This window comes from Globicephala melas, chromosome 6 (genome assembly GCF_963455315.2).
Source record: "Globicephala melas chromosome 6, mGloMel1.2, whole genome shotgun sequence".
Lineage (NCBI taxonomy): Eukaryota > Metazoa > Chordata > Mammalia > Artiodactyla > Delphinidae > Globicephala > Globicephala melas.
The window spans coordinates 87,712,313-87,825,953 of NC_083319.1; the positions used below are offsets into that span (position 1 = coordinate 87,712,313).

The 113,641-nt window shown below is 38.7% G+C and overlaps 1 protein-coding gene across 9 annotated transcripts; it reads right to left on the reverse strand.

The window, feature by feature from the left end:
- Positions 1–2,525: 2,525 nt before the first annotated feature.
- CDC14B (cell division cycle 14B) lies at positions 2,526–104,246 on the reverse strand. Of its 9 annotated transcripts, XM_060301120.1 has the most exons (16): positions 104,049–104,246; positions 96,723–96,749; positions 58,376–58,466; positions 57,748–57,823; positions 55,307–55,399; positions 36,001–36,077; positions 30,260–30,326; positions 27,605–27,667; positions 25,435–25,522; positions 24,919–25,149; positions 21,953–22,091; positions 21,621–21,780; positions 20,812–20,909; positions 11,125–11,241; positions 6,518–6,583; positions 2,526–6,219 (listed from the first exon to the last, which is right to left on the reverse strand). In XM_060301120.1, the coding sequence occupies exons 1-16, from the start codon at positions 104,206–104,208 to the stop codon at positions 6,183–6,185; spliced, it is 1,590 nt and encodes a 529-aa protein (XP_060157103.1). In that variant the 5' UTR covers positions 104,209–104,246; the 3' UTR covers positions 2,526–6,182. The 9 variants fall into 9 exon arrangements, with proteins under 9 accessions (XP_060157103.1, XP_060157104.1, XP_060157102.1 ...); XM_060301121.1 differs by lacking the exon at positions 6,518–6,583; XM_060301119.1 differs by having other exon boundaries at positions 2,526–6,583.
- Between the last annotated feature and the right edge of the window lie 9,395 nt (positions 104,247–113,641).

A 113,641-nucleotide genomic window follows, 5' to 3' on the forward strand; every position in this document is an offset into this window, starting at 1 on the left:
ATGGGGGACAGAGGGAGCACAGAATGTATCATAGTCCTTTTGAAGAGCATTAAGCTAATATTTTAATTTTTAAATTAAACATAATATATACGGCTCTTAGTATGTACCAGGTGCTTGTTCTAAGTAATCAGCAAATATCAAATCATTTAATCCTCATACAACCGTATTAGATATTGTCACTCTGGCCCAAATCACACAGCTAACAAGCAGCAGAGCAAAGGTTTACACCCAGTCTGGGTCCAGAATCCCTGTTCCAAACAATGACACCAAGCTCCTTTTTGATGCACTGTACAACGAAAGCTATAAACTTTTGCATATCCCTGACCTAGAAATGCCTTTTTAAAGAATTTATCCCAAGAAAATAAGCAGCACCACCCGGGAAGAATTTACATATGGGAATATTCAAGCAGTGGTATAAAGGTAAGAGGTTGGAAACTACCTACATGGGCAACAATGGGGAGAGAACGGTTATTGAAGTCATGGCATATTGCAGAGAAGGTAAAAATCACATTTGTGGAGAATTCCTCCCACTACACGGCTTTCCAATGCACCCACAGCTGCACTGAAGACCCACGGGCAGAAGAAGAGAAAGCAGTGGTGGATGTTATGCTCCACGCTGGCACCGGGCCCCATGCTATGCCACAATCGCATACTTCGGTCTCTCTTAATCCAAACACTACGCGTTTATTGGTCCAATTTTACGGATGAACAAAGGGAGGGCCAAGAGGCAGATAAAGGATCCCCAAGTCACGGAATAAGCGGCAGAGCTCATTTTAGAACGCACCTTGCTAATTGCTCTTTCCATTATCAACTTGCTATTTAAATAAACTCATGGGGCCTCAGGAAGGGGCCTTTTCTACTTAACTATGCCCCTGCTCTGCCTTGAACAAACCACTCTCAAGAGACTCAGAAGTCGAAACAGTCTGACCTCTTTAAAAACTTACACCATGATACTTACATGGAATTATGCTACAGGTACCAAAAATAGTGGATACTGAGGGACCATAATCTGCTATCAAATAATTGGTCTTTACCTAATTATCTAGAGAAAATTACCTTAAATGTATGAAAAAATTAATTTATTGAAAGCTGTGTGCCAAATGCTGTTTTAAGCACTTTCCAAATGCTGTATTATCTCATTTAATTCTCCTTATAACTGTTAAGGTGGGAATTCTCTTTATTCCCATTTTACTTGAGAAACAGAAGCAGAGGGATTTAGCAAATTGTCCACGTGGTAAATGAAAACTGGACAGTGGTCAACAACAGAGAAGGAGACCAAGAATCTACAGGGCCGGGGTCTCAGAGGCTGGTTGCCCACGCTGCACAGTCCTGGAAGCCACAGCTGCTCCCACGAGAAACAGACACGCCCTATGGTTTCATCCAGAGCCTTGCAAGCCTCAGAGCCTTGCTGCCAAGCCTGCCCCTTTCACACTCTCATGTACCTTGAGTTGCTTGGGCCATGCCAACTGAGCTCCAGTGGGTCAGCAGGAGGGTACATGATTCAGCACGGGTCTCAGGGTAAACCATAGAGGGGCAGGCAGACGCTGCAGAGCCTGGAAATCGCTCTTTGCGAGTAGTGGTGTGCAGGAGGAGTTTGGATAGGGGTGAGAAGACAGATCCCTTTGCTTTGTACTTTGAAAACTCATATCCTAGCACAAATCAAAGCTAAGTTCCTTGGGGGAACTGGACAGCACTCCTTGACAGACTCCTACAACCTAGACACAACCTCTGCATGATGGTGTGGGCAGCTAGGTCTTTTAGGATTCCGCCCTACAAGAGACCAACAGGGAAGGCAGGTGATTAACACTGTGGATGACATCCTGGGTTACACATTGGGATGTGAAGTGCTCTAGCACTGGTCCTGCCCTTTACTCAGCACTTTAATCCTGACCTTGGCGGGCAAAATGAAGGGGCTACGGTGCATATAACCTACAAGACTCCAAGGGCCTGACTTACTTGTGTCTTATCCTTAGCGGTTTCCAGAAAAGTCAAACCTTTGCATGCCTGAGCTGGTTAGTGGGTGTGTGTGAATGCGTTCTTAGCAGGAGCCCCCTCACTTGCTTACTGTCTTATCCTGGGGAAGATGTTATGGACTAAACTGTATACCCCCAAATTCTTAAGTTGGAGCCCTTCTACCACTACCTCAGAATGTAACTAACTGTATCTGGGGACACTGGCTTTAAAGAGGTAATTAAGTTAAAATGAGGTCATTAGGATAGATCCTAATCCAACCTGATTCGTATTATAAGAAACGGAGGACAGACAGAGGGACACCAGGGACTGGAGGGCACAGAGAAAAGGCCAAGGAGAGAGGCATCAGAAGAAACCAACCCTGCTGACACCCTGATCTTGGATTTCCAGCCTCCAGAACTATAAGAAAATGAATTTCTGTTGTTGAAGCCTCCCAGATCACAGTATTTTGGTATATAGCAGTCCTAGCAAACTAATACTGCAGAGGGTTACATCCACTTTATACTGCCTACCATGATTCAGAATGATAAGTGAATTAAAAACTCAGAAGGCTGTTTGGTTAATACTTTTAATTACATGATTATAATTATACAATTTCCACTATTCAACATTTCGTATAAAACCAGTTACAATACACAAATGTGACAATATGTATCAAACTATATAGATATGCAAAGTTTACACGCCATTATGAAGCTTTATCTTAAAAATACCTTCAGGAAAATAAACATTCAACTAGTTCTCTCACCTTTATAAAATATGATTAGAAATATACATTTTAATTAAAAAAAATCAAGACAACGATTGATCCAATACTGATTAATCAGTCACATTTTAAAAGTTTTAATAATCTATACATGAGTGCAGGTTAGATAAAAGTCTGCAAATCATTAATATAAAACTGCAGTAATATAATCAGATGAATATATCTGCTGACAGTTAATTCTACTGGGCAATTAAGGAGGTAATTTCCTACACAGATTAGGTGAACTGTCCAGTCAATTAAACACATCTGTAGTATTTCCACTTAGTGACATGGCGAATACTCAGATCTAGGAGAAAAGGAAGAGCAGCAGCTAGCCCCACAAGGACAGTTTCGGTGGGAAAGAACTAGGAAAGAATGAAAACATGTTTTTAAAGTTGTTTGTGATGAGCACTGCTTTCCAAAATGCAATAATCACTTTAAAAACTGTATGAAGAGAAGCAGCTCAGCCACTTTCTGACAAACATCAAAGGAACGCAAGGCCCACTGGTCAAGCAAGGGAAGGGCTCCCGGAGCTCTTGGCATGACGCGGCCCAGAACACCAGATGGTCCAAACGGTTCACCCAAGGGGAGACACTTGAGGACTCATGAGAACACTTGGGGACTCCTTCAATCTTGTCGGGGCCCAAGAGGTAGAAATCACCCCTGTGAGAGGCGGAGGAGGGCAGGGAAGGAAGTGGGTGGGGGACAGGCTCAGAGGATCGAGTTCACAGCAGAAAAATTCTGGAGACTAGAAGAGTGGCGGGCCGCTTAGATGCAGCTACATCTTGACAAGTAAGGCTGCTTGTTTTAGTGAGGCACTGCTCAGGATCCGTCCCTCTTCACCGACAGGTTAGAGGGATTTCTAGTTTTTCTGTAGCATTACATAATGGAAGTCTGTCTATATGTCTAGGTACCCAGTTTGGCAGACCACCCTTCTTTTGGACCGTCCCTAACTCTTGATGGTTTGAGTCCCCAGAAAGCTTCAAGGGCACCTAAAAATATTCATTTCTAATTTTAATTCCAATGGAAACTGTCTTGGTGTACTTTCAAAGTTATTTAAGGCTCTGAAGTTAAAGAAATCTCTCCATCTGACATGCCCTGTTTCATATTCCATAGCAACAAGATCTTCTATAACAAATTAAAAATGAGAATCTGAGAAGATTCTTGGGTATGTTAAAGTTTCAGTTGGGGGCCGGGGGAAGAGTCTACTTTTATTCACAGCAGGAAGAACTTTCCATCAATCAGATGCAGAGACTTCCTAGATTCTAGATGTCCCCAGTACATTTAACACCGTGCTATATACGATCCATCTGAAGCACTATCCCAAACTGTGTGTTCCAAGGAAGGCTTCTTTAACAAATGACTAGTTTGCGATGACTCATTTCAGTGAGCCCGATGACTCATTTCAGTGAGTCAAATACAAGGATTTTTAGAAAGAACCACAGTGACAGCAATTCTAGCTGGACACTTGAGCAGCCACACAAAAAGGCAATTTGTAAAACGAAAGGTACATTGAAGCCCAAGAGACACCAAATGGCTTATTCACTGTGAGGGTGACGGCACGTTTACTTGTTCTGACCAGCAAGAACGGTTCAGACGGAAGTTTGATTTTCACAACTACCGGGATTGTTTATGCAGGAGATGGCCTTTCAAAGTATAAAGGGAAGAAGAGTTGCCCTGAGAATTCAGTGTTTAACGCCTGGGCACAGCTTCAATATTTAGTATCATCTCCCAGACCAACACAGCAAACAGAAGGTTTCCCCTCCCACTCAAAGCTTGATGAAGAGCTGTCTTCCCTCAGGTAAGTAGGTCTTTATATTTATGAACTTCCAGGGATAGAAAAACACTGTTTTTCTGAGGTCTAGTCCTCAGAAAAAAGCTGGCATGGCCCTCATGGTGCCCAATGAGGAGCACCTCAAACAAATGCTCGTTTGGCCGAAAACAATGGCATCTTCCATCTCCCCTCAAAACTAGGCAACCTTACAATTTACTCCGAGAGTAAATACCAAAATAGATCCACCGGCTTCTAATTACTTTCTGCATTAGCAGACTTGAATCTGTTTATTCCAACCACTCCTTATTCTTCATATTTGTATTAAAAAGGCAGCTTTTTAAAAATGGAATGGCCTACTGACCTGATTCATTCATCTTATAACGTGAAGGCATTTTGCCTTTAATATTGTATCATCTCCCCATTCTCCAGACTAGGACAGGCAATCACTGGTTAGCAATAACTAAACCATTCACTTCTTATGGAGGTAACCAAGATGATTACAAATGTTTTTTTCTTTTGGGACCCACTTTTTTTTTTTTTTTAGCAGCAAATAAATTCTGTTTTGTGATTGTTTTTACAGACTCTGCTGTGTTTCTGTGGGGTTGAGGGGAGAAGGCACTCTGCAAAGAGTTATTAGTTGTATTCCCTAACCAAAGGCAACAGTGAGTTTCTTATTTACAAACTACTGAAATCCAGATACGAATAACTGTCACTGAAACCAAAGGGTGTGTGAATGGCCTTAGGTCATTCACATAACAAAAAAAATCCACAATGCTACAGAGAAAGACCCTAACAAAGTAACTTTTTTAAAAAGTCACCATTATTTGGGATCACTGTTTCCAGGGGAAACACCAACAGTGTGGGGTTTTTTCCTGCATGGAAGGAAATATGATTTTAATTTGTATGACTGGGCAACCAAATAGTGGGCAGCCTTGGCATTCTTCAGTCCCGAAATGACAAACGAATGACTTAACAACAGTCTTCCAACTCTGAAGCCAGTTTCTCCTCCTGAGTCTTCTAAAGCTACTATTAACATTCTCTTGAAAGTTTTAGGTTACCAAAGTACCGCAACATGCAACAGCCTTCAAATGTGGTTTTCACAGATTCTTGTTAGTAAAGCACTCTTTGGTGGAAGACAAGCAGCTTGGGTACTTGACAGAGTTAACATTATAACAGTATTACAAATACTAAAGTGAAGATGATTAAACCAAATAGTATCAAATTACAGAAAGTACCATTTCAGTAATGCTTGTTTTATCTTTATAAATTCTGACACAGGGTGAACAGCAAATAAATAAGTAAAAAACCTCCATCAGACCCTCAATTCTTCTGAAGGCCAGCAGCTAAACTGATTGCCATCACAGGGACACACGTGCACCACACAGACTAGTCAGCTCTCCTGATAACAGAGGGCTTTGATATTTACACCTGAGACTAATTTACAACAGCTTTTTTTGTTAAAGACATTTCTATAGAAGGAGAGTTGGGCCCTCTTCAAGTCATTCACTTGTACCCAAACTCATGTAGTTATTTAAATTCCAGTGGACATTTTCTTCATTGAATAAACTTCTTAGGTGGAAAGCAGCTAAGGCTTTTGCAATTCTGTTTTGTTTCCAAATAAATTGTGCTAAAGTCGCGTTGTAGTTTTCTGTTCCTAGAGTCTTCCTTCAAGTTCTGGTCACAGGTTTTTACTTAACGCAAGACTGTTTTAGTCCTTGAAATGGAGGGACTACAGGGGAAAAAAAAAAGGATTTTACCATGAAGGCTTTTAAGTGTCCCATATGTAGTTATCAAAGACAAGGAAGGCAACATAATAAAAATATTGACATGCTAAAAAGTATACACTTTGTATAATTCTTCAATGACAGATACTTTGGAAAAGACAGTACAATATCAACCATAAAGTAAAGACAAACAGGAGAGAAGAGGCAGAGCAGAAAAAGGTTCAGTTCTGCAAAAAATTAAAAAACAATAGAAAAACAATAAAAAAAGAAGGGAGTGCAAAAGCGGCCGAGCAATGAGAGTACCATAATGCCATGAAGGGCATTTGTTGCAAAGCATTCCTTTTCCTTCTTTCCCTCTGAGGAATCAGGCTGTGGGAAAAGTGGAAAGAATGAAAAGATAAAGAAGTGTTACTTGATTATTTCCAAAGCCAGAAGTCGGTCACAGAAAAAGCTGGGGCACAGCACGCAGTTTCCAGTTTAGCAGAGCGCAGCAGGCACCCCGCACCTGCTCCCACCTTGCTCCGCACTGCTGCACAGCTGCAAGGGGACAGCCGCCGACCCTCTTCTGTTCGTGAATAATGGACCTACATTGAGCTTCACCCTACCTCCTTTCTTTCCTTCCCCAACTGATCACTTTAACTTTCAACTAAATAGCAACTTTCAGAGAACAACTAAAGCAAAAGAAAAGAGAGAAACCAATTCCAATCTGGAGGTGACCCTCACTTGGATGATGATAACGGTGCTCTATCAGAGCAGCTCATCCGAATCAAACATTTAGTTTTCCGAGACCCCAATAGAGAACTGAGTATAAAGGTCCAGGTTAGTTGGTGGAGCCAAGAGGGAAAGTATCTGAAATTTCAAAGGGAGATTAATATTTTAAAGGAACAGAGGTAACCAGCATAAAAGAGTACTTAGATACAACATTCTGGGGCTTCGACAGTGATATAGTTTTTAAACATAATGGCAATGACAAAGAACTAAAGCCCAGAGGTGATGGAACAGACACTGAGATCTGAGACTCTAAGGAAGAAGAAGCAGTGACAGGTATGATGATGGCAAACGTCACAAATGAGAAGACTTAAAAAGCCAAAGTCCTAAATGTAGTTACGCCAACTGAAGGGCTTGTGAAGAGACTCCTGGTTTCAGAGGCTGAAGAGCGAGCCTGAGCGTTTATCTTCCTCCAAACTATGAATAATTAGGTACAAAATGCCCCAAAGCAATGAACATTGTTTGGTTTGGCAGGTGGAGCAGAAAGTGATGGTTCCCAATGATGCAACTTGGAATAAAAAAGGCACTTATACATGACAGTTTTCTTAGAAAACAAATGAAGTTATATTTTTTTTAAAAAAAGAAACAAAAGACTGCCCCAAAGAAACAGTATAAGCTTACAGAAACATGCACTCAATGGGTGAGCAGGGTACAGACATGAACCGAATTGAATGACATCAAATGAGGTGGCTACAGGTTCTCAATCGGGGGCTCGATGATGAAACGTTCGAGACTCATTCTCAGGGAGCCCTTCAGAGTTGATACAACAACACTGAAAAATGGGCCAATTCTATTTAGCTGGTTCTTCAGTGGATTAATTATTAAAACAGAAACATTAAAATGGGTTTCTAGCTCTAACAGGAAGTGGGAGGTGTAGAAGCCCATTAATTTACTTCTCTGGACTTAAGAAAGGGGATGAGGAAGGTGCTACACAGGCTCCTCTCAGCACCCCATCCGCCACCAGACACTCCAGTGTTTCCGTGCCTGAACTGCCACAGCTGTGCCAGAGCAGAGCTTGTCACCCACGATATAAGCTTAGATGTGGCTAATGTTCAATGGATACATGGGAGAATAATCAGTCACCTGCCATGAGAGAAACATGGTGGCAATTCTTCCCCACAACTCATATTTTTTCAGTCTCCAAATAACTGTTCTTTTAACATGTTTGTGGAAAAGTTCTTCCAAGATGTAAAGCCTCTCAGTAAACTGTCAAAAATCAAAAGAGCCAAAACAATGGAAAGTGAATGTCGGTGAGGTCTTCATCCTGGAAAGCCTCAAAGAGTAGAATAGAACATGGAAATGAAAGGGCAAGCTCTACGGCTCAATAGAGATGATGATGATGACGTACAAACAACATCAACCTGCAAGAGAGAAGCCCTCACAAATGGGAATAACAGCAGACTGGCAACCCTGGCGCCTTGCAAGTGTTTATGAATGTACACGGAAATGGTGCAAAAATGGTGTACTATTTTGTGTGTGTGTGCGCGCGCGCGTGTGTGTGTACTGCTGTTCAAAGAAAAGATTTCTATTCAATACTTTAAAATTACTCAACAATCTTAGCTCATATTATTTTGTCCTGAATCAGATTATGTACAATTGTGTTAATTCTCTCACTACCCTCCAACCACAAACGAATACTATCCCATAGGACAAAAACTTCAGGCTACAGCTTGGGTGCTGACTCCCGTTATTTCCTAGAAGCAGGGAATGGGACCTGTGCATAACGTATTTGCCTTTCTCTGGTGAGCTGTATGTGGTCACAGTTAAGGTGATGCCAATACAGGTCAAAGCCCAGAAAGAGGTAAGGGAGACCTGGCATGGAGGGCATGGTTAAAAGCACTGTGAAGCCCAATTAACTCTCGTTGTTTTACTTCTTCGCCCCTCCAAATCTCTGAAAGTCCATTTCAGAATTTAAAAGAAGTTTTTTTGGTTTTCAGCACTATCCCAAATGCCTGAAAACTGCTTTCCTTGGGCCATTTCAATATTTGGTCAAGGTATTCAGTCTGAACTCTACTTTAGAGCCCTCAAAGCAACAAGTCCAGGGACCTCAGGCAGATGCTCACCGCAATCAGGAACCACCTCTGCTGAGAAGCACAAGTTTAGATCACTAGACAAGACCTAGATGGAAAAACTGCCATACGGCCACACCCTAAGAGGAACGTGGTATGACCAGGCAAGTGCAGTCCCGGCTCCAGGACTCTAGCCAACTCCTCTGAAACCTGCAGAGCGCCATCCAGAAAAGCAGAGAGCAGAATTAAATGTGCAAAACACACCCGGCTGTGATAAAAGTCTGAAAAGAATATGTCCATTCAAAACATGTCTAACTATCATCAACAGCAGGCCCTTTATTTGAATTTTTAATAATTTAATTTCCATAAACGTGTCAAAGTTAAAAAAACTCGCATTTCCCCTCATTTACTGTAGAAAAGTTAGAAAAAAAGAAAAAAAATCCCCAAATGCCCTACCAACCGGAAGAGCTGTTAGTGTTACGGCATATTTTTCCTTTATCTTACTTCTCTACATATATATTGGATTGGCCACAAAGTTCTTTTGGGTGTTTTGGTAAGATGTTACGGAAAAACCCGAACGCACTTTTTGGCCAACCCAACAGAAATGTCCACATCTATAAATATTTAAGCTTATAAATATTTACACACCTATACACTTTTACACACACACACATATATATAAAGTCTATTTTACATTTACAAAATTAGAGCAATATTTCATAATTTTTACGTGTAGCCCTTTTCACTTATTGCTCCGTGAGCCATTAACCCAGGTCATTAACTTTCCTTTGAAAACATGACTCGCAATTCATTTGGCAGAATTCATCAATCATTTCCGATTTCTTACTATTATAAATAACATTTCTGATATTATGTTATAATGTACCTAAATCTGACTTTCTGTCAGTATTTCTCTAATATTCTTCTCAGTGAATGAGAGTACAAAGAGTATGAATATTTGATACCTTTCTAATGAAAAGTTTTAAACCCTAAAATCAGGAGTCAGTGCCCAATTCTCAAATACTTGTATTGAGGCACTATCACGTTCTCTGACACGTAAAAGATTGTAGTAAAACTGTACAAAAGAATCAGCAAAGAAGGAGAGTGGCGGAATGGAACAGTTCCTTACAAAAGCTAAACACACAGAGCCCTCTAGATTGTCAGTGAGTCCCTCAGGACACACAGGCTGCCGTGGGACTGCACCGGAGACTACCTTAGCACTGAAGGTCAACGCAGGCCCAAAGCCTCAAAGATCTGAGGGCAGGGAAGCCAAAAAGAAGCAAGGAAAACTGTGAAGGACGTTTTAAAGTCTGGTTCAGATTATCTTCAGCTTGCTCGTGGTCTCTATAAGACAACACTGTGCCCTGAGCACGGTACTGTCATGCTCAGGACCGCACGGGTTGCCAGCTCAAGGCAAAGATACACAAACACAAAAAAGGTGCCTGCCTGCCTATGCCTCCTGAGATGATAGGAAGTGGGCAAACTGCTCTCCCCTAAATGGGGATCTGTTTTTGGAATATGTTAAAAATGAAATGTCTCAGTTCATGATAAACATCCAAAAACAATGGTGAGTAATGGATTTGGTCACAGAACATGTCCAATTTTTTGTGAAAGCCTCTATTAATGAAGGAAGTGAAAGATGCTGGGCCAGAAAGTGAAAAGGCTAGCGCCCTTGGGTATATAGAGACTGTGGCCAAGAGGATAGTCGCTAGGTAAAGAAGGATCCCAAACTCACGGGAGTTCTCATTTTTCCACCATCACACTTATTTACAACTAATTCTCCAACAATTATGATGGATCTGATATACAGACAGAAAGACTTCCTCCAAGTCCTGACAGAGAGCTTTGGAAGTTCTTAATTTAAGAACTTAGAAGTACAGCATTCTCAACTTTCCCATATCATGACCCAGAGACCACATTTCCAGTGTTGAGAATCACCTCTGTAAACAAAACAAAACAAAATCCCAAATTAAAATGGTCCAGATTTTCTTAGATGATGAACAAGTGAAACATTTTTGATTAATTTCCTACCACAGGGACTCTGCTTTCTCCTGTCTTCATTTCTATCTCCAGAAGATTAAACTGGAAAACCAATGCTTAGAACATTTCAGAAGAGTAGGATTCTTTTCTCACCTTTTAAAACTGCTTTTTCTTGAAGCAGATCTGGTGGTTCTTTTAGTAATGCCTGCACTGCCAGAAATGTTAGGTTCAGATGTTTTACAGCTCTGAACACTGGACTGAAGAATTACTCTGAAAACAGTTGGAAAAAGATAACATTATATTCACTGAAGCGATTTGCAAATACTTGACAGAGGAAGGCATTTTTGCACTTTAGTGCAAACTATTTTCTTGAGAACGGACAGGATTTTCCATAAGCACATTTGCCAAAAAAAAAAAATCTGAAACACACTTTTACATCAAGGTCTTTTGAAATAAAGCATCTCATTTCCCTATGAAGGTTTACACAAAGATAAACAAAGAACTTTGCTTTTGGAAAATGAAATGACCTGGCATGTCAAGCGATTCCCACACCAAAGAAATCAATCAGTAAGACAAATTTTTGTGCCCCAAAGTAAAAATAAATTCTCAGAATTCTAGTCATGAAAACAAGAAATCATTTAAAAATCCCAAATTCTAAAGACTACGAATATAAATATATATACAGTATTCACTCTTCAGAGCTGGAAGTACAAGCAATTGACATCAAATCAACAGTAATTTTTTATAACATTTCAAATTTTAAAAGTATGTTCAAACAGAATTTTTTGGGCTGGCTTACAACCACTTACAAAGTCACCCAGTACCATTAAAGTGAAGCTGTTTAAATTTTGTAAAACTTGATTTCATTAAACTCTAGATATCTCAAGGAACTGAGACCTATGGGAGTAGACTGCCCAGGAGGCAAATTCATGAATCAGAAAGAACACCCTCAGATAAAGCCCACACAGAATACCTGTTCATAAGTAGAGGGTGTTTTAAAATTCCTCACTGAATTGTCAGAGGGACAACAGCAGAAAACACCAAAAAATTTTACAAGCAATTCTTTTCTTCAAGAGATAATGACTAAAACACTGAACTGCATACATACACATTTACATATACTCAACTTTTATTTATCTGTGAGAGAAAATACTTTAAAAAGCTTTCTCCTCTCATATCCAAACATAAAGGTGAGATAGCCAACAACAACTTATGAGAACCCAGCTCATGCGTAAAAAGAAACCATTACAACGAACTAGCAGCCAGTCCTACCTCCTATGCCTGTGTTAACACCACATTAGTTAATAACCAAAGCCAGGTCCTTAAAATGTAGTAAATTCTTATAATCTTAATATTACTCAAACCATAGGATATTCAACATTTAGTAAAATACTAACTTCTCATCATTAAAAAAACAATGGGTTGTACTGCACCAGAGCAGAAGTCTGGAGGTCAGTAGTTTTCGAGCCATCTGGGGGAGAGGAGTAGAAGGCTGAGGGAGGGGAACTCCTAGCCTAGCTGTTTCTCTTTATCCAAGAAACATTTCTGAAAGCCTTATGAATCAGGCCTTCAATCTCACTGAGGGAAACTGATCCTGGGTAAATGAGCCAATGCTTGATTCAGGATTTCTGATAAAGTTTTATCATCCTAAATGCTGACTGTTTTAACAAAATAGAAAATGTATATGCAGACATAATTATATTATCGAAGAGGTAGTACCAACTGCCCTGGCATATAAATTCTCTCCTTGAAAACAAGGATTTATTTTTAAATTCTTTCTGATTGTGTAAAGTGAAGAGGAAATACTTAGTTGTCTTTGTTAAGAATGTGAATCTAGAATTTTTCATTTAAAAAAACAAAACAAAACGGAAACCAACTGCAATGCTTCCATGGCTATTTCTAAGGCCCAGGCCCAGGGCTTGGTGCTGCCACTACTGTCCCGAGGGCTCTCACCCACTCAGTGAGGCTCATGAATTTTATCTCCATGTTTTACAAATGGAGAAAATGAGACTCCTGTTGGCTTTTTTTTGAAATACAAAAACTACTTTTCAAATAATTTGAGGCCACTTAGGGTCAAAAGTATCAACCATCACACTGTAAAATCATTAATATGAGGGAAAAAACAAGAGCCAATATACATTGCCTGCTTAGGAAATTTACCTCCTGATTTCTTAAGTTAGCTATTATGTTTAAATACTATTCAAAACAAGAAATTACTGCTAAATCATATTTTAGGCTGATAGGAAACATCTTTTTAAAAGTACTTATTTCTCTATAAAATTAGTGGAAACAATTCATGTGAAGTAATATACTATTAATAGCTAATAATTTAGGTGCAATTTTGAAAATGAGAGCATGCTAGAAATTTGGAATGCATTAATCTCATCAGCAAAGATTCAGGTCACCAGTTATTTACATTAAAAACAGAGCAGTTATTACATCTGTAGGTTATGCATCAATAAAGTGCGAAGGAAACACAGCAACTACACTTAGTTATTACCTGAGATATCCTACAAGTTAACACCCTAAGGTGGGTGAAGCTAGTAAACGTGTGAAGTAGTCACTCTGCCACAGGGATGTGGGAACTCACTACCCCCCACCTTGCACACTAGGCCAATCACGCGGCTCTGCAGGACAACATTTAGCAAATGTCATTTCTCCTTTCCATCTTTTCCTGATAGAACCCTCAGTCCTACCTTCTATCTCTTGCCCATACTAGAGTTCGTTTTCTTCTCTGCAGTATCTTTTGAGGCCCAATATTTTCCGATTTTGGATACAAAGATATCTGCAACTTGAGGCAAAGCAAAAAATTGAAAAGCCAGGTCTCTCACCTATCAAGTCACAGAGTACTTTGAAAATAAATGTTCATTCCAAGAAGAGAAGCCATCAGCGCAGCCATGCACTATTTACGCTGGTTGTCCACCACTGATACAAAAAGAGCCTGCAACATGATGGGCCTGAGGCCCTGCAACCTGCAGAGATGCTTTTCCCACTGTCTAAAAGGTCTGAAGCAGCGTGTGAAGTGCTGTTATAGGGAAGCTCTCCAGGCATGCCAGGAAACAACCTATCAGGCAAGCTACATCATCAGCCAACAGAGGTGAATGTCAACAACAGTGCCCATGAGTAGTCACCTCAAAGGATAATTCTAAGGATTATATCTGTTCACATTATTGTTATTGTTGAAAGCTTTTGTTTCTGTAAATTCCAAATTAATCAGGGCAGGCTAAAGTGAATACTCTGCTTTGGGCTAGAAATACAATGGCAAATGTCAGTAATAACAAAAAACGTTATGTCTTACATAGAATATGAAAAAGAAAAGAGGCTGATAGAGACCATTTTTTAAACGTACCCTGTAAAAAATAATACAATCATGAAGCGCCCAAACATCATTAGCAATGACTCCGCCTGTTTGAAATTGCCACTCGGAATAGTTTGAGAAGGATAAATCTATGCAGTGTGTGACGGCCCTGAGTCCAAATGTGTGACATCTAGGCTCAGTAAAAGAAGTAAAGGAACAAAACATCTAAAGGGATAATCCGTATCAGAAACATAGTATATGTGCCTATGTAATAAGCTTGTTATTAATAAGATTTTTTTAAAATGTCATATATAGGTTCATGTTAAGCAGCTTTTCCTTAATTTTGAAAAGAATGGCATCTGCTAGTTTTTTAAATCTTTTCTAGCCATTTGAAAACATTCAATGAACCACAAAGTACTAGAGTTGGTTGCAATGGAATTTTACTTTGGAGGAGATCCTAGAAGGCACTTTTGTATTCCTTTATAACCCCCAAGTCCAAGTTGGAACAAGACAAGAAATTCTTAAAATTTGAGCTAAAGAAAATGTTTCAGAGAAAAAAAGAATGCAGCCTAGACATAAGAGGGTAATGGTGAACCACAGTCTCACAGGATACACCCTCCTTTCTGTGCTCTTGGTCTTAACATGATGTTCCCGGGAAAGCTTCTTGTCACATTCTTCTGCAGAAAAGGAGTCTCTTCACTGTGAAGGTATTCATTTAATGATGAAAGATATCAAGAGAATACAAATTCTGCCTCTATTAACCTAATAAAAGCATTCTGGTTACTTTTGGGAAAGGAGGAAAGTGGGAAGGAAAAAGGAGCACAGTGACTGTCATGTGGAAACACAAACATAAACAAAGGACTCCAGTTTTCTCTGCTTTCCTATTTTCATTCAACACCAAGTGTTGAAAACTATACTTAACTGTATTCCCTAAAGGGGAGGAAGTGAAACAAGGAAGAGGAGAAAATTCTGCATATTCAAGACAGAATATTTATTAGGGAAGCAGGTGCCTGCTGAGAGAGCACCGTGTACAATGGCAGAATCAGAGGTGAAAAAGGATGCAATGCTCACTAGACCTCATGGCTACAAAATAAAGTCTTTACTAACAGCAGAAAACCAGCGGGAAAATTCTTTTTGCTAGATTGGAAAGGATATATTAACAATATTTACTCTAGAAAACAGGAAAGTTGTACAGACAACTGACTGAAAGAAAACCACTCCAATTACCCCAAACTAACTATACATTTTTGATAAGAAAAAGAAACTACGTCATTGTCATCATAAATCGCTATTTCAAAAAATCTGTTAAGAGTAAGCACATCCCAAACGAAGCGTGTTACTTTTAATATCCCTGATATGAAAGTAACAGAGAAGACTTCCTTCCCTGCCACCAACCCATGAAGTGCAAAGATTCAGAATAAGAACCTTTGAAAAAAGGCAAATCAACAAAGCTAGAAGAGCTGATAGTGAGAAAAACATGCATCATGAGAAACACACTGGACACCAGAGGTGAGCGCTAGTAGAGAAGTGGAATGGGACACTTACACAGCAGCTATCTGTCAAGGGTCCTGATGGCTACTGTGTTCTTAAACCATCGAGACAGAATAGCAGGATGGGGAGAATGTAGTCACAAACAATCCACCAGATGACAACACTACACAGTGCAGAGGTCAGCACAGCTAGGGAACATCTGGAAAGGGGTGAAGGGGAAAGAACAGATGTTCAAATTGGGAAGCCAAAATAAATAAAATAATAAATAAATAAAGCCACGTGTGAAATTTAGATACCCTGCGATGCAAAGGAACAGGAAACAGGGATCAAATTTTGCCATTTTACGTTGGAAAAAAATGCTGTCTTCAGTTTTAAACCGATTTGATATTTGGTAAAGAAAGACTAGATCCAATCTCTAGTTGGATAACTACCCCACGTTAACTTAATTGTATGATACTGAAATGAGAGTCATAGCTATGCGATTGAAATTCTTCAAAAAGCGTAATATGCACACAGAAAAGCAAATCACAGAGAAAAAGGAGGCAAAACCAACCAGACAAACAAACAAAAAAAAGCCCTGAACTGACACAGGCATGTTTCTGCTTTATAAATTTTCATTTGTTCCTCTAGTAAAGCTCCTGGCGTGAGAATTATTTTTCAATGATGAAACACACCCACCTACACTGTACTGTTAAAGGTGGTTTTAAGGGATTTTCAAGGCTAACTATATCTGTATTTTTACCTGTTCCCATAGGATGCGCTTCCACTCTTCATGCATCATTTCCTTTGTCCCTAATAAACCTAGCAGAAATCATCAGCACAATGCAGAAAAATAGGCAGCATGGATGAAGTTACAAAATCTACCCAATCTGTTTTGGCACAGACAATAATATACTTGCCATCATGTCCTGAAGATCACTTCAAGATCATGGTGCTACATAATTTCCTGTCCTCATGATAGTCAGGATCAGACAAGCTCTCTGACAAAATTACTAATTTTACTGGGCTTCCCTGGTGGTGCAGTGGTTGGGAGTCCGCCTGCCGATGCAGGGGACGCGGGTTCGTGCCCCGGTCTGGGAAGATCCCACATGCCGCGCAGTGGCTGGGCCCGTGAGCCATGGCCGCTAAGCCTGCGCGTCCAGAGCCTGTGCTCCGCAACAGGAGAGGCCACAACAGTGAGAGGCCCGCGTACCGCAAAAAAAAAAAAATTACTAATTTTACAATTTCTAACACTTAATTCTCCCCAAATATTGACTGTAAAACAGACACCAATGACTGGATTACTTTATGTACTATAACTTTCTTTTAAGAATCACCAGTACTCATATATTTTTCATTAACTTTCCCTCTTAACATTTTCATTTGGCTAAGTACCAACAGTGAAGCAAAATAACATGTCCATGCTGACAGATGGGTCAAAATCAGGAGGCAGGAATTGAATTTAGATTTTTCAACCCAAGCTGCTGCTGTAAACTCTCTCTCAGGGGACTTTTAAATATTTCTAAAATCACAACAAACACTTGGGAAGGAAAGGAAATCTCCAGTTGACCTCCTCTTCTAGGGCCAAAAGAGCTACAAATAAGAGCAAAAATGAGAAGACTGTAACAGCAAAGAGGGTCTGAAAAAGCAGGAAGGGATAAGGAAGGAGAAGGAAGGAAAATCTGCTGTGACTAATCTTAAATCTCTCAGGGTGTTTACGCATAATTGTGTGTATGGGAAGAGGGTGGTTTGGGGACTATTCTATTGTTTGGGGGATTACAATTACAATTAAAGGGAATCCGGAGCTAGCTTTTTTTTTTTTCTTTTAAGTTTTACCAAGTAAAAGGTTGTTTTAGGGAATTCCCTGGCAGTCCCAGTGGTTAGGAATATGCTTTCACTGCTGAGAACCCAGGTTCGACCCCTGATAGGGGAACTAAGATCCCACAAGCCGCAAGGCGTGGCCAAAAAAAAAAAAAAAGGAAGATTGTTTTAACACATGCCAAGAATGCCAAGAGTGCTTCAGAGCAAAGGGCCAGTGTTCTTTACTCCTTTTAGGGTAAGGTGGGGTGTAAATAGATAACTAAGCAAATGGAGAGCACAAAGGCTGGTCTTTCCTCCACTGGTCTTTGCTAGTTACTATCATTTAGCCATCCATCAACTACCATCCCAGGGAACCTCACATACCAAGAAAAATGTCATAGCATCTAGTGTCATCTTCTGGTTTCCAACAATATTTCTAATTTTAGTCTACATTTATTGTTTTCTTTTATGTTTCCACAAATCCATGAGCTATGGAAGAGACTTTTATAGTCTCATTTTTCTAGAAAGGAGCATCAAATGATTTGAACTCTTATAAAACATATTCACAAGATAGAGACTCAGAGTAACTAAAGAAAATTTCCTATAAGCCCTATCGAACTCCAGAACCTTTGACTAAGCAGAATTCCCATCCCTGACTCCCAGCTTGACTTTTGAACAGAAGGCAACAAGCTATTGAGAAATAAACTGATGCTGAAGATTCTTAAAAACAGAACAAAAAACCTGGACATGACTAAAAGCAGCCCACAAAATCATCCACCTTCTAGGGCTTGTGATTCCAAGTGTGGTCCCTGGACCAGTAGCATCTTTTAACACCTGGAAGCTTGCCAGAAATGCAGAATCAGATGGTACCGAAGACCCACTGATCATTATCTGCATTTTAACAAGCTTCCCAGGAGACTCAAATGCACACTGAAGTTTGAGAAGCACTGCTCTAAGGCACTAGCTGTTTCCTCCTGTCTAAAATTGGGTTCAGAATGATTATTTGGAGGGACCATACTATTTCTAAATAGAAAGAACCATTAAGGGCTTCCCTGGTGGCGCAGTGGTTAAGAATCCGCTTGCCAATGCAGGGGACACGGGTTTGAGCCCTGCTCCAGGAAGATCCCACATGTCGTGGAGCAACTATGCCCGTGCGCCACAACTACTGAGCCCGTGTGCCACAACTACTGAAGCCCGTGCGCCTAGAGCCCGAGCACCGCAAGGAAGAGTAGCCCCCGCTTGCCGCAACTAGAGAAAGCCCACGTGCAACAATGAAGACCCAACATGGTCAAAGATAAAATAAATTAAAAATAAACTAATTTAAAAAATAGTAACTAAAAAAATAAAGAACATTAAGACCTTAAATGAAGACTTATAATGAAATTAAAAACAAAATGGCATTTGGAATTAAATAAATTATTTAAAGCATTCTAGTTGATTGAATGCACAACTAAATAGCAAAGAGAATGCTTAATTAATGCCTATATCAATACTGATGCCTTTCATTCACATGCCATTTTATTTTGGAAAACTCATTCCTTTACTTTGGGTCTTTTAAGAATCTCCCAAGGTAGTGGCCCATGATGACACATCCCTTAAGTGTAATTCTACTTTGGATTTTAAGATTATGAGAAGATACCAGTGAAGAACTACTTTTAATTAAAAAGGCCTGGTCTTCTCTGCCATAACCATTTACTATGTCATAGTTCCCTGCCATATTACAAGATGCTTACTGAATACTAAGATGACCTATCTCCATCACCAAAAAAGGGGGGCGGTGCAAAATTTGACACCCACCCCACAATGAAAGGTACTAGAAGGAAAGAATCCATTGGTATAGGTGGGAGCATCTACTAAAGAATACCCTAGAGGGCTTCCCTGGTGGCGCAGTGGTTGAGAGTCCGCCTGCCGATGCAGGGGACACGGGTTCGTGCCCCGGTCCGGGAAGATCCCACATGCCGTGGAGCGGCTGGGCCCGTGAGCCATGGCCGCTGAGCCTGCGTGTCCGGAGCCTGTGCTCCGCAATGGGAGAGGCCACAACAGTGAGAGGCCTGTGTACCAGCACCGCCCCCCCGCAAAAAAAAGTACAATGGTCAAGTTTTTGATTCTACATATCTTTCTAACAATCCTGTACATTCCATGAGATTGAATCCCAACTAACACTTACAGAAGCCAAGTATAAGTGGACACACACACAACCCAATAACTATAAAACTTCCTAACTCCATACTAAACCTACTTCTGTAACTTGAAAAACTCCTCCAATGAAAAATTAATACAAAAATATAGTTTAATCAATTCATTGTTGACTTAAAATAACGACATTAAGCCCCCATGTCACCACTAATTAAAGTTTACCATATCAAAACAAATTATGTGTAATACGGTAGTAAATTTAAAGAAATTAACAATTTTAATAACTCTGGACAAATCTACAGTTATTCTACAGTTTATATCTTCTGTTACTCTCTTGAGGATGTAACATGTTTATGAGAAATGGAATACTGTGTGTCATATCAGTAAACAAAGGATGTCACGGTCATCAGTGATTATAGCCACAAGCCAACAATGAGCTGGTGAGCCCTGAGGGAACTCAGGAAGGAAGGAACACCTGCCATCTAGCAGCCATCAGACTGCAGCCACTCCCACTCCCCATGGTGAGCCCTGAGGAAACTCAGCATGGATACTGGCCCCAGAGAGCTGAGGTGCATATCAAAGGAAGGATTTCAGTGAGCCCGGACTCTTGCATCTTCCCATACATAGAAAAGCGCTAAATTCCTTAACTTGGGATATCTGTTTTCTCTTATTAACAGTAATCTTTTGACATTCAGACTACCTTTGCTGCAAAACTCCTATATATCCTGGCTCCCTCCTCGCCTCCTTGGAGCAGTTCTCTCACGGTAACTTGAGATGCTGCCTCCCGGGCTTCTTCAAGTTCTAAAAATTTCCTCCAAATGAAACATAACTCTCAACTTTTAGGCTGTGAATATTTTTTTAGCCGACAGTTATTATCCATGGAGAAAAATCACTCGGCATAGTGCTTTCCTATCTATACGAGCTAGCGAGGTTGCAACACAAGACAGAGATAAACAAAGGATAGTTAAGAGCTTCTTAGGCAACACCCTTAGATTTTAAATAAAGTAGATATTCATTTCAAAGTGGCATAATGGGCATGCAACCATGGAGAAAATGTACAGGAAAAATTGCTCATGAAGGACCTTATACATACACAAATTAAATAACTACAACCACACGAAGGAAATCAGACTCACGTGAGGGGAATAGCGTTTGTTTTTGATTGTCTTCTGCTTTTCAGGGCCCGAAGTCTATCACCTTGTGTCACTGCATTGATTTCGTCATCATCACTGTACTGTGTAAGTAGAAAAACACTGAGCTAATGATTTAAGCTGTACTTGTTAATGCAGCGAAGCATAGCAGCTACATTTACCCATACAGATCATACACAGACACACATAAATATACTTCAACATTCTGATGAACTCTAAAATATTTTGCTGCTTTCAAAATAAAGGTACAGGACACAATTCAAGACAACCAAAAGTTGACTTTCATAGACAAAGAACCCAATAGCACTCTTGTTATAAAACATTTTGACAGTGAAGAGGCATAATGGGTTTTCAGTATTGAAAACACTCTCTCTTAAATTCCACAATCTACTTACCACCACTTAATATAGTACTGCTACCCCCTAAACTCTTGGTTCTTTAAAGTTCCCATCTGAGAACAATGGGTTCCCTAAATCAGCTACCATGAAATAGGAAAAAAATGGGGGAAACGGGTGTCACGAGGGCCATCTAAAGAGTGTATTTCACATACCTCTTTTTATCACCAGTGCCTTGTGAGTAAACAAAAAATAAACTTTAGTTTTAAGGACACATAACCTTGTTTTAACTATTTTGACTAAAAAGTTTCTAGAGAGGGCAATAAGTACAAAAAATGTGTGATGATAATCCCTCAAAATGTGCTTTATTATTTGTATCTACAATTTTCTCCATGCCCTAAAAAGTTCTCAGCAGCATCTAAAGCAATGACAACAGTGTGATGGGGGTGGTTCGATTACCAGTTCATGTTCTTGCTTGTCTTCATTCTCGACCCCATTGATTGAAATGTCATCAACAGCCAAGAGGAGTTTTGAGACAGCTGCTCTGTGTCTTCCATTCTCCTGACCCTTTAACTTTTGACGAAAATAGTCACCTTCCAACCAGAGGCTTGCCTGTTTCCTACAGTATTTAAGTAACAAGATCAAAATACAGCCTTCCGGAAAGATACATACAAACAACTTTCTCCTACTAGACTATCTGCTGTTACTGGAGCCTAAGGAAAATTCTACTTCCCATCACTTTCCAGACCCGTGCGTTCCTGAGGAATTACAAAAGCTCTCCATCCACTTACATCATCAAAAATTGTTGCTGAGGTCCAATCACTGAGCCAGGTCTGCAGATTCTGACCCAAGCAATGGCCTCGGTTGCTGTCATCCTGTAATGCTTCATGATGTAGCAGGCTATCAAAGTACCTGTTCGTCCAAGGCCAGCTAGGAAAAGAAACAAACCAATGAGACCTGGTGTCATGTGCTCCAGAATTTTGTTGGGCAGGTAGGATTTTTTTAAAAAAGCTTCCCATGATTCTGCTCCCCTCAACAGTGGTTCTCATGTTTTGATGCACAGTACAATCAACTGGAGAGTTTTTTGTTTGTTTTTATTATTATTTATTTATTTTAGGCTGCATTGGGTCTTTGTTACTGTGTGCGGGCTTTCTCTAGTTGTGGTGAGCGGGGGCTACTCTTCGTTGCAGTGCAAGGGCTTCTCACTGCGGTGGCTTCTCTTGTTGCAGAGCACGGGCTCTAGTCGCCAGGGCTTCAGGAGTAGTGGCTCGCGGGCTCTGGAGCGCAGACTCAGTAGTTGTGGCACACAGGCTTAGTTGCTCCGCAGCATGTGGGGTCTTCCCGGACGAGGGCTTGAACCCGTGTCCCCTGCATTGGCAGGCGGATTCTTAACCACTGTGCCACCAGGGAAGCCCAACTGGAGAGTTTTAACTGGTATGTGATGCAGCCTGGACACGGAGATTCCTAAAATCCCTCACATGATTCTACGTTTAGCCAAGATTGAAAATCACTTTCTAAGCGATGATTCTCAGTAAGTGCAGTGTTTTATACTCTGGGTTTTCAGTTAATGGAACCACCATCTTTCCAAAAATACAGGCTTGTACTTTCTCCCTCATCCAACTGTTTTTTCTACTCTACTTTTATACCTATTTGCACGTGGACTTTTTTCCCCACTCTGTTCCTGCTGTCTTCCTTTACTCTCGTCTAGACTAGTATCATTACCTCCTGTGATGGCTAATTTTATGTGTCAACCTGGCAGGTGTATTTGGATGAAATTGGTAGACTTTGAGTAAGCCAACTGCCCTCCGTAATGTGTGTGGGCCTCATCCAATCAGTTGGCAGTCTGAACAGAACAAAAATACTTGCCTCCCAGAGTTAGAGGGAATATTCTACCAGACAGCCTTTGGACTTCAACTGCACCATTGGCTCTCCTGGGTCTCCAGCCTGCCAGTCCACACTGCAGGTTTTATGCTCACCAGCCTATATAGTCACATAAGCCAATTCCTTATAATAAATCTCCTTCTCTCTCTATATACATCCTACTAGTTGTTTCTCTGGAAAAATCCCACTCATACAGATTTTGTGAAGTGGCATGCTACCGAAACATTATGTAAAAATGTGGAAGTGACTTTGGCATTGGAATTCTAAAGGCTGGGAGAGTTTTAAGGCACATGTTAGAAAAAACCTAGATAAATACACCATTATAAAGCAATTATACTCCAATAAAGATGTTAAATAAAAAAGAGAAAAAACCTAGATTGCCTTGAAGGGGCTGTTAGTAGGAGGAATACAGACGTTAATGGTGATTCCAGTGGACTCACATGGAAACTGGAAGAAAGGCAATCCTTGTTAGAAAGTGGCAAAAAAAACCTGGCTGAATTGTGTTCTAGTGCTTTGTGGAAGGTAGAACTTCTGCATGACAACCTTGGATAATTAGCAAAGGAGATTTAAATTCATAAGCAAAGTGTTAAAGGTGCAGCCTGGTTTCTCCTGACTGATGTGAGACGAGAGAGATGAATTGAAGAAGTAATTGTTAAGCAAAAAGGAACGAGAAACTAAACACTTAAAAAATTTTAGGCCTATTCATTTTGAAAAAAGTGAGAAACTGTGTTCTGGATACCAAGGGTATGACTGAAAAATCAGCTCCATAAAGATATTACCCATGGATTTAATCAGCCATCTCGGCACAAGCTAAAAATACTGATGGGATTACACTGGAAGACTGCCAGTTCGGACTAAAGGGGACAGAAACAGGATGAAATAAAGGAAGGCTTTTACGTTTCAGGGATCCTATAGGACTGGACAACAGAGGTAACTGGTTGCAAACATGGCTCATCCTTCAAAAGAAGGTTAGTATGACCCTGAGGGTGATGCAGAGATCAGCTTCCACTGCAGGGGGCACAGGTTCAATCCCTGATCAGGGATCCTTGCATGCCATGTGGTGAACAACAACAACAAAAGACAGTTGTTTTAACGTCTTTGTCTAGTAAGTCTACCATCTGGTCTTTCTTTGGGACAGTTTCTGTTGATTCATTTTTTTCCTTTGAATGAGCTATCCTTTCCTGTTTCTTTGTATTCCTTGAGATTTTTTGGTGAAAACTGGACATTTGAATCTTATAATGTGTGAACTCTCAGGATTAGATTTCTGATATTCTCCAGGTTTGCTGTTTAGTTTTTCTTCTCCCCAGTGTTGGATTTTTCTTAACAAAAATGTATCCCTTGCCTTCTTAGTTAACTAACAAAAGGAGAAAAGTTAAATAAATCCTAGTATATTCATACAATGTGTTATTACACATTCATTCAATAAATATTTATTAAGTGCCAAGCACTGTTCTAGCTGCTGAAAGCCTAGCAACTTGTTAGAATATAAAGTCCAAAAGATAAGCTCTTGGAGTCTGCTCTGCTCACTGACATATGCCAGAACCTACCAAAGTAGGCACTGAATAGATATTTGATGAATAAATGAATGTGATAAGCCTTTGTAGTATTACCCATGAATACAACTTAATTTACTAAACTTTCCATATGAAATTAGGGTTTTAAAAGCATTCTTTACATGTACAGCCTTTTTATGCCAGTCATACCTCCATAAAGTGGTTTTAAGAAAAAAAAGTAAATCACAAAAGGAAAAAAAAGCACTCTATAAAAAACAAAGGCATCTTCATGTGTCCTTGCATATAATCTAAACGAGTATGGTATGTTTCTATACACATATACATTCACGTCCACCATTTCTTAACCAACACTAGAAACATACCTTTACAGTGTACTGCAATGGCACCCTCTGCATTTTCACAAACATCCAGAAATTCTTTAACAATGGCATCAGTAGGCGTGCTGCCATCCGCAAAGAAAAGGTCATAGTGATCGAAACCAGCGTTCGTAAAGCGTTTGGCATCATACATCCTTTTATTCAGACGAATAATGGTAGTAACGTTGTGATTCTTAAAATACGGAATATAAGCCTCAGGAGAATGTTGGTGGTAACCTACATAAAGAAATTCACCAGATGCTGTAAAATGCAGAAAGAAAACAATGGATAACAATTTCACTTGTAACTGGGTGGAAACAGTATCTGGACTGGGGATTGAATACCAGTTTGATTATAACTGTGAAAAAAATAAATTTAAAAAGTTAAAATTCAGGCAGAATGATGTGCTAAAATGTCCAAGTACACTTAATTAAGACAGTCGAGCTTTGGCCTCTTTTAAAAGAAAATACTGGATGGATACTTTTAATAACAAAACTATACTGGTCCCATGTATTTGCATACCACTTTCAAGTCTGGTTCTTGAATGAGGTCCACAGAAGGCAAGAAATCGGTCTGGTATTATCCAATTTAAATCTCCATTTTCTGCTTTCTGCAAAGGGAAGACCAAAACAAGATCAATGTATGTGTATGTATACGTGTACCTAAGAACAGGTAAGAAATAAATCAAGAGTTCCCTTAAGATCTATAGGCCAGGCAAGTAACCCAAAACTGATTTATTTGACTTAATTATCAGCCAAGGGAATGGATGAGTTCATTCCATGCTAAAAGATGTAAGCAGGAATGAGGACTACTATTGCCACATGTTCTGATTCTGAAGTAAAACCAGAAGTTTGGAGTTTTTAATGAGAAATGTGTGATAGACTTCATTGAATCACAGGCATCATAGATTGTAAGATATATCCTGAATTCAGAGAATTCCTATTCAAAACAGGATAAAATGGGCATCGTGGATTCAATGAAAAATACTAATCCAAAATTTCTAAAAATACTTATAGAGACTAAACAAAGCTACCATGGTGGTCTGTAGCTACCCTGTGTCTCAATGCAGTTTCACTGAAAGTAAAAGTCATTTGTGGGTGACCCTGCTACTCTCCCGCAATGCTACAATTTCCGCATTAGCGAGAGGGAAGCTAATTAGCACCTATATTACTCCTTAGTAAAAAACACATAAAGGCATCACTGTGCTACACTGAAGGAATACCAACTGGTGTTTTTCTTAGTTTTGCTTATCTAAAAAGAGAAAGTATATTTTATTTTAAATGTTTAATTTTATAAGGAGAAGCACAAAAAATGGTGTTAATAATTCAATTATATTCAGTAGTTAAGATGGTAAATAAATATTGATGTGTATTGTACTTTATAAATGTACTGCTATTACAGAGACGTAAAGGCAGGGTTGGCCTAATGAATCACACAATATGCTTTTATATGTTTGGTACATCACAGTAATGACTAGTAGTAACTATGAACCCAATTTATCAATAAAATAGTTGTTATACTTAGGAGTTTAAAATAATAGTTATTTTAAAAATTGATTGTGAAAGAACAGTTATCTGAGGATTCAAGATACTGCTGAATAAAGTGCTGTCTGTGGAATCATTCCAATATTAGTGAGACTGTCTGCTCAAGATAACTATAGCAGGATAAAAAAAAACAAGACTCCACAAGTATTCTTGGCTGGAAAAGACCTTTAGCATAACATCTTACTCATTATCTACTTGGAAGGTAGAATGGTAGAATCAAATTACACATTAAAAAAAATACACTACATTAAAAAACATAGAGGACACCTGTGGTTTTTGCCTGCCTGGATTCTCTCCTCTCTGTGCCCCCCGACCCCACCTTTCTTGGTCTGTATGATTTGATAGGGCTGACCCGATTCCACTGCTGTGATGGCCAAAGTATTCTATACCTACTTATCCCCCACACTCACCAAAAACACAACCTAGTTCAGGGCTAGAGACATGATCTAAGCCAGGCCAAGGAGAGGAGTTCGAGAGTCTTCTGCTGGAGCTATGAATTTTCTTTTCCAATGAGTTGGGTAAATCAAACAGGTAAGTCAAAGCTGTTGGTAGCCATCTTTATCCCAACTGGGGAGAACTGACCTTGGAACAAAGCTAGCTTCAGCCCAATTTCTGGTAAGTGCTTGAGTACCTGAATCTGGTCATGAGTGAAGTTACACTAGCTCCTGGACTTTTTATTTACGTAAATCAATAAATTTTCCCCACTTTATTTAAGCCATTTGTGTTTACTTTTTGTAATTTGCACCCAAAAGTGTCTTGACTTCACAGAAACAATAGGTTCTGACAAAAACAAATATTTTCCAGAGTTAATTAGATGTATAATGGCTATTCATTTCATCAGCTCCTATGCTAAGGGTTTAACAAACATTATCTCATTTAATCACTGTATGAAAGTCATCAATAATAAAAAAAATTTAAACTAAAAATTAAAGAAAAATGCCAGAGCACACTCATTCACTCTGGAAAGATGTATCAAATGCAAAAATCAATATGAACTAGGACTGCAGAAATAGGAATAAGAGAAAAAAAGACGAGTTTTTTTCACTCTACACACATCTAAATTGTTTGATTTTTCAAAAAATAAGAATACTACTTCTGGAAGTAAAACATGCATAAAAGAGTTAAAAACAATATCTTTGAAAACTTACTTCATAGTATTCATATTCATCGAGGTTAAATGAGTTGAAATTAAGGAAGCCATACTGCATTGCCTAAAATCCAAAGGAAAGCTTTTAATAACAAAGATGCAAATAAGGAAACAGTTTCCAATCCAATTTCTTAATAATAAGTATCAGGAGGCACCCCAGAAAAACATTCTTATATTTAGATTATGTTCCATTGAGTAGTTTTCAAAGGAGGTGGGCTATGTCTTTTAAATGCTTCCATTATCAGGAAAATTAGTTATAACAGTATTTATTTTAATGAAATTTTATTTTTTATTTTCCTTCATCAGTCATCCTATCCATGCAAGATCTAAATAATCAAGCCTTCAAAGTAATCCTACTCGTTTATTAGATCAACATCATTCAGGCTTCAAATATAATGCATAACCCAATAGTTGCTAAATAAATAATGTAAAGGAAAGAAACCATGGGTTAGTTTATATCAAACAAATCCCACATATTTCATAAACATCTTCACTTTCAAATTCTGAACAGTCTTGAATTAAAAGATTAATGTTCCCTATACTAAAGACAGCCCAGAGATCAACACTAAAATGCAAAATTTTGAGGGAAAAAACCCTTGTTTCAATAAGGAAAAATATATGAATTTTCTCTTCTACTCTGTAGCCTCACTCTGAGTTGCAATGGGCAGAGCATCATGCTAAGCAAAATAAGCACAATATCTATTTTCTGAGACAAGGACAAGCTGGCAGCCTCTGACAACTGTTCTCCCAGCTTACTGAGCCAGACAGTATGTAAGCAACAATTCTTGATCAAGAAGGTATTCTTGGTTCAAAAGGGGTGATTCTGCAAACCCAGTGTGCAAAATGTAAACTACTGAAATATGAATGAGAAATAAGAAGGCTATAACACCAAACAAAAAAACCCTCATTTTATAAAATATAGTGGCTTAAGTCCTAACTCCAAGACCAAATCCACAATGAATTTTATTTCTTTGAATTTGGAGTACCCAATATATGTCATATTTGGACTAGAATGATACATAATAATACAACAACAGAGTGACACAATAAAATAACAGAATGATACCATAAAATGTATCAGTTTGCAGGGAATTTCTATTATTTGAATTTCATAAGGAGACCCTATTAGAAGTAGCACTTAAAAAAAAGCACTACTAAAATCAAGACATAATTATTGATACATTCATAAAAATTTCAAATATACAATAATATTCAAAATCAGTCACAAACAGAAAATGTTTAAATGTAAAATCAGAAGCTGTTGTCTCTTGAATAAAATTAAATGTAGCATGAAAAAAGCAATCTTTGATCTATAGTTATAGCTAATTAAACTTTGGATATAACATCTGATAAAAACAAAGCCAATGTTGTAGTAGACCATCTCCAAGGCCCTCATAAGTGTTTCTTCTTCTTCTTTTCTTTCTTTTTTTTTAAAGGTGCTGGGAGCAGAGAGAAGGGAGCCCTAGGGTCAAGGACAAGGATGCCTGGCTACGTCAGCAGTTCCCTGGGGTCCATCTGGCAAGGACTGTAACTGTAACTAGAAGGGGTCATCTATGCCTACTGTCTCCCCATCTCCTGATCACCTCCTCTGCCCATGACCTGCCTAAACTGTGGCCTCATGGAGCTGTCTCAGAGCCTGCAGCAACTACCTCCATCAGCTCCATACACCACAGAGTTGCTGGGCTCAGTCCCAAAATTAAGGTCCATCCTCATTGCCTTATATAGGAAAAAAGATATAATAATTAATCTCTGAAGTTGTACTAATTAAGTCTCTCAGTTTAACCCCTAAAATTTCTGTCAAAATTCTCAGAAAGCCACCATGTTCCATTATACAAGAAAGTAAACCTGGGTTCCTTGTGCCTCTGAAAATACAAGTCACACAAACTTGAGATGTTTTCGAAGGCTTATTTGATCCAAGGGCTACTGACTGACAATTCTAGTTTCTTGCACGGCCCTGATGTTCAAGAAATATACCTAAGGGAGTGAGTGTTATAACCAGGGTCTGCTGCATCACATGACTCCAGGGGACCCTGTTTATTTAGAACATGGTATGACGGTTGTCCCCTGGAGTCAAAGACAGCAAGTAGCCCTGGTTATAAAACACAGGAGTTATTTTTAAATAGCTTTGACAAAGCAGTAGTGACCTATACTTAGTATTATATAAAACCTAGTAACAAACTAATGGGCTACTCAAATACTTCTGTTGAACTAGAAATTGAATGCTTGAAGATACAAAAACAAAGTATTCGACAGTTACTGTGTTATAGAAATGTCTGTTGTAAACAGAATCGATGGAAATCAGACCCATAAAATACATAAATCAAAGAGAACTTAGAAACCAGTAACCTATTTACTTCTTGTTTTTCTTTGAAATCATAACACATTCAAAACGAATTCTGAATTTAGAAGCTAATTACAAAACTGTTTCTTATTGTTCCCTGTGTTCAAGTGGCTTTTCCCCCAACTCGTGCACAGAAGCACTCAGATTCAGAATAATCTGTTTTCTAGTTTAGTGTCATTCTAATGTTGGCAGGGAAATGGGATACCTCTCACATCATATACATCTTGGAAGATCTTTGAGGAAGAAGGCCTGTCTTCCTTGCACTGTACTTCAGTTCTCCAGCACAACACTGGGTGTATCCTACGAGTCACTTACCTTCTTTACTGCATAAAAACAGTCAAGAAGTGTAATGTAGAAATTGCAACTCCCATAGGCAGCATCTCTGAAATTCCAAAAGTATTGAAATACATAGCTCAGTTAATTTAATTTTCTGCTGTACACTTATCTCAAGACAAAGTTGATTAGAATTTAAAATCAAACACATACTCAGGATCAGTCTCAAAAAAAAAAAGGATTCTTGCCTTTTGGTTTTTAAATAAAGGATAAGTCACTGTTATACAGTTCATTGTAATTTCTACCTATTCCAGTAGATACTGTTTTACAGATGTGGATCAATAATGACCACATCTTAAATTTCAAATGATCTGTCTAGACTGTTTTTGGCTTTAATAGTTGAGCTTCAAAAGTTCCTTCTTGAGTTCAACTTCTCAATAGTATGTACTCCTCCCCTCAAAAGGGAAAGGCATTTGATCTTTTTCTTCCAACTGGAGAATACTGTGTCAAACTGTTAGCAGGAAAGACTGCTTTTTGATTCTGTATATGCATGTTGTGTGTGCATGTGTGTGTGTGTTTATCTCCATCCACGCAGCAAAAAAAAATTTGGAAAGCAAGATAATATTTGAAATAATAGGTGCAAGCTAAAAAGCATTTTGCTCCTCTCATTATGCTCTTATACTTTTTAACAATTTAACTGGATAACTTCTTTCTGGTTCTTAAAGGACAACAGTACCAATAAAACCACAGAAACTAAGGAGTCAACTACTGTCAGGAGAATCACTCTACATTGGAGAAGTGCTTAAAATTAAGTTAGACAGCCCCACCCAACACTGCATCAACACCTGTTAGTAATCTTACTACAAATGTCTTATGTCAGTTAAGATTTTGTCCAGAAAAATAAGGTACTCCTCCATTCCCACCTGCTTCTCCTTTTTGGCTAACTTGAGTCATTTCATTACAAAGTGAAAATTTTAAGAATTAGGCAAGATAAAAATGAATTTTATTATGATCATTCTAGGCATGCCAAGCAACTGTGCCTATCGGAATGGTACTCATTTGGTCCCTATGTGGAACCAGGCTGCTACTGGAGCCATAATTAATTGCCCGCCGTGGTTGGGCTTTCACATTGTAATTCACTTACCTGAAAAATTAAGGCATGTTTAAAATGTTTAGTTCTTGTACAAACTTTAAGAATATAGATTATTATAGCAACATTAACATCAAAGAAAAGGGCATCCTTTTTAGCTAAGACACTTTTAGACATTACTGTCTGAATTGGTTAGATTTACTTCAGTATATGTTAGGCTTCATGAGGACTGGACGCAAGGCCTTACAACGTGCCATTTTTGTTCTGTAAGCTTTTGAATTTAAATGCTGCTCTTCCAAAAGCTAGGAAAGGTCTCAATGCAACCGAGAAAATGATTTTTACCAATAGCTTACTGGCAATATTCAGGAAGGAGGAAAATAAAATGACCTGCACCATTACTTCTCAGAATATACTCCCTGGGCAAGAAGCACCAACATGCACCCCACTTGCTGGAAATGCTAATTCTCAAGCTCCAACCCAGACCAGTTCTAGGGGTGGGGCTGGGTCCTCCAGGTTCTTGTGATACACGTTCAAGTTTAAGAACCACTGACTTACAGGATCATCACAAATAATGTTTTGTACAAGTTACTGTTTCATGCAATAAGGAAGGTTTCTAAGATAAAGAAGCTAAGGTAGGAAAATGAAGTAGTTTAGTCTAAGTCAAAATGATCAGTGGAAAGACGATGAACTCTCAAATTGCATCCCAATGTTTTCACCACGTCTCCTCAGTTAGCTATGATTATTATCTTCTTAACCTATGATAATTCTTTTCCAATCAAGTTAAAGCCATGTTGATTCAGTTTTTGTGACAACTTGATGCATTTATTCAATGCATAACTTGGAATAAACCTACTGTGGGCCAAGCCCTGCTCTAGTCAAGCTTTGATCTGAGCTTGGATAAAGTTTTGCCACAGTATCTGAAGAGACAAGAATCTTTCTTTATTCACTCATGTTTATTTCATTAACACCTCCAACTTTAAACACATCCACACCTCCTTCCTCCCACCCAAGCAATCAGACTTCTTCAAAATAGCAGCTATGAATCTGGATATAAGCCTTTGTGAGGGGGAAAACCTTGTCACAGATCATTTAACAAACTTGGAAAAGCAGATGAGAATCAATAAAGGAATACTGCTTAGAAACTGCAAAACAATGTCAAATACTAGTTTAAAAAAATAACAGTTTTCAGAGCAGCTTGCATTCGTAACAGCCTAAAACTACAAATAACCCAAGTGTCCATCAAAAGGATAATGGACAAATAAACTGTGGTATATTCATAGAATGGAATGCTACAAAAGCAATAAAAAATAGGACAAACTATTGATACTAACACCTGCCATCACATGGATAAATCTCACAGACATTATATATTTAAAACACTAGATCCCAGCTCTCCAAAAATGTATACTGTATGATTCCATTTATATGACATTAAAAGAAAAGAAAAACTTTTAGAAAGGGGGTAGAAGAGAATCTTCACGGAGGCTGACAATTTTCTGTATCTTGAACTGGATGGTAGTTACATGTAAATATGTAGGAGTTTATTGTTCTGTACACATAGGAGTTAGAGTTGTTAATTGTGTCTAAGTTATACATGGTTTTTAAAAGGAAAAAACCATGAATGTTTAACAAATGTTATCTAAGGATCAGCCACCAAGTGTTTCATAAGCAGGATGTTACTTAATCCTCACACCTCATTAGGGTGATCCTACTATCATTCCCACTTATAGACTAAGAGACCAAGGCTCACATTTGTAAAGAACCACGGAGATATTAGTGGCAGAACGGAGAGTCAAACTCCCATCTGTCTGATGTCAATAGCCAAGCTATTAGCAGCTCTGCAATACTACCTCTCAAGAAAATAAAGAACAGAGCCCTCCCCCCAAAAAAAACCAAAAAAACACACACAAAAAAAAACAATTAAGAAGCAAGGAGTATTATAGGTAATACCAAAGAACAGAAGTATATGCTCTTCATATAACAATGATCCAAAAGTATCAAGAAAATGTTGAACTATATTTTATACTGTTTTTTCAGGTAGACAGGTAGAGAAATATCTAATATAATTCATTAAGAAATCATATATATATATATAGTTTTTTAAAACTCAGTGGTTGAAGAATTATATGTAACTTAAATTACATCTAATTAAATATTGCTAGGAGCCTAAAAGGAGTTATTAAAGACAAGTGAACACTATTCTTGCACAATCCCTTGTTAGCAGTTATATTTATTCTATGCTCTTGAATTGGCAAAGATAAAAGACTATAGTGTAATTTCTGTCAAAATATTATCAGGTTTTATTAATCCTGATTTGCCTACTTTCTTTTTTTTTTTTTAATATTTATTTATTTATTTGGCTGTGCCCGGTCTTAGTTGTAGCACGCGGGATCCTTGTTGTGGCATGCAGGATCTTCAGTTGTGGCATACAGGATCTTTTAGTTGCGGCATGCAGGATCTAGTTCCCTGACCAGGGATTGAACCTGGGCCCCCTGCATTGGGAGTGTGGAGTCTTCACCACTGCACCACCAGGGAACCACTGGACCACCCGCCTACTCTCAATTAGTAAGTTCTTCAGAACAGTAAAATGTGGTGAAGCACAGATTTTTAAATCTGTCAAAGGCTGATACTTTTGTAAAATACAATAATATTTGTACTATTACATACCCACAATAATGCAATAATCTTATTTTGTAAGTAAAAATGAATTATTAGAAAAATGAAAGGAAAAAACACATAAATACAAGCTTAAATTCTTCTATTATTTGATTCCACAGACATAAAAATAGTCTATTAAATTGCTAAAAAGTCTGTAAAATCTTACTCGCAATTCCTGTACTTATCACAAGCTGGTAACAAAAAGTTCACAGACTGGCACTAGTTCACAGGCCACACTTGGAGGATCATTAAATGTCTGGCATCTATGACTAAAGAGATTCAAATTTCACAAACCTGAACTGCTTCTAGCTAAGTCCTGTTTTTTAGAAAATTAATGATTTTTGTTCCTGGAACCAGAAGCAACTAACTACATTTTTCAGTGCCAAACTTTAAGAATTTAAACATGGGTACGGCAGTAGACAACATTTATTCTATTTTTGATGCCTGTATTTAAATTAACACAAAACTTCTCTTACATTAACAATGCTTCATGGATCCTTACTTAGATTATGTGAAATGTGTAAGCTTATCCCTGTTTCAGGACCTTGCGGTATAAACTTTAAGAATGGCACTATTATAAAGGATTACTATTATAAAAGAAGAGTTCTGCAGAACAAAATTATCACTACAGCAATGTGCCTATAACTCAGGGACCACAAACACAATCACTTCTTCTGAAGGAAGTATACGGTTGCTGTTATAAGTTGAGAAGAAAAATGGAGCACTCTCCAGTTTAGAAAATAACCTTCATCCCTTCCTACCCACCACAAAGAATACTTAAGATGATCTCTGAGCTAGGAAGAAAGGCAGAGTGATACAGGGTCCAAAGCAATTCTTCTAATTGGCTAAATCACTAATAAACATGCAGTCTTTAGTGCAATACATAACTGAACTCTGCAGACTATCCTAACAAAAATCTCGAATTCATGGAGTACATCCATGGACAGTCCTACAGAGTTATTTACGAAGGAGACAGATTCTGCATAAGGTTAGGGACACTCACCCCAAAACTTGTCCACAATTAAGTCAGGTTCATAACCTCCCCTTTAAAGGCAAGCCCACGTCTTCAAAATCAGGCATTTGAGGTATATGCAACAATTCTAAAACTAAGTTTAACTAATTTGCAGGCGGAAGAATAATGCAATATTTGAAATTCTCAATACAGTATGCAATCAGTAAAATCACTTCACACACTTATTATACTTAAGCACCATACAAGTATTTAATTATACAGCTAAGTCAAGTGTTTTGATAAACAGGAAGAGCAACTTTTAGAACTTCATTTGATTTTTAAAAAAAGAAAAAAAAACAAAGTTTTTGGTTTTTTTTTTTTTCCAAAGTATCTTCAACACAATCACCTGGTAACTTTGACATAAGGATGAGGATGTCATTAACTTATATAAAGACATTACTTATCTACCACCTCTATGACACAGCCGTTTTGGTTTTTCAAGTAGTGGTGCTATATTAGCAACCTTACCCACTATTTCTGCTGGCTGTGTCCCTAGGAAAAGGGGGTTCGTTTCTGCCCCAGAAGTAACTCCTGATTATTGGGAAAAACTTATTTCTTAACTCCTCAGGACCAAAACTCCGCAGTACTGGAAAACGGTAGTTTGTCATACTATAACTCCAGGATTCTCATCTGATTACAAAGCACAGTTTCCATCAGTGAGAGTGGTTCTGACTTCTCATGTCGGAGCGATTCACCACCACTACCCCTAGCACCACCACAGACATCTGGCAATGTCTGGAGACATTTTTGGCTTTCACAGTTAATTTTCTGGGGTGAAGGTGTTACTGACATCTAGTGGGCAGAGGCCAGTGATGCTGTCAAACATCCTGCAGTACACAGGACAACCACCCCCCCGACAAAATGTCAATAGCATCACTGTTGAGTAACCTAGATCTATGGTGTTATTTGCACCCACCTCAAAATAACTATTTATGAGGTCTTCTTTTTTCAGAAACAACTACACCAAGATATTTCTGGCAAGGGCCTGATTAAATGAATCTACCATAACATTCTTATATTTACCTGAAAGGAATATAGGATGTATCTCCAAACATTAATATTCTATATGCTTCTTCTGGAGTTTTCCCCAAATATATAACCTACATTTGAAGAGAGAAGAAAAAGACAATTTACTTCTAAATAAAGATATAGTACTGTTACTGAGAAGTAAGCTTTGTACAATCTTTAGCCAATCAACTGAGCCTGATTCTCTAGCCTTCCCAAGAATCCTATGAGTTGCCCACTACCCAGTCAGTGAATTCCCCTTTTGTTTAAATCTGCTGTCACAGCTGGTTTCTGCTGCTTGCAGAGCCCTGACCAGCAACTTTCTACAACAGCCTTTTGTGGTAAGAAGTAGAGCATTTCAAGAACAGATTTTCTAAATCAAGATGTTAGACTGAGCACATGCTTTGACCTCATGTCCTTTCTAAAAATACATCGAAATGATAGTAAAGAAGTGTGTGGGAGATGGGGATAGGGGATGGACTGGGACTGGGACTGGGGGGAGGATGAGAGCAACACAGAATCAGGACAAACATTTTTATTAACTCCATCCATTTAGATTTAACAACGTACAATATTGTACGGGTTTCCTATAAAACTTCATTTGTTTACTATTGTCATTTGCTTCTTTTATCTTCAGAACTACGTTATGCTTCCATTTTTATCTGGTAGAATACTTCAAGTGGGTTCTTCAGCATTTGAGGTCCACAGCTGGTGGACCTTTTTGTAGTTCCAAAGTATCTTGTTTTCTGCCCTGACACTGGACTATGTATATGGTTTCAGGTCTGCAGTCCTTTTCTCTCAACAGTTCATAGATGTTGTGCCACTGTCTTCTCACTTCCAGTATTGCAGAAGTATTTTACTGGTCTCATTCTCTTCTCCCCCTCCCTCTTCCTCACAAGCAACCTGTTCTAGAAACTTGGAGCTTGAGAATGTCCACTGGCATCCCTCTAAATAAGTCATCCCCCTAAATAAGTCATCCCCCAGCCCCAATTAAGTTTGCCTCGGACTTTCTGACCCTCACTCTATCCGAAGGCACATCTTTTTCCAACTCAGAATCTTCTGGCAGGACATTTTCCACCCATACATGAAGGCAAGGGGTGAGAGAGGCCACAAGCATTAGATTTGGCACACGTATTATTACCCAAATTCAATTCAATTCTTAAGCTTACTTTGGGAGAAAATACACTTTAAATTTTGACCAGTAAAAATAAATAACTAAAAAATTTAATTACAAACTTTTTATCTCCATTACTTAAATTTATATAAATGAGCTGTTTCTTCAACAAAATTCTGAAGTAAGAACCCATGTCTTATGTTTCATTGTAACTCCAGATTCATATTGGGTTGGCCAAAAAGTTCATTCAGCTTTTCCATCCCATCTTACGGAACAACCAAATGAACTTTTTGGCCAACCCAATACCTTTTATATGGACTCAGATTCGATCCTTAATTCATTGAACTTAAATCTACTTATAATAGGAAATTTTAAAATAATTGATAAAAAGTTAATACAAATATATCATTGGATTAAGAAAAATTATAAAAATCAAAGACCAGCACGAATCTTTGAAACTTAGAGAAGGATATATCTTAAAACAAGTCAGCTTCCAGAGGGCATTTTACCAATTTTGTTTTAAGACTCATAAATGGAAATGTTTACCCTGTTTCTGAAAATGATTTTATCCCATTTACTCTAATAATACAGAACTATAATTAACTATACAGAATCTTCTAACATTTATCTACAGCAGCATACAAACCCTCAAAGAACAATCAATCCCAAGAACAAAAGAATGCCTTCTTACCTAGTATCAAACAAATTTTCAAAGTACAATATTACTGACTCAGAGAAGGTTGTAATGTATCATGAATTAACTAATCAAAATCATCTATAATTGCACTCAACATTATATTTATCTATATATTACTTATTTAGATCTTTTAAGGATCAATCTATCAATTGACTTTCTATTGTCTTACTATTTATTTGGAAATAGAGCATACCAGTTCCTTTAAGAAAAACTAAAAAGTCTTTTAAATCTAGTGCCCCCCCGCCCCGTTCTCTACATTTACTCCTTCTCTTCTAGTCTCCAACCTGCTTCCTTTCTCTTCTAAGACTTAATGAATAACTTTAGGAAAGCCTTTTCATTTCTCCATTCTATTTTAGGTCTTCCTAGCAGGACTCCTCCAAAAAATTTCCTCTAAAAAACAACAACAAAAACACAAAACAAAACCAAATAAAAAAATACCTTGAGGCCAATGAGGGTAAGAATAGGATTTGATTCACTGATGTACGTATATACATACATAACTTAAATAAATTAATTAAATGAAATCCAGAAACCTCATTCAGATTTTCCCTAAATTTCTAATACGAAATTCTCTCAAATTATATAAACTTTTTCTTAAGCACCAGGCGAAAGATAATTCCTCCAACTCAAGATTGCAGTTTCTTGGTTTCTTTAATTACTAAAATTGCAATGGTATTATTTCCTTCTAACTTTCAAAACAGAAATAGTCTCTAATACATTAAATAATTGTGGGTTAGCCTTGGAATACAAATTCAGTTCAAAGAACCCAAGAAAAATGTAACATTTTTTCCTATGGAGAAACAAAACCTATATTCCTAGTGATGAACTTTTAAAAAACATAACCTTTAAACCCAACTGGGGAATGCTTATACGTAGAGATTTTAGGTACAATGTAATAAGTTGAAGGAAATTTACAGATTCAGAATAAGTTTTTTACATGATGCTATGGTCCAAATGTTTCTGTCCCATCCAAAATTCATATGTTGAAATCCTAACCTCCCAAAAGTGATGGTAGTAGGAGATGGGGCCTTTGGGAGACAGCCATTAGAGTGAAACCCTCGTGAATGGGATTAGTGTCTTATAAAAGGGACTCCAGAGAGATCCCTAGGCCCTTCCACCATGTGACAGCCCTCACTGGACCATGCTGCCACCCTGATCTTGGACTCCCAGGCTCCAGAACTGTGAGAGATAAACTTCTGTAGTTTATAAGCCTCTGGTATTTTGTTATAGCAGCCCAAAAGGACTAAGACATATAACAATCAAAGAAATGTCTGCTAACAATCTATAATTCTTAATTTTACACCCACTCATCTTCTCTAGTCAAAAGCCCTTCCCCATTAAAATTATTATAAATTTGTTACTTGAGAAGAATCCTTAAAATGGCTCCTATATTAGTTCTCAAATTAGTAAACTCTAAATCAATGAGATTTTATGATGTATCCGTGTGATCCCAGCAACTTGGAAGCTATGTGCTTCTCAAATTTTTTTAGTGTATTTTCATGAAAAGCTATATATATAGAATGGCCACTCTAACTGCACATTGCTGTCCAAAAATAGAAAACAACAAGAGATGAACAAGAGAGATACTAAATAGCTGTGGTAGCCAGCTTCCAAGACAGCCCCAACGATGCTCATCTTCTGGTATTTCCACCCTCAATGACTAGGTCACCATTGTGTAAACAATAGGATACTGCATTAATCGTAGAGTGTGACACCTGAAGCTAGATCACAAGGACGTTGTGGCTTTTGCCTTGCTTTCTTTAGGACTCCTCACTCCAAGAAAATCAGGTTCTTGTTTTGTGAGCGCAGCCCACGTGGTGAGGAACTGAGGCTCCTTGCCAACAACCAGTGCAAACTTGCTGGGCATGTGAATGGGCCATTTGAGCAGTGGACCCTCCAGCCCTAGTCAAGCCTTCAGATGACTGCAGCCCAGCCAGATCCAGAAGCAGACCCCCCCAAGTTAGCCAATCTCAAATACCTTCCCCACAGAAACTGTTTCAGAGAACATTAATTGTTGTTTGAAGTCACTAAGTGTTGGTGTAATCTGTAAGGCAGCAATAGATAATACAGCAAGTAACACAGTAAAGAGTGAGCAATTGATCATTTCAGTTTGTTGAACGTAGATAAAGTTTTTAAAAATGTGACAAGTGCAGAGATGTAAAAGTAAGGAAGCCCCGTGGCTTAGGAAACATGAGTAAGGAGAACCTGCTGTCTCTCTCCAGGGTAAGGAATCTCTCTGAAGGAGCAAAAGGCAATCTCACAGGAAAAATAAAATACTGGGATAGAAAATACTTAGGAAGTTGGTAGTGCTTTTCAAAGTCATGACACAAACTTTCTTGGTTTTGTTTTTTGTGGGGTTTTTTGTTTGTTTTGTTTTTTTGCTGAACAATATTGCAGCCATTAGAATTCCACTGCCCCCATTTAAAAAGTTACCATCTGCCTAACCCAGCCCTGTGAAAACTTCTGATCTTGAATTGCTGATCAATGTTTCAAAACCTAGGAGAGCCTCAAGTAGCAATGGATAAATTAGTGGACTGAAACAAAAAGATCACAACTTGATCATGTATAGTTTTAATCTTGACAATTCAGGTCTCAAAATAATAAAGCCCAGTTATTTAGACATGTACTTCTCATTTCTATTCTCCCACAGAACATTTTGAAGTTTAATCTGTGTACTTAGAGAAGCCTGTGGTAGAGTTTAAAAAACCAAAACATTGAGGGGGACCTTCAAGATGTTGGACGAGTAAGACATGGAGATCACCTTCCTCTCCACAAATACATCAAAAATACATCTACATATGAAACAACTCCTACAGAACACCAACTGAACACTGGCAGAAGACCTCAGACTTCCCAAAAGGCAAGAAACTCCCCACGTACCTGGGTAGGGCAAAAGAAAAAACAGAGACAAAAGAATAGGGACGGGACCTGCACCTCTGGGAGGGAGCTGTGAAGGAGGAAAAGTTTCCACACACTGGGAAGCCACTTCACTGGTGGAGACGGGGGTGGGCTGGGGGGAAGCTTCGGAGCCTAGAAGGACAGACAGCATAGCAACAGGGGTGCAGAGGGCAAAGCGGAGAGATACCCACACAGAGGATTGGTGCCGACCAGCACTCACCAGCCTGAAGCATGTCTGCTCACCCACCGGGGCGGGTGGGGGCTGGGAGCTGAGGCTCAGGCTTCAGAGGTCACACCCCAGGGAGAGGACTGGGGTTGGCTGCATGAACACAGCCTGAAGGAGGCTAGTGCGCCACAGCTAGCCGTGAGGGAGTCCAGAAGAAAGTCTGGAACTGACTAAGAGGCAAGAGACCATTGCTTCGGGGTGCGCAAGGAGAGGGGATTCCTTCCCTGTCTGCCCACAGTAGGCAGGGCACCGCCTAAACGAGCTCCAGAGATGGGCACGAGCCACAAATATCAGCTCGGACCCCAGAGACGGGCATGAAATGCTAACGCTGCTGCTGAGGCCACCAAGAATCCTGTGTGCAAGCACGGGTCACTATCCACATGCCCCCCCACCCCACCCCGACCCGGAGCCTGTGCAGCCCGCCACTGCCAGGGTCCTGTGATCCAGGGACAACTTCCCCAGGAGAACACACGGCACACCTCAGGCTGTTGCAACATCACTCTGGCCTCTGCCGCCACAGGCTCGCCCTGCATTCCAGTTATAACTACCATACCCCTCCCTCCCCCGGCATGAGTGAGCCAGAGCTCCCTAATCAGCCGCTGCTTCAATCCCACCCTGTCTGGGTGGGAACAGAAGCCTTAGGGCAACCTACACGCAGACATGGGGCCAAAACCAAAGCTGAGCCCCAGGAGCTGTGCGAACAAAGAAGAGAAAGGGAAATCTCTCCATGCAGCCTCAGGAGCAGTGGATTAAATCCCCACAATCAACTTGAGGTACCCTGCATCTGTGGAATACCTGAACAGACAACGAATCATCCCAAAATTGAGGCGGTGGACTTTGGGTGCAACTGGGGTATGCTGTCTGCGACTGACTTCTTTCTGATTTTTACGTATATATTAGTACAGATTTAAGCGCTTCTTATCATTGGTGGATTTGCTTATTGGTGTGGATGCTCTCTTTTTTTAAAAATTACTTTTACATTTTTATTTGTTTAATTTTTTTTACTTTCATAATTTTATTTATTTTTTAATTATTTTTTTCTTTCCTTTTTTCTCCCTTTTCTTCTGAGACGTATGGCTGACAAGGTCTTGGTGCTCTGGCCTATGTGTCAGGCCCAAGCCTCTGAGGTGAGAGAGCCAAATTCAGGATACTGGACCACCAGAGAATTCCTGGCCCCACATAATATCAATCAGCGAGAACTCTCCCAGACAACTCTGTCTCAACGCTAAGACCCAGCTCCATCCAATGGCCAGCAAGCTCCAGTGTTGGACGCCCCATGCCAAATAACAAGCAAAACAGGAACACAACCCCATCCATTAGTAAGGAGGCTGCCTAAAATCATACTAAGTACACAGATACCCCAAAACACACCACTGGACACAGCCCTGCCCACCAGAAAGACAAGATCCAGCCCCACCCACCAGAATATAGACACCAGTCCCCTCCACCAGGAAGTCTACACAACCCATTGAACCAACCTCACCCACTGGGGGCAGACACCAAACACAAGAGGAACTATGAACCTGCAGCCTGCAAAAAGGAGACCCCAAACACAGTATGTTAAGCAAATTGAGAACACAGAGAAATATGCAGCAGATGAAGGAGCAACATAAAAACCCACCAGACCAAACAAATGAAGAGGAAATAGGCAGTCTACCTGAAGAAGAATTCAGAGTAATTATAGTAAAGATGATCCAAAATCTTGGAAATACAATGGAGAAAATACAAGAAACGTTTAACAAGGACCTAGAAGAAGTAAAGAGCAAACAAACAATGATGAACAACACAATAAATGAAATAAAAATTCTCTAGAAGGAATCAATAGCAGAATAGCTGAGGCAGAAGAACGGATAAGTGACCTGGAAGATAAAATAGTGAAAATAACTACCGCAGAGCAGAAAAAAGAAAAAAGAATGAAAAAAATTGAGGACAGTCTCACAGACCTCTGGGACAACATTAAATGCACCAACATTCGAATGATAGGGGTCCCAGAAGAAGAGAAAAAGAAAGGGTCTGAGAAAATATTTGAAGAGATTATAGTTGAAAACTTCCCTAACATGGGAAAGGAAATAGTCAATCAAGTCCAGGAGGCACAGAGAGTCCCGTACAGGATAAATCCAAGGAGAAACACGCCAAGACACATATTAGTCAAATTATCAAAAATTAAATACAAAGAAAAAATATTAAAAGCAGCAAGGGAAAAGCAACAAATAACATACAAGGGAATCCCCACAAGGTTAACAGCTGATCTTTCAGTAGAAACTCTGCAAGCCAGAAGGGAGTGTCAGGACATATTTAAAGTGATGAAAGGGAAAAACCTATAACCAAGATTACTCTACCCAGCAAGGATCTCATTCAGATTCGAAGGAGAAATTAAAACCTTTACAGACAAGCAAAAGCTAAGACAATTCAGCACCCCCAAACCAGCTTTACAACAAATGCTAAAGGAACTTCTCTAGGCAGGAAACACAAGAGAAGGAAAAGACCTACAATAACAAACCCAAAACAATTAAGAAAATGGTAATAGGAACATACATATCGATAATTACCTTAAATGTAAATGGATTAAATGCTCCAACCAAAAGACATAGACTGGCTGAATGGATACAAAAACAAGACCCGTATATATGCTGTCTACAGGAGACCCACTTCAGACCTAGATATACATACATACTGAAAGAGAGGGGATGGAAAAAGATACTCCATACAAATGGAAATCAAAAGAAAGCTGGAGTAGCAATTCTCATATCAGACAAAATAGACTTTAAAATAAAGACTATTACAAGAGACAAAGAAGGACACTACATAATGATCAAGGGATCAATCCAAGAAGATATAACAATTGTAAATATTTATGCACCCAACATAGGAGCACCTCAATACATAAGGCAAATACTAACAGGCATAAAAGGGGAAATCGACAGTAACACAATCATAGTAGGAGACTTTAACACCCCACTTTCACCAATGGACAGATCATCCAAAATGAAAATAAATAAGGAAACACAAGCTTTAAATGACACACTAGACAAGATGGACTTAAGTGATATTTATAGGACATTCCATCCAAAAACAACAGAATACACTTTCTTCTCAAGTGCTCATGGAACATTCTCCAGAATAGATCATATCTTGGGTCACAAATCAAGCCTTGGTAAATTTAAGAAAACTGAAATTGTATCAAGTATCTTTTCTGACCACAACACTATGAGACTAGATATCAAGTACAGGAAAAACACTGTAAAAAATACAAACATATGGAGGCTAGACAATACGCTACTAAATAACCAAGAGATCACTGAAGAAATCAAAGAGGAAATCCAAAAATACCTAGAAATAAATGACAATGAAAACACGATGACCCAAAACCTATGGGATGCAGTAAAAGCAGTTCTAAGAGGGAAGTTTATAGCAATACAATCCTACCACAAAAAAACAAGAAAAATCTCAAATAAACAACCTAATCTTACACGTAAAGCAACTAGAGAAAGAAGAACAAAAAAAACCCCCAAATTTAGCAGAAGGAAAGAAATCATAAAAATCAGATCAGAAATAAATGAAAAAGAAATGAAGGAAACAATAGCAAAGATCAATAAAACTAAAAGCCGGTTCTTTGAGAAGGTAAACAAAACTGATTAGCCAGTAGCCAGACTCATCAAGAAAAAAGGGAGAAGACTCAAATCAACAGAATTGGAAATGAAAAGGGAGAAGTAACATCTGACACTGCAGAAATACAAAGGATCATGAGAGACTCCTACAAGCAACCATATGCCAATAAAATGGACAAATTCTTAGAAAAGCACAACCTTTAGAAAAGCACAACCTTGTGAGACTGAACCAGGAAGAAATAGAAAATATAAACAGACAAATCACAAGCACTAAAATTGAAACTGTGTTTAAAAATTTTCCAACAAACAGAGCCCAGGACCAGACGGCTTCACAGGTGAATTCTATCAAACATTCAGAGAAGAGCTAACACCTATCCTTCTCAAACACTTCCAAAATATAGCAGAGGGAGGATACTCCCAAACTCATTCTACAAGGCCACCATCACCCTGATACCAAAACCAGACAAAGATGTCACAAAAAAAGAAAACTACAGGCCAATATCACTGATGAACACAGATACAAAAATCCTCAACAAAACACTAGCAAACAGAATCCAACAGCACATTAGAAGGATCATACACCATGATCAAGGGGGTTTATCCCAGGAATGCAAGGATTCTTCAATATATGCAAATCAATCAATGTGATACACCATATTAACATACTGAAGGATAAAAACCATACAATAATCTCTATAGATGCAGAAAAAGCTTGACAAAATTCAACACCCATTTATGATAAAAACCCTCCAGAAAGTAGACATAGAGGGAACTTACCTCAACATAATAAAGGCCATATATGACAAACCCACTGCCAACATTGTTCTCAATGGTGAAAAACTGAAACCATTACCCCTAATATCAGGAACGAGACACAGATGCCCACTCTCACCACTATTCCGGAAGTTCTAGCCACAGCAGTCAGAGAAGCAAAAGAAATAAAAGGAATCCAAATCAGAAAAGAAGAAGTAAAACTGTCACTGTTTGCAGACGACATGATATTATACATAGAGAATCCAAAAGATGCTACCAGAAAACTACTAGAGCTATTCAATGAATTTGGTAAAGTACCAGGATACAAAATCAATGCACAGAAATCTCTTGCGTTCCTATATATTAATGATGAAAAATCTGAAAGAGAAATTAAGGAAACACTTCCATTTACCACTGAAACAAAAATAATAAAATATCTAGGAATAAACCTACCTAAGGAGACAAAAGAGCTGTATGCAGAAAACTATAAGACACTATGAAAGACATTTAATATGATTGAAACAGATGGAGAGATATACCATGTTCTTGGATTGGAAGAATCAATATTGTGAAAATGACTGTACTTCTCAAAGCAAACTACAGATTCAGTGCAATCCCTGTCAAACTACCAATGGCATTTTTCACAGAACAAGAACAAAAAATTTCACAATTTGCATGGAAACACAAAAGACCCCGAATAGCCAAAGCAATCTTGAGAAAGAAAAACAGAGCTGGAGGAATCAGACTCCCTGACTTCAGACTATATTACAAAGCTACAGTAATCAAGACAGTATGGTACTGGCACAAAACCAGAAATATAGATTAATGGAACAGGAAAGAAAGCCCAGAGATAAACCCATGCACATATGGTCATCTTATCTTTGATAAAGGAGGCAAGACTATACAATGGAGAAAAGAGAGCCTCTTCAATAAGTGGTGCTGGGAAAACTGGACAGCTACATGTAAAAGACTGAAATTAGAACACTTCCTAACACAATACACAAAACTAAACTCAAAATGGATTAAAGACCTAAATGTAATACGGCCAAACACTATAAAACTTTTAGAGGAAAACATAGGCAGAACACTCTATCACATAAATCACAGCAAGATATTTTTTGACGCACCTCCTAGAGAAATGGAAATAAAAACAAAAATAAACAAATGGGACCTAATAAAACTTAAAACCTTTGCATAGCTAAGGAAACCATAAGACAAAAAGATGGCCCTCAGAATGGGAGAAAGTATTTGCAAACAAAGCAACTGACAAAGGATTAATCTCCAAAATATATAAACAGCTCATGCAGCTCAATATCAAAAAAACGAACAACCCAATTAAAAAGTGGCCGGAAGACCTAAATAGACATTTCTCCAAAGAAGACGTACGGATGGCCAAGAGGCACATCTATTAAGATGCTCAACATCACTAATCATTAGAGAAATGCAAATTAAAACTACAGTGCGGTATCACCTCACATGGGTCAGAATGGCCATCATCAAAAAATCTACAAACAATAAATGCTGGAGAGGGTGTGGAGAAAAGGGAACCCTCTTGCACTGTTGGTGGGAATGTAAATTGATACAGCCACTATGGAGAACAGTATGGAGGTTCCTTAAAATACTAAAAACAGAACTACCATACAACCCAGCAATCCCACTACTGGGCATAAACCCTGAGAAAACCATAATTCAGATAGAGTCATGTACCACAATGCTCATTGCAGCTCTATTTAAAATAGACAGGACATGGAAGCAACCTAAGTGTCATCGACAGATGAATGGCTGAAGAAGATGTGGCACATATATACAATGGAATATTACTCAGACATAAAAAGAAACGAAACTGAATTATTTGTAGTGAGGTGGATGGACGTAGAGTGTGTCATACAGAGTGAAGTAAGTCAGAAAGAGAAAAATAAATACCGTATGCTAACACATATATATGGAATCTTAAAAAAAAAAAGTTCTGATCAACCTAGGGGCAGGACAGGAATAAAGATGCAGATATGGAGAATGGACTTGAGGACATGCGGAGGGGGAAGGGTAAGCTGGGACGAAGTGAGAGAGTGGCATTGACATACATACACTACCAAATGTAAAATAGCTAGCTAGTGGGAAGCAGCTGCATGGCACAGAGAAATTAGCTCAGTGCTTTGTTACCACCTAGAGAGGTGGCATGGGGCAGGTGGGAGGGAGGAGATATGGGGATATATGTATACATATAGCTGATTCACTTTGTTATACAGCAGAAAGCAACACAGCATTGTAAAGCAATTATACTCCAGTAAAAATGTTTTTAAAAAATTACACAAGTCGGGCTTCCCCGGTGGCGCAGTGGTTGAGAATCTGCCTGCCAATGCAGGGGACACGGGTTCGAGCCCTGGTCTGGGAAGATCCCACATGCCGCGGAGCACCTGGGCCCGTGAGCCACAACTACTGAGCCTGCGCGTCTGGAACCTGTTCCGCAACAAGAGAGGCCACGATAGTGAGAGGCCCGCGCACCGCGATGAAGAGTGGCCCCCACTCGCCGCAACTAGAGAAAGCCCTCGCACAGAAATGAAGACCCAACACAGCCAAAAATAATAAATTAATTAAAAAAAAAATTACACAAGTCATCATATCTCAGAGTTAAGTATAACAAAGGATATTTAAATTCCAACCCAATAAACCAGTAAACTAGTTTTTTGACAGAATTTTCAGAATTTTTATTTTTTAACATCTTTATAATTGCTTTACAATGGTGTGTTAGTTTCTGCTTTATAACAAAGTGCATCAGTTATACATACACATATGTTCCCATATCTCTTCCCTCTTGCGTCTCCCTCCGTCACACACCCCCCATCCCACCCCTCTAGGTGGTCACAAAGCACGGAGCTGATATCCCTGTGCTATGTGGCTGCTTCCCACTAGCTACCTATTTTACGTTTGGTAGTGTATATATGTCCATGCCACTCTCTCACTTCAGTAAACTATTTTCAATTATTCTTCATGGAGAAATGTCACAACGTTTCCCATATTTAATTATTTTCACATCAGCCAGATGACACAGTCATCCCAATGCCAAGAACTTGATTGATCTTTTTTAAAAAAAATCACTCTATCCAGATTAACATAGAATTTTCATGAATCTATGCAAATTGGAAACAGGCTTAAAGATTCAACTGCTGAATAAAAAAGGTGAACAGGGAAAAGATTATATATAATAAGCAATTTTATGTGATAAAGTAAGTAAATAAGATAAAATCACTCTCACAGCTCCTGCACAAATACCAGTAAGAAAAAAAAAGCATAAATCTCTCTAAACAATTCAGATGGCCTTATATTTCAATAGTTTTAACTTCTCAAATTACTTTTATTTGTATGTATAGTATGCTGGTATAATGATGCTCAATTTAGATAAAAGGAAACTGGAACTCTAGAGTAGCAAACACATCTTTACCAAGGCCAGACTAATAAATGTGAGGGAATTGGCCTTGGGTATAAGCACACATGGATACATTCTATGTGAGTGGCAGGGACTTTTTTAAGACAAAGCAAAAATCTTGAATATTTAAAATAAAGGCACCTCATTTGTAAACATTGGCAAAAACAAACTACTAATTATAAATACTCTGAGTTATATAAAGCTGGCAGGCTACTACTTTCTAACCTCTGGTGTTAACTGCTCACCCAAGATCACACTGCTTGTTATTGATGGAAGAGGGCCTACTGCTCAAGCCTTATTTAAAGATAAGAAACCACACTGTGTAAAAGAAGTACTGAAACAAGAATAGGATCCAAAATTACACAGAACTTAACAGATCTGCAATCAAAGATCATAAATGGTCAGAGGGTCCATTTCTCTTTACTCTTTCCCAAGACTTGTTAGCCCCTAGCAAGTCTCACAGGCAGCTGAAATATCAGATATGCTCAGCAAGGTGAAAAGGGAAGTAAAGTTTGATGAATGATGGGGACGACAGCCAGCTGCCTCCACCACAGGGCCTTTTCCTATGGCACAGGGACATGCTGGCCCCTTTCTGTGGCTCTGGTGCACCTCACACTGCCTGGTGTCTGGTTGCTATTTACCTCTGCCTGGTTGCTGTTTGCTCTGCCTTTCACAGGTACCCAGGAAGGGTGTTTGCCCAGGGATGGGTGTTTACAAAGACTTTGGCCATCCCACTGGGTTCGGTCTTCCAGTCTCTGTTGCCCTGTCTAGACTGCTATTTGCTGAACTGGATTCCCACCCACTGCTTCCATATCCTCTCCCCTCAGCATTCCTTGTTTTAAGTTCTTGTCTAATGCCTTCACCCTGTAGCTACCTTAACCCAGCACTGAGTACTCTGAGTCCAAATAATTAAATCATTAAGAAAAATGGGAAACAGGTTCAAAAGATCATCGTTAAGTAACAAATGAAGCCCCTGAGCTCTTATTACAACTGTTGAAGCAATCTCAAATTCAATGCAATTTAGGATTCTACTCAGATTGCTGAGTTAATATATTCCTAGAATTTAATTAGTATCACAGTTTTTAGTATAAGTGTTTACAAGGTAAACCATTCTGAAGGCTATAAAAATTGCTTAAAATAAAAATATAATACAGTGATACATTTTAAACAGGGAATCTATGTTACCACAATTAGCTCTACCAAAGTAATCTACTGAACATTATAGGAGGGCAAATTTTCAAATTATGTACCAACAGTTTGCTTGTGTCATTTATTTTACACTCAGGATGCTTTAACCACAGAAAACTGTTAGAAACAATGGTTAATTTCCCAGGCAAGCCCTCAAAAGTACATTTAACCTATAGAAGAACTAAGTACTATGTATCTATAGGAAAATATAAATGCTGGGGCAGTAAGATGTAACCAAAGTTGATAATCAGTAAGATACAATGGTAACTTTCTTGTTTTTTAATATAAAAAGCAGATTTAAGGTGTAATAATGGTAGACAGAACCAAAAAAAGAGAAAGAGAATGACGTCTAGTAAATGCTTAATTTGTGCCAGAGAGTCTACCAAACTGAAATTAAAAGCTAGCTCAATCTGAACCTAAACTTCATCCCCTATACAATGGCCTCTTCCAAATAACTGTTCGCAAGTAGGTATTAATGTTTGCACCTACTGGCGCAGTGGTTAAGAATCCACCTGCCAATGCAGGGGACACGGGTTCAATCCCTGGTCCGGGAAGATGCCACATGCCGCGGAGCAACTAAGCCTGTCACCACAACTACTGAGCCTGTGCTCTGGAGCCTGTGAGCCACAACTACTGAAGCCTGCGTGCCTAGAGCCCGTGCTCTGCAAGAGAACCCACTGCAATGAGAAGCCCGCTCACAGCAACGAAGAGTAGCCCCCACTCGCCGCAACTAGAGGAAGCCCGCACACAGCAACGAAGACCCAAAGCAGCCAAAAATAAAATAAATATATAAAAATAAATGAAAGTCTAGTTGTAAGTTCAGCTATTTCAATTCTTGATTTTAATGGCTGCTGTAACTAAAAAAGATACATTACCATGATACGTAAATGCAAATGCAGGAATGATTACACTTACTTTTTTAATCCCATTCAGCAATGATGTGCATTTGGTTAGTAAATGTCCAACTTCCCAAATGCTAATCAGGTGTTGGGAAAGTGTTGCACATTTTTAAAATGTTTAGCAAGTGAGTTCAAAACCCAATGAAACATTATTTAAATGACTTTAAATAAGGTTTTAAAATTTTGTTTTGTGGCTATTCATGTAATACTTCAAAAACTGGTGATTAAAGGGAAACGGCCACTCTTTCTGCCTTCTCGGTAGGAAAATTCGTTTCAGGGTAACCAAAGAGCCCCAACTGAATGAGGGAAAGCTCAATTTCCATAAAAGTAAGCCAGCTAATAAGTGAAGGAGGAATGAAATAATTAGAAAAACGTTATACTGAAACCCTAATAAAATTATTGATTCAGGCAAGAATGATCAATTGTTGTTTAAAACACCAACATGCACGGTTGATGGGGAACTGAATATACAAACAGTTCCAAAATAACACCACACAGAATGCTTAAATCATAAGGAGAAAACAATATATTGAAGGGCTTTGATGGTTGGCACCTAATCCAGTGGTGCCGTTTTTAGCACCACTAATGGTAATTTAGGTATTACATGTCTTCTTAGGGGATACAACATACACTACTAATGCGCAAGCCTATAGGTAAAACTTCCAGTTCACAAGAAATACAAAGAATGGAGAAACAAGTTAAAAAATACCACAAAGAAGAAACCAGAGAAATTCAAAAGGTGGAACTTTCTACAAGAAAATAGGTCTGGCCTCTTTATAAAAATCAGTGTTAGCAAAAAAAGGACCATGTGTGAGAGAGATTAAGGACACTACCACCACATGCAGTGTGTGGTCCTGGATGAAATATTGGTTTGGACACTTGGGATCAACTGAGAAAGACGAATACAATCTGGGTATAAAGATGATAAAACATGTACTAAAGTGAAAGAACAGATCACTAACTAAAAAAATCAGGTGATAAAATTATACTGGTGAATGTATCCTACTTCTATAAATAAATATAAAAGTATTTTTTAAAGGAAGTTTTTCTAAATTTCTCAAGGGTACAAATATGGGTTTTGCACATGACATTTTTTTATAGCAAAATGATCAAGTTTCAAACTTTTATTTTAGAAATACACTCTCAATCGTGAATTTGTTTTGAAAAGCACTTACTTTGCCACTTAGAATTTCACCTTTACTTGAAATGACAGGTTAAGTACCGCCACCCCAAAATCTGGCTAGGAAACAGCCACTGACTTATCACAACAGGGTAGCAAACTTATTATTTTGTAAAATGATATGGTTCACTTACCTTTTTGTTAAAAAAAAAAAAAATCCAGTTATCTTTTATGTCCCTCAACTCTTTTATGGTGAGTGGTACAAAAAGATTTTTAGTTGCACCCTAATTTGTTACCCAAGAATCTACCATTTCAGATAGTTGGCAAATCCATTTGCCAGGCCACATAAACTGTAATATTTAGAAATACAATGTATTTGAAAAGTATGGGCATGTCAATCCTATTTTAAGTATTTGAATATTTTAAGTATTTATAAAGCCTAACCTCTTCTGTTTTTAAGGTAAAATAATAAATATAATTACTAACACTTTATTCTCTCACTCTCTCCACATCCCCTATTAGGTCCTTTTCAGTACACAAGAATGAAGGGAGAATGATTCCTTTCAGAGGCCCAGAGTTTAAAAGGACAGAGTCAGTCCTTTTAAATAGAATCAGTCCATTTGGAATACTTCCATCCTGTCTGTACTTCCTCCAGACTTTGTTTTTGTTTTAATATTACCACACCATCCTCTAAGTCAGTCATTAAAAAGACTTATTATCTCCCAAATTCCTCAAACAACTCCAGAAAAGGTCATCAGGCCTGAAGATCAATTTTGGGAGAATGCTCACTCATCTCTACAAATCTTTAATCAGATGATCCAATAGACTTCAACCAGATTAAACCAACACTACTTACTTACTTTTGATGTTTAATCTTTTGGGGTATCCATATCACGTCTTGACACTCCTTTCCTCCTATTAATAAACCTCCTCTTCTTAGAAGTTTTTCTCCCGTTTCCCCACCTAGCATCATTACAGCTCCAAGCTCCTACTTTAGCCAGCCAGTCATGGTGCAAAGACATTTACTACAGCCAAGAGCTGTAAACCTCCTGCCAACCTGGCTTCTAACTGAACAGAGGAATGAGCTCAAGTTCATTCCTTGAGTCCAAATCGCTTACCTGGCACTTTCCTAACCAATCAAATCAGTGCTGACCTGGGAGTGTAAAATCCTGGAAGGATTTCTAAATGTAAAATATATTAACTGTAGAAAAATAAACTTCTGCATGCCAAAACACAACCATAAACAAAGTCAAAAGGCCAACACCAAACTAGGAACAAGCATGCTAACACATTTTCAATCAGTGTGCCAAGGGGTTACTGCTTTTTCACTAGCTATAAAAAAACAACAGCAACAAGATCTAAAAAGAGAGATTTCTTTTCTCTAAAATTATCAAGTGTTTTGTTTCTAAGACAATGCTTGGTTTGCATGATGCCCACAGCTACCCTCTAAGGGGTTCTTTCACACTGAACTTACCATATCTGGCTACTCAAGACCCCACCGTTTTAGGGACATCTCATCTAACAAAGAAAGACAAATGACTGACTCCAGTGCAGCCCAGGCAAGCTCTGTGTGCTCTGATCAGGAGAACATTCTCTTAAGTGGAACTGCTTCAGCCATCCAGATTTTCTCCTGGGCAGTGTAATGACTTTTACTGTTACACCAGGGCCATTTCTCCACGGTTCCCTTTAATACTTTATGAACACCAAGAATTCTGGCTGTGTCCCTTTTCCTGTAAAGCTGTCACAGTTTACTCTAATCCATGGCATTCCTCTCCCCAGTGACTGGCCAAGTAATGGGACCAATTACCCCAGTGAAAACAGCTACCTTCTCCATTCTTTTTCTTGGGACCCTGCAGAGGCTCTTTCCACCCACCCTCCCCCCTCAGGATTTTTGCTGCTAAGTACAATAAACATCAGGAGAGATGACAAAAGCCAAAAAACAAACAAAAGTCCTTATCTGGGTAAGCTTAAAAAAAATCAATTTTTAAGAGATATAATCTACAACCTGTGTTTCATACAGAGATGATAATAAAACTTAGTTATCTCAGAAACATTTCTCTCACTTTTGTGAGCACAAATATAAAAACAAAACCCAAAAAGGCCTTAGTCATTGTTAATGATATACCTTAAACGTAGAAAAGGAAACTACCCAACTTTGAGGTGCAATTTCAACTAGTACCACCAAATTTTGGTCTTATCATTGTAAATTCCAGACGTTCAAACTACATGTCAGAAAATTTTAAAAGAAAGCATGACAGAACCAAGTAGCAACCTGGGACAAGAACTTACCTCAAGAACTCCAACACCAATCCTTTTTTTTTTTTTTTTTTTTTGCGGTACTCGGGCCTCTCACTGCCGTGGCCTCTCCTGTTGCGGAGCACAGGCTCCGGAGGTGCAGGCCCAGCGGCCATGGCTCACAGGGCCCAGCCGCTCCGCGGCATGTGGGATCCTCCCGGACCGGGGCACGAAACCATGTTCCCTGAATCGGCAGGCGGACTCCCAACCATTGCGCCACCAGGGAAGCCCACCAATCCTTTTTTATCTGGAATAACTACTCGATATTCTTCTCCACTGAGTAGAACAGCTAGCTTCCACACCACCAAAAACATGAGGACCACCACTCTGGAGGACCTCTTAGCTTATGCAGGAAAACCTGTTACTTAGGTACTCCTGAAGATGAATGCAGGCACTAGATAAAATCTGCCTCTAAATAACCACTTTCCATGATATTTACAAATAAATGAAATTCATAACTCATGAAATACTGGCTATTCCAAAGCATACTTCCAATGACCCAAAAAGACCAACCACTCAATGTTGTATGTAATCTACACAGTATGTTACCCATTTTCCTACAGTACCGACATGCCATGTCCTTATGGCATGTTTTGGTGTGTTTAGAATCACACCTTATTTAGGAAAACATTGCCTGTATTCAAATTATACAGCACTCTTACCTCATGTGATACACTTTTGATGTTTTTTGTTTTTGTTTTAAATCAATTATTGGTCCTGATTCCACCTTCACAACTTTACTAAATGGATCATGAGTTAATAAAAACACAGATTTGGGGCATTATTTTCTAACCTTAAGTGCCGTAACACATAAAAAGGTTTTCACACTAGTTGGTCAATTTTTTTAAAAATAGACTTTTTTAGAGCAGTTTTAGGTTCAGAACAGCAAAACCGAGTATAAGGTACAGAGATCTCCCACATACCCCTTCCCCCCTCCATAGCCTTTCCCAGTTGGTCAATTTTTATAAAGCAAAACATGTTCTTTCTGGAAAGAAATCAAGATGTCTAAGAAAAAGTAATTTCAAAATTTCAACCACAAATTTAAAGTACCACTGTTGTATGTATTTTCACTAATACGTTAGAAAAGTAGTTAAATACTTACCATATAACATCCAACAAGGAAAGCAGCATTTGCCTGTTTTCTCTGATCAGGGCCAGTAAAATGAATAATTTTCTTCCTCATCATTGTAATGGACTGCATAAAGATAAACAGCTGTTAGTATTTCCTTTCTAATTTCAAGTTTTCTAAAACTTTATTTTGTGATTAAAATAAATTCCAAACCTCATAATGTTGAAGCATTCATATTAGCAAGACTTAAAAAGATAAACTTTGATACCCAAAAATACCATGTACCTTCCCATAGAAGACATACCCTTGGAGTAGAACAAATGTACAATTAAAGGGTGGGAGAGGAGAAACCTGAAACTAATATGATATCATAAATCAACTACACTTCAATTTTTTAAAAAGGTAGGACAGGAGCTATGAACAGATACACTTTAAGTATAGACTACCTCTGAAAGAATACATAAAAAGCTGGAAAAGGTAGTAGGAGAGACCTTTTCTTTCCTTTTCCTACTGTCTGACTTTTTTTGTTAATCTCTCCCCAAAACCTTTAAATTAACATCAAAGGGTATAAGAATGGGCAAAAATAATTCATTCTGTTAGAAATCAGGATAGTGAATGGGGTAGGGAGGGGTGGAGTGAGGAGGGTGGTACAGAGATAACCAAGAGAGCACAAGTGGGCTCTTCTGGGGTGTTGCTAATGTTCTGTTCTTGTTCTGATGATCCCGATGACTATCCATGTATATTCAGTTTGTAAAATGCATTGAGCTGTATATTCACGATCTATACATATTTCTGTATATACATTGTGCTTCAATAAAAAGTTAAAAATAAAAAGGATATGGAATTTAAAAACCAAAGGAACACATGATTTATTAGCTCTTCCTCACCTGTACTTCACAAATGTGAGTAGACAACATTTCAAGTAAGGGTAAGAAACAGGATATATTCAGTTGAATAAGCACAGTATTCTTTTGCTTCTGTGAGCCAATGTTTGGGTATTTCAATGATGAATGTTACATATTTTCTTTTAGTTGTTTACACAGAGTAAGAAATCCAAGTTGATTTAAAGAAAAACAACAACCCAACCAGCCCTCAAGCAGCATACACACAAGACACTCTTAATAGAAATTCTCAACACACTTTTACCTCTATTAATTGAATAGGGATTAAGTTTCAGTCAGGTGGGATGGTCAACACTGAAAGCTGTTCTGGTAAATAATTTTTTTTTAAAGTTTGAAAAAAGGACAAATATGTTCTTGGTTGACCCAAAGGATAAAAGGATGGCCAAGTATGTTTAAAACAAACAAAAAACTTTCAAAATTAAAGTAAAGGAACACCAGTAGGGGAAAAGGAAATTATTTTTAGCTTCTCAGCCCTGTATGAAACAAAAAACCTGCCACTGGCAACTGGAAAAACGGGATGGGGGGAACATAAATACCCAAGGCCACAAATGCTTATATTCCTGTTCCAGGGAGGAATAAAGTCCAGAAAGAAGAGTCTCCATCTCTGTATACATCTCTAGTGAATACAAATTTAATAGAAAAAAGAAAAAGCAACGCTGCAACTTCCTTTTTACATATTAGTAACTTCTGACAGATGCTTCTAGCATTTATGGTGTGGAATTTTAAGTCTGATGTTCAAGGGGAAATAGATCTGCCTTACTCACCCATAAATTTTTAGTATAATTTAATTTTTAATTGAAAATGAATTTTATTTCTGTGTAGTAGTTTAATAAGTAATCAGCTGAATAAACTTTTTTTAAAAAGCACCTGCCCCCCCAAATCCAGTATTTCTACTTGAGAATACACAGTGACTCTTAGAATTGCTAGCAGTATATGAACACCTTTTATTGTACATGACCAACAATTCAGAGTTTTTTAAAATAAATGAATAAGGTCTAAGTTCAAACTAATAGTAATACACTCTTACAATTCAGTGATACAGTCTTAAAGACTGTATGCTGTCTGCCCTTGCTTCTCTGCTCCTTAATCATAGGCGTAAAGGGTCATAGTGAAGAGTCACAAGTAGTACGATATCATGCGAGATTCAAGGCATAATGAAATAAAGTAAGATGAATCCAATTTCTCTTAGTTTTCCTAACACTCCCTATCAAAGTGAAGGCAGAAAGAACAATGACCAAAGGAAGGACAGCTCCTCTTGTTAGGTTACAGTTCCACTGGCTCAGACAATAAGCGGTTCACTTTATTGACCATCTGAACTTTGGCTTTTCAAGTATATGAGCATCACCAATCCAAACCAGAACCAAATGACCCAAACTTAAGCCATTCATCAAAACTCTGGAAAACAAATAGATATACTATGACTTTATAAAACAATAAACCACATGTATGTCTCAAACACCACTCCAGTGAAAAACATGACATTTCCTTTTTAAAAACAGATTTCCCTTCCTCCCTGCAAGATCAGGCTAACAATGATTACTTAAGTGAAATCTTCCGTAAGGAATACTTTACCTTTAATTTCTTATTAATCTTGCAGCAGTATCTGTAAACCATTGCTAGATTGAGTGGTCCAAAATCTGCGTAGAAGCTGCAAAAATGAAAAACAAAAATGTGTATGTATATTCCAGATGCTTTGAATATAAATGCCTTTTTGTAGCTACAACATCAAAATAAAGCAAGAAAGCACACACCAAATTATTATAGGTCACACAACTTAAAGGTACTGCCTTACTAATGGAAGAAATACTCTGGTAAAAGATGACTATTAAAATACCTGACAAGTGTTAAAATGCCTAAATCTAACCTCAAATAACAAATAATAAAAAATACTTTCTGAATAAAAAAGCTGTTTTTCCACACATTTTTTTCCACTGGCAAAAACACAACATCTTAGTACTCTAGTTTATATCTCATTATACTGTAAACTGTTAGAATTTCAAATGTAAATTGTTAAATTTAGGAAGGTTCTTTCATTCTGATTTTTTTCCCTAAGGATCTATTTTATTACCAAGGGTTAAAGCAAAAAGTATCCTGCAACTAACAGTCAACAGATTTGTAATGTTCCAATTTTATAAACATACCTTTAGATTCTTCAAAATAAAAAAACGTTACTAACAATCTTTGAAAAAGCAATACTTACTTTTCATATTCAAGTTCATTATCTATGCTGAAATAATGTACATTTGATGAACTCTTTGGTCTGCTGTAGAGAATGGCAAAACAAAGGCGATCTGAAATGGAAAAATTGTAATGTTCCTTCCTTCACATCATTAAAAAACGTTTCATATATCATGTTGCAACTCTTTTCAGATGAAGTCAAATTTTTATTTTTTTCCCATGCATGTTTCAGATGGTAAGGTTATCAGTGAGTAACTTCAAAATGTTCTGGCTATTTTGGTGGGTAATAATAAGTAAGCAATTTTTAAAAAGGAGAAATTGCCTTTAATATAAGTTTCAACAGCGGTAAATGACTTTTCATACAGCGATACGGCTTGATTTCTGGAAAACTTTACCCTGCACTAAGAAATTTCGGTAAGTGGCAGCATGCATTTGATAGCTGGACCACCAGCCTGGATGACTTTCCCTATGTTTCGCTATGTTTTCAAGACATCCTGAAAAGTCATTTCAATAAGAAACTATGTTCTAAGTAGAGAGAAAACGCTTTCAAAATTGCTTCAAAATTAATGTTTACGGCTATAACACACAAAACAAACCACATGTTTATCCAATGTTCTTAGGGGTCGCTACTTATTTTTTGATTCGGAATCACTACTTTTGTAATGATTTTTACAATCGGACCATTATAGCAGAGGCAAATGAGAGTATTCTGCAGGATAAGTATGAGATGAACCTGCGTTGCATAAAAGCAGTTAGGCTGCTGTGAGGTTTAGCAAGAATGGTAACAGGGTAAGGTTCAGAGGCGCCACCCTTCCTCTCCCGCCCCACCCCAAAAGGAATTGCCTAAAAATCCTTGGTGAAGCAAAGTCATCCTTAATACCTAGCAGTAGTAATACTAGTAATAGTGCTAGTAGAATACTTAGATTCAAATTGTGGCAAAATTAAGTACAGCCCTTAAAATAGTAAGGAACAAAGGATGCCAGCTGGCATCCTTTCCCCAAATAGTAATTTAAACAATTTTTATAATAGTAATTTAAACAATTCAGTACACACAATTGCTGTATTTATTTCCCTATAAACGCCTCAACTTAAATGTCCTGCAACCACAGACACCCAAACGGATGACGGGGCTGACTCCTTTTCAACCAAAAATGACCCTTGATCCCCATGCAGTGACTACGGATTTTGCTCCCTGAGGTGGAGAGCCCACCAGCCATGGTGTAAGGACACAAGGGTCCGAACTGCACACATCTGTGCGGATTCGCCCCAAGGCAGGACCACGCCTGGTGACTAGGAGTCCCAGGAGGCCACCCACTCCCAAGAGACAGCATCGGCCCTGGCACCGAAGCTTAAAGGCACATCTTGGTCATCAATGGGGGCCTCCTCGACCCCCGTGCACTGCCCGATGCCCTCTAAATAGGGGGTGTCCCGAGGGCGCACCCTCCACACTAACCTTTGATCACCTCGGTCACCAGAAGGGTCCCTGCGCCCTTCAGGCTCATGATCCACAGCATCTGGACGGCGGGGCGGAGGGAAGGACCGGGTGGCCAGGGAGCAACTCGCAGAGAGAGGAGGGCCGTGACTACACCCCCGAAGTTTAAAAAACAAAAAAGTTTAAAGGGACACGCCCAAACACTGGGCACAGCGACGCCCTTCGGCTGGCCACCACACCGCAAGCCCGGGAGAGCCAACCCGGAAGTTCAAAACTTCTCAAACTCCCCAGACGGGGTAACGAGGGAGCGGGGCGCGGAAACCAGCCCCAGGCGCCGGGGCTGAGCTTCGCCCCGCCTCGGGGACACCTGGCGGTCGTCTGCAGCGCCAGGGCGCTCTAGCGGCGCAATTCTGCGCTCAAAGTCGGCGTGTGCGGCAAAGGCTCAGACAGGCAAATGCGAAGAAAGCGGCTCCCAAAGCGACTAAAAGGATTTCTCGGAAGAGAAGGGTTCAGCGGTGGATCTGACCGTCAGCCTCGTGCTTGGCCGCCCTTGCCTCCGCCACCAGGGGGCACTGCAGCCAGGCTGGGCTGAGAGGCCAGCGGCCAGGCTCGAGGACCCCGGCCGGCCTGGAGCTCCGTCCTCTCTGGAGTCGAAACCCGCTGAATGTCGGGCTCGCCTGAGTGCTGGTGTCTCATTTAAAATGCAGCACTTTAAAACTGTTCAAAATTTAAAGGTATGCCTAAAGCCGAGGTCATTCATTCCTTTAAGGGCCTCAGATTTCGCCTCAGAAAAATATTAGAATGGTTGAAAAAAATTCTGACACCATGGTAAACGACAATTTATTTTCTAAACCTAAGTTCCTATGTTAGTATCAAGTGAGAAAAAAATAAGTTGCAGTATGAGTACGGTCCCAATTTTGTTATATATAATATGGTAGTGGAATTATGGTTGATTTTTATTCCCTCCTGTATTCTTCTAAATTTCCTACAGAAAAGTGTTACTTTAATAATCCGTGAAAAAAATTTTCAATGACTCTCCCTTAAAACGAACAAGCAATACAGTAACAACTCTTTCCCAAGAATTACACTTTATTTATCATCTCAATACAATATACACATTATATATCACAATATATACATTTTTGCCTCAAAAGTAAAGCTGCATACCTACTACCCTTATTTAAACTTCCAGATCAAAGACTTTAAATGTAAAAAAAACAAAACCATTAATTATTTTTTAATAAAGAATGCCTTTCTAAATGAAACAAAATCTAAAAGCCATGAGAATCTGTTAAACTAATAAGCATTTTTTAAATGGTCTTCATGGCAATAAACACAAATTCAAGGGATAAACTGGAAAAATATTTCAAGTACATCTCAAGAAGATGCCCAACTTCAATTTTATGTTATTGCAAAAATGCAAATTTAAACTACAAGGTACTACTGTTCCTTCAGACTGGCAAAAATGAAAGGAGTTTGATAAGGCACTGTGTTGGTGAGGTGGGGAAACAGGTACTCTCACTGCCTGTGGGTTAGAACATAAACTGGGACAACCTCCATGAAGGGCAACAAAGGGCAATTTGGCAGAAATTTCCAAGACTGAAAATTGAACACGGGCAAGATTGCCAAGATGGACAGCGTTATAGGTGTTTACAGGCTGGATGATTTATAGGTATTTAAAACACAAATGTATATGATTGTATACGAAATCTTGCATATCTCTGGAAGGAAACACAAGAAACTGGTGTTTGCCTTTATAAGGGGAAACTGAGTATCTGTATATAGGGAAGGGTAAGAAAGATTTATTCGTTTTTGTAACTTTTGAATTTTGTAACATATATTACCTATTCAAAATTATGAAGCTTTTGAAAAGTGAACCTGTGGGCTAAAAGTGTTTTCCCAAGGCTGACTCTTCATCAAGATATGAAGCATTCAGTAAACGTAGTATAAGACAATATGGAAAATGTCCTTTGCACACATTTAAATAACAGAACTTCTTAGTAACCTCTTCCTTGCTACCATCTCTTGAAATCCAGTTTCTTTTAACAAACCCAAATAAAACTGGAAGGAAATGGGGAGAGGTTTTCCCTCCAAGTCCAAACCTGAAATTCAGTTCCCTAGGAAATATTGTATATATTACAGGTCGGGGAGGAATCACTGATATTTTATGTCCAATTATCTCTGCACAATATATTCCCAAAATTCTATTGTTAGAGTCATATTGTGATAAACCACAACAGAGGCTAGAGTGCTGGGATGAGAGCTATTTATTAGAAACCTGAAGCTAGAAAACAGGTCTCTTTACGTTTTGCTTAAAAGTTCGTGATTAGGGCTTCCCTGGTGGCACAGTGGTTGAGAGTCCGCCTACTGATACAGGGGACGCGGGTTCGTGCCCCGGTCTGGGAAGATCCCACATGCCGCGGAGCGGCTGGGCCCGTGAGCCATGGCCACTGAGCCTGCGCGTCCGGAGCCTGTGCTCCGCAACGGGAGAGGCCACAACGGTGAGAAGCCCGCGTACCGCAAAATAAAAATAAAAATAAAAGTTCATGATTAAACTTATAATCCTATTGTAAACATACGTATCCTCCCTTTAATGTGTTTGTTGTCCTCCCTTTAATGTGTATGTTGTCAAAAACTGAAGTGGTAAACTCTCTTCCCTCTATACCCCATCACATAATGTCACCATTCCTGCTTCTTTGACTGATATAATACAGTAGAAAGAAATGAAATCTCATGGTTTTAAAATACTGACAAAAACATTCAAAATCCATCCTTGTGCCAAATTTGTCTACAGTTCTGATTTGGCTTTTGGGCCTTCAGTTTACTACTTCTTTCTTTAATAAATATTTGTTAAATAAATGAATAACATTTTCCTGCATAACAACTAGCTATCTGGGGGACAGTTAATCATAAAACAGAGAGAGGTATGTTCTAAACCAGGGGTCCCCAACCCCCAGGCCATGGACCAGTACTGGTCCGTGGCCTGTTAGGAACCAGGTGGAACAGCAGGAGGTGAACAGCGGGCAAGAAAGCAAAGCTTCATCTGTATTTACAGCCGCTCCCCATTGCTGGCATTACCACCCGAGCTCTACCTCCTATCAGATCAGTGGTGGCATTAGATTCTCATAGGAGCGTGAACCCTACTGTGAACTGCGCGTGGGAGGGATCTAGGCTGCGCGCTCCTTATGAGAATCTAATGCCTGATCATCTGAGGTGGAGCTGATGCAGTGAGCTGGGAAGCGGCTGCAAATACAGATTATCATTAGCAGAGTGGTTTGACTGCACAGAGACCATAATAAATCAATGTGCTTGAATCATCCTGAAACCATTCCCCCCCTCCCCCGCCCCATCCTTGGAAAAACTGTCTTCCACGAAACTGGTGCCTGGTGCCAAAAAGGTTGGGGACCACTGTTCTAAACCAATTGAGAAATATATATAGCAGTCAGGTGGCAATGATAATACAGTATCTACATTTTAGTAGAAATGATTAAAATAACTCTACTATGGACACAATGAACTTCTCACTATTTCTGTTCCCCCCTGGAACTAGACTGACTTCACAAGTCCTGGCAGAGGAAATGGAGAAGTGCAAAGCTTCTCTATTGGATAGGGAAGTCTGCCCTTGGTGAGCTAACTGTAAGAAAAGCAGAAGAGAGAATCACACCCCTCGGAAACAAGAGAGAACAGGCCAAAGAACAGGCTCCACCTGAACAGTGACTGTCCCTCAGAGAGGGTCAATAGCCATCGCTCTCATCTATTATTAGTCCCTCATTCTTTGAGATAAGTAGTGACCAAGGGGAGCAGAAGAAGAAATGTTCATAAAACTACTGATTAATAAAAAGAAGCAGTATCCCCTAAAACAATGGCAGCTAACAATTATTGAGAGTTTAGTGCCAGGTATTATATTAATAAGCTCATTACAACCTACAAAGCAAATACTACTACAACTATCAATATTTTCCCAGAAAGGAAACCTAACCTTAAAGAGGCAAAATGACTAACCTGAGCAGAGTCACAAAACTTGTACAGTAGCAGAATTAGGATCTGAACACAGACTATTTGGGTGAAGCCTGAGATTTTTAAATTCCTGCCTCAGAGACTTGCCTTAATATAAAGCAAGAGTAATTAAAACAATACTATTTTAGCACAGCAACACAGAAACATGAACCAAGGCATATATGAAAACCTAGTATATGAGAAAACTGGTTTTTCAAATCAGTCACAAAGAAAGCCATATTCAATAAGGGACAAATGTCAAAGTATGAAAAGAAAATGAGGTTCCAATCTCACATACTATATAAAACAAATACCAGTTGAAATAAGTTTTTAAAATCTTTCAGGTAGGGGCTTCCCTGGTGGTGCAGTGGTTGAGAGTCCGCCTGCCGATGCAGGGGACATGGGTTCGTGCCCCGGTCCGGGAAGATCCCACATGCCGCGGAGCAGCTGGGCCCGTGAGCCATGGCCGCTGAGCCTGCGCGTCCGGAGCTTGTGCTCCACAACGGGAGAGGCCACAACAGTGAGAGGCCCAAGTACAGCATAAAAAAAAAAAAAAAAAAAAAAAAAAATCTTTCAGGTAACTATAAAATTATAGCAAATAATTTTACAATTTAAATGGGGTTTTTAAGCATGACACAAAACTCAAAAGTTATAAAGGAAAAAAAGCAACAGAAACTTACAGAAAATATATAATAAAGGGCTAATCATCACAACTGATAAAAAGTATCTGTAAAGCAATATAACAACCCAACAGAAAATAAAAATCTATAAAGGCTACGAACACTCAATTCAGAAAAGAAATACAAATAGCCAATAGCATATTAAAAGAAAATTAATCTTACCAGTGGCTCAACATTAAAAAGTCCAACATCATGAATAGATTACAGAAGAAAGCCACATAATTATGTCATTAACTACAGAAGTCATTAAAATCAACTCATTCCCAATTAAGCCTTTATACAATGGGACTAAAAGAGAACTTCCTTAAACTGATAGATTATCTTCCAAATACCTCTAGCAAAATATAATACTTCACGCCTTAACTTTGTAAGTATCTCCCTGAAATGAAAAACAAGAAAAAAATTCCTACTACCATTACTCCTATTTAATAATGTAATAACTGGAAATACTCACTGATGCCAAGATAAGAAAAAGAAATAAGAGAGAAGACTTAGAAAGGAAGAAACAAAATTGTCCTTATTTACAGACGATTGTCTGCCTAGAAATTACAAAAGAATCTGCAGACAAACTATTAGAATAAATAAATAAATGTTTGTAAACATTTATTTATTTCTGGATATAGATGATTAATGCAAAAATCAGGAGTTTTTCTATATACGACTTGTAATAACTAATTTATGAAATATAAGTGCTTAATTATTTATGGACATATGGAAAGATAAAGCAGGGTTTTTCTAAAATTTTATTTATTTTTTTATACAGCAGGTTCTTATTAGTTAGCCATTTTATACATATTAGTTTATATATGTCAATCCCAATCTCCCAATTCATCACACACACACCCCATAAAGCAGGTTTTTAATGGGAAGATTCAATGTCACAAAGATGGTAATTTCCCTCAAACTAAATGCAACTCTTATCAAAATCTCAACAGAGCTTTCCACAGAACCTAACAAGCTGATCCCAAAATTAATCTAGAAGACCACAGGTCCAAGAAGAACCGAGACCATTTTGAAAACAAACAAGAAGGGAACCCTTGCCCTACCAAATATTAAAACTTACAATAATTTAGGCTTGTAGAATTGGAACAGATATACTAGATCTTTATCTATTATATACAACAGCCCAGTAAGAGACTACACATACACAGAAACTTCCCTTATGACACGCATTACACATCGATGGGAAAAGTAAGAATGCTCAACACACGTGGTGTGGTGACAATTGGTTGTCCATATTGTCTGGGGTGGAAGGAGGGGGGAAATTCACGATCCTCATCTCATACACAGGCCACCAACCCCCAAAGAAGAAAAAAATCTCAGGTGGATTAAAAGCCTAGCTATGAGAAGAAAAGCTTTGCCAAGTCTTAGAATATAGAAAAATAACTCATAACAGTGGAGTAGGGATGGATTTTTTTTTAAACAAGACTTAAAAAGCTCAAACTATAAAGCAAAAAGATTGAGAAATTTGATTATATGAATATGTAATGTTTCTGCTCAACATAAGACCCCAAAAACAAAATTTAAAAAGATAACTCACAGACTAGGAAGATAGGTACAATGCATAAAAGCAACAAGGATTAGTATTCAGAATTTACAAAGAACTATGAATCAAAGAGAAAAAAGCTAACACCCCAACAAATAAATGGGCAGAGGATGGGAGTAAGAAATTCACAAAAGAAGAAACCTAATTGTCCTACCTTGCTCCTCTTTTTCCAATCTACCTACAGTGAGTATGGTTTTGGTCTACTCTATGTCCTGTGATGAATTGAGTTTATTAGTCAGAGTAAGGTATGGCAAAAATAACCCTGAAATCTTAGTGATTTAATTTACAACAGAGGCTATTTCTTGCTGGGGGGCTATGTTCAGCCCAAGGATCCAAGATGATGGAGGCTCCACCAGTTTGCAGATGCACCATCTGGATTTATCCCTGGGGTTGCCAGTGACTGCTTGTGTAAGTAATTCCACTTGCCTACAGATCTAAATGTACACAGGTATAAACCAAGCCCCATAATGTTATCAGTAATAAAGCTTACATTTTAATCTTTATCTGTTTAACTCTTATGTTCCTCAAAGAATTAGTACAGAATTAAGGTGGGGAAAAGAGTAATCTTGTCTAAAGATGCTCCAGACACCCTCCCCCCAAATTATGTTAGTCTCCATATTCACCTATATTTCTAAAATATTTTGTAAATGAATTTTTAAAAGGGAGCCACTAGAAGAATTTTAATAGTTTTTATACCTTTCAAATCACTGGAGCCAGTGAAAAAATAAAACTAAGAAAACGTGATCAAGGCACCAAACAGCAAGAAGAAGCATGGCAAAGAGAAAACAAAATAAGTCCAAACATATCAGTAAAAATAAAACATGCAAAATATTTAAATTCACCTATTAGATTTTTTTTCAAATTGAGTTTAAAAAAATTCAACCTATATATTGTTTAATAGAGATAATTAAAACAAAACCATATAAAAATATTTAAATCAAAGGACAGAAAATGGTATGCTATACAGTTGCCAGGAAAAAGAGCAGGTATATTAATATCAACAGCAGATGAAACAGAATTCACAGCAAATAACAATAAAGACAAAGATGTTTCACGATTATGTAATCTAACAAGAGATTACAACCATCACACACCTTATGACAAAAGATTTTAAATCTATAACACAAAAACTAGTGAAAATAGGAAAAATTAGTAAACCCATAATAATAGGTTAACACACCTCCAAAAAATAAAATAAGTAATTAGAAGCCTGATCTAGTAAATACAGAGAACCATTTTCAACAGAGAGCACAAACTTTTCAAAACATAGGATATTCACTGAAGTCATCACATATTACGTCACAAGGAAATCACAACAAATTCAGGAAAGCAAAGATCATACATACAGATCATACAGTTAACACAATACAAAATTTGAAATTCATTGATGAAAATACAACAAGCAAAAATCTATCAACATGCAAATGTTTAAAACCCATTTCTAAATAACTTGCAACAAAGGGAAATTAAAAGAGAATTCAACAGGGCTTCCCTGGTGGCACAGTGCGTAAGAATCTGCCTGCCAATGCAGGGGACATGGGTTTGAGCCCTGGTCCAGGAAGATCCCACATGCTGCGGAGCAACTAAGCCTATGCGCCACAACTACTGAGCCTGTGCTCTAGAGCCCACAAGTCACAACTACTGAGCCCATGCGCCTAGAGCCCATGCTCTGCAACAAGAGAAGCCACCACAATGAGAAGCCCGCGCACCGCAACGAAGAGCAGCCCCCGCTCGCCTCAACTAGAGAAAGCCCACACAGCAACAAAGACCCAACACAGCGTCCCCCCAAAATTAATAAAACAATTCATCACAAATTATTTTAAAATTAATCTCAATAAGAATTCATGTTAAAATCTGTGGAATATGCTTAAACAAAAATCTGAAGAAAATCATCTGCCTAAAAAAAGGCTCCCTCTGTCACACCATTCACAAACAAAAATAAATTCTACCTGGATTAAAAAGCTGAACATAATAGTTCTGGTTCCCTACATTCCAGGCCATGGTAGGATTGTCCTGACTCCTCTGAGATTAAATGAGTAGAGATGAAAGATATGACTTCCAGGCCAGCCCATTTAATTGATGGTACAAAACCCTATAGAACTCTCTTTCCCTCTGACCAGCAGCAATCGAGATAATAGCTGAGGGCTTCCCTGGTGGCGCAGTGGTTGAGAGTCTGCCTGCCGATGCAGGGGACACGGGTTCATGCCCCGGTCCGGGAAGATCCCACATGCCGTGCAGCGGCTAGGCCCGTGAGCCATGGCCGCTGAGCCTGAGCGTCTGGAGCCTGTGCTCCGCAACGGAGAGGCCACAACAGTGAGAGGCCCGTGTACCGAAAAAGATAATAGCTGAAATAGAGCCATTTTAGAAAACTGGCCATATTTATAAAAAATGAACATCACACATCTTTTGACTCAGTAATTCCACTTCTAGGCATATATACAACAGAAATGCATACACATGTTCATCAAGAAAGGTACAGTGGTTTATAGAATCATTATTTGTAATAGCCAAAAACTGAAAACAAATCAAATGTCTAGAAATGGTGGACTGAAACACTGTGGTACCTTCTCACAGTTGAATATTATATACCAGTAAGAATGAGTGAATGAACTTTGACCATGCACAACATCATGGATGACTCTCAATAACACACTGTAGTGAAAGAAGCCAAACAAGAGTATGGCTTCATCACACAGTCTGACTCCATTCAAATAGATTTCAAAGGCAGACAAATCCATGGCAATTAAAAATTATGATAGTGTTTATTCTTGGTAGGGGAGTGACTGTGAAAGAGCACAAAGGAGTAGTTTCTAGGGTATAGTGATATTCTCTTTCTCAATCTCTCTGCTAGTTACTTACCCATGATGTACAAAGCTGTCAATCAAGTTCCCTTTGTGCACATTTCTGTGTATGTATGAATCATTACAACACATTACAGAGATCTGTGTATATTATAAAATAAATTAGACTTCAGTTATGTTATACTGAATTAAAAGTTATATGTGTAGTAGTTATGCTCCACTAGCTGGGTCACAAAAGTAAGAAGATTTATAACAGTTCTTACTAGCCAGTGATAGACATGTGTCATGAATAAAAAATAAACCTTTACTTGTTACATGCCACTAAGATGTTGGGGTTGTCATCACAGCATAACCTAGCCTATCCTGAATGTTACATATCTTTAGATATTTAAGTCTTAAACTAAGACACAAAATGCAAAAGCTATAAAAAGAAAGGATTTGATAAATTTACAAAAGACACCATTAAAATATTTTTAGAAAGGGGGTGGGAAGAAAGTAGAATACAGGATTCAACCTGAAAAAACTCCCAACAGCCAAAGCTGGAACAATTTGAGCAATGAAGTAAGTATATAATATTGGATTATAACTGAAAGTATAAAATAAACATGAGGACTTCCCTGGTGGTCCAGTGGTTAAGACTTTGCCTTCCAATGCAGGGGGTTCGGGTTTGATCCCTGGTCAGAGAGCTAAGATCCCACATGCCTTGTGGCCAAAAAGACCAAAACATAAAACAGAAGCAATATTTTAACAAATTCAGTGAAGACTTTAAAAATGGTCCACATCAAAAAAAATAATCTTTAAAAAAATTTTTTAAATAAATATGCATGAATATATGCTGATATAAAAAAGTGATTGAATAAATAAATGAAGAGACCAATCTTCCTTATACAAGAATTTCAAGTAATATATACAGATACTTCCCTCTAAGAGGTAGAGCTTAACTCTCCTCAACTTCGAGTATGGGTTGGACTTAGTGACTTGCTTCCAAAGAATATACTGAGTTGGCCAAAAAGTTCGTTCGTTTCCCCATAACATCGTGTGAAAAACCCGAATGAACTTTTTGGCCAGCCCAACAGTATGGAAAGGAAAAGATAGTAACTTTACAGAGGAGAAACCTGGCCAACACTACTTTAACCAAGTGTTCATAATTCATCAGTGATGTTATGTGGATGTCATGTACCCCCAGATGTGATCCAACAAGAAGGGTGCTTCTCCTGTGTGGTATTTTATTCCAAAAATCCAGTCTAGTCATTAGAAAATATCAAACAAAATTTGAGGGACATTCTACAAAATACCTGACCAATACTCATCAAAACTGTCAATATCATGAAAAACATAACTGAGAAATTCTCATGAACCTTAGTGGCTAAGGAGATGACAACTAAATGCAAGGTGGTATCCTAGATTAAATGCTGGAATAGAAAAAGGACATTAATGGGAAAACTGGGGAAACATGAATAAAGTCTGGAGTATATGTAACAGTAACATACCAACCAGTGTTGGTTTCTTAACGCCACATGGTAATGCAGGATGATGTTATGAACCGAATTGTGTCTCCCCTCCCCACAAATTCATATGTTGAAGCCCAAGCCCTCAGTGTGCCTATATTTAGCGATAGGGCCTTTAAAGAGGTAATTAAGGTTAAATGAGATCATAAGGGTGGGGCCCTAATCCAATAGGACTGGTGTCCTTATAAGAAGAGGAAAAGACGCCAGGAATGCATAGTACAGAGTAAAGGCCGCATGAGGTCACAGCAAGAAGGCAGCTGTCTCACCAGAAACCAATCCTGCTGGCACCTTGATCTTGGAATTCCAACCTCAAGAATTGTGAGAAAATAAATTTCTGTTGTTTAAGCCAATAAGCGTGTATATCTTATTATGGCAACCTGAGCAAACTAATACAAATGATAACATTCAATGAAACTAAAACTGGGTGAAGAATATACAGAAACTCTCTGTAGTATCTTTGTAATGTTTCTGCAAATCTAAGTTATTTAACCTAGAAGGAAATGGACAAGTTCTTAGAAAGGTACAATCTTCCAACACTGAACCAGGAAGAAATAGAAAATACAAAGAGACCAATCACAAGTACTGAAATTGAAACTGTGATTAAGAACTTCCAACAAACAAAATTCCAGGACCAGATGGCTTCACAAGTGACCTCTATCAAACATTTAGAGAAGAGTTAACACCTATCCTTCTGAAACTGTTCCAAAAAATTGCAGAGGAAGGAAAACTCCCAAGCTCATTCTATGAGGCCACTACCACCCTGATACCAAAACCAGACAAATATACAAAAAAAAAAAGGGAAAATTACGGGCCAGTATCACTGATGAACATAGATGCAAAAATCCTTAACAAAATACTAGCAAACCAAATCCAACAATACATTAAAAGGATCATACACCATCATCAAGTGGGATTTATCCCCCAAAGGTAAGAATTTTCAGGGACTTCCCTGGTGGTGCAGTGGTTAAGAATCCGCCTGCCAATGCAGGGGACACAGGTTCGAGCCCTGGTCTGGAGAGATCCCACATGCCGCAGAGCAACTAGGCCTGTGCCCCACAGCTACTGAGCCTGCACTCTAGAGCCCACAAGCCACAACTACTGAGCCCACGTGCCACAACTACTGAAGCCCGCGCACCTAGAGCCTGTGCTCCGCAATAAAAGAAGCCACCACAATGAGAAGCCCATGCACTGCAATGAAGAGTAGCCCCACTCACCGCAACTAGAGAAAGCCCACGTGCAGCAACAAAGACTCAATGCAGACAAAAATAAATAAATAATAATTTTTTAAAAAAAAGAATTTTTCAATATCCGCAAATCAATCAGTGAGATATGCCACATTAACAAACTGAAGAATAAAAACTATATGATCATCTCAACAGATGCAGAAAAAGCTTCTGATAAAATTCAACACCGATTTATGATAAAAACTCTCCAGAGAGCTTCCCTGGTGGCACAGTGGTTGAGAGTCCGCCTGCCCGTGCAGGGGACATGGGTTCGTGCCCTGGTCCAGGAAGATCCCACATGCCGCGGAGCGGCTGGGCCCGTGAGCCATGGCCACTGAGCCTGCGCGTCTGGAGCCTGTGCTCCGCAATGGGAGAGGCCACAACAGTGAGAGGCCTGTGTACCTCATAAAAAAACAAACAAACAAACAAAACTCTCCAGAAAGTAGGCATAAAGGGAACCTACCTCAACATAATAAAGGCCATATACAACAAACCCTCAGCTAACATCATACTCAACGGTGAATAGCTGAAAGCATTTCCTCCAAGATCAGGAAGCCCACTCTTGCCACTTTTATTCAACACAGTTCTGAAGTCCCAGCCATGGCAATCAGAGAAAAAAAAGAAATAAAAGGAATCAAAATTGGAAAAGAAAAAGTAAAACTGTCTCTATCTGCAGATAATATGATACTATACATAGAAAATCCTGAAGATGGTATCAGAAAACTACTAGAATTCATCAATGAATTTGGTAAAGTTGCAGAATACAAAATTAATACACAGATATCCCTCACATTTCTATACACTAACAACGAAAGCTCAGAAAGAGATATTAGGGAAACAATCCCATTTACCATCGCATAAAAAAGACTAAAATATTTAGGAATAAACCTACCTAAGGAGGCAAAAAACCTGTACTCTGAAAACTATAAGACGCCGATGAAAGAAATCGAAGATGACACAGATGGAAAGATATACCATTTTCTTGGATTGGAAGTATCAATATTGTCAAAATGACTATACTACGCAAGGCAATCTACAGATTCAATGCAATCCCTATCAAATTACCAATGGCATTTTTCACAGAACTAGAACAAAAACTTTTTAAATTTGTATGGAAATACAGAAGACCCCTGAATAGCCAAAGTAATCGTGAGCAAGAAAAATGGAGCTGGAGGAATCAGGCTCCCTGACTTCAGACTATACTACAAAGCTACAGTCATCAAAACAGTATGGTACTGGCACAAAAACAGAAAAGTATATCAATGGAACAGGATAGAAAGCCCAGAAATAAACCCACGCACCTATGGTCAATTAATCTACAACAAAGGAGCAAATAATATACAATGGAGAAAAGACAGTCTCTTCAGTAAGTGGTGCCAGGAAAATGGGACAGCTACATGTAAAAGAATGAAATTAGAACATTTTCTAACACCATATTCAAAAATAAACTCAAAATGGATTAAAAACCTAATGTAAGACTGAAAACTCTTAGAGGAAAACATAGGCAGAACACTCTCTAACATAAATCGCAGAAATATCTTTTTGGATTCACCTCCTACAGTAATGAAAATGAAAACAAAAATAAACAAATGGGACCTAGTTAAACTTAAAAGTGTTTGCACAGCAAAGGAAACCATAAACAAGATGAAAAGACAACCCTCAGAATGGGAGAAAATATTTGCAAATGAAAGAACTGACATGGGATTAATCTCAAAATATACAAACAGCTTATACAGCTCAATATCCAAAAAAAAAAAAAAAAGAAAGAAAAGAAAAACCACAATCAAAAAACGGGCAGAAAACCTAAACAGAAATTTCTCCAAAGAAGATATACAGATGGCCAGAGGCACATGAAAAGGTGCTCAACATTGCTAACTATTAGAGAAGTGCAAATCAAAACTACAATGAGGTATCACCTCACACCGGTCAGAATGGCCATCATCAAAAAATCTACAAACAATAAATGCTGGAGAGGGTGTGGAGAAAAGGGAGCCCTCATGCATTCTTGGTGGGAATGTACATTGATACAGCCACTCTGGAGAACAGTATGGAGATTCCTTTAAAAATTAAATATAGAACTACCATATAACCCAGCAATCCCACTATTGGGCATATACCCTGAGAAAACCATAATTCAAAAATATACATGCACCCCGATGTTCACTGCAGCACTATTTACAATAGCCAAGACATGGGAGCAACCTAAATGTGCATCAACAGAGTTGATAAAGAAGACATGGCACATATATACAATGGATTACTCAGCCATAAAAAGAATGAAATAATGCCATTTGCAGCAACATGGATGGACCTAGACATTATCATACTAAGTGGAGTAAATCAAAGAAAAACAAATATCATATGATACCACTTATAGGTGGAATCTAAAAATATGATACAAATGAACTTATTTACAAAACAGAAACAGACCCACAGACTTCAAAAACAAACTTATGGTTACCAAAGGGGAAAGGTGGGGGGGAGGGATAAATTAGGCATTTGGGATTAACATATATACACTACTATATATATAATAGATAATCAACAAGGACCTACTGTATAGCACAGGGAACTCTATGCAATATTCTGTAATAACCTATATGGGAAAAAATCTGAAAAAGAATGGATATATGTACATGTATAATGGAATCACTTTGCTGTACACCTGAAACACAACACTGTAAATCAACTATACTCCAGTATAAAAATAAAAATTAAATTAAAAAAATAAATAAAAGTTATTTTAAAAAAGCAACTGACTGGGAGAAAATATTTGTAACTTATATAACAAAAAATATACATATTATACAAATATTTTTAAATTCCTATGAAATATCTTAAAATTGCAAACAGTCCCATAGAATATTGAGTCAGGTATAGCAAAGGTAAGTCAGAAAAATAGAAATGACAAAAAAAGGTGAGATGTTTAAACTAACTAGTAAACAGAAAAATAAAAAGTATAAAACAATGACATTGTATTTCACACCACCAAACTGGAAAAAAATTTAACAGTGCTATCAGTTAGGGAAAGGTTGTGGGGAAATTGTTACCTTTATACAAGGAAGATGGGACTGAAAATTGGTAGAGGTGTTCTGGAGAGCAAGCTGGCAGAATCTGTTATGCATGTATCCCTTGACCCAGCCAGTCCCCCTTCTTCACATCTACCTCAGAGAAAAAGTAGCATATGACAAGTAAGAAGCTGTAAGGATGTTTACTGTAGCACAGTCTGCAGTAAAAGTAAACTGAACTAACTGTTAGCAATAGAGGAATAATTACATAAAACTGTGGCAGTCATACCATGACTTAAAATTAATGAGGTAGATCAATATGAAATATTTCCACAGTAATACAAAGACAAATTATTTTTTAAAAAACTAGTTGTTCAACAGATACATGTAAAAATGATAAAACAAATTTAAGCCACAGGCAAATTTATTTGAATGTAAATAAACAGAAAAGTAACTGAAACAATACCCCTACCAAACTGCTTATGGAGATGGCACTGGGACTGGGGGGTGGTGAAGGAAATTTTCACTTTATCAGTATTTACTTGGGTTTTTAGAACATCTTGGTGTTCATTTATAATTGAAAATATACTCTTCTGGAGAGTAAGGGAGGGATGGGGAATGAAGTCTTTCAAGACTGTCTTCCCCTCAACCTGGGTACCCTACTTCCCTCGTAATACGTGTGGGAAAACAACAGCTATTTCCAACCAGGACAAGATCTACCACCACAGTGCAGACAGTTTAAATAAAGCATCAGCAGCTAGTTTTTTTGTTGTTGTTTTTTTTTTTTGCGGTACGCGGGCCTCTCACTGCTGTGGCCTCTCCCGTTGCGGAGCACAGGCTCCGGACGCGCAGGCTCAAAGGCCATGGCTCACGGGCCCAGCCGCTCCGCGGCATGTGGGATCTTCGCGGACCGGGGCACGAACCCGTGTCCCCTGCATCGGCAGGCGGTCACTCAACCACTGCGCCACCCGGGGAAGCCCAGCAGCTAGTATTCTTAAATGGAAAGATGAGTTAATAATCCCAGCCAGTTACCTTTCACGATCCTTCCGTATCTTGGTCTATCCTTCATCCCTGGACAGGAGATTCAAAGTTGTTTGACTCTCAGTACACTTTAAGGGGAGTAACTGAGGAGTGGGAACAGTAAGAGAGCTGTAGCAGCTGTTTGGCCCTTCTCTTTTAAAACAAGAGTGAAATCTTCCTGTTGAAAAAAATCATAAAGTACTGGGACTTCCTCGGCAGAGAAGTGTTTAAGACTCCACGCTCCCAATGCAGGGGGCCTGGGTTTGATCCCTGGTCAGGTAACTAGATACCACATGCCACAACTAAGAGCCTGCACATCACAACTAAAAGATCTCACATGCCGCAGCTAAGACCTCGTGCAGCCAAATAAATTAATTAATATTTTTTAAAAATCACAAAGTACAAATATTCTGATGAAATTTACAACTGGTAAGTATATTTTATCATTTTTGTTTAAATCAAATGGATATGTGCAAGCATTCTCCTTATGCTTAATCACACAACCTAAATTTTCTAAACAATTCTAATTTCAAACATTCTGTTCCATTCCTAAGAGTAACCCTTATAACTGTCAGATGCATTTATTTGCTTAAAATACAGGTAAAACATTCTCTGAAATCTGGATTCTTGACCTCCAAGAGATTAATCAATTCCAGGAAGAAATACCTACACAAATAACAATACTAAGATTAGTCTGAAATAGAAGTAGATGTGAAACTGAGTTTTTTACAACCATAAATTCCTTTTGTGATCTTTTGATCACAGCATAAAACAGCATAAAATTTATCATCTTAACCATTTTTGAGTGTAGTGTTAACTATATATATATACCTTGTTGTGCAACAGATCTCTAGAATTTTTCATCTTGAAAAACTGAAACTCCCCCCAATCAAGATAGATATTTTCATTACCACCACCATTTATTTTCTGTTTCCAGGCAATTGGCTACTTTAGATATGTCATAATTGGAATCACACATTATTTGTCTTTTTGTGACTGGCTTATTTCACTTAGCATAATGTCCTCAAGGTTCATCCACGTTGTAGCATAGGACAGGGTTGCTCTTTTTTCTTTAAGACTGAATAATATTCTACTCTACATATATACCACATTTTCTTTATCCATTCATCTGTCAATAGACATTCTACCTCTTGGCTATTGTGAAAAATGCTGCAATGAACATGAGTGTGCAACTATCTCTTCAAGAGCCTGTTTTCACTTCTTTTGGATAAATACCCAGAAGTGGGACTGCTGAATCATATGGAAGTTCTATTTTTAATTTTTTAAGAAACCTCTATACCCTTTTCCATAGCAGCTGCACTATTTTCCATTTCCATCAACAGTACAGAAGGGTTCCAATTTTTCCACATCCTTGCCAACACTTGTTACTTTGTGCATGTGTTGGAGGTTTTTTTGTTTTTGATAGTGGCCATCCCAACAGGTATGAGATACCTTATGGTGGTTTTGATTTGCATTTCCCTAGTAATAGTGATGTTGAGCATCTTTTTCATATGCTTGTGTGAGATCTTAAAAAAATTGTATCAATATATGTGTGTGTATATTTAGATATACACAGATATATATATCTGCCGCCAGTTTTTGGCACAGTTCCTAAAACCCTTGCAATTTCTTAAGTGATGAGAACACTAGGAGTGTCTTTGATTCTAATATTTGGTCTGTGACCCTGGTTCCTGACACCAAGATACCAAATCCCTTAGAATTTCCTGGGTAGCAGGAGAGTCTCTTGTTCTAATGAGGTGACTCTGGTGGGCTCCAGGATGTGTATGGTCCCCAGAAAGACCAAGTCATATTAGAAGCTTGAAGTTTCAGCCCTGCCTCAAATTCTCTAGAAGAGAGAAGGGCTGGAAATGAAATTGATAACTGATCATACCTAAGTCAGGAAGCCTACATAAAAATCCTAATAGTATGGGGTTCAGGGAGCTTCCAGATTGGTGAACACAGAGGTGTTGGGAGAGTGGTGGGCCCAGAGAGGATGAAAAAGCTCTGTGCCCCTTCCCACATACCTGCCTTCTGCATCTCTTCCATGTGGATATTTGTCTATATCCTATGTTACATCCTTTTATAATAAACTGGCAAAGAGTAAGTAAACTACTTCCTAAGTTCTGCGAGCCACTCTAGCAAATTAATCAAACATGAGGCAGGATCGTGGGAACCTCTGATTTACAGCTGATTGGTCAAAGCACAGGTAACAACATGGATTTTCGACTGGCATCTGAAGGTGGGGTGGGTAGCCTTGTGGGACTGAGCACTAACCTGTGAGATCTGACACTATCTCCAGATAGATAACGTCAGAATTAAATTGTAGAACACCCAGCCGGTGCCAAATTGCTTGGTGTGGGGAAAACCAGAAAGGTCAGAAGTAAAGTGTTCTGTGTGAGAGTAAAGGAGACAACACAGGAGGGAACACTGGGAAATATCTTCCCAATACAATCTGTTGGCCATTTGTATATCTTCTTTGGAGAAATGTCTATTCAAGTTTTGCCCATTTTTTTATTAACATCTTTATTGGAGTATAATTGCTTTACAATGGTGTTAGTTTCTGCTGTATAACAAAGTGAATCAGCTATACATATACATATATCCCCATATCCCCTCCCTTTTGCATCTCCCTCCCACTGGACTGTTTATTTTCCTGTTGTTGACTTGTAGGAGTTATTTATATATTCTGGAAATTTAACCCCTTATATTAACTCATTTATCAAATACGTGGTTTGCAAATATTTTTCCGATTCCATAGGTTGCCTTTCACTCTATTGATTCTGTCCTTTGATGAGCAGAAGTTTTTAAGTTTGATATAGTCTCATTTGTCTGTTTTTGCTTTTGTTGCCTGTGCTTTGGTACCATATCCAAGAAATCACTGCCAAGTCCAGTGTCATGAAGCTTTTTGCCCATGTTTTCTTCTAGGAGTTTTATAGTTTTTGGTCTTAACTTTAGGCCTTTAATTAATTCTGAGTTAATTTTTGTATATGATGTAAGGTAAGAGTCCAACTTCATTCTTCTGCATGTGAATATCCAGTTTTCCCATTACTATTGTGGAAGAGACTACCCTTTCCCTATTGTGTAACCTTGGCACCTTGGTTAAAAAGCATTTGACCATACCCATGATGGTTTATTTCTGGGCTCTATTCTGTTCCATTGGTCTATGTCTGTCTTTAAGCTAGTATAATACTAGTTTGGATTTTTTGTTTGTTTGTTTGTTTTTACTTTTTAAAATAGCTTTATTGAGATATAATTTATGTACAACAAAGTGCACATATTTAAAATCAACTTTGACATACATATACACAATGAATCAAGATAGATATTTTCATCACCACCAAGTTTCTTCTTGCTCCTTTGTAATCCATCCCTCCTTCCATTTCCATCCCCAGGCAACCACTTATTTATATTTTGCCACTTCAGAACAGTTTGAAGATTTTTAGAATTTTATATAAATGGAATCTTAAGAGTATGTGCTTCTTGGTGGAGTTCGTGTCTCCCCACAACTAGGGCACCTGCCAGATGCTGGTGGGGAACCTCGATGCCCAAGGAGACGGGAGGAACCCCCAAGTGACCGGGTAAGATGTGGTGGAGAGGCAGAGGGAAGGAGAAGTGGGGGCCGGGCAGGACCAGCACCCCTGAGGGGTGGCTGGGAGAGGGGAGGGGTTCCCATGCCTGGAGGGACCCTAGAGGGCTCAGAGGATCAAGGGGGAGTGCAGCTAGCATTTCCCCTGCCCAATCAAGCCCTGGGAAACCTGATGAGCCCCTGGGCCGGGTCCTCCGACCTCGGAGCCCCCTCCAGCCTCATTGGTCCCAGGGATGTAGGAGGGAGGTGGGGGATAAGAGGAGAGGCAGACCGGGAAGGGCCCTCCAGGATCAGAGGATCAGGGGAGAGCATGCCTAGCATTTCCCCTACCAACTCAGGCTGGGGGAGCCAGCTGGGGTCCCAGGCCTGGTCCTCCACCCTCCAAGGCCAGAGGCACTCCTGGGCCCCTCCTGCCCCGCTGGGCCTAAGCCCCACCCCCACCGCCACCCCAGGGCTTTTTCCAGCCCTGTGGGTCCTAAGCATAGGCCCCGCCCCCACCTAAACCCCGCCCCTGCCTAAGCCCCACCCCCCACAGCCAAGCCCTTTTCCGCCCTTTTTTTTTTTCCTCTTTTTTGCTATTGTGGTTCTGTTTTACCTTCTGGTTGTTGTTTCACCTACATTTTAATTTTTCTCTAACATATCTGTTAGTTTTCTAACCTTATTTTATTTTTTACTCTCTTATTGTTCTGCTACTTTTTTTCTTTTTGCAGCCCTGCACAGCTTGCAGCATCTTGGTTTACGAGCTGGAGGTCAGGCCTGAGCTCCTGCGGTGGGAGTACCAAGTCCAAACCATGGGAAAAACAGAGAACCTCAGACCCCAGGGAATATTCATCAGAGTAAGGTCTCCCGAAGGTCCTCATCTCGGCACCAAGACCCACCTCTACCCAACAGTGTACAAACTCCAGTGCTGGAAGCCTCAAGCCAAACTGTTCCTGTCCAGTAAGACAAGAAAACAATCCAAACCATCAAAAAAAAGAAAAAAAAGAGAGGACAAAAAAAATATGTCACAGATAAAGGAGCAAGGTAAAAACCTACATAACCAAATAAATGAAGAGGAAGTAGGCAACCTACCTGAAAAACAATCCAGAGTAAGGATACTAAAGATGAGCCAGAATCTTGGAAACAGAATGCAGGCACAGATCGAAAAAATACAAGAAATGTTTAACAAAGATCTAGAAAACAGAAGAACAAACAAACAGAGATAAACAACACAATAACTGAAATGAAAAATACACAAGAAGGAATCAATAACAGAATAACTAAGGCAGAAGAACGAATAAGTGGGCTGGAAGACAGAATGGTGGAAATAACTGCTGAAGAGCAGAATAAAAGAAAAAGAATGAAAAGAAATGAAGACAATCTCAGAGACATCTGGGAAAACACTAAATGCACCAACATTCAAATTATAGGGGTCCCAGAAGGAGAGAAAAAGAAAGGGTCTGAGAAAATATTTGAAGAGATTATAGTGGAAAACTTTCCTAACATGGGAAGGGAAACAGCCACCCAGATGCAGGAAGCGTAGAGCATCCCATACAGGATAAACCCTAGGAGAAACACACCAAGACACATATTAATCAAACTAACAAAAATTAAATTCAAAGAAAAAATATTAAAAGCAGCAAGGGAAAAGCAACAAATAACATACAAAGGGATCCCCATAAAGTTATCAGCTGATTTTTCAGCAGAAACTCTGCAGGCCAGAAGGGAGTAGCAGGATATACTTAAAGTGATGAAAGAGAAAAGCCTACAACCAAGGTTACTCTCCCTAGCAAGGATCTCATCCAGATTCGACAGAGAAATCAAAAGTTTTACAGACAAGCAAAAGCTAAGACAATTCAGCACCACCAAACCAGCTTTACAACAAATGCTAAAGGAGCTTCTCTAGGCAGGAAACACAAAAGAAGAAAAAGACGTACAAAAACAAACCCAAAACAGTTAAGAAAATGGTAATAGCAACATACATATCAATAATAACCTTGAATGTAAATGGAATAATGCTCCAACCAAAAGACACAGATTGGCTGAATGGATACAAAAACAAGACCCATGTATATACTGTCTATAAGAGACCCACTTCAGACCTAGGGACACATACAGACTGAAAGTGAAAGGATGGAAAAAGATATTCCATGCAAATGGAAATCAAAAGAAAGCTGGAGTAGCAATACTCATATCAGAAAAAATGGACTTTAAAATAAAGGCGGTTACAAAAGATAAGGAAGGACACTGCATAATGATCAAGGGATCAACCCAAGAACAAGATATAACAATTATAAATATTTATGCACCCAACATAGGAGCACATCAATACATAAGGCAAATGCTAACAGCCATAAAAGGGGAAATCGACAGTAACACAGTAATAGCAGGGGACTTTAACACCCCACTTTCACCAATGGACAGATCATCCAAAATGAAAATAAATAAGGAAACACAAGCCTCAAATGACACATTAGACCAGATGGATTTAATTGATATTGATAGGACATTCCACTCAAAAGTGGCAGAATACACTTTCTTCTCAAGTGCACACAGAACATTCTCCAGGGGAGATCACATCTTGGGTCACAAATCAAGCCTTGGAAAATTTAAGAAAATTGAAATCGTATCAAGCATCTTTTCTGACCACAACGCTGTGAGATTAGATTAGACTTTTTCAATTGTGGGGAAAAAAACTGTAAAAAACACAAATACATGCAGGCTAAACAGTGCACTACTAAATAACCAAGAGATCACTGAAGAAATCAAAGAGGGAAAAAAAATACATAGAAACAAATGAAAATAAAAACACGATGACCCAAAACCTACGGGACGCAGCAAAATCAGTTCTAAGAGGGAAGTTTATAGTAATTCAATCTCACCTCAAGAAACAAGAAAAATCTCAAATAAACAATCTAACCTTACGCCTAAAGCAACTAGAGAAAGAAGAACAAAGAAAACCCAAAGTCAGTAGAAGGAAAGAAATCATAAAGATCAGAGAAGAAATAAATGAAACAGAAACAAAGAAAACAACAGAAAGATTAATAAAACTAAAAGTGGTTCTTGAGAATATAAACAAAATTGACAAACCTTTAGCCAGACTAATCAAGAAAAAAAGGGAGGATGCAGATCAATAAAATTAGAAATGAAAAAGGAGAAATCACAACTGATACTGTAGAAATACAAAGCATCATAAGAGACTACTACAAACAACTATATGCCGATAAAATGGACAACCTCAAAGAAATGGACAAATTCTTGGAAAGGTAAGATTTTCCAAGACTGAACCAGGAATAATTAGAAAATATAAACAGACCTATCACAAGTAATGAAATTGAAACTGTAATTAAAAATCTTCCAGCAAACAAAAGTACACGACCAAATGGCTTCACAGGAGAATTATATCAAATATTTAGAGAAGAGCTAACACCCATCCTTCTCAAAATCTTCCCAAAAATTGCAGAGGGAAGAACACTCCCAAATTCGTTCTACGAGGTCACCATCACCCTGATACCAAAACCAGACAAAGGTATCACAAAAAAAGAAAATTGCAGACCAATATCACTGATGAACATAGATGCAGAAATCCTCAACAAAATATTAGCAAACAGAATCCAACGATACATTAAAAGGATCATACACCATGATCAAGTGGGATTTATCCCAGGAATACAAGGATTCTTCAACATACGCAAATCAATCAATGTGATAGACCATATTAACAAATTAAGGAATAAAAACCATATGGTCATCTCAAGAGATGCTGAAAAAATTTTGACAAAATTCCACACCCTTTTATGATAAAAAAAAAAAAAAACTCCCCAGAAAGTAGGCATAGAGGGAACCTACCTCAACATAATAAAGGCCATATATGACAAACCCACAGTAAATATCATTCTCAATGGTGAAAAACTGAAACCATTTCCACTAAGATCAGGAACAAGACAAGGTTACCCACTCTCACCACTATTATTCAACATAGTTTTGGAAGTTTTAGCCACAGCAATCAGAGAAGAAAAAGAAATAAAAGGAATACAAACTGGAAAAGAAGAAGTAAAACTGTCACTGTTCACAGATGACATGATACTATACATAGAGAATCCTAAAGATGCCACCAGAAAACTACTAGAGCTAATCAATGAATGTGGTAAAGTTGCAGGTTACAAAATTAATGCACAGAAATCTCTTGCATTCCTATTCACTAACAACAAAAGATCAGAAAGATAAATTAGGGAAACAATCCCATTCACCATTGCAGCAAAAAGAATAAAATACCTAGGAATAAACCTACCTAAGGAGGTAAAAGACCTGTACTTAGAAAACTACAAGACAGTGATAAAAGAACTCAAAGATGACACAGATGGAGAGACATACCATGTTCTTGGATTGGAAGAATCAATATTGTGAAAATGACTATACTACCCAAAGCAATCTACAGATTCAATGCAATCCCTATCAAATTACCAATGGCAGTCTTCACAGAATTAGAACAGAAAATTTTACAATTTGTATGGAAACACAAAAGACCCAGAAAACCAAAGCAATTTTGAGAAATAAAAACGGAGCTGGAGGAATCAGGCTCCCCACGTTAAACTATATGACAAAGCTACAGTAATCAAGACAGGATGATACTGGCACAAAAACAGAAATAAAGCTCAATAGTACAGGATAGAAACCCAGAGATAAACCCACGCACATATGGCCACCTAATTTATGACAAAGGAGGCAAGGACATACAATGGAGAGAAGGCAGCCTCTTCAATAAGTGGTGCTGGGAAAACTGGACAGCTACATATAAAAAGATGAAATTAGAACACTATCTAACACCATACACAATAATAAACTCAAAATGGATTAAAGACCTAAATGTAAGACCAGACACTATAAAACTCTTAGAGGAAAACATAGGAAAAACACTCTTGACATAAACCACAGCAAAATCTTTTTTGACCCACCTCCTAGTGTAATGAAAATAAAAACAAAAATAAATAAATGGGACCTAATTAAACTTAAAAGCTTTTGCACAACAAAGGAAACCATAAACAAGACAAAAAGACAACTCTCAGAATGGGAGAAAATATTTGCAAACGAAGCAATGGACAATGGATTAATCTCCAAAATATGCAAACGGCTCATGTAGCTCAATAGCAAAAATACAAACAACCCAATTAAAAAATGGCTGGAAGACCTGATTAGACATTTTTCCAAAGAAGACGTACGGATGGCCAAGAGGCACATGAAAAGATGCTTAACATCACTAAATTATTAGAGAAATGCAAATCAAAACTACGATGAGGTGTCACCTCACACCGGTCAGAATGGCCACCATCAAAAAGCCTACAAACAATAAATGCTGGAGAATGCTTTTGTACTGGGAACCCTTCTGTACTGTTGGTGGGAACATAAATTGATACAGCCACTCTGGAGAATAGTATGGAGGTTCCTTAAAAAATGACAAATAGAACTACCATATGACCGAGCAATCGCACTACTGGGCATATACCCTGAGAAAACCATAATTCAAAAAGAGTCATGTACCACAATGTTCATTACAGCACTATTTACAATAGCCAGGACATGGAAGCAACCTAAGTGTCCATCGACAGATGAATGGATAAAGAAGATATGGTACATATATACAATGGAATATTACTCAACCATAAAAAGGAATGAAACTGGGTCATCTCTGGAGATGTGGATGGACCTAGAGTCTGTCATACAGAGAAAAGTAAGCCAGAAAGAGAAAAACAAATATTATATATCAATGCATATATGTGGAATCTAGAAAAATGGTACAGATGATCCTCTCTGCAGGACAGGAATAGAGACATAGACGTAGAGAACGGATATGTGGACACAGTGGGGGAAGGGGAGGGTGGGATGAATTGGGAGATCAGGATTGACATATATACACTACCATGCATAAAATAGATAGCTAGCGGGAACATGCTATAAAGCACAGGGGTCTCAGCTTGGTGCTCTGTGACGACCTACATGGTTTGGATGGAGGCGGGTGGGAGGGAGATCCAACAGGGAAGGGATATAGGTACACATATAGCTGATCCACTTCATTGTACAGCAGAAACTAACACAACATTGTAAAGTAAGTATACTCCAATTTAAAAAAAACAACAAAAAAAGAGTATGTTTGTCTTTTTACCAGTGTTCTTTCACTCCACCTAATGATTTCAAGGTCCATATGGTTTGTTGCATTTATCAATAGTTCTCTCCTTTATATTGCTGAGTAGTATTATTCCATTGTATGGATATATGAAAATTTGATAATCCATTCATCTGGTCATGGACATTTATGTGGTTTCCAATTTTTGCCTATTATAAAGAAAGCTGCTTTGAACATTCATGTGTAAGTCTGTGTGAATATGTGTTACCTTTTCCCTTTGGTAAATACGTAAGAGTGGGATCACTGGGATATGTATGTTTAGCTTTCTAAGCAACTGACAAACTGGTTTCCATGGTGGTTGCATCGTTTCACACTCCTTATGGCAGGGTATGAGAGTTCTAAATGCTCCACATCCTCCCCAACACTTGGTATGGGGAGTTTTTAAATTTTTTGCCTTTTTTATTGGTGAGTACCACACTGTTCTGATTACTGTAGCTTTGTAGTATGTTTTGAAATCAGAAGTGTGAGGTCTTAGCTTTGTCTTCCTATATGAATTTTAGGATGTTTTTTCAATTTCTACAAATATGCCATTGGGACTTTGATAGGGACTGACTGAATCTGCAGGCCGCTTTGGGCACTATGGACATTTTAACAATATTAAGTCTTCCAATCCACAAACATGGAATGTCTTTCCGTTTATTTGTGTCTTTGCTTTAATTTCTTACAGCAGCATAAAACCCTAAGTTTTTTTTTTTTATGTTTCAGCTCCACAGAGTTTGTTTTTATTAATTTATTTATTCATTTATTTTTGGCTGCGTTGGGTCTTCGTTGATGCATGCCAGCTTTCTCTAGTTGCAGCGAGCAGGGGCTACTCTTTGTTGCGGTGCACGGTCTTCTCATGCAGTGGCTTCTCTTGTTGCGGAGCATGGGCTCTAGGTGCACAGGCTTCAGTAGTTGTGGTGTGTGGGCTTAGTAGCTCCATGGCATGTGGGATCTTCCCAGACCAGGGCTTGAACCCGTGTCCCCTGCACTGGAAGGCAGATTCTTAACCACTGCGCCACCAGGGAAGTCCAACCCGAAGTTTTTAAAAGACCATTTTGCTTCTCAAGCAAATTCCTACTCACTTATCAAATAAAAAAATCTATTCACTGAATACAATCACTATTAGCCATACTAACTTACTCTACATAGTTCAAAAACAGGTAGCTAAACAAGGATATTAATAGAGTCTTATTTACAAGGGGTAAATAAGAAAATAGCAATAAGATCAAAATGATCAATCCCTAAACTTTAATAATTAAAAACAAAGCCATGAGGTAATCATCTACACTGTAAATGTAGTATTAATGTAGTTACAGTAACTCCTCAGTCCTTATTCTAACATCTAAACATTGAACTGCCACTTTTACTTTCCAAACCCTTTGGTAGGTGCTGTGGAGTCAAAGTTAAATAAAATTAAAATATTGTCCATAAAGAGTTCAGCTAATTGTTCAGAGAATTGTTAATGTGTGAAATAAACGAAGAGAAAAAAAAATCACATTCATAATAGTAACAACAAAGATTAAAGTACCTAAGAAAAAGTTTAACAAGTAAAGTGTAAGACATTGTATGGTATGAAATCTTAACACATTACTGAGCTACCGAAAAGAAGACTTGAGCAAACAAAAAGATATACCATGTTTGTGGACAGAAGAGCCATCATCCTAAACATTATTTTTCTCCAGGTTAATTCATGTAAGAACTAGCAGGATTTTTTGTTTGTTTATGGAATAGACAAGTTGATCCTAAAATTCATATGGAAAAATATGTAAGAATAAACAAACAGGAATAGCTGGAGGAAAAAAAATTTTTAAATGAATTCTAAGAAGGAGCTAGCACTACCAGATTATTACTCCATTACTAATACAGAGTGTTCCTAGTGTCTGATAGACATATATACAACAGAAGTTCTGAAACAGACCCAGCCATATACAGGAACTTAATGCTTGATAAAGATGATAAATCAAACCAGATGTCGAGTAAATAAATAGTATTAGGTAGCCATCTGAAAAAGTAAATAAAAGTGGTCCCATGACCTTACAGCAGAATAAATTTCAAATGGAGAAAATATTTAAATGTAAGAAAATGAAACATAAAATATATAAGAAAACACATGATTTCCACTGCTAGCCAAGATAGAATAACAGGGACCAGATTTACCATTCCTCCTAAAAAAAATTGTTTTAAACAGACAAAATACATTAAATAATGGTTTTCAGGACTCTGGATATCAGGCAATGGAGGACAGTGATCCCCAAGACACAGTAAACAAAAAAAGGCGAGTCCCGCAATTACCCCAACTTACAGCCACTGCACAGAGAGGGTAAACCAAGGCAGAACCCAGCAGACTCCATGTTGAGATGAAGCTGAATCCAGGGAAACCAAGCAGCAAAAGTTCATAGTACAGAGTACCAAAGAGAAGGAAGCTGCACAGAGAGGGAACCCTGGAGATTTGTAAAAACTCTCAAGTATTTGAGCGTACAGAACACGCATGTTAGGAAACCACTGGAGCCCATCTGAAAGGATTACAGCAAACAGTGTCTGGCATTCACACAGGCTGGGAGAGCACTCGTTTTCCAGGCCATTTTGTGAAAACTCCTAAGTTACAGGGCATTGGATAAGACTCAGGAAGGTCTTGCCTCAATAATGAATAATTAGTCCTCAAATGAATACCGATCCAGGCCCACCTAATAAATCATAAAAGCAAGAACTGAAAGTATGAAACTAGTAACTTAACTGCATCCCTGAACAAAACTCAAGAAGATTTATAAAAATACAAAAATAGGGCTTCCCTGGTGGCGCAGTGGTTGAGAGTCCGCCTGCTGTTGCAGGGGACACAGGTTCATGCCCCGGTCTGGGAAGATCCCACATGCCGCAGAGCGGCTGGGCCCGTGAGCCACGGCCGCTAAGCCTGCGCGTCCGGAGCCTGTGCTCTGCAACAGGAGAGGCCACAACAGTGAGAGGCCCACGTACCGCAAAAAAAAAAAAAAAAAAAAAAATCCAGCGTCCACTAAGGTAAAATTCAGCATTTGAAGATTGCCAGGCATGCAAGGAAGCAGAAAAGCATGACCCATTATGAAGAGACTACTCAGTGAATCAAAATAGACTCAGAACTGATGCACAAGTTAGAATTAGCAGAGAAAAACATTAAAAGTTATCATAACTGCATTCATATGTTGTTAGTAGATGAAAATATATGTCCACATAAAATATATGTCCACCTAAAGTTATATATACACACATATAAGTTTAATGTGATCTAGTCATACAGTGGAATATTATTCAGCCATAAAAAGGAATGTAGTATGATACATGTTACAACATGGATGAACCTCAAACATTATGCTAAGTGAAAGAAACTACTCACAAAATATCAATAATAGTATAATCCCATTTATATGAAATGTCCAAAATAGAAAATCTATAGTGACAGAAAGTAGATTAGTGGTTGCCCAGGGCTGGGATGGAAGAGAAGGTGAAGGGAATGGGGAATAACTGCTATTAGGAACAAAGTTTCTTTCTTGGATAATGAAAACGTTCTAAAATTAGATTATGAGGATAGTTGCACAACTCTGTAAATATACTATTTATCCCCCCCAAAATACTATTCTTAAAATATTTAGTATTTCAATACTACATAAAATATACTATTACAAAAAAATAAGCCACTGAAATGTACACTTTAAATGGGTGGATTATATGATATGTGAATTACATCTCAAAGGGCTATTATTTTTTAAATACAGTAAAAAAAATGTAGACATGGAAGATATAAAAAACACCCAAATCGAGCTTTTCTAAAAATGAAAACTACAATCTGAGATGAAGAATACATTGGATTTGATTAATGGCTGATAAGAAAATAGTAGTGAATTTCAAGGCATAGCAGTAAACCTATCCAAATGAAAGTGAGGGAGAGAAGGAAAAAAAATCCAACAAAACTGAAAAGACCATCTGTGAGCTCTTGGACAGCTTAAAATGGCCTAATATACAGGTAATTGTATATTAAGGAGGGGGAATGGGCAGAAAAAAAAATTTTAAGAAATAATGGTAGAAAATTTCCTGAACTGATAAACTCTTTAAACACACAGCTCCAAGAAATTCAAGTCCTGAGCACAATGTGAAGAAAAATATGCCATAATCAAATTCTCAAAACCAGTGAGAAAGAGAAAATCTTAAAAGCAGCCAGAGGAAAAAGTACATATTACATACAGAGAAACAAAGATAAGGACATCAGATTTCTTGTAGGAACCAATGTAAGTGATAAGACAATAGAACAATGTCTTTACAAGTACAGAAAGGAAAAAGAAAAATGCCAAACTTGAATTCCATAATAAGCAAGAACGTTTCAAAAATGAAGGCATTTTTAAACATTCAAAATGTTTTTTACCTTTTTTACAAAAAAGGTAAAAGAGACCCGACTATAAGAAATGTTAAAAGACAGAAACAAAACAAATAAACACCATCCTTCAGGCAGAAGGAAAATGATACCTTTTGGAACTCTGGATCTACACAAAGGAATGAAGGGCACTAGCAATGGTAACTACATGGGTAAATATATAAGATTTTTCTCAATTATATCTCTTTAGAAGATGATTGTTTTAACAAAAGTAGTAACAATATATTGGGTTGGCCAAAAAGTTCATTCGGGTTTCGGTAGCATGTTACGGAAAAACCCGAACGAACTTTTTGGCCAAAGCAATATTGTGGGGTTTATAATATATGATATGTGTGAGTAAAATGCTTAAGAACAACAGCATGCAGGCCAGTGCAGGAGAAATTAAACACATGAGAACTCCTTAATAGCTTTGTTGAGTTCAACTATGACTTAAAATCCAGAAGCCATAAGAGGAATGATTAGCAGGTTCACCTACAAACTTTGCATGGTAAACACACGTCACAACCACAACTATAAGATAATCAAAAGGCAAATGACAAATAGAAAACACATTTGTAAATCATCACAGATAATAATTTCCCTAATAATATACACAGGGCTCCTGGAACCAATCCCCGACGGATACTGCGGGACAACTGTATTTACCTATACAAAATATCAAGTTTATGGGAATTCCCTGGTGGTCCACTGGTTAGGACTCCATGCTTTCACTGCCAAGGGTCCGGGTTCAATTCCTGGTCAGGGAACTAAGATCCCACAAGCCTCGCAGTGTGGCCAAAAACAAAAAACAATACAAAATATCAAGTTAAAAAAATTATAAAACGGTACTTTATGAGGGGACAAAGGGGATGAAGAGAGGTTATTCTAAATAGCACTTATATTTACAACCTAGAGACCATGATAGGAATCCAATGCTTGGCTGGGGAGGGTCTACAACCTCTAAATATTTCTACCAATTTTATGGAAATTAAGGTACATTTTCCTTAGGAGAGGAGCCAGGAAATACATTATTATATAGGCATATAATAGAATAATATGCATCCAAAAGAGATACATATTTAGACACATACTTAGGACAATGAAAGATTCTGCTATAACATATGAAGTGGAAAAAAGTAATGATAAAATTACTTAGTGTCTATCTTATTGATATAAAAATACATCTCTCTATCGAGATATCTATGTATACAAATATACACTGAACAATCTAAAAGGCTAACTGTGGTACTCATTAATGCTGTTCACCTAACAGGCACATTCCTGTCCCTCTGTGGTTGGGTGGGACCACATGGTTAATTCTGGTCAATGAACTATGACGAAAATGAGCGTTTAATTGTTGATAATGACCCTCCACAGCATTCTTTTCCCCTCTGGCACAGGGACCAGCAATATTAGAGACCACTGCTACTTATAAGCCTAGGTCCCCAAACAATTACAGGAAGCAGAAACCCCTGCCAACCCACAGTGGCTCTGAAACAGAAACAAGAATTAAATCTTTATGTTAAACTGCTGAGATTGGGAGGGGGCTTGCTATTACAGTATAACCAAGCCTAAACTAACTGATAGAGAAAACACCCTTGCTAGTAGCATCACTGATCTTTTTCTTTTCTTTATGTGTTGTCTTTTTAAAAAATAATGAGCACCTATATCTTAGAAACTTTATTGGAGGTGGAGGACAGACACAGGTTTTAGCATGGGCCTTAACATGGAGCATACACTGACTAACCCAGAGGCTATTATCATCACATCTTAATCTAGAGCATCTTGAAAGCATGGCCCACTAGGATCCTCCAACTCACTTTATTCCAACTCTGGGCTCAACGAGCAACCTAAGAGCAGTGAAGAAAAGCAAGGTAGAGATCAGTGAGAATAATGGACCATAATTTGTATGAGAGGATACAAACACACAGACATCTGTATACACATATATACATATATTTGTAAATACATAGAAAACCTCTGGTAAGACACAAGAGGTCAGCTTTGTCAATTGATTCTGAAGAGGGGAAATAGGCAGCTAGGTGACAGGTGAAAGTGGGAATCTTACTCTCTGCTGTTTACGCTTTTGTATCTTTTAAATTGTGAACCATGTGCATGTATTATCTATTCAAAAAATAAAGAAAAGAAAAAACATAAAAGAAAAACAAGCAACTCTTGTTGAAGAGTATACTGAGTGTTGTTTAGTGGGCCGTATTTCAGAAACAGAAAGCCTAATAAAGGGGCTTGCACGGACCAATGATAAACGTGTCAGGAACCCAGGATCAGGAATGCACCTCAAGAACATGGAACAGGATTATAGGGCAGGAAACATCACCAGCACTAGTTTTTCTAATAAGTTCTAAAAGCTGCCCACTCATATTTAGGAAAATGATGAAAAACTATTTCTAATGTCTCCGAAGTCAAGGCTTTTATTACTGAATCTTGATCCCCTGTGAAAGCTTCAGCATTGTTAAAGTCTACCTCTCACAAGATTAGCAGTATGACTATTTTCCCCCTCTGTTAAAGAGACTGAATTATTGTTTCCAAAGAAAAATGAAAAGGGACTATGCAAAGCTTTAATAATATGGGAAAAGCATCCAAAAGGCAGGAAAATAACTCTTACTTACACAAGGTAAACTGTGATTTCCCTACTTTGTGTAACACTTTGTACACGCATATGATACATTGATTATAAACTCCTGAGCAATTAAATCAGTAGATTTATTTATCTTGAACCACTCACAAGAGTACCTAATGCTTGTTATCTGGCCTTATTGGAAATAAATGACATAAGGTGGCTGACTTCACATGTATGCATAAACTCCATTTAGCTGGGGGTGAGGAGTTCTTGGAAATGGTACTTGCATGGAATCCAGAGTGTCCAAGGAGATCAGTCCTGGCATTCTACATTGGCAATGGCTCAGCTCCTTCCAGTCACTTCACATTTACTGGAGTCAGGATTGTCTCTGGCCATAATTCTTCTAGATGCTAATCACAACTGTTAGTTAAATCTCCAAGCTACAGGGATCTTTATAAAGCCTTTCATAAAAATCAAAGAACTTCCAACTATCCTTAAGTGCACACACATCTTTACCTAGTTTCCTTAAACAATTCCTTGCAAATGGTTCATTAAGCTCGCATCATAAACATCCAGCTTAGTACTCTCCCACTGGTTCTTTCTAACAAACCCGCCCTGTCACGTGTGTGCCTTCTCCCAACATTTGCTATCAAAATTGCCTCACCAGGACACAGCACAGTGACAATAACACACTCAACTTGGGATAATGGTTGAGGGCTAAATAGCTAAAAAAAACACTAATAGCACTAAGAGCTCACAGAAAAAATTTAACCATACTATGACCGACTGCAGGAGTCACCGCTCCCACCCTCCCCTTCTCAGCACACATTGCAATTATACCAACATTTCTTTCAGGACTTTCTCCCACCTGCAGAGCCCATTTGGCCTGCCCTCACAGCACTTCAAAATTATCACTCACCCTCTGAGTTACTAGTGTACAAATATCCCAGCCCCCTTCCATCCTCACTTGTTCTACACTGGCTCCCAGATTTCCCCTGTGGGATCAAACTACAGCTACCACAGTAAGTAACGTGCTTGCTAATGAGCGGTCTATGGCCTGCACCTCCTGATCCTCTCACTTACCTACTTCACTTTGAGAGTTGCCTGGGACCATCTCCTAAAGAAAGTGCTTGCCTTGGAATCCTTGACTCAGTCTGTTCTGGGGGAATCCGAAACAAGACATTGACTGCAGTTTTATATATGCCTATTTATTCTTAGTAAAACGTTTTGAAGACAATATAATTACAACAAAGCAGCACTGCATATGGTTATGTTAAATGGCGTGTGTAAAAGGTACACAAAAGAAATTGGCATTATTTAAAAACTGCTTTTGTGGCATAAAACAAAATTTATTAATCCTTTTCATAAATCTCTATATTAGAATAATACTTGTTTTCTGAAATCATTTTAAAATACAGTCCTTAATCCAAAGCATGGATATTTTTTAAAAATCCAAGTTTATTGCTTACCCTTTGGAATAGCCAACATTTTTATTTTGGAAATTCGCAACAGTGTTCCACAAGAAAAAAAAAAATTCCTTTAGCACTGTGCCTGGAAATGATTGTCTTCTGAATCCACAAATTTAGCCTCTAAAAATGTATTTGTTCAAAATAATCTGAATAGATCCTATTAAATAAAGAATGTTTTAAGGTTTGTCTTCCTTTTCCTGCCCTCTTGAGTAAGAGAGATTTCACTAAATAAAGTATTTTTCCATTTTGGAGCAAAGTTATTATTTAATTCAGGTTAACTGCTGAATACAAGAACAGGACAGGTCGGGGAGGGGGGGTATCCCATGCTGGGATAGAGTCTATCCCCAATCCCAGCAATCACCCTTCACACATACAAATGCCACCACAGTAGTAGCAATGGTATTGTCAGGAGGAAGGAGAAAGCAGAGACTACTGTGTGTTACTGTGATCAAGAACAGTTCCTACTGGTTCTGCAGGGGAATATAAGAGAATCTTTTAAAACATAGCTCAAGCCTCCTTTCCAAGGATCACATTCATTCGGAGGCATCTATCTTTGAGTGTCCATGATATTCAGAGATAAGTTCCTCTATGTGATACAGAAGATATATAGATATCACCCAGTTCCATGTACTAGTGTCACTTTCCAGAGATCCGGGGTCAACTATGACATCTCTATCGCAGCTCTTGCAGCACCCGTTGCAAGGATGAGACTATAATACGCACTCAAACATATCCTGAATGGATATGTTTTTACTTCAAGCCCTTTTAGTCACAATAGTTTAAAACTAGAATATAATAGTGGAGTTAAAATCCCAACCTCAGTTGTGTTTGCTAGCTAAATTCTAAGCTTTTTTGACAGTACACTGTCAAAAAGGAAATAAATGAATGTTAAGATGCTTGTTTCATGTATTAGGTGCTTCCAAAAAGCTATCTAATGACAGCAGTACAATAAAAAAATTCTAAGAGCAGATTGAGAACAGCTCCCCAAAATGTAAAACCATAATGTTAATTCTGCTACACATTCGTGTCAAAGCAATTCTTCCTCAGCACCTATAAAAGAATGTGAAAATCAGAATGCTTTTCAGTTTAAAAGTCACACATACCAAATATAGTTCTTAAAATATTTAGCCATCTTTAGTGCCTCCAATTTAAGAAGCAATACTCAACTTAAAAGGTGCTCTATAATTACTTCTTACCAATAAATAAGGTATTCTTAAAAATAAAACAAAGTATCTCATTTTAAGTTATGTCCTGTGGGATACTTTGACATTCAAATTAGTGATACAGAATTAATTGGAATTCAGACCTTTCACTTTGGCTCTGTGTTAGTAGAGGGATAGTTTCCAGGATATTATTAACTGTATGCATATATTCATATCATACATATATATGATCAGTTATATACCAAAATGAAGCTTTTTCTCATCTTTTAAAGGTTAAAACATACATGCACACACACACACACACACACACACACGAGAAAGACACCATACGACAGGTCATTTTGACCACATATTGAAAAAAATAACTCACTTTGTGTAGGAATTATCAAGTAACATTTCCATCACTAATTTCTCTCAAACTGACACTGTTTAAATTAAGAGAGCAAAATTACATAATGACTGATTCCTTCACTGCCTGTCTTCATTGAGATGATGACTTAAGAGTGTATGCCTTCTCAATCTTTCAGTGATAATGAGCATGTTGTTATTAAATCTTCATATCCCCTCCTCCCTTCCTCAGTAATACTTGGCCCACTGCCTTGTTCAAAGTAGTTGCTCAATAAATATTTGTTGAATAAATTCCATAGCACAATTCATACGAATACAAATGAGGATAAATGAGCAAAATGCAGAGAATGATTCAGCTGAGATGGTCCTAAAATAGAGGACTTTGCAGAATTCATAATGTGTAATGATATTATAGCATTACGGATTGGGTATAAAAAGATCAATGTCATAAATTGCATAGCAGTGCCAAGAAAATAATTTTACTGTCAAATTAGAACTTGAAGGAACAACAAATATCACTGACATCAGGAACAAGATGTTTTTCTCTTTTGTGAAAAGTACACTGTCGACCAAATTTTAATGGTGTAAAAGTAAACTACCTGAGAAATGAAATCAATATGTGATATTATGCAATTAGAATGAATTTACCCTGCCTAGCTTCCTCAGCTTTTCAGCCTCAAAGACAATGGGACCAAACCTTTGAACTGACTGGTGAATAAAGGACTCTTAAGAGAATTGCTCCTCTAGAATATAAATGATACTAAGAATTAAAGGAGCTGAATAAAAGATGAAGAGGATAAAGTCAGAAAATTTTCAATTGAAAATAATAAGTATATGGGGCCATTCAGATTTGTTCTTTTGGTAAATGGCCTTGGTTGAGGAGCCTGAAAATCAAAGGGAATCAGAATATTAAAAAAAAAATTTTTTTAATAGGATACAAAAGAACTCCCCTGTTCCCAAAGTTCAGGTTGGCATTTCATGAGATTTCCCTCTTACCAAACACAGTAAGTGAGATATATGCCTGTCCACTAAGCAAAGAAATGCCCAGAAATAACTAAAGTAACCGGGGGGGGGGTGGGGGGGGGTGGGGGTGGGGGGATCAAGAACAGCTGTCGTAACAACTCATTCTAAGTATCCTTTCGGCAAGCGCTTACAAAAGTGAGATTTAATTAAAATAAAAATTTAGTATTACCAAAAATATCCACCATACAAAACATAGCATTCATAATTACCCCATAAAATATCACAGAAACTACTTCCAGCATTACCTGTACACAGAAACCAACAGAACTTTTCATATAAAGACAGATTTCAACTTAAGTCGTAAACATATGAAAGATACTCTACAGTTATAGAAAACTAAAACTGCTACCTAAGACTAAAATTAAGACAAGCAAACAGGAAGAGACGGAACCAAGAATCACAACTAACAGATTAAATCTACAGTTTTAAAATCATCAAAGAACTGCAAAGTAGAGTCAATGATCTGAATACCTTTGTTGGAGCAGTATCCATGAAAAGCTATAGAAAAAAAGAGAGAGAGAGAAGGGCGTAAAACTTTCAAATAAACTAGAGAATTCAGATGAGATGTACAAATTCCAGTTAAATAACCTTGTGTTTCAGAAGTTAAAATCAATTTTATTTTGGAAATTGTTTTCTAAGGTAATCCCTGGCTAATACGGTAGTCAGCACTTCTACAAATTAAGTGACTAACCAACCTTGGAAGCTAAAAATCAAAAAATGTAAAGAAACAGTATTTGAAAATTGGTTAGCTCCTGCCGCACCACTTTCTTTGTCTCCATACAATCTCTCCACTTTTGGCCCAGAGTTAACCCTGGACCTACTTACCTCACTCATAATGGTACCTGGCCTAAGTGAGGACTGGCTTTTAAATACTCAGATAAACCAATCTACCCATGTTTTCATTTCTTTTTAAAGACAATTATAAAAGTAATTTTAGTGTGAAGGACCTTAAAGGACTTACTAAGATTAAAATAAAAATATTCTGTAGCTAGGATGGGAAGAAAAACAAAATACTGGCTACTAAAATTATTTTTTCCCAGTGTAAGAAAATAGATTTAAAGATATCATTTCTTATTTATCTTATTTTCTAACTCCCACCCCTTCCAAATAAATTGGGTCTCTGTGCCACACATTAAACGTTAGAAAGGCCTTTTGAAAGGTAATTTGTTTTACCCAAAACAAACACCCTGTCTGCCAATAATATGCACCACCAGTGTCAAAGCTTTTGGATCTGTGAAATACTCTTTTAAAACGGATGTACTAGGGCACAGTCATGCTTTAAGTTAGCCACTCTGAAAAATTTGTATTTTATCAGTAAATAACTTAACACACTTTTTAAAAATAACCTTCTACCTGAGGCTCTCCCATGAGGACTTTGCATTTTTATGAAGAACCACCCCCCATAAACTTAGCTGCAATTTAATAGTAGCAACATACAAACTCTTCAGTATAATAAAAGCATGTAATAATAGCCTCCGAAGAGTTTTGGTTTATTCTTCCTCTTACAAGAAATCTTTAAAGTGAAACTGTAACGTTTTTCCCAAGGCAGAAAAGATTATCAACACGGCGCCAAACCTCCTCCACGTCTCTGACAAATACTGAGCCAGCCTCATCTGCAGCGTTTCTGCCCTGAAGATTACATTCAGAAGCAGGGAGAGGAACACACTGCATTTTCACTGTTTTGATTCACCGAACCTTTTGTGCAAGTACACGTATGGGGGAAATGTTTGCTTCTGAGCCTGAAACCCTCCCAACCATGATGACTCAGTGTGCCCTCTGTACCCCCCGGGGCTTGCCCACTGCTGGCACACTTGTAATACCAGAGATCATTTATGGAGCCCCGGTTGTCAGCGAGGCACCAAGCCAGGCACTTAACATGCATCCCCTTCATTTCATCCTCCCAACAACTCTGCAGACTTTTTATTTTTAAACAGATGAGAGAATCCAGGCTCCAAAAGGTTATTAAATCTGGCTGTGTTCAGCCCCTGTGTGGGGAGACACCAGCTTTCCCTGGTGTCCTCGAGCCTAACTACCAGAATTACCTCTTCAAAAACGCTACCATCAAAGTTTTTCTTCCCCAAAGATTTCAACCAAGATATGGTTCCTCTTCAGATTAGTTCTCCTTCAAATCCTCCAAGTTTTATTTTCTCAAGTAAAGCAGAGAACATAACCTCTATGAGAGCAGGGACTATCTCCCAGCAGTGACCTATTTTATGCACTTGAAGGTGGAAAAAAAAAAGGCTGGCAGAATAGATATTCATTACATGTTTGCTGAAGGAATGAAATATCTGGAAGATCAGGGGTGTAATGATGGCCAACTTGGAAAATAGCATGAGCTCTGAAAGACCTGAGCTGTGTAGTTAGTTTGCTCATTTTTCCAAATTCACTAGATAATTATTCATCTCTCTAAATTCAACTTCATAGATACTACTTATGGAGTATCTACTATGACATCATCTACTAGCCAAAGTAGCAAAGGACTAACTAGTAGATGTTCAAGAAATCATTTATGTGTAACTGTGAAGCAGCTTTATCTGTCAGAAAGAATAAAAGGCAGGTGATCATGACTTTCCCAAAAAGAAACTGCATTAATTTGCAGTTTTCAAATTTGCAAACTTATTTTACAAATTTGCAAAATTACTTATCTCTGGTCTTGGCTTCTTCACAGGGAAAAATGGACAACTGTGAAATTCCTAGGGGATTTCTTAAAAGCCTTTCAAAAAATACCAGGTCCATCAATTCAGAGTTCCCAGGAGACTATCTCAGAAATTTCCAAGAAATGTCATTGGTATGTGCCAGTGCCTTCTTTCCATCCTAAAAATCCACAAAGTGGTTTCATTCCAGCTCTCCCCAACCCCAACAAAATTTGGAGAAATTCATTCCCATTCTAAGGCACAGCGCAGTTAATTTGTGCTGTCAACTCCTGGCATTAATACCATCTCTGTGGGACTTCCCTGGTGCTCCAGTGGTTAAGACTTTGCAGTCCCAATGCAGGGGGCCCAGGTTCAATCCCTGGTCAGGCAACTAGATCCCGCATGCCTCAATGAGGATCCCACATGCCGCAACTAAGCCCAGTGCAGCCAAATAAAGAAATATTAAAAAACAAAAAAATACTATCTGTATAACCCAGTTATTCCACCTCCCCCTCATCTTTATGCCCAAACACTCTTTATGTGGCAGCAACACTGAAACTGTGTTAAGTTTTTGCCTTCTTATTGGTGCCTAAGGAATGAGACTCAAAGCAGATGACTAACATAATGCCATCAGAAGTAAAGATGTTGAAGAATTAAGCGAGCACATAAATCAAGAAAGTAAATTCACATTACGCAGAGAGTAAGTATAGACATAAGTCATAAGTAAGAAGAAAAATGAACACTACAGACTTTGATGAGTTTCAGTTACTGAAACTCAATCTACTACATGAAACCGTTGAGGAAAAATTAATTTATTTCCTCCTTGAATCAGTGCCCCAGGTTAACAGCATTCCTTTTCTATCAAGAAAAATATATTTCTATCACTGCAAACAATGAATACACATGACTATTTTACATAGTAAGCATTCAAAAAATACTTCAATTAATGAATAAATTTTCCCTGTCTAATGATGTCTAGCGTGATTTTTAAAATCCTAAAAAGAAGGGGGGAGGAGTAGTGCTGTATCTGTTTCATTTTATTTGATGAGTATCCAATACACCATTAATCAATGCTTTTAAATAACCATCCTGACCTCAATTAGAGCTTCTCCAGTAAAATTAGTTACTGTTATAATATAGACACTCTTTAAAAGGTAGAACATAATGGCAGACACTGAAAAAAAGTATTTTTCAATTTAAGACAAACCACCAAGAATATTTTTTAAGCCAACAGTTATTGACAATTTTTGTTACTAGTCAGAAATTTTAAAAAAAAAAGTAAAATAAATTGAACTTCTGTACCAGCTATTAAATCCTATAAATTATCAAAAACAGATTATGCAGTAATGTTATAGCCTTTAATTTTTTTTCTATATTAATAAAGAGGAAAGGAAAATGTGCAATGTCATTTACAGAGGGCCCTATTTAAGGGACAGGAATCTATAGAGATCAAAAAGATTCAGACTTCTGGCCACAAGGAGGTTCATAGGAAAATCAAAAACCTGACTGTGGGGAATTTCCTGGTGGTCCAGTGGTTAGGACTCCGCTCTTTCATTGCCAAGGTCCCAGGTTGGGGAACTAAGATCCCACAAGCCGCATGGGCAAAAAAAAAAAACCAAAACCAAACAAACAACAAAAACAAAACCTGACTGTGTCCAACATTTTTTCCCTTGGTATTTCTCTCATCTAGATACCTAGCTCCAAATCCAACTGAAAGCCCTCCTCGCTTCCCTTCTTGCCCCTGCTTCCTGACTGATAACTCGTTAGGATCTTATCTTTACTCAGTTACCTCTTTAGCATTAACATATACAGTTTATACTGTATTTATAACCTTTCTTTCACATGGTGCACTGGAACTGCACCAGGAATACAGGTAAAATTCCATGTCATTGCATATGGCAAGAACTGAATGAATGGTCAATGAGAGGTTGATGGGGTCTGCTTAGGAATAAAACCTGGGTCAGTCTGCTCCTAGTAAGAGTAGTGTCCAGTATATCGGGGTGGCAGGATAGACAATAAATAATGACCACATAACAAAAGAGAGAGGAACAAAAATAGGAATTAAGCCTCCTATGTTAAATGTACACACATGAAATACTCTGGGATCTACGGGAATTCAACCTACAGATAAAATAGACTGTAATAAAAATGTGAAGGGACCAAAGTTTAAAAAAAAAAAAAAGTAATGTATTTAAAGGCAGAGTGGGCAGAAGTAATAATGTTTACAAACCAACCCCACTGGGAAAGAATCTTCACAATCCTGTAACAAGTGTTGGTGAGAATGTGGAATAATCCATACATTGCTAGTGAGAATGCTGGTGGTACAGATGCTTTGGAAAAAAGCCTGGCAGTTACCATGTGATCCAGCAGTTCTACTCCTAGGTATATACCCAAAGGAATTCTACTCCTTGGTATATACCCAAAAACTTGTACGTGAACGTTCATAGCAGCATTATTCATAATTGCCCCAAAAGTCCACTCACAAATGGATAAACCTATATATACTTTGGCCTGGCCTCTTCAAGTTTACACAGTCACACGTGTAGGTAGACATGTACACTGATGCTACTGCAGCCATTTGCAGTAGGGATTGGAAAACCCCCAAATAACCATTTATTTATTAGCATTAAATAAATCACAATTCAGCCATACAATGCCACAACATGCAGCCATTAAAAAGAGGACCACTCTTACTGGTATAGTACAATTTGTAGAAACTTGAATATGAGTAGAAAACTGAAGGGAAAGAAAATATTACCAGGCAAGGGGGACTAACTATATTTATATATCTCCTTTAGTAATGTTTGACATTAAAAATGCGCATGCACTGCTTTTAGAAAACAATAACTGAAGGAAAAACAAGTTGGGAAGGATGCTACCAGGTTGCCATTTGCTGAGGATGAGGCCTCAAGCGTTTCCTACAAGCCCAGTAAAAAGAAATCCTCACCTTGCATCCAAAGTTACTTTGTCTCGTATATCACACCAATCAAACTGATTAAGTATTATTATTCCCAGGAATACAAGACTGTCACTAAGGGACATCTGGAGAAATCGTAGGGGAAGTTGATTTCCTTAACTCCCCTGGAGTGATCTTACACTGAGATTGGACCCTTCCATTATCTGGGCTTGTCATCTAAATACGAGTATTATGATTTTATATAGTGCACCAACTATTTCCTCAATATTCTGCTTGGTGACGTTTTCTGAAATTAATTCATTGATCACTACCTCAGGAAAGCCAGCCACATTGCATCTTTTTTTCCATAAAGAAGCAAGATTTACCCCAATGACTTTGCTGTCAGACTCTTCCTTTTTGATTGGAGACAAGTGTCTCCAATAGGGAACTGTCTAAACAAGTCATAAAACATACACATATATATAAACAAGTCATAAAACATATACATATACATTTAAATCCACATACACCATTTTATGGTTTTATACTTTTAAACCATATCTATTTTGGCAGAAGCAGTAATTAAAACCAAATGAAGCAGTTCTGCATGTACTAATACAGAACAATCTTTCTGCTAAGAAATACTGTGAAAACAATGTGCAAAACAACGCATTGTATGCTGCCGTGCTTATGTACGGTAGAGAATGTATACGTGTAACCATGCAGTCTATTTCTGTAAGGATTCACAAGAAACTAGGAACATAAGTTGCCTCTGGGGAAAAACACCCGGTGGCTGAGACCAACTTTTCACTATATATAATACTCCTCTTCACCTTTGTAATTAAGAATTCTGTACCAAGTAAGTGTGTTACTTGCCCCCAAATTAAATGCTATTCAACAAGGTCCTTCGAAGAGGTATACATAACAAGGCATAAGGCCTGTGTGGGTCCTGCACCCGCGGCCCTCCTCTGCGGGGCCATCTCCCCGGGAGCACACAATGTGGTGGGATCTGGTCTCAGCCTCAGCAAGTGGGCTTTACCTCCTAAAGCGCCAGGCGCTACGGTGGACCTGGGCTGGTGCCAGCCGGAGACAGGTACTTAAGGCAACCCCTTCCTGCCTACCTCCTCTGTCGCCAAGGTCCATCCACTCAACGCCGAGATACCTTCCGCTCTACTCTCAACTTTCTGTGAAATGGACCTTAGTTCCAAAACAACTATCCATCGACCTAGAAAATAATTTCTACTAAATTTCTGTGTTTGAGCATCTTCTTAATTAATGTTCTGACCACTCCAGCTTACCTGGTTTATCAATGGGCGGGAAACAGTTTATAAAAATCCAACACACCGAGGTTTACACACTCTGCGCCACAGAAAACAGACTGAAAAATCCCTCAAAATTGTAGACAAAGCGTTTCCACAAACATTATCTCATTTAATGCCTTCACACGCTTCAGTGTCAATCCTGGCAAACCCAACGGCTCCCAAATTGGATTTATAAAGTCTTCAAGAATTGTAGAATAGGCACTAATAATAAAGCAGTTATCAAACGGCTGCTTTTCTACCTGTGATTTCTCAAAAGTGACAACTCTGGGGATTCATCAAGCTGACCGGTTCAAATGCCATCTAAGTGACACTCCGGAAGCAAGGCAGGGAAATTATCCCTAGGAGGTCTGGGGCGTGCTCATACGCGCGCTGGGGAGGGGGCGAGAGCAATGAGGACCAGGGCAAGGATCTGGCTTCCGCGCCGGGCCGGGGAACGCCGCCCCAGGCGGGAGGGACTCCATTTCCCACAGAGCAGCGGAGGTTTGGCAAACGCCAAATAAACACTGCAGCTCCCGCGCCGGCGTGTTCAGCGCGCTCGGGGAATCCTTTGGAGTGATTCGGAGGTTCATACTCCTTAAGGGCCAACCGAGCTTGCAACCCGGGAGGCGGTATCAACTCGAATTTAGGAAAATCCCGAGGCGCCGAGCAGACGCCCGCAATTTAGAAAGGTGACCCCTGGGGCCATCTTGCTGGGGTAGGAGGGTGCAAAACGGATAAAGTTACAGCTTGCAACAAACGCAGAAGAAAACTCGGGGTAGGGGGGCGCTCCCAGGGCCCGGATCCTGAAGGGGGTGTGGCCGGCTCTGGCTTTTATGGGGGTGGGGGTGGAGGCGTGTCAGTCTGGCCCGGGGAGGCGCCTCTACTGCCCCGGGTGGGTGGGCTAGGACCCCCGCGCCGGGTGCCGCGTGTCCGGGGTGCCCCGCCATGCGATCGCTCGCCGGCTCACCGGTGATGTCCAGGTACAGGTCGTCCTGCCGGTCCAGGTGGTGCAGTTCCTGCGACGTGGAGCTGCGGCTCTTCTTCACTCCCGGCGAGGACGACGAGCACCGCCGCGAGCAGGGGGGCGCGGCGGCCCAGTTCGGCCGCCGCTCGCTCTTCCGCTTCATGGAGGCGGCCGCGGCCCGTCAGGGGACCACGACCATGGCCTCGCGCGCCCGCTAGCCCGCCGAAGCCCCCGCTGGCCCCGCGCGCGGGCGCTCAGGGCTGCGGGCGCGGAGCGGCGCTGCGCCGACTGCAGGCGCCGGCGGAGCCCGGCGGGAGGTGGCCGCGCAGGAGCCGGAGGAGGGGCCTGGCCCACCGCGGCTGTCCCGCTCCCTCCTGCGGCCGCCGCGGGACCCGCGCCACAGCCCTCGCTACAGCGCCTCCTGCCGCTGCCGGCGACCCCCAGCCCGCCCCCAAGTGCCTGCAGCCCGCTGGCGCGGCAGAGGCGACGGTGCTGCCGCCGGCGCCTGGGGCTGCCCGGAGTAACCGTGCGCGCCCACCGCAGCCGCGGACGCTGCCGCCGAGGCGCCCGAGCACAAGGGCCGCGGCTCCCGGGGACTCCCGGAGGGTTGGTCCGTAAAGCTTCATTCACAAAAAGGGGCCCACAACCCTCCTCGGGGCCCGCAGACTGAGGCCTCTTATTGGTCAGTGAGGCGTGACGTCACAGACACGGAGCTTTTCTACAGGCAGGTAGCCGGTGACGCCATAAAGAAAAGTCTGAGTGATTCCGCCAATCAAAGATAAAAGTGTGCTCGCCACCCTACGCAAGACCCCCAACTTTTCTGTTTCTTCTGTGTTCCCCTAGTGCCAAGACCCCAGTTCACAACTTCATTTAGTGAGTCACCAAAGCTTTACACAGCCCTACCCAAGTAACTTAACTCCAGTTCTTTGGCCTGTATATTTTTTAAAGTATTTCTTGGTTTTCCCTGTAATAGCGCCAAGTGAAAGGGACTCTTGCCATGGCTGCTGGCTTGGAAGAATATGGACTTCTTAAATTGTCTGCTGTTATATAGACTTAAGGTAGAGTTGATGTCAGAATTTAGGAACTATCTAAATCAGCTACGGTCTTTTTATTGACCTATGCCCAGGATTCAAATAGACCAAGCAAAGGCTTCTTAAGGAGTCAATAAAACTACCGTGGAAACACGATATAATGTAAAGGTTTGCACCTCGAAGTTCTTCATCTCGGAATCCTATGCCCGAATTGACTCAGTAGTTTTATACACCAGTTGCTATGTTTTTCTTACCTAAGGTATCAACAGGTCCAATTATTGAAATATTGAAGCAAGTGGCGAATTTAATCCTTTAACTTTTATCTTGCAAACTGTATAATCATATTTCTTTTTTTTTTTCCTACTGGGTTAAAATAATGCCTGATCTTTCTAGAACTTCACCAAAACTGTCATTTTGGAAGGCTTTTAAATGAATTTCCATGGTGGCATAGAAAAGGGTGTTAAGACTGGAGGGCAGTATTTCGATTTCATACCCCAAAATTCTACATCTTGCAAGCTCTTCCTAATTTTTCACCAGTATTTTAATGTTTTACCCTGCAGTTCTGCAGTTACTGCCAACCTCTAGAAGAAAAAGATGAATTTGAGTCAGTCACCCAGGAAGCCTCTCAGAAATGCACATTTCAATGGAGTACCTGGAGGGGGCGGGAGGCTGTTTGACTTCTATTGTTGAAGGCTTTTACCTTAACACTACCAATTAAGGAGGAATGGGGGCTGGGGGAAAGAGGGCTCTGCAGGACAGTGGCATTTGAACAGTCTGAACTAGAGATCTGACACTTAGACCAGAAATTTAGTAATCATGTTCATTCTTCCCATTTCCCATAAGGAAATCAGTCAGTGAAGGCCTTAAATTAAAAATGGCAAAAAAAAGAAAGGCCTACGTGTTGTCTGTAAGGGCAGCAAAGAAGCAAGAGACTTGGGAGGCTGTGAAGTGCTGTGCAAATGAGTCTAGGTAAGCAGAAACCTACCTATCCCAGGTCCTCTGTTCTGACCGAGAAGAGGAGGCCTTTGACACTGGCCTAGAGGCTCAGCGGCAGAAAGGCTGCCATTTCCCGGACTATCTGGCATTTTACAAGAGTAGGTCTTGGTTTTTGTTTTGTTGTGTTGAGGTATAATTGACATATAACACTGTATTAGTTTCAGTTGTACAACATAGTGATTTGATATCTGTATATACTGCAAAATGATCAAACTAACTCTAGTTAACACTGAGTAGGTCTTGTTTTGAATAGATAATACTTGGGTGTTGTCCACTTGGCTCCTTAGATTAAAGAAATTCAAGTACGCTTTGACATTGTATTTGTTTGAGAGTGACTTATCTAAATGTCGGACTAAGACTAAAGTGCCAAGAAGTTCACCTATATCAGTTTGTTTTCTCTCACCTTCAAATACAATGTTTGGGCTAGAAATTCTAATGAAATGTATATGATTTAAATAAAAGAAAAAGTGTTATAAATACAGATAACTATACTGTTAAGTATTTTCACATTTCAAAAACATTAAAATTTTATGGTTTTGTTAGTATAACATCATTAGGAGAGAAGTTATATGATTACACTTTGAAATTATGCAGAAATATCTTCCATTTTGGGGAATAGATAGTCCATATGCTAAGTATACATATTGAAGTTTAAAACCTTATTTATATTTTGGTTTTAGGTCGTGTTTAGATAGTGGCAGAAAAGTGCTATTTCTTACTGGTACTTGTTTTGTGTGTAGCATGTCTTTTGAACAAATTGACTCTTCCCACTATTCAATAAGCTGACCTCTGGGCTCCTGGGCTCTGAGAATTTGGCCACAGGAAATGTAGTTTAGTTTGCTTGGTTGGTTGGCTGGTTTGTTGTTCAGACTGACCATTGATCATAGAATTTTAGAGCTTGAAAGCACCTTAGACAATATTTGGCGCAAGGCTGTTCTTTTACAGTCAGGACATGGGGACCCACCTAAGTGGCATTGGCAGCCCTGGGGCCAGAATCCAGACACTCTCCAGGATTCTGATTGTCTTTTGGTTGTTTCCTCAACATCATGGGCAACACAGTGAAAAGCTAAATAAAAAGGGAAGGGAGGGGTTCTCTAAAATAGTCCTTTCTACTAGGTAAATTGACCCTGAAAGGAAAACAATTATGGAACATTTTCTTATACATTTTAGGTAACTCGTATTCTGAAGAATGTAAATCTTGCCCTAAAATTAGTAAAAACTGGTGGGTATATATATGATGCTAAAGTTTCAAATGATAATATAAATATCAGAATCAGTGAATTACAGCTTTAATTATGTGAAGATAATTTGTTTAAAGTCAAATTTCCATAAAAACTAGAGGGTTTAGGTAGCAGGCATATGGGAAAACACACTAAAATATTCACTAGCATATTTAAGAAGAGTTGGTTTTATTTCATTGGCTATTCTGGTAATCTCAGTGTTAATCTGAAATCCCCTATGTTCCCGACCCTGAGACTGAAAATCTCTTAGAACTGCAAAAAAGGAAGAAAATGAATATATATATATATATATATATATATATATATAGCTACCACCACATGCTGGCCACAGTGCTAAGGGCTTCACACAAATGCCCTGTTTGATGGTATTGTTCTTATTTTATTGGTGAGAAATCCCTCATTTGACAGGTCAAAGCAGTCATCCCACCCACCTTCTGCTGTGAGTTTGGTTTGAAAACCCATGGCTCTTTCTTGGGGCCAGCATCGTGCATCACAGGTTGAGAACAGAGTTTGAAGGGATCTTTCCTTGTAGGTAGGTTTCTGAAATGGAATAACCTCTATAGTTGTGTAAATATTGTAAATTTTGATTCATTTTTTGGACCTCAGATCAGACCCTAACATTGTGGATTTTTAAAACAATATTCCTGATGGTAATTTGGATTTTTTGGTCATGTACGCTTCTTCCCACCAAATAATAATAATAGTAATAATAATGGAATAATGGAATGCTGGGGTGGAGGTGGGGTAGAAAATGAGGAGAATTCTGGTTATTGTGAGTCTTGTGATCAAGTATGACTGAGGATGCTTTCACCGCAAAGCCAAAGAGCCCTGTCCCTAGGGGGCTGAGTGAGCAGTACCAAACTCTTTCTCTCACATTACCTTTCGAAACATGCTGACATGCCTTTGACATACTGTCAGATATTCAGTATGTCAGTAGAGTAGAATTTAGTAATTTGGAAAAAACGGAAAATGATACATGTTAATCAGCACATTCATGCGCTCCTTGACTAAACACTTCTACCAAGACTGAATGAACATACATGCTCAATATTAGCTTCTTAAATCTAGGTCTTATTTTGTGATAGTGGCTTTTTACCTCAAAGATTTTTTAGTAAGGAGTTTTTCTTTCTCCTTGATTTTATAGCATATGACCAAATAATGCATGAACATGTGGTTGTATTTTTTTTAATTTAAATGAGAAGCAGAAATATATATATATGTATATATATGTACATACATATATGAAAGTTCTCCTTCACACCTCAATCCTACCTTCCTACATAACCACCTTTAACAGTCTATATTTAGATTTAAAAGATTTGTAAAAATAAATTGGTTTATACTGTGCATATTGTTCTGTGAACTTATTGTTTTCACTTAATACTGCGTCTTGAAAATTATGTCAGTCCTTATGGACAATTTCATCCACTCTGATGGTTGCATAGGCTTCCCTGTGTTTTCCATATCTATATTCCTATAGATAGACACTTAGGTTGTGTTGTGGGGGGTGCTATTACAAACAGTCCTACAATGAATATCCTAACATATGTAATCCACAGGAGACAGAATTGCTGAATCAAAAGGTATTCACTTTTAGAATTTAATAGATACCAACAATATTTTGGGTGTTTCCCCACACCCGCACCCTGAATCACTGGATATAATTAATATTTTTAAGTTTGAGGATAAAAATGATATCGGTTATTTTCATTGCATTTCCCTGATTGCTAGTGAAGCTAAGCATATTATAAAGTGCTTATTAGATGTTTACAGTATACTTTCTAAGAATTTCTTATTTATGTCCTTTGCTCGTTTCTCTGTTTGTTTTCACTTTCTTTTAAATTTATATATTATGGGTATCATCCCTTCAATCTTGGTTGATATTACCTGTCTGTCTATTCTTTGTCATATTACTCTCTTCATGTTGCTACAAAAGTTTTGTGTTTTAATGTCAAATCAATTTTACCAATCTTTTTAAGGCTTCTAGATGTTGTATCTTGTTTGTCCCATCCCAATATTTTAAAAGCATTCTTTATTTTCTTCTATTTTTTTAGAGATGTTATTATATTTCGGTCTTTAATCCACCTGGATTTTATTTGGAGGATGTAGGATAAAGTAGGCATCTATTTTTTTCCCCAACATTTCTTATGATGTAGTCCATCTTTTCTCCAGTGATTTGAAATGCTACCCTTTTGTATGTATAGTTTTCATATATACTGTGGCCTGATTCTAATCTCTGTTCTTTTTTATTGATCTTTTTTGGCTATTTCTGTGTCTATGCACACTATTTAGATTACTGTAGCTTTATAGAATGGTTTGGTGTCCAATGCGATTAGTTCCTCCTTACAGTTTTTCTTTTCCAAAAATATTTTTATAAAACTATCACCACTTTAAACCAAATGTTAAATGTTGCCTCTCTAAGACTGAGCCAAAGAGAGATGATGTGCCTCTTGATGAACACAGCATCACCAATGAAGTATTAGAGCCAAAAATGTTTACCCTGAATCTAATCAAGTTTTGAGATCTAATTTCAGTTTACAGGAAATATAGGGGGTAGAGGAACAAGTTAAATGACTTATAAGGAAACAATCTAACAAATCCTGAATGTGGGACTTTCTACAAACTGTTTCTTCAACAAGCAAATGTTGGGGGAAAAAAACTGGAGTCTACTGAGTGAGGGGATCTGTGGTAAATGCAAAGAGCCTTAAGAAGCATAACAACCAAATGCAATGCATATACTCTCCAGCTGTAAATGACATGTTTAGGACAACTGGAGACATCTGTATATGGATTGGGCACTAGGTGATATTAGGAAAATGTTGTATGTTTGGGGTATGATAATAATAATATGGTTATGTAGGAGAATGGTCTTATTCTGGTGGTATGGACTGAATTGTGTCTCCTCAAAATTCATATTTTGAAATCCTAACCCCCAGTGTGATGGTGTTAGGAGATGGGGCCTTTGGGAGGTATTTACGTTTAGAGGAGGTCAAGAGGGTGTGGCCCTCATGTTGTGATTAGCACCCTTATAAGAAGAGGAAGAAAGTGAGGACACATCTAGAAGGTGGCTGTCTGCAAACCAGGAGGAGAGTCATCACCAGCAATCGAATCCACCAGCACCTTTGATCTCGAGGAGATAGCAGTGAGCAGTGGCTTGAAGCAAGATCTTAGTTCCCTGCCCAGGAATTGAACCTGGGTAGCCTGGGTGAAAACCAGGAATCCTAGCCACCAGCCCACCAAGGGCTAGAGGCTAGAAACAAAGTTGCCCTGGCTCTTGCCCCTGTTGAAAAATGAATTTCTCAAGGAGGCAAAAACTGTAAAAACAGGTACAAAGTTTATTATTAGAGACACAGTACAACAAGTGGGAGAGCACACAGAGAAAAGAGTTTGTTTTAGACAGAGGCAAGGCAGATATAGACACCCTGAGAGAAGGGGTGTGGGAGTCCTCCCTAATGAGGAGGAGTGCACCAGAGAAGTGATTCACATCACTTATATAGGGCAGTTCTTCCAGGTCTTTGTTTACCTTTGGCCAATTATCTCATTTCTTTTCCACAGGGACCTGTCCTAGGCCCCTGCCTGACATGCATGCATATCTTTTTGCCAAGATGGATTACAGTACAGAAGCCTATGAGGCGGCTGACACCACCTATTATGTGGTGACGCCCCACCCCCACCCCTTGACCCCCCCTCCCCCCCCAGGAGCCTTTCTGCGCATGTTTAGTCAGGGAGGTCTCCTTGACCTCAAGAATGAGAAATATGTGGTTTCTTTATCTTTTATCCAAGCGGGGCTCAGCTTCTCCTTGCTCCTGCCATTATCTTTTTCTTGAGTATCTGTCCACAGGGGACAGATTCCAGCTTCTCAGCCTGAAGCCCATCTATATCTCCTGCCTCACCTTGATCTTAGACTTCCCAGCTTCTGGAAATATGAGAAATAAATGTCTATTGTTTAAACCACCCAGTCTGTGGTATTCGTTATAGCACCCAAACTATCTAATGCATCCAGTAAGATGCATACTGAAGAATTTATGGATAAAGTGTTGAGTGTAACCCTTTAAATGGCTCAGTAAATGTGTACCCTATATCACTTTCTGTCTGCCTGTCCATCTATCTAATGCAGCAACTATGGCAAAGCAGTAAGAATTGTTGAGTCCAGGTAGTGGTTACTTGTTTTTTCATTGTCTTTCTACTTTTTTCTGTGTTTGGAATTTTCATAACCAAAGTCAATTTTTCTCTATAGTCTTAGATATTTTTAAATTCTTACTTAGATTTTTCCTGGGGTAGCATTCAATTGCTAGACTAATTTGAGGAAGATTGATATATTTACAATATTGAATTTCTTTAATAGAAATTTCATAAAATATCAAATTTGTTTAATTAATGGAAAAGGTATAGCTTCCAATTTATTTAAGTCCTCTTATGCCCTTCAGTAAGTAAATCATCCTAGGTTTATTATGAGGCATTTCATGATTTTGCTGCAATTGTGAAAGGGCCTCTTTTTTCTCTTATACAGTTTCTACTTGGTCATTGCTGGTGGACAGGGAAGCTTATTGATTTTACGTATTGTTCGTGTATCCTACGATTGTTTCTACAAGGTACAGCCTATATCCATACTAAGAAATGCAAAGTTTTTATTTCATTAAACATATATTTCTCAGCTTATTTTCTCAGACAGTATTTTAAATTATTGTCCAGACTAATTTCAGTTCCTTCTCCTGGCTTCTCACAAGGCCCAGAGGTCTACTGGAGCAAAAGAAATTACACCTATTACAGTCTGACCAAAAAAGAGAATCTACTACATCTGGAGCACTTTTATTTACACCAAGGCCGAACACAACTTCGTAATTAAACTCTTCTTTATTTTAGCCCGATTTCTGGGCAGTGCAGTCTCTCATCATCTCATTTTTGTAAGTGTAAAGGAGGCCTTGTGAGGATTTATTAACCTATGTTCAGAGTAAACTCTGGGGGTACAGTTGGTGATTTCAGCTACAGAAGTTTCCTGCTGTATCTACTTCCAACAGGCTTTTAAAAAAATCAAGGTATAATTAACGTACAATAAAAGCAAAGATTTTAGGTATTAGCTCAATGAGTTTTAAAATTATATACACCTGTGTATAACCACCACCCAAAACAAGATACAGAATCACGGACCTTTTAAAAATACCATCCATGCAAAGGTGGGCCTGGTTCCCTGTGTCAGGCCTTTATCCTGACAATCCCCCTTACCATTCCAATCCATTCCCCCACTCCTCCATTGCCCCTGCTTACTGCTCTCCATCATCTCTGACACCCCTTGGTGCTATACCTCAGCTTCTGAAACTTTCCTCCTGCTCTCTCACCCTGACTGAATTGGGTGGTCTCCGCCGGCTGGAGTCTCAGTCTTTTTCTTCATACGGGACTTGACTGTTTTCTCTTGGACTCTGCAAAATTTGCTGCAGACCCAAGTTGTCCCTGCCTTTGGGCCCAGCTGCTGGGCTAAGCCCACCAGGTCTCCTCCCACTGGGGCTTGGTGGTGGTAGGATAGAGCTTGCAAGGTTAGTAATCAGGAGAGATAACCAGGTAATCTGAAGTAGCTAATAGCCTCCTTCACTTTACTACACACATTATTCTTTCCAATTGTTGCAGGACAAGAAAGACATCCTTGTCTGGCTCTGCCTCATCCACAAAGAAGTAGATTAAAGGCATCAATTTCAAGTCACTTCTCTAATTGTAGAAGTGTAAGAGCAATTTATTCTTTATCTCCTGTTGTGGCTAGGAAGGAAATTCCTTGCAAAGGTTTTCAGAGAAAACTAGCTACCAATTTCAATACATTGGGTGATTTTTCTGTCTTTTTGTTATAAATTTTCCCATCTATGAGGAAATCGTAGCCCAGTCTTGGTTCTCCACTTGCACCCACTATTTCCTATAGGAGTAGGGAAAGCAGGAAAGAGTAAAATGCACAGATCTATCCTTTTAAATTCTTACATGGTGAGAGGCTTTCACTATTCAAGACTTTTTTTCTTCTTCAATGATACAAGAGCACAAATGGGCAGATTAAGTTGGATTCTTCATTAATTTCCTCTTTTCATTTTTAAATACAGATTCAAGTGAGCAGTGAATTATTTTATCCAAACGTAGGGACTATGCAAAAGAAAAAAACAGAAGCCTGAAACGATCCATAATATAGGCAATCAGTTTCTAGAAATTGTATGTCAAAGTGGATATTCATTTAACGATATTTATTGAAAGAAAAGCAATTGTGTTTTCACATTTAATGTATTAATTCTTTTAGTTTGTGCACTACTAAAAATTACATTTAAAACCTACGCTTCTGACTTAAATCTAGCTGCCA

Excerpts from the sequence above, each read along its gene's own strand:
- CDC14B (XM_060301119.1), bottom strand. The coding sequence starts at position 104,208 with ATGAAGCGGAAGAGCGAGCGGCGGCCGAACTGGGCCGCCGCGCCCCCC. Across the intron at positions 25,523-27,604 it reads ATGAATATGAATACTATGAA|AAAGCAGAAAATGGAGATTT; the intron begins GTAAGTTTTCAA and ends TTCCCTTTGCAG. Across the intron at positions 25,150-25,434 it reads AAGAACCAGACTTGAAAGTG|GTTACCACCAACATTCTCCT; the intron begins GTATGCAAATAC and ends TTCTTTATGTAG.